We start from the raw sequence: 144,179 nt of genomic DNA on the forward strand, positions 1-144,179 counted from the left end.
CGATAGGTACTTGTTCAGTCAGCTTATTAAGTGTCATTGTACGCTAAATGTATCGATAGGTGCTTGTCTAGTCGGGTTGTCAAGTCATCATACACTTAAGATATCGATAGGTACTTGTTCAGTCAGCTTATTAACTGTCATTGTACACCAAAAATTAAAGATATCGATAGGTACTTGTCCACTCAATTTGATAGGGCATTGATCGGTGCTTGTCCAGAGAGCTTATTAAGTGTCAATGTACACTGTAGGCATCCACTTGGGCTTTTCCAGGTCAGCTGATTAAGTGCCATTGCATATCTTTGGCACTCTTGGCTGCTGACACCACCGAGGACTAGTTTCCCAAACAACTAAGAACAGACCAACACGGAAAATATATGTTTTGTTTTCACTTTTGTATTGTATTGTTTGGATTCAAGGTCTTCCGTCTGAAGGAAATATGTGTAATCGCTAAAACTATATAACGTTTCCTTAAAACCACAAGGAAATTAAACAAAATCTATTAAAAATTGACACGACAAGGAAGCAGACTTGAAGGTCTTTAGAAACGGATCCTTGAATATTTATATATCATTTATTAGGAAATATCGCCAGTTTTTGTCCAAAATAAATTCAATTGCGAATACCAATAAGTGATGGTGATTCGTCAGCACCACATATTTGACATACCGGGAGGAACCGGGTTAGCTCTGGTCTTCAGTAACCCATACTTGTCGTAAGAGGTGACTAAAGGGATCGGTCAGGTTCACTGACTTGGTTGACACATGCCATCGTATCCCAACTCTGCGTAGATGGATGCTCATGCTGTTGATCACTGGCTTGTGCGGCGATAAACAACAGCCAACCAACATATTTGACAAAGCGGTGACGTCAAAGGCGCCTAAGTAATATTCAAATATTTTCCTCACGGACTGACTGACTGACTGAGTTTGGTTTTACGCCGCTTTTAGCAATATACCAGCAATATCACGGCGGGGGACACCAGAAATCTCCTCACGGAGGAAACGTTAACAATAGATAATCCTTCTTTGAGTGGCAAATTAGAAGCTGGTATGATGAAGAGGAACGAATTTTATAGATAGGCAACTTCTGTTATTGTAATAGATGCGACGTTTCGGTGTAGATGCTAACAGTGTTATCATCACCTACCTGATAACGGTGTTATCATCGCCTACCTGATAACGGTGTTATCATCGCCTACCTGATAACGGTGTTATCATCGCCTACCTGATAACGGTGTTATCATCGCCTACCTGATAACGGTGTTATCATCACCTACCTGATAACGGTGTTATCATCACCTACCTGATAACGGTGTTATCATCACCTACCTGATAACGGTGTTAACTACACCATTGCAATAAAGAAGTTGTCAGTCTATAAAATGTGTTCCTCTACAGAGAATCTGTGTATATTATTTACCAAATACAGCTTCCATTGGCCATAAAAGGTAAAACAACGGCGAACACTACACTACTGATCGACCGAGATATGTGATGGTTCTATGTGGTCGCGAAAAGGGAAAGCATTTTCTCAGAGCACTCACTTAACAAAGCAACTTTCAAAACAGAAAAACACATTACACTCTACTGTAATTTCATCTCAGAGGAATGTCTTCGTCTGTAGGGCTATGGGTAATAACCATCAGTAAATATGACTGCGCTTAGGACTCAAATTAAAACTGAAATTAAAAGAGCCGGCAGCTTCTCTGCATTTGCGTACACTTTGCTCTTCAATTTGAAATACTCTTCTAGCTACAGCAAGTACAGACTGTGCTATCATAATACAGCTGACATTGGTATCAAGTAAACAAAGTTCAACGATAGTTGAACAGGATTGTTATTATGACATACTCTCATCCTTATTCCCACGATGAACGTCCTATTGAATTGATACATTCTCTGATACCTCCCCCTTGGGCAGCGGAATATAATCTCAGTCACCATAATAACTTACAAACACACACCGACGCCTTTATTACATCAATAATTTCTCTTCTCCACTGTAGTAATCAATATCGACCATGAAGCAGCCAAACAGATATCTCTGTTTCGCTGTCGTTCTCCCTCGACTATCTCTGTTGCCTCTCCCTGTCTCTCTCTTTCCTTGTCGTTCTCTTGACTGTCTCTATCTCTCATCCGTCTCTCTCCCTGTCTCTTTTCTTGTCGTCCTGATTCTGTCCCTCTCTTTCTCCCTATCTTGTCTTCTTTCATTCTCTCTGACTGTCTCTATCCCTATCTCTCAGTTGCTCTCTCTCCTATCTCTCTTTTTCCTTTGTCGTTCTCTGCCCTTGCCTGCGTCTATCCCTATCTCTCAGTTGCTCTCTCTCCCTGTCTCTCTTTCCTTGTCGTTCTCTGACTGTCTCCCTATCTCTCAGTTGCTCTCTCTCCCTGTCTCTCTTTCCTTGGTATTCTCTGACTGTTTCTATCCCTATCTCTCAGTTGCTCTCTCCCCTGTCTCTCTTTCCTTGTCGTTCTCTGACTGTCTCTATCCCTATCTCTCAGTTGCTCTCTCTCCCTGTCTCTCTTTCCTTGTCGTTCTCTGACTGTCTCTATCTCTCAGTTGCTCTCTCTCCCTGTCTCTCTTTCCTTGTCGTTCTCTGACTGTCTCTATCCCTATCTCTCAGTTGCTCTCTCCCTGTCTCTCTTTCCTTGTCGTTCTCTGACTGTCTCTATCCCTATCTCTCAGTTGCTCTCTCTCCCTGTCTCTCTTTCCTTGTCGTTCTCTGACTGTCTCTATCCCTATCTCTCAGTTGCTCTCTCTCCCTGTCTCTCTTTCCTTGTCGTTCTCTGACTGTCTCTATCCCTATCTCTCAGTTGTTCTCTCTCTCTCTTTAGCTCTGTCTCTCCCTCAGTTGCTTCTATCTGACTTCGTTCTCTGACTCTCCCTCTCTTTGTCTCTCCCTATCTGTCTTCCCTGTCTCTCTCTCTTTCCCTGTCCTATCTCTTATTTCTTTCCTCACCTTTAGCCTCTCTCTCTCTTTCCTTGTTTCAAATTCTCTCTGACTGCCTCTATCCTCTATTTGTTCTCTCTCCTGTCTCTTCCTTGTTTGTTCTCTGACTGTCTCTATCCCATTCAGCTTACTCTCTGCCCTTTCCTGTCATCCCTGTCACTGTCTCTATCCCGCCCTCAGTTGTTTCTCCTGTCTCTCTCTTTCCTTTTGTCCATTCTCTGACTGTCTCTATCCCTATCCCTCAGTTGTTTCCTCTCCTGTCTCTTCTTCCTTTGTCGTTCTCTGACTGTTCTATCCCTATCTCTCAGTTATTGCTCTCTCTCTCCTGTCTCTCTCTCTCCTTGTCCTTCCTCTGACTGTCTCATCCCTATCTCTCTCATTTGTTTCTATCTCCTTGTCTCTCTTTCCCTTTGGTATTCTCTGACTGTGTTTTCTGGTCCCTGGCCTCTCAGCTTGCCTCTCCCCTGGTTCCCTCTTTTCCTTGTCATTCTCTGACTGTTTCTTTACTCCCTTTATCTTTTCAGTTGTTCTCTCCTTGCTTCTTTCTTTCCTTTGTCGTTCTCTCTGACTATCTCTATCCATATCTCAGTTGTTCTCTCCCTGTCTCTCTCTTTACTTGTCGTTCTTCTGACTGTCTATATCCTCTCAGTTGTTTCTCCCTTGTTCTCTTTCTTTTCTTGTCGTTCTCTTGACTGTCCCTATCCCTATCTCCCGTTCTCCCTATCTCTTTCCCTGTTCTTCTGACTGTTCTTTATCCCGATCCCTATTTGTTTCTCCCTGTTCTTTCCGAGTCGTTCTTCGACTGTTCTTTATCCTTTATCTCTGCTGTTCTCTTGTCTTCCTTTGTCCTTCGACTGTCTCGACCTTTATCCCTCATTTGTTCCCCTATCTCTTTATTTGTCGTCTCTGACTGTTCTTTATCCCTATCTCGCTGTTTCTCCCTTGTCTTCTTGTCCTGACTGTCTCTTTATCCCTTATCCCCCTGTTGTTCTCCCCGTTCTGTCCTTCTGACTGTCTTTATCCCTATCCTTTCCCTGTGGTTTCTTATCGCCTTCTGACCGTTCTTATCCCCTGTTCTCCCTGTCTCTTTCCCTTATCGTTCCCTTCTTGTCTCTTTATCCCTTATCCTCTTGTTTTCCCCGTCTCTTCTATCGCCCCACTTTATCCCCGGTTACCCTTCCCTGTCTTCCTTGTTCCTTGATCCGTTCTCGATCCCATATCTCTTTGTTTGCCTTCTGTCCCTATCTTTCCTTTGTCGTTCTGACCACTTCATCCCTTATCCTCGCTTTCGTTCTCCTTGTCTGTTCTTCGACCGTCTTTATCCCGCATCTCTTTATTTGTTCTCCCCGGTTCCTTTGTCCTTCTATCTGTCTTTATCCCTATCTCTGCTGTTCTCCCCTGTCTCTTCTGTCGCTCTGACTGTTCAACCTTTATCTCTGCTGTTCTCCTGTCTCTGTCCTCTGACTGTTCTGACCTATCTCTTGCTGTTCTCCCTGTCTTTTCCTTTGTCCTTTCTCTGACTGTCTCTTTATCCCTATCCCTCGCTGTTCTCCCTGTTCTCGACGTTCCTGACCGTCTCTATCCCTCATCCCTTGCTGTTTTCCCTGTTCTCTTTTCCCCTTGTCGTTCCTTCTGACTGTTCTTATCCTTATCTTTGCCGTTCTATCTCTCTTTCCTTATCGTTCCCTGACTGCCGACCTTGTTTCTCCTGTCTCTTTGTTCTTCGACCCTTTATCCCTTTATCTCGCTGTTTCCGTTCAAAATTTATCTCTCGTTGCCTTTGTTTCCTGTTTTCTCTGTCTTTGTTCCTCCCGACTGTGTCTGCCTCCATCTGTCTATCTTTATTTCCATGCCTCTTCCCTATTCCATTCTCCGTCCTGTTCAAAAATCATCCCCCAATTCTTCTTCTTCGAACCCTTCACGCAATCGCCCTTTACGCAAAACGATGAAAACATTTAATCCATTAAAACAAACAAACCCCAATCAAAATAATTTGTTTTACGTTTGTTTATTTGTTTAACCCAGCATTCCAGCCGTAATAACCGACCCAGTTATCACGAACACCGACCCACGCAATAAACAATCCGTCAGCGACCCTTAAATACCTGATCTGCAGTCGCCCCTTTATTTATTTAACTGGCATCTGATAACGTAACTGGATTTGAACAATATAATTAACCCATTATCCACCTGTCAATATGTTTAATGGATAAAATATTTGACACTTCCGTACGTTAACGCCAATCTGACGTGGTATGATTCTGTTCGTATTTGTCAATTAATAACTGATTCCACTGAAGATACCGTTTATTTCTTTGTCACTGTTCTAACTGACACTGTTCAACTGGAATATACTTTATTTCTGTCACTAATAACTGGATAATTACTTTTAAAATCTTTATACTGTTCGGTTACGAAATTAATTAATTGTTGCTTTATCGTTCGGTTTTGTTACTGTTAACTGATATTGTTCAGGAGCGGAGAAACGTTTTTTGTTACTGAAACGACCCGAAAATTAAAGAATTGTTCATTTTGTTACCGAAACACCTGATACCTTTGAAAGATAAGGAGTAATTTTGTCATTTATTAATCTGATACCAGTGTTGTTATATTCCTTTGTTCATTACCAGCGACCGATAATTTTGTTCAGGAGCGATAATTCTTTGTCAATTGTTCATATCGGTGAAATTATAATTATTTTCAGGAATTCTCTTTGATCTTACTCATCTTTGGTTCATATTGATTGGCTGTTTACTTTTCATCGTTACCAAACAAACCCACATAAGTTTATCTTCATATGACCACAGTGAAACACAAACTATCCGATGTGGACTAAACTGGTCAGAAATAGTTTAGACAGTATTTGCAAGGAGGTGAGGTGAACTTGGTATGACTCGGCCGGTGATCGAACCCGCGACCTTCCGCTCTCCGGGCGGACGCTCTAACCACTACACCACGGAGGCGGCTGTATTTGCAAGGAAACTAGGGCAACTGACAAAGTTGAGACCGGTATCGAAGCTCGGGAAAGAGACAGTTCTCGGTATAGTTCACACAACCGTCAGTCAAATTAGTATTTCAGTTGACAGTGACAGTGACAATGTACATATGTCAGATTAGAAGCTCCCTGTGTTCCGTGTAATTATGGTGACGAGTTGGTATGGACAAATAGATATCTTTTAATAGTATTTTTTGTTACGCTAAAAGAACAGTTCAGGCAACGCCCATCTCAATGTATGTATGTAGGTAAGGTATTAGGGCGTTTTGGGACCTAAAAAGGCATATATTGCCCCCAACACGTAAAAAGGTTATATATTTACATTGTATTTAAATTATATCACACTTCCCGTTTGTATGAGGAAGTCTAACACAGAATAAGTTTAACGCATGCAAGTCATACTTCAACTTCCGCTTCAGCAGTGCCCGGATGGTCATTGAAAATATATTTGGACGCTTCAAAGGAAGATGTAGGCGCATAACGTGTGTGAATCAGACCACATGTTCAACCCTGACTGGCTGGATGAGGTTGAGGTACATGATGGCGACCAAGGACCACAAGGTCAAGTTGATACCACTGGACAAGAATGTTGGACATTGGATGGATGATGGATTGGCATATGGTGTTCATGATGAACTGTAGCATACGCAATTGGTGTTCTCTGTCAGAAGCTTTCTGTCTTTCTCTTTTATCCAGTTTCCTTAGTGCAAGCTCTCTATTTTCTTTCTCTCGTCATTTTTCTCATTTCCAGCTCAATTTGTTTCTTTTCCAACTCAATCTGCCTTGTTTCAATATCTTCATTAGGTTTAGCAAACTAGTCCATGACAGTTTTCAAAGTTGTTTGCAGTTTGGGTTTTCTTTGTTTTCCTTTTTGTTTGTTTTCATATGACCATTTTGTTAGCCATTTTTAACACATTCATAATCTCCTGGCTCAGCAAGTTCGACATCATCAGCAATGTTGTCGGTAACATGATCATCAGTAACTTCAAGATCAGATATGTCTGTATCTGATGCAACTGACTGCTGGAGACTTTGAATGACATTGTTAGGTGATGTCGCAGGTCTTCTATCCAAAATTTAGCTGTTCATAAAATGTGCAGAGTTTTCGGGGCTGTCCACTCCTCTTAAGTGAATCCCTACACTGTCTATATGACTATGATTTTTAAGTGTTTTCGTTCTTTCTGTGCATTGTGTGGCCGTTTTCGCAAAGCCCAGTTCATGCATTACTTTGTTCACCTTTGAAAAACAGCTGTATCAGCTTTGAGGGGCTGTCCAGAAGGGACTGGATGGGCATGTCTCCGCAGATACAGAGCAGACCCTTTGTCTCATCATCTGTCCAGGCTTAACCACGTCGTAAACGCTTGTTTATCGGAGGCATGTTGTTTCCAGTGTAGAGCTACAGATTAATGACAGGGTGGGTAGTGCATACCAACAACATACTTACCAACAAAATGCATGTCTAGATTTCCTGGAAAACCATTCCATTATAAGCAGGGATGGATGGTTCTATAAATGTACCCCTGGTTGTATTTAGCTTGATAGACCGTTTACACGACACTTTTACCCCAAGGGGGTAGAATACCCCCGGGGGTAACTGAATTTGCTCCACCTCTTGACCAGGGGCAGAATACCTCCCTGTGGGTATAATTTACCCCCCTGTTAGACCCGTTTATACGACACAATTTGCCTCTCAGGGGTATTTTAACCCCATGTGGTATTTTACCCCCGGGGGCAAAGGGGTGTATGTAAAAAAGGCTTTTAAGATGCTTCTATATATGGCCATTCAGGGGACAACATCATAACCTCAAGTCAAAACAGCTTCGTCTCTACGACAACGCCCTACGAAGTTTAACATGTGCCGACCAGCAGTTTCGCTTTCCAAGTCAAGATATCAAAGATTGGTAACAATGAACGTTAAATGTTTAATTTGGAAATACAGATTTCTAAAACTGATTTTCCATGAAGGTCAATGGATACAAATAATAGCATATATCTAACTACCTCATATACAAACATGCTCCGACTAACTGAATCCCTATAAACCAAAGTAGGGCTGACGGACAATAATTGAACTCATGTTTCCACCCAAACTTTAGTTGCATCATTAAAATGTCATTTTGATGTATATTTTCAACACGTCGGTATAGTTTATTGTCATTTTAATATACCCTCCCAAAAAAGAAACGCATATAGGAATTTCAACTGTATATTTATGTTTATTTTGAAAAATCTTGTAGGCTTTATGAGTCAATGAAATATAGCGAAATTGCACACTGGGAATGCAGACTTATCCGTCTTTGGCACCAACACCAGTTTGAGTGTCACATGGAGACCTGTGGTGGCGCTGAAGTCAATACCTCGAGTGACCACCGTGGGCATCCAGAACTGCACGGCATCGCCTCGGCATCGAACGAATAAGTCTCAGAATCTCGTGTTGCCCACTCGCAGCCCACCCTGCCTGTAGTGCCTGTGCGAGTTGCTGAAGTGTCTGGGGCTGAGGGTTACGGCGTCGCACCCGTCTGTCCAGGGCATCCCACAGATGGTTTAAGTCCGGTGATCTTGAGGGCCAGGGGTGCACATTGATGTTGTGGTTCTGGAGGAAGTCCCTAGTGTGACGTGCTGTGTGGGGCCTGGCATTGTCTTGTTGAAACAACTCCCTCTGGCGATCAATGATTGGAAGGAGGTGTGGGCGTAGGATTTCGTCACAGTACCGTTGAGCTGTCAGGTTGCCCTGGATCATCACCAAATCACTTCTCCTACGGCAGGTGATCGCTTCCCACATCATAACACTGCCCCGGCCGAATTTGTCCACCTGGGGAACGCAAGCGTCGGCGAAACGTTCACGTCGACGTCTGTACACCCGCATTCTTCCATCGCGTCGTTCCAATAGAAATCGTGATTCATCACTGAACCAGATTCTACGTCAATTCGGTAGGTTCCAGGCCTGAACGTTGGTGCACCATTGAACTCGATGTCGACGATGTTGTTGTCGAAGCACAGGGCCAAAATAAGGTCTTCTGGCACGTAAACCAGCTTCTCTCAACCTGTTCCTGACGGTCTGTGCAGAAAACCTCCTCAATCCGGGTATTTATCGAGCGGTACTGGTCGCCGTAGCTGTTCGATGACGCAGGTGATGTACCCGGATGTAGCGATCCTGCGCCGCAGTGGTCGCTCGAGGTCGCCCACTACGAGGGGCATCTGCTACCGCATTCTGCCGGCGATATCTCTCCCAGAGCCGTGAAATGGTGCTTTGGTGAACATTCATGCTTCGGGCAACTGCACGTTGAGACTGGTCTGCTTCAAGCAAACCAATGGCGATATGACGGTTGGCTTCACTTAGACGTGGCATTTTGCGTCAACAATATTCCAAATACAGTGAATAATCGACAGACAGCGATCAACCTTTTATACCAATCATTGAGACTATCTGATCCCCAACTTTCACGTGCATTGCATGTGAATTGTGTATTATGTGACACTACACGCCGAAATTGAAAATCATGCTGTTAACTACGGGTATTTAACGGATGGTGCGTTTTGTTGTGATGTTTCAAAACATAAACACCATAGGACTCATAAACACAGCAAAACCTTTTGTAAAATGAATCACGTTTTAATTCATTGCTACATGAAATTGCTATTTTCATGATGCGTTTCTTTTTTGGGAGAGTATATTACAGAACAAAACTAGGACTCACGAATTTCTGTATTAGCTGGGGTCTACAAAGTCTCATCTCGTTGATGGTCTGCAGAATGCTGATGTTGAGGTCAATCTTCAATCTTTCCAAGATGGCCGACAGGACACAGAACAGTCCCGATCTATCCACACCATTCCTAGACAATAAGGCTCCACAGTTTAAGGCGTTATAGTATCACGAATTTATGAAATGGAATTCGCTAATTTTTCTTCGTTACTGAGGTGAGGTGAGGTGAGGTGAGGTGAATTGTGGTGAGGTGAGGCCCAGACTCGATAGCTTGCAGCTGGAATATAGCTGAGTGAGTTATAACAATGAACTATTCACTAACTCTATACACTGAGTGTCTATGATACAGTTGAAATTGTCTAATGCAGGCGCTTTATACCAGAAGACCAGTCGTAGTCTTATCCCCTTAATGCCGAGCGAAAGACAGGGTAACACGTAATATTGTTTAACGAGAAGCGATCAGGGGATCGAACTCATGGGCAGACACACTTTCCACAACACCACCGTGCAGTCAAGGACTGAAGGAAATGTCCTCCACGTGTTTACCACAAAATGTTTGTAATATACTACACCTGAGAACAACTAGTCTTACTAACCCCTGAAACAGACACTGTTTGACACAAAAAGCAAACTAGAAAACTATATAAATGGATTAATGAAAACTATTGAAGTTACCATAGTCTTGAATGCTGTAACCATTATCAAACAACTTTTGAGCAAGAATCGTATGACCCCCTTCGAAATGTTGACACACAGACTATCCTTAGAGTGTCAGCGATGTTGTAACCATGTGATGAGTACGAGCATAATTATATATCACAATTATGTTTTAATTGTGTAAGTGAATGCAGGACAATTGATAACATGTTCTCTAGTCTTTGTAATGACGTTTTAGGGCTGAATGTGGGTGAATGACGCTCTTTGAAACGTTTCAGGGCTATGTCTTCATCCCCGTCAGGTGAATAACGCGCTTTGAAACGTTTCAGTGCAACTTCTCGTCTTTCTCATGGGGTGAATGACGCTCTTTGAAACGTTTCAGGGCTATATCTTCATCCTTCATCATTTGTTACAAAGTTCTTATGCACACACAAGTGTTATGCACTCATGTTCTACCACCTTCTAAATGCGTATCAAAGACTTGTTTTAGCGTGTATTTGAGTCACAATTGTTTAACTAATACTTTGAGATTGGATGTTGGATCATGACAATCACTCGATTCATTCACTCTGGTTACGAACCAACAGTGGACAGTGACGGGCTTGAAGCCTGTTGCCTCACGCCAGACTTCCACTGCCTCCATCATAGCCAGCAAGGGTAAGGAAGACACGGGAGTTGTCTGCCCCTGGGGCCAACAATGGCACTGGAACAATTTGATGTTTCTGGGTTGAAGGGTCTGAAAAGAATCATTGCAATTCTTGTCAGTATTTCTTATCAGCCGGGAAGGGTGACCCTGTCGATTTAAGGGCCGCATATTGTTCATTTAGTTTCATCTCCCTGTCCTGACACATCTTCCTTGTATTCACACGCTTGGTGTTACTACAGGTGGAAACATCCAACTGTTTCAAATAAATGCTAGTTAGCTGACTGACTGACTGACTGACTGAGTTTTGGTTTTACGCCGCTTTTAGCAATATTCCAGCAACATCACGGCGGGGAACACCAGAAATGGGCTTCACACATAGTAGTTAGCAGTCTCAGGACATGTTCAGTTCTACTGCGCGAAACATATCCTCCTCTTAACAGATCCGTGAATACAAATGCCAAGTGGTCAAATGCAACATATGATATATTGGGGGATTCCACACGTGGAAGCTGCGGTTGTTAAGTGGGTTAGATGGCTGAGTTTGTGTGACGGAGATTAGGCACTTGACGCTATAAGAGAGGGTTCTAATCCCGGATGAAGCTTTATCTGACAAAAGTACTAGAATCTGTACTTTACTGATAAAGTATAATCCCAAACGTAACTTAAGTTAACAGATCCGGATCATCACCTCTGCATCTTCTTCATCCTCTCTGACTGATAGCGTGATGACTGAGTAACACTCGTAGTTCTCAGTCTCCAGCACCTCCACAAGGTATGGCCCGAACACCTTCTGTCTACAGTCCTGGGGCCAGTAGTAGCCCACATTCTGTCTGGTCTTACCTCTGCATCTTCTTCATCCTCTCTGACTGATAGCGTGATGACTGAGTAACACTCGTAGTTCTCAGTCTCCAGCACCTCCACAAGGTATGGCCCGAACACCTTCTGTCTACAGTCCTGGGGCCAGTAGTAGCCCACAGTCTGTCTGGTCTTACCTCTGTATCTTCTTCATCCTCTCTGAATGATGGCGTGATGACTGAGTAACACTCGTAGTTCTCAGTCTCCAGCACCTCCACAAGGTATGGCCCAAACACCTTCTGTCTACAGTCCTGGGGACAGTGGGGCGGTGGGTTAGCCTAATGGTTAAAGCGTTGGCTCGTCACGCCGAAGACCCGGATTCGAATCCCCACATGGGCACAATGTGTAAAGGCCATTTCTGGTGTCCCCCGCCGTGATGTTGCTGGAATATTGCTAAAAGCGGCGTAAAACCAAACTCAGTCAGTCAGTCAGTCCTGGGGCCAGTAGTAGCCCACAGTCTGTCTGGTCTTACCTCTGCATCTTCTTCATCCTCTCTGACTGATAGCGTGATGACTGAGTAACACTCGTAGTTCTCAGTCTCCAGCACCTCCACAAGGTATGGCCCGAACACCTTCTGTCTACAGTCCTGGGGCCAGTAGTAGCCCATAGTCTGTCTGGTCTAACCTACATCTTCTTCATCCTCTCTGACTGATAGCTGGATGACTGAGTAACACTCGTAGTTCTCAGTCTCCAGCACTTCCACAAGGTATGTCCCGAACACCTTCTGTCTACTACAGTCCTGGGGCCAGTAGTAGCCCACAGTCTGTCTGGTCTTACCTCTGCATCTTCTTCATCCTCTCTGACTGATAGCGTGATGACTGAGTAACACTCGTAGTTCTCAGTCTCCAGCACCTCCACAAGGTATGGCCCGAACACCTTCTGTCTACAGTCCTGGGGCCAGTAGTAGCCCACAGTCTGTCTGGTCTTACCTCTGCATCTTCTTCATCCTCTCTGACTGATAGCGTGATGACTGAGTAACACTCGTAGTTCTCAGTCTCCAGCACCTCCACAAGGTATGGCCCGAACACCTTCTGTCTACAGTCCTGGGGCCAGTAGTAGCCCACAGTCTGTCTGGTCTTACCTCTGCATCTTCTTCATCCTCTCTGACTGATAGCGTGATGACTGAGTAACACTCGTAGTTCTCAGTCTCCAGCACCTCCACAAGGTATGGCCCGAACACCTTCTGTCTACAGTCCTGGGGCCAGTAGTAGCCCACAGTCTGTCTGGTCTTACCTCTGCATCTTCTTCATCCTCTCTGACTGATAGCGTGATGACTGAGTAACACTCGTAGTTCTCAGTCTCCAGCACCTCCACAAGGTATGGCCCGATCACCTTCCGTCTACAGTCCTGGGGCCAGTAGTAGCCCACAGTCTGTCTGGTCTTACCTCTGCATCTTCTTCATCTTCTCTGACTGATAGCGTGATGACTGAGTAACACTCGTAGTTCTCAGTCTCCAGCACCTCCACAAGGTATGGCCCGAACACCTTCTGTCTACAGTCCTGGGGCCAGTAGTAGCCCATAGTCTGGAACAGAGTTGACGCGTTTTATATCATATGTATTTGTATCATCGTGAATGTCAACTTACCATGACATTCTGTAGGTGTGAGTGAGTGAGTGAGTGAGTGAGGATGGTAGGACATGATGGTTTCTTGCTTGAATATGCTTATTTAATATGTCCGCTTGATGTTCTGGGTGGCATATTCAGTAAGAAAACATTTTCAATTAGATCTTCAAGACGATTTGCTACTATTCGTCCATAGAACACAGAATGCAATTTGCTTCTGCCATATGTACCAGTGTTTGTTTGATTTTTAAACCTGCCATTGTGTGTGTTTGTGAAGGTGCCACCGTAAGAACATGATAGGCTTATCTTTTCGCAACACTGCAGGAGCAGGATAGGCTTACCTTTTCGCGACACCTGGTAACATCACTATTTGATGGTGAGTCTTAAACACATGCTATATTATAGTCGGAATCGTACAATGGGCATATGATATGGTAACGGTTTTTCAACAAGAAAATATCATTTCCACACAGCATCCCTCTTGTCGAGTCTGAACATGAATTTAAGTTCTGAATGCTTTCATTCTTGACCCATTTTTGCAAACTGAAAATGAAATTATTTCATTTTTAATCTATTCTCATCGACATTCCTGTGTTGAACAATGGGTCAGTCGATATCGGGTGTATAGTTTCACTATACTGAGTTACATTCTGACCATTGCATCGTCGTTGTCGTCGTTGAGCATGACAATGGTTTGTGAGTCCGTCTGAATCACCATCCTCCAGAAGTCGAGTACCGTGTCTGTCAGCGGCGTCTGTGTCAACAGGAAGTCCATCGGGCTCCTGTAACCCTGGGCAGTGGAAGCGCACTTCAGTAAATAAACAGGTACGTACCATTTCTCGAAACACTTATAATCACATATATTTTATCCTAATAGAATTGGGGCGACTGGATAGCCTAGTGGTTAACGCGTTCGCTAGGGACCCGGGTTCGATTCCCCACATGGGCACAATGTGTGAAGTCCATTTCTGGCGTCCCCCGCTGAAATACTTCTGCAAACCCACTCACTCACCTAAAAATAATACACTGTTGAAACTTGAGTTAGTGAGTAACACTAACATACTAAGTAGTACGGGTAACCTTCGTTCTATGATGATGCTTTATACTAGAACAACGAAGTTGTCATCCACAGAACTATATTATTAATCAAGTCTTATGATAACGCCTGGGCCAAGTCTCATTACATAACCATCATGAGGTAGGGGGGTCATCAATTTTGTACACGTTTCTAGGGGGTGTGTGTGTGTGTGTGTGTGTGTCAGCAATTTTGTACATAAAAATATTTTAAAATCATGCTTTAAAAATATGGGGTGGGTCATTGACTTTGTACATAACATGCAGGGGGGCACTTACTTTGTCCATAAATTTTTGGGGGGGTCATTCACATTGTACAGGCTTCTCCATAAAAATCATCATCCGCCCCCCTAGCCATAAATTATGAACGGTCCCTAAATCTCAAACAATTCACATAACCCGTGCTCGGGACATACAACCGTCTATAGTTTGGCATGAAATGCATGTGGACCCGGTTTTTGTAAAATCTCTTCATCCAATGACCCAATCGATCTCAAACTGTGCAAGTGGATGTTTTGTCAGACAACCTAATCACATTGTAAATCACCAATTTTATGCATTTGTATTAAAGAATCTGTCTATGTAACTGTCAACAAAATAAACAGCAGAACGCAGACGGCTTGCAGAGGGAGGGAGCCAATGACCTGTAACAGCGGCAGTGTTGGGTCATAAAGGTAAATGCACGTGCAGTTCATGATAGTTACCTGTGCACTGCACAGTGATAGACCGTTTGGATCATTCACATTGACTACTTCTATACTAGGCACATAAAGAAACTGTGCATACAAAAATTTAAAATCTAAATGTATCAAACCTATCTAGACACATAAGGATTTAAACTCAGAGATTAGTGACATGTATCCAACATGCATGCACGTGCCACGTTCCGTGACGTCAGTGGGTTCGTCCTTGAGACGTGCAATACGTTGTTGCACGTGCATTCCGGGAAAGAGAAACAGAGCAAATGAATGCCACACAATACTGTCACTTTGGAAAGCTCAAACCCTGCCCTTGCGATCGTTCAAAAAATTAAACGGCTATTGAAACGCATGGCATGCCAAGGCTCACGTCAGCACAACGTCATGAGGCCATTGGGATGGTCCGTGGGGGAATGTCTCAACGACAAGTGGCTGCACATTTCCACTGCCACCGGAACACCATTTCTGCACAGGTGAGACGCTACCAGAACACAAATGACGTCATCGATCGGCCACGTTCTGGACGTCCACGTGTAACAACGCAAGACAGGACAGATGGATAAGGGTGACCCATCTGCGCCACAGGTGTCAGACTGCAGTGATGACTGCCCGAACCATCCCAGGACTTCGCCGTATCCATCCCAACACAGTTCGACAACGTTTACGTCATCACGGGATCAGACCAAGACGTCCCGCCATACGGCCTATCCTGACACAACGTCATCGACAAGCTCGCCGAATGTGGTGCCGAGACCCTTTGTTTTGGTGGAGAAATGTTGTTTTTACAGATGAGTCCAGGTTTAACATTTCCCATAGTGATGGACGTCAACGTGCCTATAGACGCGTGGGAGAACGTTATGCACAGGCCTGTGTCTTGGAGAGGAATCGCTTTGGTGGTGGTTCCGTGATGATTTGGGGTGGAATATCAGCACGCCAAAGAACTCCTTTGGTGATTGTTCAGGGCAACTTAACTGGTGTGGGCTACAGGGATCAGATTCTTCGACCTGTGGCAATTCCTTTTCTGCAACGTCATGGCCCTGGGTTAACATTCCAACAGGACAATGCCCGCCCTCATACATACGGCAAGGGTTGCTATGGATTTCTTGCAACACCACAACGTTGACTTACTGCCTTGGCCTGCAAATTCACCGGATCTCTCCCCGATAGAGCATGTTTGGGACGAGATGGATCGACGTCTACGCCGTCTTCCTCATCCGACAGATAACGTCCTTGACCTTGCAACAGAACTTGAGAGAATCTGGCGTGACATCCCACAAGCCTTCCTTGCACGTTTGATAGGCTCTATGCGTCGTCGATGCACTGCTGTTCTCAATGCCGATGGTGGACATACCCGTTATTGAGCTTGTGACATGGCCGTTTGACCCCTGTCCCGCTTGTGGACTCGTGGCGTCATTGTGATTGACGTTTCAATTGAAATTCTCCCGACTAGTTATGGTCTCATGATCCCTCCACTAAAGTTTATATGTACCTTTGACATTGTTATCGTACTTATCAACTGGGATAATATTTTGACAATGCACAGTTTCTTTATGGGGCTAGTATAGCTGTCATCATGAAAGCTTATTCAGATGATGCTAAACGTTTAATTAGAAATGTGTTGAATTTTTTTTAAAAAGAGAGCAAACGTAGCAAACCGATTTATAAGGTGTCGGATTACATGAAACGTACAACTTTTGCTCTTGGCATGAAAAAGAACATCGTGCTAAAAATTGTGAAAAATAAACCAACAACCAATAAACAAATCCTTGTACAAAAAGGTAGGCATCCAAAGTTAGATTCTTTTGACATCAGGGTCATCAGAGATGTCATTCGCCGGCTATTTGCTAGAAATGAACACCTCTTCATACCTGTCACGTGCATAGCTGACCTACATTGACGAACGTTGACCTTTATGACCCAACACTGACCCAACACTGTTACAGGTCATTGGCTCCCTCCCTCTGCAAGCCGTCTGCGTTCTGCTGTTTATTTTGTTGACAGTTACATAGACAGATTCTTTAATACAAATGCATAAAATCGGTGATTTACAATGTGATTAGGTTGTCTGACAAAACATCCACTTGCACAGTTTGAGATCGATTGGGTCATTGGATGAAGAGATATTTACTAAAACCGGGTCCACATGCATTTCATGCCAAACTATAGTATAAGCTACAGCGTCTGCTACAGGGAATAACCAATGTCGATTATCGGATTCAGATTCCATTGGGTGTAAAAGACCAAATTTCGGTGAAGATTATATGAATGGATCATTGAAGTCTGTGATGACACCAGGTGTCAAACACATTATTTATAATATTCATTTTCCATTAAAATTATGAATGTCTCAGAATGTTGAAAAATACAGACGGCATACTCAATATTCTTATCAAGTTATCTTGTTAAGTTAAGTTGGAATTTCGAAAAATGAACTACCTACTGCCCTGAACCGGGACAGACATTTGAAATTAAGAAAAATGTTGAAACTTAAAAGTTAAATCAATATATTACTGAGCATTAAATGGCCTCGAACCAAGATGCATTCACTCACTCACTCGAGATCCTAGTACTGTAGCATGTAACCTACCGGCAGGTAGACGGCGTTGATATAATCTGTCCCGTCCAGTGTACTGCTCGACAGGACTGGTCGATGACTGTCGCCTATTTAAGGCACAAATTTACACTTCTACAAAAATGTAACACTAAGACAAAAACAACAACAAAAACCCACGTAAATCTGAAATATGATTGCTTCCTGAAGAAAATACGTAACTGAGCTTCATGTAAGCGTTAACGAAATATATGAAATTTCAATACATTTTAAAAGGTAATTTACAAGGTCGTGATTAACAATTTGCTGGGTGCACAGTAATATTGGTGTTTGTGCGTTTGTTGGGAGCTTCATACTCATACACGAGTTGCTTTAATAATCAACTAACGGGATCGGGTGGTCAGGCTCGCTGACTTGGTTGACACATGTAATCGGTTCCCAATTGCGTAGATCGATGCTCATGATGTTGATCTCTGGATTGTCTGGTCCAGACTCCATTATTTACAGACCGCCACCATATAGCTGGAATATTGCTGAGTGTGGCGTAAAACTAAACTCGCCCACTCACTCACTCACTCAACATCGTCAGCTTGGATGTGGAGGTACAATCACACCAAGTGGCATCAGATTCAGGAACTATTCCGATAACACATTATTGTTAATGCCAGTTTGAATGGCTTACGCTACCGAAACGATATAGTTCTTGATCACGTTCCATCTTTTGTGCAATTCAGAGACTAATAGTCACGATGCGCCAGAATATTTCTCGCCATAAGTTGTGTGTGTGTATGTGTAGCATAATTAAAATATTTCTGTACTGCCATGGTCGGCCTCTTGCTAATAAAATAAGATTGGAATGAGACGGAACGACACATAGGAAAGTACCAGTAATCGACCAGCAACACGTGCTCCGTTGGTTGACATGTTGTTTTTGATGATATAATATACTCTCCCCAAAAAAGAAACGCATATAGGGATTTCAACTGTATTTTTATGTTTATTTTGAAACTATCTGATCCCCAACTTTCATGTGCATTGCATGTGAATTGTGTATTCTGTGACAGTACACGCCGAAATTGAAAATCATGTTGTTAAATACGGGTATTTTACGGATGGTGCGTTTTGTTGTGATGTTTCAAAACATAAACACGATAGGACTCATAAACAGAGCAAAACCTTTTGTAAAATGTATCACGTTTTAATTCATTGCTACATGAAATTGCTATTTTCATGATGCGTTTCTTTTTTGGGAGAGTATATATTCAGTGAATCGCTATTTCCTCGCTTTAATCAACGCATATGGTGGTCATACTCGACATTGACACCGTTCTTCTATTAGGGCGAGTCGCTCCATCTCCTGGTATCAAGTATTGTATAATTAAGTTGCTCTGATAGAACATTGATCTGACAAAGGACCAAATATTGAGTTGTTATTTTCTATAACAAGATATTTACACCCCTTTATATATACAGGACAGTCACTATGTTTCCGCCAGTATATATAAGAAAAGACTTTACTGGTTAATATGCCTTGAATGAAATGTATCAAATATCACCCTCTTACACGCTAGAATGTCCATGAACCGGTTCTTGGAGGCATTTTCGGGCAGCAAAGCTGTTCGGTAATCTCTCAGTCTATATGGAGGCTTCATCAACTGCAAATTCTGCGTAATAGAACATATCTTAATAGACAAACCTCGAAAATGCAAGGCATATATAATTACTATTTCAATATCTATAAGTTTTCTACAACGGTTTTATTCAAATAGACCTTTATCCACAAAAATATTTTTGCATTCGTCCATCTTCGTTTTCTACCTTATTTTCACAGAGTTTCACCTACTCCGACTTCTACGTCAGTTCAGAGATCCTGTGAAGGAGGTGCTGAAGCAAGGACATACAAGCTGTTTGTTCGCTTCGCCATACAGGAAATGAGCACATCAAGCATCTATCTGACACATACTCACCTCAAACTGTTCTTTGAGCCTGGAGACGCCTGTTTCTGGGTTGTCCTGTAGGAGGTTGTCATAACTGGTTTTAAAGTCTGATGTGGAGACGGTTGTTCCCCCAGCCATCAGGGCCTCAATGAGCGCATTGTGGAGGAACTCGTATTGTTCCTGTAATGAACAATGATTATAAAGATTACTTGGAGGTAAACATGTTGCTTTGTACAAGTCTTACAGCAATGTATAGGAAATAAATGTCCCATTAACTGAGCGCATTGTGGAGGAACTCGTATTGTTCCTGTTATGTTCCTGTAAACATGAACAATGATAGGAAATAAATGTCCCATTAACTGATTGTGGAAGTTCCTGTTATGAACAATGACAGATTACTTGGAGGTAAATATGTTGCTTTGTACAAGTCTTACAGCAATGTATAGGAACTCGTATTGTTCCTGTAATGGACACAGCGCAATGAACACATCTCCTTTTTTCACATGATCATAAGATTATTCGGCGGTACACTTGTCACTTGGTACAAGTCTTACAGCAGCGTGCCCTTAAAGGGCCGGGTTAGAATATTGATCTTCAGTAACCCATGCTTGTCGTAAGAGGCGACTAACGGGATCGGATGGCCAGGCTCGCTGACTTGGTTGACACATATCATCGGTTCCCAATTGCGCAGATCGATGCTCATGCTGCTGATCACTGAATTGTCCGGTCCAGACTCAATTATTTACAGACCGTCGCCATATAGCTGGGATTTTGCTGAGTGCGGCGTAAAACTAAACTCACTCACTCACTCACTTACAGCAGTGTATAAGAAATAAACATTCCATTAACTGGCACATGACCAGAGAACCATTTTTCTAACCAATATCAGCCTCATGCAACTCAGCTCATGACCGTAACGAATGCTGCACACGCCGACACATTCAGGTATTGCTTTTCTTCTTTTGTCGATTTGCTACAAGTACTATGGCAATGTTTATTACACATGTATAACCATTAATGGTCTTCAATTGCTTTGCCAGACATCGATAACTCAAACCTCACCAGTGTCTGCACCATGTTGACTCTCTCATGCCTCATCCTCTTGATACAGCTGTAGGGATCCACTGTGTCTGATGTCTTGGCCTCGTCTATCAGGTTCCATAGTGCAAGGAAGGTTCCTGTTCTCCCCACGCCATCACTGCAACCCAGTGATATCTTTACGCGTGACTTCTCGAGCCAATGACACATGCACATGATACACAATGATACCACAACAGCCAAATTACCCCGGTTCTGAAACCTAGACAATTAATGCTCCTATTGATGATTCACTATTAAGACAATGTGAAACAGATGCGATATAAGTCAGTCTCTCAGTGCTTGGACCACAGTGTATCCCTTCCGCCAAGCCTTTTCTGCAATGCTGAAGCCCTAAATGAAACAAGGCAAGATTTCCTGAAGTTTTCAATCTCTCATCTTACTGGAGGTCCTTTTCAATTTAAAAGGAACGATTTGCTTCTATCAAAATTATGTATATTCAGAAACTACACGTCAGTCAAGGGCGATATATTCCGGATCACCTATCTATTCGTGATTCGAAATCTACTTCTACACTACGTCTACACTATTAGTTCCGAGTATAAGCGCGTGAAACTTTGGTAGACTGTCAGTTTTACCGGAAGTCATGGCGATGAATACTATAGAAATGATCCCTAAAAGTATGAATTCTTTTCTTATCGATGACCTGTTGTACTGATCAGAATCACTACTGAAACTGCTACTAAAGTCAATATTGAAACCCAAACTGCGTCTGTCCAGCTTAAGTCGAAACTCCATCCTCTCCTCCTTTGCGATGCGACAAACCTGCAGTGCACAACCATGGGCCCCTGTCCGTGTGTCGGTGTGTTCCTGACCTTGAAGTAGAACTCCACCAGAGAAGCCACATCGGTAGGGATCCCTCTGTCGGGCCAGAACGCGAACTGAAAGTGTTTAACTATCCTGGTTCGAGAGGCTTTTGACCCACACTGAAAAATAGACAAAGACGAAACAACTTTAAGTAGATGTTAAACAATAAAATGCATAGGGTAGACATTTTGTTAACCATTACAGAGAAGACTGACTTTAGGTTGGGAGATCATTGTGTTAAACTTACAATAATGTGATAGGTACCTGAAGTATTTTACACATCTTGAATGTCCTCATTGTGCAATGCACCAGGGCCTCTTCTGATGAACACTCAATCTCTATATTGCCATGACGATCTGCCCCGGAACCATGCTCTGGCCAGTACCTCACACCCTTGCCCTATCATCATCATCATCATCATCATCATCATCATCATCATCATCATCATCATCACCATCACTACCACCTCTAACATTCATTTCTTCAATAACCAAACGATCGTGCATTCAGTGTAGGTTGAAGTTGCTCTTAGATTAGGCGTTCAGATTTACTTGTACTCTTTAATGGCAGGTACAAAATTAACACATCCTGGTTTAAAAGCTTAATATACTTTAAGTACGTCAATGAAGGGGCAATATTTTATCATCCACCTTCCCAAGATATTTGAAAATACAGAAATATTATATACTTTAAGAGTAAATAGAGTGCCTTACTTAATTCCACCTTCCTTTTGAAATACAGTATTGTTCAAATAGCATGCCTTACTCAATTTTGCATGCTGGTACGAAGTTGGAAAATCATCAACCAGAAATCACCGACGGTTCTATTCATAGGACCTAAAAAGTAAATATTTCAGTAAATACACAGTTTGTCATACGCACATAATTATCGTAAACAAATTTGATATTTAATAATTTGATAATTACCTTGAGATGCAACAAACTTGTTTGGAGCGTCAACGCCCTGTAAGACAACCACGGACATATAAAGTTTTTGAAAGGCATTTAGAAGTTAGACGAACATGAATACATGACACGTTTTATGGATAACGACTTCTTTCTTATTCTTTACACGACGTTTCAGAGCTAATTCTTGCTTCTTCATCTCCTCCGGAGACCCAGGTTATGTTTCCCACATGGGTAAAATATATATATGACAAGTGTACTGATGAAGGAGCAAGAATTAGCTCTGAAACGTCGTATAAAGAATAAAAAGGTTGTTATGCATAAAACGTGTCATGTATACACGAACATATAGTGAGTGAGTATGGTTTTACGCCGCATTTAGCAATATTCCAGCAATATCACCCCACCGCCCTTCCACGAACGTATAGTTGATGGAGTAAAGTAATAGAACCTGAGCTGTACACTGCGTCCATCGTACCCAAATACGTTGATACGTTACGATACATTTACACAGAGTTCTAGAATGTACTACAACCCTTTTGGCATCTCCCCTTACGCAGAGAACAGTATGAAAAGATGTGGTACTTTGTGATTAGGTATTTAAGGGGAGTTAACTCTTGCCTCTCACCTCACACTACTACTATGTGTGTGATAATCACCCTGTAAGGCCTATTTTGCAAGTTGGATTACATGCTAAAAGGCGACTAACGGGATCGGGTGGTCAGGAACGCTGACTTGCTCGACACATGTCACGTATCCCAGTTGCGTAGATCGATGCTCATACTGTTGATCACTGGATTGTCTGGTCCAGACTCGATTATTTACAGACCGTCGCCATAGCTGGAATATTGCTGGAGTGCGGCGTTAAACAACCAACCAACCAACCAACCAACCAAACAACGAACCCTGTATTGATGTGTGAACTTTACTTAGTTAATTTTAGAATACAATTGTTAATAACATCATATTTCTATGTTGTTTGCTGGTCTTTTACGAGCTAATTCCCAGTTAACTTTATAGTTTCAACTTGGGAATCAACACTAAACAGTGTTTATTTGCTATTTATCTTTTGTCGAGTGAATGTGTACAAAACACTGGCTTCGGAAAATGCTCTTGTACATCGTGTGTGCTACGTGCTCTCTACACTCACACTAACAAAACTAGCGTTGATATAATCTGAGGGAGAGTGGTCTTCGTTCAGCTCAAGAACTACACGCGTCTGGTCGTCTGAAAATAATGACATAAAAATGATAATAAGTAATAGTAATAATGTAGGTGCATTATAAATGGCCATTATTATGCTGTTTTGCTTGTTTTGTTTTCGGGGTTTTTTTCCATCTTAATCTGTAAAACATAATAATGGACATTTATACTGCACCTGTATCAACGCACTTGTGCATGCTCGATGCAATACAGTACAATCAGGGGAGAATATAAATAAATATACATGGTGGGTTCGAAGATTCATGAAAGAATATCTCGGCAGAGAATGTAAGAGGCATACGGGCTATGTGCATTTTTAAAGTCATAACATGGATGACAGCATGTCTAGCCGTGTGTGTCCCACATTAATACAATCAAATATATAGTGTATAGTTGATACACAGTTATCACCCTTGCATACAAGGAAGCTTTCCACTGAAACTGGGTCAGTAACTTTCAACATAATTAAATTTTATATTCAGTTAATAAAACTTGAAATGCGCCCCTCAACTAATCCATATAATCACCGTGTAATCCCGGACGGAGATCATGGCCACTTTATACGACACCTCTCACGACACCTCGAGTACTTACATGCAAACACGTCGTTGTAAATGTTCTTTAGTCTGTTCTCCTTCTCCATAGCAGCATAGCAATCATGTAATAAACCCGACGGCAATTTCTAAAAGAACAATTCAGTTGAACCACTTTATTCTGAATCTTAATGCTTGGGGTGAGTATGAACTGATGAGATGATGAGAAAACCAATGGAATGATTTAATCACCTGACCATTCCTGAACAAATCCATTACCTGATACACCTGAAAGTCGCCTTTTACGACAAGTTTAATTTGTAGCTCAAACTGGGTCTTGTCTAGATAACACAATCACGCAAGCGCCTAAGCACGCACTGTCTTGTCTAGATAACACACACGCAAGCGCGCACGCACGCACGCACACACACACACACGCAAGCGCGCGATCGTGTCTGTATCTACGGTCACCACGTTTAGTGACAATTGCCACATGGATCAAGGCGTGATGTGAATCCACATGGCATTAATCCCAAATACAAAAACCCCATCTTATATGAAGAAATATGGGTTATCACGCTTATGTGTTTTGGGAAAGTAAATTTATCATCCAAAACTGTGTTCCACAGGAGATATCGCTTGTGTGAGATCAAACGATATCTCCTAGGAGATATCGTTGTGACAGTAGATTTTGTACAATGCCCTGACAATGCTATGGCGTCATGTACTTGATGACGTCACAATACTACGACATCGATGCACTGCAAGTCTAATGGCAGTACCATGTTCAGAGATGTACATTTTTCATTGAAAATTAATAAAGAGTGATTTTGGATGATAAATAGAATCTCACCCTCGTGTCTTCTGATATCAAATATATCAACACTCGTTGATAAAAGTAAAAATATCCTCGGCAAGCCTCGGATATTTGTAACTTTATCAACTCGTGTTGATATAATATCAGAAGACACTTGGGTGAGATTCTCTATATCCGATTCAAGGGAAGATACTCTTACATATAACATAGTCTATAAGACGTGACGTTTGTTTATAGTCTGCAATAACGTTACGAGTATGACAGGTACATAAAGCGACAAAATGAATCAAGGCAACACATATCTGCAGCTGTTTTAAATCGATTATAAGGTCGTAGTCGTAGAGGTCCTCAAACATAGTTCACTTGTGTCCTCGGTTAATGGGTTCGCAATGTCTATCCTCAAAGTGAACTAAATTTGTAAAATACTCAGCCATGTCCCAGTCAGAGACTGAATTTTAGTATCCTAGACTATTGGTTTGATAAACATATCAATTATCCCTGTAGTGCCTCCTTATTCCAGATGGTTAATTCTGACTCGGTCTCCGGTTAAGAAGCGGGACGCCATGTTTGCTTGCAAAGTCTGAAAGTAGTCCCTACTTGACCTTTCATATTTGCATCTTTATCTGCATATGAACCCAAACGAATACCGTTTTTATCCGTTGGCTTCACCAGCTGAGAAACCTACACAATACATGATATTGACTTTTACTCACGTTGAACTGTTTCTGAAAACCGCCATGCTTTCTAAGCTGCTTGACATGGTACAGGAGAGTACTTGTCATCACCCTGGTTACCAAAGGAACGTTGTAGTATTCCCTGTCCGTGGTCTCATCTCCATCTCTGTGTGTGATTCCATCATGGTGTTCTGTTCTGTCATGTTCACCTCGTGCTGGTATCCAGGGAGAAACTATAGGAAGAAGGAGACTGACCTGAACACTACCACCATGATGGTTTCATATATTATGAACAATGGCGGCAGCAGATATCCTATGAAGACTTTCAAACCTAAAGACAACATTTTCATAATTGTTTTCAAGGTATTCAATTTCTATCTTTAAGTTTATCAATCTGTTTTCACAATTATATGAATTGTATTAAAACAAGAAAGAAGCTGAACTGGAAAGAGATATTATCAATATCTAATTCAATATTTGAAGCTGTGCACGCGTATATACAACCTTCTTGATAATCAGAAATGGTACCCGCACTAGGGTAACCAGATATCATCTCGTATCCGTCTTCATCCCTCTCAGAAGCTGTGACAAACCGTCTCAATGTCCCTTTCATTTTTCTTTAACGTAGAACACAAAATAGATCATGCATTATTACCATCGCAAAAATACGTCCATTTGTTATGAATACACAATGCTATTTAGAAAGTGGTCAAAGCACACAAAGTCAGCCGCCTAACTCGCTCAGCCACCGTGACTTAAACTTTGTGTGCTGGCGATTTGGTGCCTGACTCTAAGGGGGTGGGTTCGAATCCAGGATAGGACTCAACCCTAAACAGTACTAGAATTCGTACTTTACTAGGAAAGTGTAATCCCAAGTATGATATATGTTACACGTCCATTTGTTGTAACACTGTAAGTATGTCGCCATTAGAAAGCATATAACCATATAAATTTCAAACAATTCTGAACAATGTTAGAATATACTTTTCTTTCACCAATGTTCCTGTGTTTTCAGGGTTTTCATATGCAAACCCATGGTGTGTGTGTGTGTGTGGGGTGGTGGGGGTGGGGCTGGGGTGGTGGGGTTAGTGATTAAAGCGTTCTCTCGTCACGCTGATTACCCGGGTTCGATTCCCCACATGAGTACAATCTGTGAAGCCCATTTCTGGTGTCCCCCGATATTGCAGGAATATTGCTAAAAGTGGCGTAAGTCCATACTCAATCACTCATGTGAACACTTGACGTCACAAATATCATCTTCACTATTGGATAGTGATTCAAGAACACAGACTTTCCATAGTCAGAGTCGTACAATAGACTTTCATTTGTGAAAAAATGCCTTTGCTTCATGAGTTAACAATGCCGTACAGTATTCACCATCAATATATACATGTAATATCACAGAACCAATTCATTTAGTCATTACTGACAATTTCAAGTGTTGACAGACCTCAGCTTTTTCAGACTCAGAAAAACTGCCAATAATTCCAATCTTACAGTGGACATTGTTATTTTGAAGTCCTCAAAAGATACTTCACCTTTTGTAGACTAAGAAAGCTATAACGAGGAGGACTGCTACCAGCAAGATGGCCACAACGGCCAGGATGATGGTCAGGGCATCTGGTCCAGCACTTTTTGGACCAGGTGATGGAGCGATTATCACTGAAACAGATGAAACTGAATTTTACCAACATGTTCGATAACAGTGATTAAAATAATACTTCTAGAAATGTTTACTTACTACAACTGAGTTAATTATGTTTGTGGGGACAAAGCATGTTGGCAGAGAAAATCTTATATTTACAGTTAATGCATGCATGGGTTCTTTACATACTATAAATCATTCATTGATATTAAAGTTATTGCTATGTTTACCATATTCAGTCCTAATCATGGTATCATGATGTTAATACTCACTGAAAATCTCCAAACAATTTCATCTTAGGGACACTTTCACCGTTTTCCACACAATACAGCGTTACAACTTTGTGAAATACAAATCCTAAGGACACGAAGGCTTTCGAATCTTGAGAGAGTGAGTGAGTGAGTGAGTGAGTGAGTTTAGTTTTACGCCGAACTCAGCAATATTTCAGCTATATGGCGGCGGTCTGTAAATAATCGAGTCTGGACCAGTGATCAACAGCATGAGTATCGATCTGCGGAATGGGAACCGATGACATGTGTCAACCAAGCCAGCGAGCCTGACCACCCGATCCCGTTAGTCGCATCTTACGACAAGCATGGGTTACTGAAGGTTCATACTAACCCGGACCTTCACGGGTGCATCTTGAGTGAGGGTCCAATGCTTTACATGCTAAAACACTGTTAGCAATTAAATATGTCCTGTTAAGTGAACATTAATATCGATCAGACAAATGTAAATGAATACCCACTTCTGTCAGAGCAGAAGCTGCCTCCATAACCATCCGCACATCCCATAGAACAGTTGCCATGGATACTGTCACAGGATGGATTGCCTCTACAATAACCACATGTCCCACTGCAGTTGTAGCCATAGCGACCATACGGACATGCTAGAAACAGATGAGACTGAGTAACAGAGGAGCAATGCTGATTATGATGTTGATCATCATCACAACAACAACAGCAACAGCATCATCAACAACAATCGGCTATATTTCAGTTTCCAGGATATATTACGCCACTTTGATAAAGTATGTTCTTGGAAAGCTTCTTCCGGTTTCTTGCTAAACTATCTGTTTTCCCACTGAACCACCAGGGCGGTGATGAAACGGTGTTCAATCTAACATGTTAGACATCAGCTTTTATGAATGCTGTACTTGATCTTTCTTGCCTGTTGTCATGAAATTTGTGTTATAAAATTGTACCGATTCAGCATTAGGCATCCCAAAGTTTTCTTATTCGTCATGGTATTTCTTGCTTTTATAAGGTTATAAAGTTAGTTAGACCATATCACACATTACTCCATGCAAAATAGAGACCATAAACACACTTGAATGAAGATGTTAATGCCAGAGGGCTTGTCCCCAACCTCAAAGTTTTACATTTTCAACCATAACTGAAGGGTGAGTGGTTTGACAATGATATTACACTTGAAATCCTAAAACGATCTTTGGACAAAAACAACAGTTACAAACTATATTTGCAAACAAAGTGTATGTTATAATTACCTGTGTCACATGTGCCACCCATGAAGCCCTTCTCACAACCTTGCACACACAGCCCTGAGCTCTGGTCACAGTCTCCTTCATAACATCCATCTGAGCAGGTTTTGGTGCAGTGGGATCCATACCAGCCTTTCAGACAGCCTAAATTACAGGAACCATCAACCTGAATACACTGTCTGTCATTTGATTCTCTACAATTTAAACTACAGTTCCGGTCACAGAAGTTCCCATGTCTACCTTTCTGACACCCATAGTTGCATCTTCCTGAGTTCTGCTCACAGATATGACCATTACATGTTTTACTGCAGTTTCGGTAACATAGGTCACCATAATGTCCAGCTGTGCACCCATCTAGACATCTGCCAGTATTCTGGTCACAATACACATAGTTGTCTATACCTTCACGTGGTTTACAGTCTGTGGGACACTTGTCATCACACTTGGAACCACGGAATCCTGGTAGACATCCTTCCACACAAACTCCTGATTTTTGCTTGCAGTTCCCCTCTGCACAGTTTGGACATTCTCTCCGACATCTGTCACCAAACCAGCTTGGTTTGCACTCAGTGCAGGTGGTTTCGGTACATGACTTGCAATTAGTTGGACATGCAGTTTTGCATTTCGGACCTTTCCAGCCATCCACACATCCATTTGTACAGGTTCCATCTTTGTCGTTACAAGTCTGATCTCTACAGGTATTACTACAATTCTGATCACAACTGCTCCCATATACTGGTGTCACTACAGCCATTGAGGCAAGCTCCATCTCTGAAGTTACAGAACTGATCCCCGGAGTCAAATGCCTTGCACCTGTACCCACAGGACGACTGACACTGGGGGCCATAAAAACCAACTTGACATGATGTACACAATCCTGTGTCCTTCTGACAGCCATGTTCACACTTAGCTGGACAGATCTTTCTGCAATCATCGCCATGGAAACTCTCCTCGCACACAATACAGGAATCATCTGTGCAGTTATAGCAGTGATCTGGGCATTGCTTCTGACAGTAAGATCCCTTCTTCCCATCAACACACCCATCAGTACATTCAGGAGATCCAGTTGAGTCCATCACACAATGACTGTTGCTGCAGTTAGAACTACATTCCTTGGTGCAGTTAGTTCCATACCATGTGTCCTCGCAGTCACTGCAGAGTCCAGATGTCTGGTCACATACACTGTCCCTACAATGTGTATTACAGAGCTTGTCACACTTAGCACCATGATATCCTGGTTTACAGCCTCTTTCACAGTGTCCTGATGCTTGTTCACAGGAACCGTTAAAACAGTTGGCGCAAGATTTGGTACACTTGTCCCCATACCAGCCTAGCTTGCAACCGTCTTTACAACTCCCTTTTCTCTCACAGCCATTCAGACAGTTGTTGCAGGACTTACTACAAAACCGTCCATACCATCCAACAGAACAGGCCCTACATTTACCACTACCTCTGTAGCAGGAACCCTCACAGTTAGGGCTACAGGCAGTGGTGCAGTCTTCTCCATGTTTTCCTGACACACAGTTGCTACAATAGCCAGTCTGATTACATCGTTTCTTGTCACAAAACTCACTACAGCTATCAGTGCATGTGTTCCCATAGAAGCCACTTGTACATCCAGCTTGACAGACACCAGAACTGGTACAATTTTTCTTTCTACACTTTGTGCACTGTTGGTCACACTTGGGGCCATACCATGTACTTTTACAACCAGACAGACATGTCTTGTCATCGGTACAGCTATGAAGATAGCAGTTCTCACAGATTATTTCTTTAACATCACATTTATCACCCACCCACATAGGTTCACATCCATCAAGACATTCTCCACTATCTATGTCACAAGTTTTGTCCATACAATGTTCTGAGCATCTCTTGAGGCATTTCCTACCATAGAGTCCATCTTTACACGCCTCACACTGTCCAGACCAGCGATTGCACATGACACAGTTACTGTTGGGGCATCTCTGGCTACAGTTGAAGCCATAGTTACCATCTAGACAGGTCTGTGGACACTCAGTGGGCTTCTTGTCCTCACACTGGCCATTGTTGTCACAGCGAGATACACAGGGCTTACACTCTGGACCATAGTAGCCATCACCACACGCTGTGTCTGGGGACGCACAAGATATATAAATGTAACTTGACAATTCACATATAGCATCCACAAATAAAATAATCTAACACTACCTGCAGCACAATCAGCTTTTATATGCAGGGAGACCCATTTATGATCTGCTTGATTGGTATTTTAGAAGTTGATGAATAATAAGAAAGGTATGACAACATTTTATTATATTATGATGCTGAAATAATAAAGATCTTGTCATTCATAAAATGTCATACCTTTCCTATTAGACCCCTTTACTTTCATGGATTATTCATCCTTACTCAGAATATAACAATAAACGATAATTCTTGCCTCTTGCTCCACTTCATACTATAACCATGATCTGTAACTAGTTCAAACAAAGATTTTTGCTCAATTCACTACTGGTTTGTGCACATTCAGGAAACACTTCTCACTCCAATGCCTTAACAGTGGGAGCACATTTCAATAACAGGATGTGAGTTTTGTAATCTAGCTTAATGACGGGGATGCCTTGATGCCTTGGATGATTGGCCCATAGGTGTCCCCCCAATGAAATCACAGAGACAAATAGTTCTGCTGAGGGCACATACATATACTGGACAAAATAAGTTAGGGATATTGGTATTTTTATGATTTATATTTTATCAGTGTGTCAATGAATAAATCATTATTCAGAATTTCAAAAGTACATATATCCCTAATTATTTTTGTCTAGTATAGATATGTGTGGACATATAACATATCCATAAATGATGTAGCCAAGTACAACAAAACCATCTGCTTTCAATATTCATTCCAGGACATTGATTTTTTGCTGAGAAACACCCCAAACATATACAGTATATAATATTAGGAATAGATCTATCGCTGAAAAGTTAGAACCTCTGACATTATTGCAGGGCAAATGTAAAAGTAACAACACCTACATAATCGTGATTCATGGCTATTGTGGCAGTAAATGTATGAATACAAAGTAACTGGAACACAACAGGAATACATACACATGAAGGTATTACCAGAATATAGATAGGAATGTAAATTACTGCCCCTGTATGATGAGAACAGAATATCACCATGGTTACAATGGTGACATTGGTAACATAACAGCTATGTCAGGTTGAAAGTTTGCAGGTAACATTTTGTGTGTGTGTGTGTGTGTGTGTGTGTGTGTGTGTGTGTGTGTGTGTGTGTGTGTCGTTCTCTAGGTCTATGGGTGTACCAAAAATGTGTTTTGCAAATACAAGATGTAGCATTTTCTTACATTTTGTGACAATGCGAGCTGAAGTCTTTGACACTGGATGGCACTGTTTGTACACCAAGATCTGATTTTCTATGACTCTAGTAAAAGTGATCTCCCAGTATAGTTTAGCTGCCACACTTTTGAATATGAAAAATGACAAAAATCGCTTCTGTGCTCACAACATTTCAATCGATCACTTATGAATGAATTTGTGTGTAAATTAAATGATACAAAACCTAATGAAACATATATGTTTCACCAACACATGTAATATTCGGGATTACACTTTCACAGTAGTGTATAGATTCTAGTACTTTTGTTGAGTTGAGTACCATCTGGGATTCAAGCCCACACCCTTAGAGCAAGGCATCTAATAGCGAGCACACAAAGTCAGCCATCTAACCCACTCAGCCAGCGCGGCTTCATGTTGCCATATAGCATGTGTTACACTTCACCACTTTCTATTTGACATTGTGTATTCATGTCAAAGTATATTGAATTTTTATCACTTGAAAAACGTATTACTGTATACTCCTGTGCTGGTAATGATCTATATAGACATAAAGCCATAATATTTCTGATGATGGATGATCGACTGCACACAGTCTTGTTTTCATTGTGATAGTGAACATTTTCCCAGAAAGGTGTTAATGGTAAGTAACCAGGGCTGACTTACCTGACTCGCAGATCTTGCAAGTCTTCTTACAGTGGATGTATGCATTGCTTGATGCACTGAGAGGGTAGCTGCAGATTGTCCTTGCGTTGTCTCCACAATAACTCACCCAGTTAGCTGTATCCTCACATGGACTGACAGCCAATACTGAAACAGCAGTCATAGTAACAGAAACCTATTAGAGATAGGCAGGCATCTATGTAAGACTGCTTGATGTTGATGTAATATAGTTACTTGAACAGGGTCCGCGAGTTTCATTTACTGCACAGTAGCATGTATCAATGATGCGATTTGACGAAACAGCAAAATGTTTGGGCTGAAATATGGAAACTTTCCCTTTGTTTTGGCATTTTCATAACACTTGTGTAATAAAGGTTGATAAAAATATCATTTAGGAAAACATGGTGCATTCTACCAGCGCGAATACAGATTCTGAGAGGTAATGATCGGGTCAGAACAAACACAATCAGTTAATCATAAGCTGACATATCAGCAGGTATGCATACATTATGCAACGAAATGGAAAGAAAAGTTTCTCGACAGATGATGTTGCTCGAGAAATATGCGTGCCTTGCAGAAGTATGTTTGCACTGAAGGGTCTATGATAAATAATGTTTACAAAATCGTCACACTTTCAGACGAAACGTGATATAGTTAATCATTATCCACATCCTTTAACATAATACCAAAGTATAACACTATCTGCGAAATCGGTGTATGCAAGTGTTGGGGCCAAAAAGTTCCGAGTCCCGTGCTGGGATTCGAACCACGGACCTTCAACTCCGAAGTCGGACGCCTTGTCCACATGAACAATGAGGTTAACCCTGTCAGCAAGCTGACAAGGTAAGGATGTCATCTGTGGGATGACTATATTATATGTAAATAATCGAGTCTGGACCAGACAATCCAGTGATCAACAGCATGAGCATCGATTTGCGCAATTGGGAACCGATGACATGTGTCAACCAAGTCAGCGAGCCTGACCACCCGATCCCGTTAGTCGCCTCTTACGACAAGCATGGGTTACTGAAGGTACATTCTAGCCCGGACCTTCACGGTACGATTACAAGGAAGAACTTTAACCGATGCAACGAAGATAATACCAGATGCTGTTGCAAAAGGCAAACGCAGGTATGAGAGTGTACCGACTCAATTAGCCACTAAGCTGTCACCCATCCCCCCAAATATGTGTGGTGTGGTGTGGTGTAGTGTAGTGTAGTGTAGTGTAGTGTAGTGTAGTGTAGTGTAGTGTGGTGTGGTGTGGTGTGGTGTGGTGTGGTGTGGTGTGGTGTGGTGTGGTGTGGTGTGGTGTGGTGTGGTGTGGTGTGGTGTGGTGTGGTGTGGTGTGGTGTGGTGTGGTGTGGTGTGGTGTGGTGTGGTGTGGTGTGGTGTGGTGTGGTGTGGTGTGGTGTGGTGTGCGGTGCGGTGCGGTGCGGTGGAGTGGGGTGGAGCGGAGTGGAGTGGGGTGGAACGGAGTGGAGTGCAGTGTCTAGTAGTGTAGTGTGGTGTAGTGTGGTGTAGTGTAGTGTAGCGTAGTGTAGTGTAGTGTAGTGTAGTGTAGTGTAGTGTAGTGTAGTGTAGTGTAGTGACTTGTAGTGTAGATAGATAGATATTCGTTATTTCCTCCACTTGAATGAAGATTACAATATGCATTGATAATGTATACAGTATATTTACGTCAAATGATTAAGATGGATTTGTGATATAGTCAAGAATGTTCATAGACATACAAGTATTTCAGCAAGTATCGCCATTTCCTTATGAAATGGCTTACATTAATTATTACTTTCTACTTTCTACTTCCATGATACATTCTTTTGGACAAACACCAAATAAAAATGCAAGCATAACATCATCTACATAACAAGTTTCTACATCCAGAATGCTGTGTGGTTTAGTCAGGTATTTTGTTGTGTAGCGTAGTGTTTTGTTGTGTGGTCTTGTAAGGAACTGAAGGATGAGTGTAGTGTAGTGTAGTGTAGTGTAGTGTAGTGCAGTGTTGTGTAGTGTAGTGTAGTGTAGTGTAGTGAGGTGTAGTGTAGTGAGGTCTAGTGTAGTGTAGTGAGGTGTAGTGTAGTGTAGTGTAGTGTAGTGTAGTGAGGTGTTGTGTAGTGTAGTGTAGTGTATGTGTGGTGTGGTGTGGTGTAGTGTAGTGTAGTGTAGTGTGGTGTAGTGTAGTGTAGTGTAGTGTAGTGAGGTGTAGTGTAGTGTAGTTAGGAGTAGTGTAGTGTAGTGTAGTGTGGTGTACTGTAGTGTAGTGAGGGTGTAGTGTAGTGTAGTGTAGTGTAGTGTAGTGTAGTGAGGTGTAGTGTAGTGTAGTGAGGTGTAGTGTAGTGTAGTTTGGACAAACACCAAATAAAAATGCAAGCATAACATCATCTACATAACAAGTTTCTACATTCAGAATGCTGAGTGGTGTAGTGAGGTATTTTGTAGTGTAGTGTCTTGTTTGGTTGTGTAGCGTAGTGTTGTGTTGTGTAGTGTAGTGTTTTGTTGTGTGGTCTTGTAAGGAACTGAAGGATGAGTGTAGTGTAGTGTAGTGTAGTGTAGTGTTTTGTTGTGTAGTTTAGTGTTTTGTTGTGCAGTGTAGTATTGTGTAGTGTAAAGTACTGTTTTGTTGTGTGGTCTTGTAAGGAACTGAAGGATGAGTGTAGTGTAGTGTAGTGTAGTGTAGTGCAGTGTTGTGTAGTGTAGTGAGGTGTAGTGTAGTGAGGCGTAGTGTAGTGTCATGAGGTGTAGTGTAGTGTAGTATAGTGTAGTGTAGTGTAGTGTAGTGCAGTGTCCTGTATGAGTGTAGTGTAGTGTGGTGTAGTGTGGTGTAGTGTAGTGAGGTGTAGTGTAGTGTAGTGTAGTGAGGGGTTTTGTTGTGCAGTGTAGTATTGTGTAGTGTAGCGTAGTGTTTTGTTGTGTGGTCTTGTAAGGAACTGAAGGATGTGTGTAGTGTAGTGTAGTGTAGTGTAGTGTAGTGTAGTGTATGTGTTGTGTAGTGTAGTGTAGTGTAGTGTAGTGTAGTGTAGTGTAGTGTAGGTGTAGTGTAGTGTAGTGTAGTGAGGTGTAGTGTAGTGTAGTGTAGTGAGGTGTAGTGTAGTGTAGTGTAGTGTAGTGTAGTGAGTGTTGTGTGGTGTAGTGTAGTGTAGTGTAGTGTGGTGTAGTGTAGTGTAGTGTAGTGTAGTGTAGTGTAGTGTAGTGTAGTGTAGTGAGGTGTAGTGTAGTGTAGTGTAGTGTAGTGTTGTGTAGTGTAGTGTAGTGTGGTGTAGTGTAGTGTAGTGTGTAGTGTAGTGTATAGTGTAGTGTAGTGTAGTGTATTGTAGTGTAGTGTGGTGTAGTGTAGTGTAGTGTAGTGTAGTGTAGTGTAGTGAGTGTAGTGTAGTGTAGTGTAGTGTGTAGTGTAGATGTGTGTAGTGTAGTGTAGTGTAGTGTAGTGAGGTGTAGTGTGTAGTGTAGTGTGTAGTGTAGTGTAGTGTAGTGTAGTGTAGTGTAGTGTGTAGTGTAGGTGTAGTGTAGTGTAGTGTAGTGTAGGTGTAGTGTAGTGTAGTGTAGTGTGAGTGTGTAGTGTAGTGTAGTGTAGTGTAGTGTAGTGAGGTGTAGTGTAGTGTAGTGTAGTGTAGTGTAGTGTAGTGTAGTGTAGTGTAGTGTAGTGTAGTGTAGTGTAGTGTAGTGTAGTGTGTAGTGTAGTGTAGTGTAGTGTGAGTGTAGTGTAGTGTAGTGTAGTGTGAGTGTAGTGTAGTGTAGTGTGTAGTGTAGTGTGAGTGTAGTGTGGTGTAGTGTGTGAGTGTAGTGTAGTGAGGTGTAGTGTAGTGTAGTGTAGTGTAGTGTAGTGTAGTGTGAGTAGTGTGGTGTAGTGTAGTGTAGTGTAGTGTAGTGTAGTGTAGTGTAGTGTAGTGTAGTGTAGTGTAGTGTGTAGTGTAGTGTAGTGTAGTGTGTAGTCCTGTATGAGTGTAGTGTAGTGTAGTGTAAGGTAGTGAGGTGTAGTGTAGTGTAGTGTAAGTGTAGTGTAGTGTAGTGTATTGTAGTGTAGTGTGTGTAGTGTAGTGTCTTTATAGTGTAGTGTAGTGTGAGTGTAGTGTAGTGTAGTGTAGTGTGAGTAGTGTAGTGTAGTGTAGTGAGTGTAGTGTAGTGTAGTGAGTGTAGTGTAGTGTGAGTGAGGTGTAGTGTGTAGTGTGAGTGTAGTGTAGTGTAGTGTAGTGTGAGTAGTAGTGTAGTGTAGTGTAGTGTAGTGTGGTGTAGAGTGTAGTGTAGTGTAGTGTCCTGTAGTGTAGTGTAGTGTAGTGTGTAGTGTAGTGTAGTGTCTTGTAGTGTAGTGTCTGTGAGTGTAGTGTAGTGTAGTGTAGTGTAGTGGATGTGTAGTGTGCAGTGTAGTGTAGTGTAGTGTAGTGTAGTGTAGTGTAGTGTAGCGTAGTGTAGTGTGGTGTAGTGTAGTGTAGTGTAGTGTAGTGTAGTGTAGTGTCCTGTATAGTGTAGTGTAGTGTCTTGTAGTGTAGTGTAGTGTAGGATTACACACTCACGCTAACTGCTAGATTTGTAACCCTGATACACATACTTTAAATGAACAGTATACATTCATTGATACGTTGATACAGTGATTTATCAAGCTAAATATGCAATGAATACTTGTGCTGGTCAAAACGCCTTTATGCACATTAGATCTTACTCCATCCAACTATACGGACACACGCGCAAGCACACGCACTGAAGAACGCAGGCACACGTACGTGCAAGGTATGTTTTCATTGAAGAATAACTCTCTCGCTCCTATTTCCAGGTATGGGTTTTGTGAGTATGTTTTAGCAAGCCGATTGGCCAAACATCATTTACATCATTTTATATGTAGCATAGTTACAGCGGCGGATTTATATATTGGAACAGCGGCGGTTGAGCTTTTGTGTGGTGTGAACCAATGGTGTGGTGTGGTGTGTGGTGTGGTGTGGTGTGGTGTGTGGTGTGGTGTGGTGTGAGAAAGGAGGGTGTTGTGTGGTGGTGTTGTGTGTGGTGTTGTGGTGTTGTGTGGTGTTGTGTTGTTGTGTGTGGTGTGTGTGGTGTGGTGGTGTGGTGTGGTGTGTGGTGTGGTGTGGTAATATTCACCCGTTATCCCGAGTGTTTCAATGGCCATTTGATAAACTTTAAACACACACACACACGCACAGACAGACAGACAGACAGACAGAACCCCAACAACAAAACACACATACACAAAACACAACACAACCACACACACAATCACAACACAACCAAAAGTCAAAAAAGACACAAGGGCGTTTTATTGTCTCAACCACACACACAAAAAATACATAAATACACTGGTTGAGAATATACCGATTAGTAGATACAATGGAAAAGATGTGGATAACATCAGGAGGACGTTTTAGAGTAAGGTATATCTGAAATCCCATTCAACAAGTTATTTCTTAGGTCCATTCCATGTTTTACAAAGAGAGATAATCTAAATATTACATCGGCATCATTCGATGGCAAAATACAAACAAACCCTATTCTCCTCAACTTAGATGAGAAAGGTTCTGGTATATATTTAGTTCGTATTTCTGCACAATAAGGACATTCAAAGGTAAAATGTATTTCGTCTTCTATAGCAGAGTTACATAATGGACAAATTCTTTGTATTCTTTCAAGTGATATATTCCGTCCATAATTAATCATTAGTTTTGACAAGCCAAGTCTGTATTTAATATATATATTTCTTAAGTTACTATTTGTTCAAAACTAATAAAATATTTCTCCGGACTCTAATAAAGTTTTAAACGTTTTGTACAGATTATAACGTGAACTGTTTTCTAAGTTGGATTGCCAACCTTGATAGAACATATTTATTGCTACTTTATGAAAATCATTTAGAAATAGATATAGATCGTAAACAGATTGATTAAACCATACAAACCCATATCCATGTGAGAATAATAGTGTCCTTATATGCGATACCCAAGTAACCTTACCGATACTATCAAGATGAAAGAGCATGTTATACGTTATTTTCGGGCTGAGTCGATGATATTTAAACCAATATTTTAAACACTTTATTTGCGAATTAATGTAAATTCTCCCAAACACCCCCTTTTGTGTCGTCAACTAAACATGATTTCAGGAATAAATTCATTTTGTCTGCAGGAATAAATTCTTTCTCTTCCTAAGGAATCTATTGCAGGAGGTGTTTGAAGCTGATTATTCACTAGTGATGGCATATTGAGTGTGCATCATCTGACATATCCCTCTTACGTCAGGTCCATCGCTCTAATGATTCGTCATTCCTTTACGAATACATGAATATACTGTAAAATACCAATCAATATACGAATGTATCGTACAGATCGGCAAATTACATTCTGCTGTGTAAGCCTGATAGGTTTGTTGATGATTGATGGCAATATATTGGAGCATGTGTTTCTTTCCCTACATCTCATGAATGAAATTGTATATGCAATTCAAGAAATGAAAACAATTTATTCCATTAATCAAATCCAAACTCATATAATGTTCATGAATTCTGAGTTGCGTTTTTATTGCTGGTCAGTATATGTCCAATATAGAAGCTTATTAGTGGTTATCAAGTTCTATATATTGCGTCGGCAATATTGCCATATAGGTGAGTTATCTTTCATATATTTCCAAGGATTGTTGCTTTCATTTACATTAACTGAATAGATATGTGATGAATATGCATTTGCCGAAAAATACATTAATGATCAAAACGTGACTTGTAAATATTATTTCACTAGGGGTTGAGATAATTATTATTATAAAAACACAACTTAAAAACACCCAGTGTATTTCATATGAGGATACTATAATTAGTAAACATGTGAATATCACTCACATCTATACCACTCACACACAATCCAGTTGGGGGCGGTGGGGTAGCCTAGTGGTTAAAGCGTTGGCTCGTCACGCCGAAGACCCGGGTTCGAATCCCCACATTGGTACTATGTGTGAAGCCCTTTTGAGTTGCCGTGATGTTGCTGGAATATTGCTAAAAGCGGCGTAAAACCAAACTCAGAGTGGTAACACCCTAGTGTATATTGTCTGAGGTATTTCAATCAGGAGTTGATTTGATATTCTACAATAATCAGGGTGAGTTGATCCTACGGGAATTCATTCAGAAGGAAGGGTTTGATCCTGAGAGGAGAGTGACTTCATCCTAGGATAATTTCACTCTAGAGTGTATCAGGTCATTCCTTGTTGATTTTATCCTGGACAGGGTCACAGGAGAATGAAATTTAGGGGAGTTATTTCATCCTAGGATAATTTCACTCTAAAGAACCAGTGACGATCCAGGTTAGATGTGGTTTTCAGTGAACCATGTTTGTTGTAAGAGGCGACTAATGGGATCGGGTGGTCAGGCTCGCTGACTTGGTTGACATATGTCATCGTATCCCAACTGCTTAGAACGATGGTCATGAGGTTGATCACTGGATTGTCTGGCCCAGACTCGATAATTTACAGACCGCCGCCATATAGCTGGAATATTGCTGAGCGGCGTAAGACTCAACTCACTCACTCAGTCTAAAGAGTACCAGGTCATACCGTTGTGATTCTGTCCTGATCACATGAGAATGACATTTAGTGGGGGTGATTTCCCTGCCACACGGGTCATTATTAAGTAAGTCAAAAGTTAAAACAGACAAGGAAGTATATATCTGGTTTCCGGCGACATTATGGTTACCAAAGTTGAAAATTCGACAGAAGATGATACACCTAGATAGTATAATAGCATCTACGTACATACAAATATCATACATGTAGATGAAAGAATAGCCAACGTTGATAGAAGTATGTTCTACGTACATGATAACCCTTTCAGACTGTAATACTAATACGCTTCTAGGGAGTGGCGACCGGATCTTACCTTGTTTATCTAGCATCAAGAACAATGCCGCGAACAGCATCCACAGTTGGTCCATTGGTAATCGAAGTGATCAATATGATCCTATACCTGTAGGGAGATTGCACGCGGTGATGGTGCACTGAAATACCAACACAGGAAGCGAACACCCGAAAGTGATCACGTCATCCGAAAGGAAACGTTCGTTCAGTTTCGGTTCTGTTAGTCATACCTTTGAAAAGTCTAATGTTTAACCCATGCACTGAACTCATGAGCCCTATTTCTCTATTGTTCTTTATATAAGAGGCGAAGGCGGTAGCGTAGTAGTTCGCTAATCGAACCGAGGTCCTGGGTTCGATTCCTTAGGTTCCTTATGTGCGAAAGCCATGTCTGGTGTCACTCACGATGATGCTCTCGCGATGTTTCGTCACTTGCAAGCTAGTTGAGTGTATCACCTGGTGTACAGTATAATAGTGAATGAGCGAGTGAATGAGTTTAAGTTTACGCCGCATTTAGCAATGTTGCACCAATATCACGGCGGGGTACAAAAGAAATGGGGCTTCACAGATTATATCCGTGTGGGGAATCGAACCCGGGTGTTCGACTTGACAAGCGAACGCTTTAACCACTAGGCTACCCCACTGCCGTACAAAGGTATAATAACATTAATACTTTGAGTGAGTGAGTTGGGTTTTACGCCGCTTTTTGCAATATTCCAGCAATATCACGGCGGGGAGACCAGAAATGGGCTTCACACATTGTGCCCATGTTGGGAATCGAACCTGGGTCTTCGGCGTGACGAGCGAATGCTTTAACCACTAGGCTACCGCACCGCCCACATTAACACTTTGATGGAGACTGCTACACACAATAACACATTAGCCGTCCCAGTCAATTGCGTGTGTGATCGTAGTCATCCTCTTGTGTCCAGTGTCATGTCAATGGTAAAACTACATATGGCTATGAACAATGAGTGAGTAAACAGTAAACATTTACGAACACTTACACCATCAGGCTACCCAACAACACTCCTCCCCAACCCCAGCCCCCAAGAACAATGACTTCAATAACACAACATTGTTCTATTTAACACATTTACGGTGTAGCATAATTTGGTGGAGACCTATTCGAACCCAATATCCCTCAGACTTATAAATAAAATACAGTTCGTTTTCACATGAATACGTTGTTTGAAATAAGAGACAATAAATTGAGGTATATACCTGGTTTTCTGTTAAGCTGATCAATGTGTGAAGCCCATTTCTCGCGGCGTAAAACTAAACTCACTCACTGTTATGCTGATCCTGGTTGCATCAGGTTTGCGTCCTGGCTAAGGAGTGTCAATAGTGTACTCGTATAGACATCTTTTAAGTATATTCATTGCGTTAGGTCTTTGAAAACAAACCCATTTCAAACCCAATCGAGGTTGGGGCAATCAGATAATCTAGACATTAACTGAAAAATGATTAATTTGTAACTGTATAGAAAGTATGAGTGTCTTTGGCACAATTCTGATATTCCTCGCTCGATTTGTATCTTGAGATTGAGCAATATTACATTCCACGTGCAAAGATAAAATAATAAACGCATGGCGTTTCCTTCCAGAGTATCAAGAAGGTGCACTGTAGTGAGAGCTGCATCTACCTTATTACAATAGTGATCCGACAGTATTTGTGTATGTTGCACTGTGACTTCATCATCAATATATACCCATGGAATCGAATAAGGGAACACATGAAAGTACAAGTGTTCCTTTATTCTTTTCCAGATTTCTTCACAAGGTATGTATTGCACCGTGGGTGAAATTCTGGAAATAAAGGAACATTTGTACTTTCATGTGTTCCCTTATTTGTTTCCATGAGTATATGTCATAATACAATGAAGATAAAACTGAAACATGCTCTGTGATTATTGCGTGAATTTCTTTATGTGCTACTGTACACTGGTGAAGGTTGTCTCTCGTTATGCATGTCTCTATATCGAATATCGTATGTACTTTAAGCCTCTGTGTTGTCCCTTCAGTACCAACGAAGGCTGACTGACTAATATCTATAACAACCTCTTTTACTTCGCGACGTTTGGATTCAGATTGTTGTAAAGTTGTCAAGCAGGAATGGAACATTAGTCTGTATAGAAACCTTCTCGCGAAATAAAAGAACTTGTCATCCAAAATGTTTGTCAATATTCTACTTCCCAGTTAAAATGCCACTCAAAAAATTGAGTAATATCTAATCTGGCAGCATAATACAAAAAACACATTGTCTTTCAACACCATAATTTGATTACAGCTGCAAGTTATTTTATAATAGAGAAGAGACAACACCTGTTCCTTAAGGATACCAGTGCAATATACGTATTGTTTATTGTGAGCTCAGGACATGAAATGTCCCTCATATAGTTTGTTCCGATATGGTCTCTGGTTGGTAACAGACAAGCCATATTACCATGATAACCAATATAAAACACAAACGCTCGTGATAATAAATATACAAGTTTAATGGCACTCAGAATTCGTTTTAAATAATAACAAAATATTCCAAAGCACCTGTTACAGCAGAAAGACAAAGAGAGTTGAGCTGAGATGAGAACCAGATGAGCTTGTTAATACAAGCTAGGGGAGAGGGAAGGTGGGTGGATATGTTCTGGAAGTAAGTATTCCTGGTTTGACTGAAGTTTGGGGAAGTGTGTTGGGTAACAACTCTTTGAACAGTGAGTGAGTTTAGTTTTATGCCACACTATTCCAGCAATATGGTGGCGGTCTGTAAATAATCGAATCTGGATCAGACAATCCAGTGATGAACAGCATGAGCATTGATCTACGCAATTGGGATACAATGACATGTGTCAACCAAGTTAGCGAGCCTGACCACCAGATCCCGTTAATTGCCTCTTATCACAGGCATGGGTTACTGAAGATCAATTCAAACCCAGATCTTCGCGGGTCACTTTGATCAGTGTTACAGTTTTATCAAGGTGAGAGAGCTTGAAGTTGGGCTACACTTAGCTAATTTGAGTGAGTGAGTTAGTTTAACAAGTGATACTTCATGCTGGAGGATAGACTCAAGTGATGTATGTCCTCTGTATGGGTATACTGCTGACAAACACAGGAACCTACCCTATTTGACAAGCCAGGATCTGGACACATAATCACAGGTTTCTGTCCAAGGGATGTAACTCTGTCTAACAAACTGCAGCTTCAGACGAGTGGGCCGTCCATGCCAGGGTTTGGTTTAAGGCTGCAATGAACACTATTTCAGCCATAACATATCATATGATCTTGATGGTGGACGAAAGCTGAAGAGATGATTTCTTAGAAATGTATTAATTTGGAGAAACCAAAAGGTGCAGACCAGCCTAGAAACTTCAGGGCAAATCTTGGATTCAAACCCACAATCATAGGATTCTGGCAAGCCAAAGGGACATAATTCGGCACAGCTAATAGTAGCACCCTCTGTGACTGGTACAGGACGTGTGAATAGAGCAGTTTAAACACCTCTAATCTTCTCTGTGAGACAACCTTACACAACTCAGCCCTCTGTGAGTGGTACAGGACGTGTGTATAGAGCAGTTTAAACACCTCTAATGTTCTCTGTGAGACAACCTTACACAACTGAGCCCTCTGTGACTGGTACAGGACATGTGTATAGAGCAGTTTAAACACCTCTAATCTTCTCTGTGAGACAACCTTACACAACTGAGCCCTCTGTGACTGGTACAGGACATGTGTATCATCCGAATAGTGAGTAGGTTTTATTTTACGCTGCAAGATCAGCAATATTCCAGCAATATGGTGGCGGTCTGTAAATAATCGAATCTGGATCAGACAATCCAGTGATGAACAGCATGAGCATTGATCTACGCAATTGGGATACAATGACATGTGTCAACCAAGTTAGCGAGCCTGACCACCAGATCCCGTTAATTGCCTCTTATCACAGGCATGGGTTACTGAAGATCAATTCAAACCCAGATCTTCGCGGGTCACTTTGATCAGTGTTACAGTTTTATCAAGGTGAGAGCTTGAAGTTGGGCTACACTTAGCTAATTTGAGTGAGTGAGTTAGTTTAACAAGTGATACTTCATGCTGGAGGATAGACTCAAGTGATGTATGTCCTCTGTATGGGTATACTGCTGACAAACACAGGAACCTACCCTATTTGACAAGCCAGGATCTGGACACATAATCACAGGTTTCTGTCCAAGGGATGTAACTCTGTCTAACAAACTGCAGCTTCAGACGAGTGGGCCGTCAATGCCAGGGTTTGGTTTAAGGCTGCAATGAACACTATTTCAGCCATAATATATCATATGATCTTGATGGTGGACGAAAGCTGAAGAGATGATTTCTTAGAAATTTATTAATTTGGAGAAACCAAAAGGTGCAGACCAGACTAGAAACTTCAGGGCAAATCTTGGATTCAAACCCACAATCATAGGATTCTGGCAAGCCAAAGGGAGATAATTCGGCACAGCTAATAGTAGCACCCTCTGCTAATGTAGCACCCTCTGTGACTGGTACAGGACGTGTGTATAGAGCAGTTTAAACACCTCTAATCTTCTCTGTGAGACAACCTTACACAACTCAGCCCTCTGTGACTGGTACAGGACGTGTGTATAGAGCAGTTTAAACACCTCTAATCTTCTCTGTGAGACAACCTTACACAACTGAGCCCTCTGTGACTGGTACAGGACATGTGTATCATCCGAATAGTGAGTAGGTTTAATTTTACGCTGCGATCAGCAATATTCCAGCTATATGGCGGTGGTCTGTATATAATCGTGTCTAGACCAAACAATCCAGTGATCAACAGCATGAGTATCAATCTGCGCAATGGGAACCGATGACATGTGTCAACCAAGCCAGTGGGCATGACCACCCAATCCGTTAGTCGCCTCTTACGACGGGTTACTAAAGGTTCATTCTAACCTGGACCTTACGGGTTCATGGGAATAGAGGCTAAAGTTAAACATTGATAAAGGTAACATACAAATTATATACTTAGTGCAGTTGAGAAAACAGGTGCTTACTTCATACAACATAATGTATCATTTGATTGTATAATATTTTGATAAGCAGAAAATATCTGAAACAATATGGAGAAATATTAAAATAAACTTTGCCAAACAGACAACAGGAAACATCCCCCTCTGATATCTGTGTCTTCTAGTGTGCCAACTACCAAGCTGGAACTGTCATATAGGTGAGTGAGTGAGCTGGGTTTGATGCTGCTCTGGGCCATAATTCAATTATATCAACATTGATAGAAGGAGCACATTTAGGATTGAGTTAAGTTTTACGCCACCCTCAGCAATATTACAGCTATATGGCGGCGGTCTGTAAATAATCGAGTCTGGACCAGACAATCCAGTGATCAACATATTAAGCCCGTTAGTCGCCTATTATGACAAGCATGGGGTTACTGAAGATCAATTCCAACCCGGATATTCACAAGACTGCACATTTAAGAAGGTCTTAAGATACTGACGGCTTTGGTGAAACACACAAGCTGGTATGGTGTCATAAAACTAAGCAACATACAAGGGGAGCTACACTGGCAAATAACAGGATCCTTACACACCTGAGGTCGCAACTCTGAGCATTCTGACATACGGTTATCTTTCTTATATATTATCATTTGTGGTATACATATCAAACAAAGATTCTCAATGCTAGAATGGCTATACAATGGTTGGTTACCCAATAAATGCCTCTACAATATGTATACATTTCTGTAATATACTTAACAGCTTACATAATAGATGGCTCAGACCAGATAAACACATGCAATTGCTTACACATACATACATCTTAGGCAATACAATACAACATAGAATGAATGTTTACGTGAAGTGCATGTAACACAATAAGTCTTTATAAGGTACTGCAAGCACAAGGTCTGTGGAAATGGGTAGTGTTTGATCGTAAGAATGGAACCTAAGTTCTCTGCTTGTGAAGTTACTCATCATACATACCTGTTCATACGGAACCTGAAATATCCTCTTTTGTTAGGCATAAATGTTACAAAAACAATATTTGTAGTATATGCATAAAAGGGGAGGTAAATGAGGCTAAATGATGTAGGCAACACTTTTATAGCCTCAACATAGTCATATTTAAGTCAGTGAGTATAGTTTTACACTGCACTCAGCAATATTCCGAGGTAAATGAGGCTAAATGATGTAGGCAACACTTTTATAGCCTCAACATAGTCATATTTAAGTCAGTGAGTATAGTTTTACACTGCACTCAGCAATATTCCAGCTAGATGGCAGCCGCATGTAAATAATCAAGACTGGACCAGACAATATACTGATCAACAGCATGAGCATCGATCTACGCAATTGGGATACGATGATGTGTCAACCTGCCCACCCCATCTCGTTAGTCGTCTCTCACAACAAGCAGGGGTTACTAAAGATCAATTCTAACCCGGATCTTCACGGGTCATATAGTGAATCTGACATGATGAACCAACAGTCAATAATGTAAGCACGAACCAGCTGTTTGGTCGCTGTTTAACGCCACACTCAGCAATTTTCCAGCCATATGAAGGCGGTCTGGACCAGAAAACCCAGTGATTGACATCATGAGCACCATCTATGCAACTCTGATATGACATGCATCAACCAAGTCATCGAGCCAAACAACCTGATCCGGTAACTCACCTATCATGACAAACATGGGTTGCTGACGACGAATTCTAACCTCGATCGTAAAGGGTGCATGCATAAGTAACATTTAAACAACACAGCCAGGTGTGAAAGTTGGTCTTCCAGGAACCTCTAGGAACTACATATATTCATTCACTGCAGCCATTGTGACCAAACAATCCTTGATTCAGTCGATCATAATCTGAGCGGTGGTGCAATAAAGGTGGTGAGTGAGTGAGTGATGTCCAAGGGTGTCTTGTCTGAAGTCTGGTTATATTCTACATTCAGATGTCGAAATACTGCTTCCCTGAGCTGCATTGACACTTTCCACATCAACTGTCTTTTGCCATTTGCACTGCGTACAACAGACCTAGACTAGATGTACATCAGCATCTTCTGACAAGTACAGCTCTAACAGAGCAATAAATATTGATAAAGAAAGTTCATATTTTCTCCTAATACTTTCATGGACCGAAAAATGCTCAAACCTTGAAAAACCGTCATAAAACAAACATAGCTTAGCTGTTTTTACCACTGAGATGACACACAGGAGAAATCTTCAGAACAAAGCAGTATTCACTTTCAAAATCATTCACAAAACTCCACTTCAACTTTGACCGAGTGTCTGCCCGTCAGGAGGTGGTGCCGTTGGGACGGCCCTCTGTGCCCTTGCCTGGACAACTTGTCTGTATATTATAGTAATATATATCGCCAGGAGAAGGATGATGAACAGGTCGTCAAGGAATCCTAGCAGTCCGAACACAGCTTCCGGAATGATGTCTAATGGAGAGATGAAATATAACAAGGCTGCAAAGAAACACACTATCACGCGGAGTCGGAACATCCAGATGAGACCCCCTACTGAGAAGAACTCTGTATACGCGTGTCGCAGTAAAACAGGCAGGTCTCGGATGTAGTCGGTGATCTGAAAATAACAGTCAATATGCATGAGATATTTGCTAATGTGAACTTTTCTCCAAACTTTCAATACAAAACAAGTCTAAATGGCTTTAAGTTTAACAAGTTTAAGTGTTATGTGGGCTTTATTGGAACATACTGGCCTGGGTTCTCCGGAGAATCTCCGGTTGTAGTTACTAATCTGGTCTAAAATAACTCTCCGTTCTGTACTGTCCTCGTTGTTTTCTACCTCAGTGAAGTTACGCAGGAGAAGAGTAATCTGAAAGACAGAATATATAATCCATTGATACCACCCACAATGAGAGATGATGAAATAGCAGGAACACAAATCATATATTACACACAAGTCTGACACTTCCAGCCAAACTTCTAAGAGAGGGAATGGTAATCTTGTCACTAGTTGTACTGGGTGGTGGGGTAGCCTAGTGTCAAAGCATCCATTCGTCACACCGAAGACTAGGGTTTAATTCCCCACATGGGTACAACGTGTGGGAAGCCCATTTCTGGTGTCCCCTGTAATGATATTGCTGTAATATTTCTAAAAGGGCGTAAAACTTAACTCACTCACTGCCACCTAAAGAGTACAACATTCAGGTATATTCACCTCAAGACACACTTGTACAATTATTGAGTTCAATATCATGAAAAATGAATTAAATAATGTAGATTGCATTGACTGAAGTATAGAAAATAGTAGGATGGTCATACACACACAATCCCATTCAAACTATCACAGTATCTTTATACAGGTGTCAGTACACATATTTACAAACACACAGACACTTAAACATACTCACATAAATACATTACCACTAAAACACTTAACACACATATGCCTACACCGAGGCACACACACAAACAAAATATCATACACGTAAAATACATTCATACGCGAATACTGCATGCTTCCTAACTACACACCCTCATACTCTATCCATACACCAACATCCCATACGTAGTCTCACAAACACAAATACCCAATATTCAATATTTAAGCATTATATGGATCATAATACAGGGGGTGAAATAACTTTAAAATTGATAGTGTACTCCGGTATAGTAGCACATGTAAAGTCACTTGCCCTGATATTTTTTCCAGTATACCGACCGTTTTCTTGCTGATTTTTTAAATAAACAACATAATTAACATTGGAAAGTCAACTGGACAGCGGTACAGTTTGATATACAAATTTGCTTGCCCGACAGAAAAAACACTAGACTCAGATGTCGGGCAATGGGTTATTTCCACCCCTGTAATATGAGCTATTAAATACTTTAATGTTGAAATTTGGAGTGGTCCTAACATTTTCTGTTGAGTATAGTATGTAGCACAAACAATGTAACATGTGACACTGTCTCTGTGATTCTTCGCCCTGTTGCGTGTCATTCACATTACCTGCTAAAGGAACGTGTAAGTGAGGTTTGATCGATGACGATCAATGTTCGATGAAGCAAGCAGAGACAATGAGAAACAGTACTTACTTGTTGTCTGCACACTGGGCAGCGGACAGCTCCAAGCCACTGACCATGTTGCCAGTATGTGATGACACAGTGGCCTACAACAGGCAGAATACATGGATCATAACCAAATACTACATGTTGTCATCCACTCTACAACCTTATCATAATGATGATGATTATAGTTATTTTACATACATGAGAAATATTTATTGTCAAAGGACAAAAAGACCAAAATATTGATTTATGGGTGTAATTTAATGTTCTTAAAAGAAAAAAAGATTAAAATATTGATTCATGGGTGCAAGTTTTTTATGTCTGATATAGTCCTAATCAACAAATTTTTCAATACAACTAGATACTTATCATTGCCAAATCCTGACATAGAGCAGAATATTTGTAAACATATCACAAACTCAATTGTACTTGCTAAATAGTGACATTGTGTGTGGTTGTTAATGTGAACGTTAACTCATGTTCAAAGACTCTAAGATTGTTACATCGAGATAACAGTATTTAAATCTGGTCATCCAGCCACTATTCTTCCTACCCACATATTGCTTGCTGAATAGTGGTATTGAATGTGGTTGTTAATGTGAACGTTAACTCATGTTCAAAGACTCTTAAGATTGTTACATCGAGATAACAGTATTTAAATCTGGTCATCCAGACACTATTCTTCCTACCTGGTACCCACATATTGCTTGCTGAATGTGAGAGGACTAGATTAAAGTCTCTCAAATTTTTCAGAAAGCTGGTGCATACAATACTTATGAATAAAAACACAGGTGAGCTTGGCATGTTGGTGTCTGAATTAAGAGTGAACCTACCTCTGTATCTGCCAAAAATGTCTTTATTAGTATTGGTATATAAATTTTCTAAAATTCAACATTAAACTTCACTTGAAACATACCACAGAAAACATGGCCACAATTTGTTTCAATTGCAAAAGCAGCATCAGCCAAGCAGATGGGACATGTGAGTTGTCCGTTATTGTCTCGTCTGGCCCTCGATGGACGGTCTGCAGTGCCAGCCTCGTTGCGGAGCCGTGTTCGTGTCGATTCCACATTAGCTGCACTCTCCGGGTGAATGGTCTGATTATAATTTTGCTGCCTAAAATTCAAGGGACAAACTCTACAGTGGAAAAGCAGTTACATTCCATAGACATATGACAAATATGAAATCATCCTATTGGTATTGCACATACTTGCTTGTTGTCGAGATCTCATACAATTCTGACAACCTTTGTAGGTGTAGTGGAGAGAGCTTCTGCCAGGACAGTGGAAGTTCAATACTCGGACATGTCACACCATTAGATCATTAGGGGATACAAGTTACTTGTTGTACCATGCCTAGTGCAAGTCTTTTGGGGATAAAAGCCGCTATTAGCAATATTCCAGCAACATCACGGTGGGGGACACCAGAAATGGGCTTCACACATTGTACCCATGTGGGGATTCGAACCCGGGTCTTCGGCGTGACGAGCCAACGCTTTAACCATTAGGCTACCCCACTGCCCCACTCAGCTATGAAGTCCAACAACTCTGATGACAGACAAAAATACATGTCAACCTGTCAGTTAATGAAACTTTCAACCTTGAAATGCACAGTGTGTGTATTTGCTGTTTTTCACCACACTAAGCAATATTCCTGCTGTATAACAGCAACATGTAAAAATCTGGACCAGACAATACAGTGACTGATATAAGCTTTAATAAACTGTATTGAGGTAAGCTGACATGTAGCCACCAACCCTGACAATCAGATGCATCTAGGTGCCTCTTGTGATCAGGTTGTCAGGGAAGGATAACAATATATGGATGAACAACTTCTTTATTGCTGTGAGAGTGACATTTCGGTGTCTTCACAGCAATAAAGAAGTTGTTCATCCATATATTGTTATCCTTCCTTACTGCTCCAACTTCTAAATGCCTCTCAAAGAAGGTTGTCAGGGGCCTATTCTAACCCAGTATCCCCACGGAGACTTCAAATGTAGACAAATTAGGTAACGAGAAAAAACATTCTTTGACAAGTTTAATTAAATGGACTTGCGACTTAATAAATATACCGGGAAACACTTAACTATACCATGTATATGTTATATTTGGGTTTACACTTTCTCAGTAACTTTTGTTGGGTTGAGTCCCATCCAGGATTTGAACCCAAACCCACAGAGGCACCTAATCGCCAGCACACAAAGTCAGTAGTCTAACCCATTCAGCCATCGTGGCTTCCACATTTAACTCCCTGACAGTTGACATAGAAACCGAGTATCAGATAATTCATGTCATGTTCCAATAGTCATGATGCAATAGCAGAAAATACATGAAATGTTGGGAAGTGTCATCTGTTTGCAGTTACTTTACAAAAATATTTCCAGATAAGGTCCCCAGCAACCTCCTCTTGCCATGCATGGCGACTAAATGGACCAGAAGGTGACTGAAGGTGTTGTTTGTGTGGCAATAAACAACCAAATCGGCATATTATCACTACACATTAGTGGTTGTCAGTATTACTACAGTCCGTTTGAGTCAGAAACGGACCGATGAATAGCAAATTTTATCATTGTACAAAATTGCCACATAAATATAAATAGTACACGTTTATCATTTACTAATACCCAACAGCTTTCTTATATTTGAACATTTTTCGGACTCCACCAAAAGAGTTCTTTAAGAAACTATCATTAAAATTTTGACACAGTTCACTATTTGTTACAAGGGAGGAGTGCAGAGAAAGGGACAGCCAAGTGTTAGAGAAGCACGTGCACAAGTGCCCACCAAGTTATTGATTCATTAGCCTGTGCTGTGCCGTCTCCATCCTTTCTCGCATACCTGGCTGTCCCTTTCTCTGCACTCCTCCCTCGTAACAAATAGTGAACTGTGTCAAAATTTTAATGATAGTTTCTTAAAGAACTTTTTTGGTGGAGTCTAGAAAATTTTCAAATATAAGAAAGCTGTTGGGTATTAGTAAATGATAAATATGTGTACTATTTATATTTATGTGGCAATTTTGTACAATGATAAAATTTGCAATTCATAGGTCCGTTTCTGACTCAAACGGACTACTGCTGAAGCACAAAAACCTTCAACTGATAACATGGCATCAGTCTGCTGTTGTCCTGGCAGATTTGATCATGTTTATTTACAGTATGGAATATATAGATATGTATATATGTTCATACACTGGTTACACTTCCACTGACTGTTTAAATGCATGTCAGATGCTGTAATATGATCACAAGAGCTAAAAAAGCATAGCATTTTGTTCATTTATGAACCTCTTCAGATTGAAAGTTCAATTATTTTTGTAATCAAATCAGTCAAAAAGCAAGTCTTAACAAACCTGTACTATATAGTACAGGTTTGTTAAGACTTGCTTTTTGTATATACACATGGAACATTACAATATTTGAACGATAACACTCTTATTGACATCTTATGTAATTATGTATGAAAATACAGATGCAAAGTAAACTAAATTAACCATAGTTCATCCAATGCAGAAGTGCCACAAATGTGAAGAAGCTAAATGCAAAGTACACTGACATAATTATAGCATCTGACTGAACATATTGTAGTTCCTGTGACCTTTGACGTCACTTAAAGAACCTACCGGGTTATACAGAATCTTTAATGTATACAAGTTGTTTACATAAATGACATGTCACTCAAGCCAACGTGTGGTGTTTACCAAAATGTTACCTTTTCAACACAAATGCTACCAATGGCACCAGTATTCCCAGGAATGCTCCAAGACCATAGAGCACTTCATTTCCTATTCCCTCTACTATATTCGCCTTTCTAAGATATGACGCCATTTCTAGATGTATGCTGTTGACAAATCACAGACATGTACTAAAATCCTCAAAAGTGAGTCAAAAATATTCATTTGGATCCGACATGTCCAGTTTCACATTCTCAACGTGTCCTTCCTGAGAGACAGCTAAATATAGACACGGAAGTATAGGCCACGTGATTTGAGTTGCCATCATCTCTCCAGAGTAGAGATTGTCCACGCGTAAATGATTTGAAATGTCACGATGTCTGTTTGTCAAGGAGATACTGCTAAGTTCTTGCAGTACCTATCTAAACATATCACATTTACGCGAATTAATGTAAACAAATATCAGTCGTAAACGTCACAGACTGGGCACCTGTCTACTTAAGCATATAAAAGCGGTAACATTTCGTCGCGTACCAACATTAGAACCAGTTTACAAACGTCAAAGGGCTGAAAATATGTTGTACTTTCTTTACAACTATTTTATAGGATACAAACGAAAGGGCGTGAATTTGCCATAAATGCAAACACGTTCAAAAATCGATATAACACTCATGTGGTTTAATAGATCCATAGCTATTACTGTAATCTACAAACATATTCTTGGAGAAAGATTTCTAAAATTCTAGAGTCGACAGCAATATCCTCTTCTCATTTTTATCAGGGAGAACAGAAGACGCGCTGTAGATTATCCCTGTTTTTATACATTAAGGACGACTTTATGGTGTTCTCTGGCGCTGTATTGTCTTGAGTGAGTGAGTTTAGTTTTACGCCGCTTTTAGCAATATTCCAGCAATATCACGGTGGGAGACACCAGAAATGGGCTTCACGCATTGTACCCATGTGGGGAATCAAACCCGGGTGTTCAGCGTGACGAGTGAATGCTTTAACCACTAGGCTACCCCACTTCATCTATATAGACTTGAACTGATCCGGTTAGACAGAGGTGGATGCTTCAGTAGACAAAGGTAGCACTCTTTAATCCCCGAAGCGAAAAGATGTGTTTATTGAGCACATAAGCAGACTCATAGAGCAATTAGGGTAAATAGTGCAAGCAGAATGTTGATTGAAATAGATAGTTTTAACTTGAATATGCCAGAAAGCGAATGAGTGTCGGACGAACCAAATTTTGCTAGTGAAAACAGTTTTGACAATTAGGGAATTGCATAGTTGAGTGAATGTATTTAAGTTGTGGCTCAATAGTGATAATCGTGTGCACTTTGTCTTCTGGGAACAGATATGAAATATAACATACATACACGAAGTTACTATATTTAACGTGAAATTTCGTTTAATTGTTATTTATGCATAGTACCACACCATGAATTCACTTCTTACAAGACCGCCTCCGTGACGTAGTGGTTAGAGCGTCCGCCCGGAGAGCGGAGGGTCGCGGGTTCGATCCCCGACCGCGTCATACCAAAAAGACGTTAAAATATGATACTTGTTGGTCCCTGCCTGGCGCTCGGCATTAATGGGTACAACAAGGACTGGTCGACTCGGAGTCAGTATAATGTGTCTGAGTGGGGTATTCATGCTTCACTGCGGCATGGTATCTCAGTGGGCTAGCACTATAAAACCAGCTTAAGTTTGGGCTAGTACAAGCAGCCGCACATACACATACACATGCATGCACGTCGTCATATGAGCGAAATATTCTCAAGCACGACGTAAAACCCAATTTCACCTCACCTCACCTCACTTCTTACAATACATTTAAGTACTAACGTAATTGATAATATTTCAGTGTGCATGACAGCACTTTGATGCTCATGACTTCAACCTCCAGGTTGACTCGATTATCCAAAGACAGATCTGTCTGAGATCTATATCTGTCATATTGCTGAGTGTGGTGTAAACAAACAAACAAAAAGCAAACCAACCAACCAACAAACAAACACCGACCCAGTAACGATAAAACGTATTAAAAATAGGGCACATTTAGCTGTATACCTTTAACTCAGCATAAATCTAAATATATGTTCACACACTTAAGAGTCCACATTAGCAGGATGACTGTTTAACAGTGAGTGAGTGAGTTTAGTTTTACGCCGCACTCAGAAATATTCCAGCTATATGGCGGCGGTCTGTAAATAATCGAGTCTGGACCACACAATCCAGTGATCAACATCATGAGCATCGATCTGCGCAACTGGGAACCGATGACATATGTCAACCAAGTCAGCGAGCCTGACGACCTGATCCCGTTAGTCGCCTCTTACGACAAACATAGTCGCCTTTTGTGGCAAGCATGGGTTGCTGAAGACCCATTCTACCCCGGATCTTCACGGGTCGACTGTTTAACAAAAACGAGTAAGATCACAGTGTCTTAACGCTGTGAGAACTACCATACGTGGTTTGTCGACACAGTGGGAGGACGGAAAAGTGGTTTGTCAATCAGATTTGCTATGCTTATCTGCAATTTGTTCTATTTCAGCCACAGTTAGATATTTATCACACAGAACTCTAGATAAATACAAAAACTAAATAGAATCAACATTAAAAAAAAATGCTGACTACTGTAGTACGCATAAGAGATAATGATTCTGCATATATATATTTGACAATTTGGGTTTTTTCAGCTTGTGTACATGAATGAATTTACACATCACACATCTCACTGGTTCAATGTAAGTACATTTACATTCAGTGGATAATGTGCAACATCACCCTTAATGTATAGCTTACAATGCATCACGATTTCGCCGTGATGGTCCCGACACACATAGTGCAGCACATGAACATAAAAAGCTGCCAGCAACTAAAATAGCATGGAAGTACAGCTTTTTTGAAAAAGGACATATACTCACCTGTTCAGAAAACCGAAATGATAGGACCACGAAACCATGATGCTGATTTTGATGCTGACGATTTATTTTAACCGTTTGCTGCACTTCTATTTATGTAATATTTTCAAATGTGCTTTACCGAAACAGTAGTGAGTGAGTGAGTTTAGTTTTACGCCGCACTCAGCAATAAGAACATAAGGAAAATGATGATATGATTACAATTATCACTAACATATACACACCAAAACATTGTCAATACATTGGTTTTGCCATCTCTTGATGTTACAACTTTCAAAAGCAACCACATTTATTCATTATCAACAGACGATGTGTTGAGAACACGTGAGGATATAACTAGTTGTTACAGTAGTGTATGACCGGAAGCAGATTGCGAGTTACGACCCCTGTTAACCAATGGAAATACCAAGATCAAACAATATTTTCTTCATGGGCTGATTAATCACTTTATTTTGATCGGAGTTTGTTTGATTTGATTTTCTCGAAAATGGATAGAGACAGACTTTGTGCCAGTCTTATCACATGGGTAAGTTTGTTTGTAGACAACCTGGAAGGTCCACCAAATACTGACCTGATTCGAAACAGATGATGGGAGTGGACTAGCATTTACTTTACTTGGTGTCTTTAAAGTTCACTATGCAGTGAAACCCCGTGTGCAATAAATGACACCTTTATTGAGATACACATTGAGAATCCTTTTTCGTTTTGCCCATGCCTGCATGTGTACCGTGAGACAGTCATAATCAGAAGTGCCTAAAAATTCGACGAGGCATGACCCCTATGAACATGCTGATCAGCTGAAGTAAATGTCAGAATATTTTTTTCAACGTCTTAGGATAGCGTTTGCCATTTGTTACAGTTATGACTTTATGTAGTTTAATTTATGTATTCCTGGACTGGTGGGGTGAAATATCGTCTCATTGTCAATGACATTCTTTCCTTCAAGACATCCAACCAGTAAATATCAATTCACCAATCCAAAATGAAAAAAACCACATTGAGGTTTATTTGTCTTCCTCGTCATGCTTACACTAAATACACATATTAAAATGATGTTGGTGCATGAAGGAAATTAAAACTGACTTATGTATGACAGTATTTATAATAATATGTGACTTTTATTTAAGCAGTGTATGAAATAAGCCCCAAAAACCAGCCAGACATCAGGGCTGGTAACTTCAAAATGTTACCAGCCCCAAATGGATTTAACCAGACCAGACACCAAGATATGGCGAATTTACTCAGTTGTATGGAACATCTAAAATTATTACAGGACCATCTGGCTGGCTAGCTGTAAATTTAGATCGTCCATTAGAAATCTAGCCTGTCTCCTGTGGTCGAACAGGCTGTATTTCATACACTGCTTTAAGACTGAATATTTGGATTTCTTTCATACTACTACTGTTAGGAACATACAATTGTGCTTAATATTTGTGAGTATATCCTATTATGAAACACTGCTTGCAGATGACATTGATATGTGCAAAATATGTTAGTGTTATTAACAGATTAACTGAATTAGTACTAAAGCATGACATGTTGGGTTGTGGTTTGGTGATGCATGTGTTATTTCTGACTTTATCATTTTTCATGTTTATGTTTCAGCTGAAGACTTTCAATATAGATGGACCATGCAACACAGCTGATGAGCTTAGTAATGGAATAGCCATGGCACAAGTACTTCAACAGATGTGAGTTATCTTGCAGGTTATTCTCAAAACAGTATTATAAGCAATAGGGTCATGGTGTTCATGAAGTTTACTGTGAAAGTACTTGATGTCACGGATCCACACATTTGTCAGATGAAAGAGGCAGTAGCCTGAGGCACTATATCTGATCTTCAAAAATAACTTGAGGGCCAGTAGAAATTCAGGTTTTTCAGGATGGATCATTATGCTCATATATTATACATGTGTTTATCCCTATTCAGCTTAGTGAATGGTTTAGGTAATTATGTTTTGGGCAGGCTATTTAAGGAGTCCTCTTGATGTTCATGCTTCATTTCGATTGCTGTCACTCATTCCATTGCATGATCCTAGGACTGAGCTGTTTTACGAAGTGATCTTAGTGCTAAGGTGATCGTTACTCCATTCTAAGTAAACTTAGGTTCAGTACTATTATTCGTTACACTGCTATACTGAGTCTAACAAACCGTAGTAGAAAGTCGCGTCACCTAACCTTTTGGATTGACCAATCAGAACACGGCTTGCCAAATTGCACAAGTTAACATTGGCACATACTGTTTGAACCTTTAGCTCGAAAACTCAAACGATTCCGAATAATATTTTGTGCACGATCGCTTCCGAGTGATACACATGGAGGACGCCATTATTCACAACAATGAGTTGTGTGTCATCACAACTTGAGGGCAAAATCTGAGCCATTACAAAGTCAAGGGTCTATGTTAAGACATGGGATTGGGAGTAACGATCAGTCTAGGTAAACTTAGGCTCAGTATTATTCGTTTCATTGCTATACTGAGTCGAACAAACCCTAGTAGAAGGTCACATCAGCTAACCTTTGAGCGACCTATGACCGTCCAATCAAACACGAGACGGACGAACAGCTTTAACCAATCAGACAACAGCTACTTGTTTTGGTTCAGCGGGACTTACAAAATACGGACTGTATCTGGGACCATGGTGATGGCAAGTATAAAATGTTGTGGCAAAGCATAAGTAGGTGACTTCATACATGGGGGTTTAATACATGCTTCACAGAAAGACTGTTCCTACTCATTCTTATGTGATTTGGTTCTTTGTGTTTTTCAGAGCTCCAGATTACTTCAGTGATTCCTGGATGTCTAAGATGAAGAGAGATGACACCCTAAACTGGAGGTTAAAGGTCAGTCATTGTATAGAAATGATAATCAATAATTAGCCTACAATTCCATGTAATGACATGAACAACTGACATGTCCATACGAACAAATGACAAGCAAACAGGAAAATATTGGGTATGAGTCTTGCTCTAGCCCTGGTAAAAGAAAGCTCTAATGATGCCCACATTCATCGTCAGTTGTAACACTATTGAGATAGTTTTAGTGACATCTTTGTTTGTTTGAATTTTCATGGTAGTTGAATTCTCATTTTTTTAACTATTATTTTCAGGTCAGCAACTTGAAGAAAATATTGAAAGGAATACTGGAATATAATCTTGAGGTGGGTGAAAATTAAAGTCCATACTTTAGCAGATTCTTTAGATTGTGGATTAAATGTAGCCAATAAACATGTATTTGCAATGTCTTATTATGTCTACTGATGTATGTCAATGTAATAGTGATGGCTGAAGTTGTGTCTAGTACCAGGTTGTCTTCGTGTGATCATAGGGGCCGGTGGGGTAGCCTAGTGGTTAACACGGTCGCTCGTCACGCTGAAGACCCGGATTCGATTTCCCACACGGGCACAATGTGTGAAGCCCATTTCTGGTGACCCCCGCAGTGATATTGCTGGAATATTGCTAAAAGCGGCTTAAAACTAAACTCACTCACTCGTGTGATGATTAGTTTGGTTGTCAGGCCATTTGCAGATTGATGCCTTGATGAAATATGATGTGAAGTGTGGACATGTTCAAGTCAGCTCCCGATATGGGTATAAGTTTAGAGCAATATAGAACTACAGTCGGCTCGTTTTCACAACCTAGAAGGACCAAACAATCAACTCATGGATTGTGTGTTTCAAAAAAGTATGTATCCTTGACTTTGAGGCTTATTCTAGCGATATCGATGTTGCTAACTCTGAGTGGTGACGTGGAGTGTAACCCGGCCCCAAGTCCACGAGGCAGTCAACTCTCTCACAGGAGGATACAGGTGCTGTGGGGCTTACCAGCAAATACTCAACAGATGATCTAATGGACGCTATTATCGGGTTAAAGTCTGATGTGAAAACTGCAAACGACCGCCTCGCTCAACGGGACACGAAAGTGGACAAAATGGCGGCTCAGGTGATAGAACAAAGAGACGATATAAATAAGTTGAGTGAAGAAAACATACGGATGACTGTACAGCTACGAGTTATGAAAGATAGACTTGATGATTATGAATCCAGGTCTAGACGCAATAATCTGCTTTTTCATGGCATAGAAAGTGAAAACAACGAAACCTGGGAAACTTCGGAGAAGAAAGTTCATGAGTTTATTCGAGACATGCTTGACATCCCTCAAGCAGACGATATTCTTATTACGAGGGCCCATCGACTTCGGAACGGAAAACGTAATCCCCCAATAATTGCAAATTTCGCTCTCACCAACGACAGAAATGACATCCTGTTCACTGCGAAGAGGAAACTAAAAGACAGGAAGATACAACACACCGAGTCACCGAGGATCTCACACAGCGAGTGCAGGAAGCACGCAGATCAATCGCTCCTTTATACTCGCATGCCCTCAAAGCAGGTCTAAAACCAAAGATACGGCACGACAAGTTAATCATCCATGGAAAAGTGTACATTTATGACCGGGAAAACAACGTAAACAGGTGTATTTCGGATGGAAAACGTCAACCACAAGTCTCAACGGAATCACACGACCACGCCCCTTTGTTTACACATAGTAACGGAAGTGAAGGGGAGAGCACTCTAAACATGAATACGCGATCGAGCAAAACAGCGAAATGAGGACTTGGCCAAGGCTCCATTAGTATTATCGGCTGGATTATAGACGGTTTAAGTAAACACGTGAGCTCCACCTTTAGTTTATTTTGAGAGTTTTTGTTGTAAATATGATGTAATTGGATTTTGTGAGACATTCGCTAAACACCCCACCGATTACGAATGTTATTGTCCGGATTTCGATGATACCACTACTGCAGACCCAAACAGAAGCTTTTGGGTAGGTACAGCGGAGGAGTGTCTGTTTTTGTGAAACCCGATGTTGACGAGTATATGTATAGAGTGCTTGAAGATTGTGAAGATTGTGTTGTTCTTTTGTTTCAATCAATGAGACTTGGACTTGACAAAGATATTGTGTTAATGTTTGTCTACATATCACCTGAAAACTCCCCTATATATATTGGTAAGGATTTTGATGGCATTTAGCGTTTGGAACAATACGTCGAAATCATAAAGCATATTTTTTATCAGCATCATTTATTACTTGTAGGTGATTTTAATGCAAGAATGAAAACATTTTTAGATTATATTCCCTGTGATGATCTCTACTATGTCCAAAACAACAGTGAGGACTACCCAAGTGATAACTTCCAACCTCCGCGCAATAGGAAAGACAACATAGATATAACAACTACAGAGTATCCCTTGCAGAAATGTGTTGTACACATGGTCTACATGCTTTGAATGGAAGGATGTTTGATGACAAGGAAGGCAATTTCCCTTGTGTGACCATAATGGTGCTAGTTTAGTGGATTACTTCCTAGCAAGTACTGATCTATTCCCCCATTTCAGCTATTTTGGTATTCATGAAAGAGACGAGTCAAACCATTTCCCTCTATATTGTTCTATTGATCTTCCTGGTGCAGCTTCAACTGAAAGGTGTAATGATGACAACAATTCCAATCAGTCATGTGTTATGGGTCAAGAGGCATGGATAAAATACAACTGGTCCCCTGAAATGCGCAACATATTTTTAGTTGATTTTCATGAATTGTTTATGATGGAGTATGACACAATATATAAACAGATTGAAGAAAATGTGGAAGAATGCGTCCAAGCATTAACTGATCTCTACCAGGCTGCAGCAGATAAATTCAAGAGAGTTTACAATCCAAGCAGCCCCCCTGGTGGGACTCCGAATGAGAGCATATCAAACAAAAGAAATACTCAGCTCTTAGAGCACATAGATCAAGGGGTGAAAACACTGATTCCTATATATGTCAAAAGAAACTTTTCAAATCTACATTTCAACTGAAGAAAGACCTAAGTGACTCAAGAAATGACCCTAAACACTTCTGGAGTGTATTAAAATCAAATTCAGTTTCTCGTTCAGAGACTCCTGATATTCCTGTAAACAAAATATTCCAAACAAAGATCTGATTGTTTTTCAATACATCTGACTCAACCACCGACAATTGAAACCTTCATCCGATTGTTGTCATCAGACAATATACATATTTGAAAATCATTGAGTAAATTTCTTTCACAAGTTCACTGTAGAAGGAACGAATAAATGCAAAATAAATCATACTAAACTTTACTTAGCTTTACTCAGTATGTATTTACTTTTGCCAAATGTATGTATTATGGGCCTTGGGCCTAAATTATCGAATAAACCTGTCTGTCGGTTATCACGAGGGCAAAAAAAGATTTTTATTTATCTTAATTATAATGATTATAGAGCAAATATCATTCACTCATAACTCTGCAGCACCAAGCAGAGGTCAGCAGGTAAGCAGCGTGTTAGATGTCATAAAGGTTGTATATGTTAGTAAGTCAGACCACTGGGTTGATTTTACATCTGATAAAGAAGTTGTCCATGTCATAGTATCCATTTGTTAAGCACACTGATCTCATTCTGTTATCCTTGTCCTTTGCAGGTGCTTGGTATACAGATTCAAGGTTTTCAGATGCCTGATATAAATGCTATAGGTGAGAGAGATATTTGCTTATATGGAATAAACTCTGTGTTCACATTACGTAGAATAGTTGCGGGAGATAAGTTGCTTATGTGGAGAAAAAGAAAACTACTTTACCAACCACTAGCATAAACTTCTTCAGGTTATTTGTTCTTTTCTTGTGATTTCTTCACTGTTCAAAGGCTAGCTGTATGGCTTAACTCAATCCTCTAGCATTGCTAAGAGGCGACTGGGTTAACACATGTCATTGTATCCCATTGTATTCGATGCTCATGCTGTTGATCACTGGATTGTTTTGCCCAGACTTGGTTATTTACAGATGCCACCATATAGCTGGAATATCTCTGAGTGTGGCGTAAAACTAAAATCACTCACTCTACCATTGCTTGGTCAAGTAGGTTCAGGAAGGGTTGAAATTCACATCATTCACATGCCTGTCACTGAAGATGGTCAGGTGACCTGAGGCACTGAGTGCATGGCTGGTTACTGTCCCTGGCTGATCTCTGTGTCAGGTCCCAGTAAGAATTCTTGCCGTAGAGTAGGTTCGATTTATTATTGCTTGTCATTCAAATATTGTAGTATATTCTCCTCAAGGAAATTCCTGCTATTGAACAGGTTCCAAGTACCTATATCTTACACTATATTGGCTCCTGAAGCCAATCCCTGCTGTTAAATTTAACATTGGTCACTGAATTCAATCTGAATGCACTTCACTTCCTATAGCCATGAAAACTGTATTTTCAGTTTAGAGGATTTGCAAATAGATTTGTGACGTATACATTTTCCTGATTCAGAACTTCCCACAACAACATCAGAATTCTCAAATTTGAAAACACATAGAAGACTTTACATGTTTAGTGTTAAACCTGAGTTGCTTTACTAGTGGGGCGATGGGGTAGCCTAGTGGTTAAAGCGTTGGCTCGTCACGCTGAGGACCCGGGTTCGAATCCCCACATGGGTACAATGTATGAAGCCCATTTCTGGTGTCCCCCGCCGTGATGTTGCTGGAATATTGCTAAAAGCGGCTTAAAACCAAAACTCAGTCACTCACTCAAAGTGTTAATGTTATTATACTTTTTATGGCATTGGGTCTGTCAGTCAGTCAGTCAGTGCTTTACTAGTGGCGAAGAGTACTGTAAAATTGAGGCTAGAACTGTTGCCATGTCCAGGTGAACACAACAATGCATCTGAGCTGGGGCGGTTACTGCAGCTAATCCTGGGCTGCGCTGTCAACTGTGAGGAAAAGCACGAGTACATCCAGCGTATCATGGCCATGGAGGAGTCAGTGCAGCAGATGATCATGAACGCTATTCAGGAGGTAGGGCCTCATCAATTCATGTGTCTTCTCACTACAGTAGAAGCTCTCAAAACCGGCAGCCCTCCAGTACAGCATGCTCTCAATATCGGCACTAGAATTTGGTCCCGGCAGAAGCTAGTTAATTTATGATCATTTACACGCCCTCTAATCCGCGTCAGTCTATTCTGTATTTCGGCACAGCAAAGACTGCCCAATTGACTGTTTGTACAGTAATTAACTCTCTCTAAACCGGCATCCGGTATCTCGGCTCTCCTGTTGATTGGCTGAACGTGTATTACCATCAGCATTAAGCTCATTGATGTTGCCTGTATTATAAATTACTTGTCGTGTCACAATTTGTCAGTCGCTCACTGTGTCAAGATGGCTAGACCAGTCAAACAGGCTAGATTGGCATTAACTCTTGAACAGAAAATTCAGCTGATAAAAGATTTTGATGCAATTCCTCGGCCTACTCAAACAGATCTTGCACTTAAGTAAAAAATTGGCAAGCAAACAGTTTCGGACATTTTGAAAAAGCGTCAAGTGTTCAGTCGTATTTTACAGCACACGGAAGATCATTCTAAGGTTGAAAACGGAAAAGTTCTCTATACCGGCATTTTTTGCCGGTCTCAACGAAGGCCGGTTTAGAGGGCTTCCACTGTACATTGGTGATCTTGCTTTCAACCTCTAATTAGCTTGACCTAGATTTGGTTATATACCATCTGATGTGATATCGCTAGAAAATAGCTGACTAAAGTACATTAAACAACAAAGATGCTTGGTGGTGCTACACAACATTGTTTATTCAAATCTTGAGTGGATATTTTTGTTGTTTTATGCAGTTGATGACGAAAGAAATTGCCTCTGCTGGTGACTCGGAGTCGGAAATGGCAGAACAGGTAAACAAAGCGTATACGCTGACTGTGACTCTCAGGACGACCCTTTGTATTTGTCACCTCTGTTGTTTGTTCTATGGATGATACTAGCTGGGGGAAATCTGCAAACACAGAAAACCGATGGTGCTGTCAATAAACACTCTGTTTGTTCATCAATGATGGTAGATTTAGTTTGTGTCCGTTATAACAAACTCTTTGGTCAGGCTTTTGCTACTGAAATCATTTACCAGAATTTTGACTGCAAACCGATATTAGAACATAAATATGAAGCAAATGTAAAGCTGCTTATGTGCTTTTAACATTGTTTAAAGCAAAAATCCCAAACCTTACTTACTGCTCAGTGATACTAGTCAGGATACTAGTGATAATGTATCACTGCATCTGTTTTCACCTTACTGACAGACAGGGCTGCAACGATTCAGTTCGATTCATGGAAGATTGAATCTGACATCTTAGTTTCGATGTTTCGATAACCATTATCACTATTTCGATTCGATACTTGAATATCTGTTTCAATTGTTTCCACACAGCGAGAACATGATTCTTAATCCAACTCGAGCAATTTTAAGCAATGAAATAAGGCGAAATGTGATTGGTTGATACCGTTCTAATTATCCAATGAACATTGTCGTTAGTAGACATCACCAAGTTGACAATGGATTTCACACTGAAATAAGCCGACTCACTTGAACTCTGAGAGTTAAGTGAAATCTGATGTTTTTACTTGTATGAAGAATTGAATAAAAATGATCGAATCGAGCGTCTGATATCGAAATCGAATCGAGGTCTGGGTGAATTGTTGCAGCCCTATTTGAAATTAGCAGTTTCTAAACCAAGTTTTAAATATCTTTTCAATAACGATCAAGAACAGATGATTCTGTGTTGTACAAAGCGTGATGATGCGTATGTTGCAGCTGAAGAAGACAGTGGAAGAATTGAACAGTGCCTTAGAAGCTAAAGAAGAACTCTTGCAGCGATGTCACGAACTTGATATGCAGGTCAGTGCTGTGTTATTGCTAAAGGTTCATGTATTTTATCTTAGGTTTCAACATGTAATCTTTGAATGTGTTCAGCAGAATATTAAAGATTAATGGAGCTGCAAACGTCTAGTGGATCATGTGATGTTCCCACATTAAATACAGAAGGTATTTACATGTTGACAGATCAGACTTAGGAGTCAGCATTATGGCCCCTTTCTATGTTAGTTTCTATTGTATCCTCCAGGTGGCTTCACTGTCAGAGGAGAAGTCAATGTTCAGTGTGGAGAATGAGAGACTTCTGGAGAGACTCCATCAAGCTGAGAGTATGGATGATCCAAGGTGAGTTCACATTCACTGCCCCTTACGTCATGAACATGTTGTATGACGTTAGAACTGTTTTGTTGTTAGATTGATGATGATGTCAAATATTTCATGTAAATATATGCGTTTGTTACACATTTGCCTTCTCTTTGTACTCCTTACTATCATAGAAATATGTAGATATGTCCTACTCCACCTTTTGTAAGGATATTTCATCTTTCCATGATAAACGGGACTGATTTACATATTATGTTGCATGTTTATTTCAACTGGCTTATTATGTTAGACACTCATGGAAACTTGTACATTGTTTCCTTTCAGCATGTTTCAGAAGAATTCTTTATGACTGAATTCTGTATGCATGTATTAGATGTGAGTTTCAGAAATGTGAAATGATGTAAGATTGTTGAGACATGCAGTCCAGATTTCCCCTGTGGTAATGTAATGACAAGTACCTGTTTTGTGCAGCACCCCAGCCGGCAAGCGGTACCATCACCTGTCTAGTCAGATAGAGAAACTCCAGGAGGAGGTGTACAAGATGGAGACAGGTACTGTTTGTGTTCATATCTGTCAAATGTATAGGAAAATGTCAAATCTCAGTGCGATGGCAATATGGCGTCTCGCTTAGTTGGAACAACTTCTCTTCGATGTTTCCATCGCACAGCTTCGTCTTGTCAAGGGAAAGCAGTAAATGCATTAAGGAGTAATGCAGGATAAGTATACAAATATATAAAAATATCTAGATTTTACTAGGTTGCACTGGATATCCTAGTCATGATGTTTGATGTTTTATTGCAGGCAAGGATGATTACAGAATCAAATTTGAAGTCGCTTCAAAAGAACTAACAGAACAGAAGGAAAAGGTAATGTGTTCTTAAGGAACTGTTTCAATACTGCTGTACATAGATATTTATCTTGCCTCACACATAAATGTTGTTTTCTGATTGGCTGAGCGCTCTTCTACTATTTTCAGTGTACCCTGCTTACAAGCGAGTAATATTTTCTATGTACCCCGCTGGGAATGCCGAACTCATTTGGTACTTTCGTAGTAGTAATTCTTTATCTCGAATAACATTGAATCATGTATGATGTACGAAAATTACCGATGTTTTGCGAATGCTAATCGATGGAAGGGAGATAACTCTAAATTTGTTTTTCTTGTTGTCTTGTCGTCTGGTACTCCATACTATGATCCGATACCCGTGCTTATAAACAGTTCAAAATTACCATTGAGGTGTTCGGTAAGTTAAATACGTTGTTCACTGGTCACTCGGGGCCCATGGGTTGATGTACCCGAAGCTACAGGCTCAGGGAACATAAACAAACATTGAGGGTACATCAGCCCATGGGCCCCTCGAGACCAGTGAACAACTTATAATGTGTGTGTATATGTTTTCTGATGTATGTTATATTTTTTAACTATTTCTGATCGAGGGTGTATTTTTTGGTAAATACGTTGATCAGTACTCCAACTGTATGAATTGTTGTTATTCTATCAACCACCATTGGTTTTGCTATTTGATATAAAACAACATTCACTGTGTGCTGATTGTGCAGATATTAAGTCTATGAAGTACTGAATGACACAGGTTATCTTCCATTGTCAGCTGTCACAGTTGATGCCCTTATTGTCCCCCGCCGCAACGGGGGACTATGTATTCAGCGGCGTCCGTACGTCCCGATTCTTGTTAATGTGATATCTCATGAACTGTTGTACCCAATGTCTTCAAATTTGGTGACAGCCTACATTGGGGCATTACCAAGACACCAGTAGATTTTGGTCACCTTGACCTTATTTTCAAGGTCACCACGACACCTTAACGCGATATCTCATAAAACATTGCACCCAATGTCTTCAAGTATGTTGACAGCCTACATTGGGTGATTATGCAGACACCAGTCATTTCAGGCATCTTGTATGTGACCAAAAATTAAAAGTAGTAAATGTGTTATAAATATTCCATTCAGTGGCAAACACTTGTTTATATCCTTTTGAGTCAGTATATTGTGGCATAGTCCCATCTAATGTGACACGCGGTCCAGCGATTTATCTGTCTTATTGATGGGTAAATATGATTGTGGCTTTCATTTCAGAATGCCGAGTTGTCAGCTCTAGCGGATGAAGCCAGATCATTAAAAGATGAACTGGATATCCTTAGACATACATCAGAACAAGTGGTGAGAGCATCTTGAACAACTCCACCATGTTATCTCTCTATAGGTTATCATTATCTGCAACAACATGAAATAGTTTGTAATAAATCCTAGAAAAAACCCCATCTAAAATGTCTATGTGTATACAAACATTTGTTATTCCCTAAATATACATTATCTACCTCAGGGTAGCTTGCTATCAGACATTCTCTTATTCCATCTCATATCCAGCTTATCAGTCTGTTCACATAACACAGCGCTGCTGCAGATGCTTTGATAATGTTCATCTTGTTTTCAGGCCAAATACGAATCAACAATTGAGTCCTATAAAAAGAAATTGGGTGAGAATTCATGTCATTATGAACTATTATCAAAAAATGCTTTTTGTGAAAAAATGTCTGCGGTTACTTTGTGTTTTATAAAATGTTGTATTATTTGTTTAAGTGTTAACTTAAATAACAGGGTCAGGTTTCACAAAGCTGTTGTAGAGCTAAGGTGGTCATTACTCCCACTGTTTAGTATAGACTTCAAACAGTTTTAGTGTGATGTTTTGTGTACACTTTGTGGAGTGTTTTCCAAGCAGTGTTTGCCTTGATGCAGAAAACCTGCGTATTTGACACACAAATTATCTGAAATACGCAGTGAAGTTAGAAGCTTGGCCATTGTTGACGCAATGCTACTGGGCCCTTAGTTCAGATAACCTAAAGGGGCGGTGGGGTAGCCTAGTGGTTAAAGCGTTGGTTTGTCACGCCGAAGACCGGGTTCGATTCCCCACATGGGTACAATGTGCGAAGCCCATTTCTGGTGTCCCCAGCCGTGATGTTGCTGGAATATTGCTAAAAGCGGCTTAAAACCAAAACTCAGTCAGTCAGATAACCTAAACTTCTAAAACTAAGTAAATGTTTGCCAGTTAACTGCTCAGTGCTGATTAATTACCTGCCTTACCTTGTGTTTTGTCATTATTAAACAATCACAGTTGATGTCTTGATGAAAGTTCCAAACTGAAGTTGACTCCCAAAAAGATGTCCATGCCTCCCTCTCATGATACCAGGGAGTCATGATGACTCCTAAATTTTATGCCTAGGGCAAACACTGGTTCCAAGATGTGGATGTAATAATATGTGACTTTCTTGTTCTTACAGAGGACATGAGTGACTTAAGAGGACAGATAAAAATGTTAGAAGAGAAAAATACTAAATATATGCAAGAACATTTAGAGCTACAAGAGGTGGGTTACAGTCACTGTTGTCTTGTGTCATTATCCAACATATGTAATTTATAAAAGTAACCTGTTTCATTCTTACAAGTACCTTCAGTTGCTGGCAATGTATTGCCCATATATATATTGTAATGTCCAAAGTAATGATATCATTTTAAAGTTACATGCTAGTTTTAGATCTAGGTATTGTGATATTCTGGTTGTTTTACTATCCTTTGTCAACAGATTTTATGCTATAACATTATCTGTCATTAACATATGATCTGTTTTAGTCATGATATGGTTGAAATATTGCCTTTGTGACTATAAATATGAACTCACAGGGGTGGAAATAACCCATTGCCCGATGTCCGAGTCCAGTGGTTTTTTTGTCGGGCAAGCACATTTGTACATCACGCTGTACCGGTGTCCAGTTGACATTCCAAATTAATTATGTTGTTTATTTAAAAAATCACCAAGAAAATCGGCCGGTATAGCGGAAAAATTATCAGGGCATGTGATTTTACATGTGCCACTGTACCGGAGTACGCTAGCAATTTTAAAGTTATTTCCACCCCTGACTCACTGTCATAAGTCCAGATTTGATACATTATGTCCTTCATCATAAAGTCCAAATGATGGAAACAAAGGGAGATAACTCTTGTTGTCTTGTCTATTTAAAATCTCCTCTTCATTTACGAATGGACATGATGTATCATACATTCCTACAGTCATTCAAGTGAACGAACAGACAAGCCTGTCTTATTTCTTGTCAAGGAAAAAGTGGCAGCAAAGATATGAACAGACACAATGAAATTGTCACTCATCATGTTTCAAACTGATATCTAGGAACACAATTTGTCATACAGTGTTATGACCCTTAACTCCCAGCCCTCATCCTGAAATAACCAAATACAATGTAACTCAGATGTGTCAACCCATATGATTTTATTGTATTCGATACGAAAAACAACACAAAGTATGTGACTATGATAGCAGTAAAAATATACAAATCTTGAAAAAAATATATTAAATTAAATTATCAAATAGTGTACGTACCATACACAATAAATTTCAACCACATTTTATTCAGTATCAAGCTATATGTGGATACTTACTACTGATTTAGGTGAGAACAGTGTTAATAACAAGTTCTTAGAATATCTATATATATTTATTATTTGGGAAAGTTAATTCTAATTTTGGCCCCAAAGTACTGATCTTTGCATCAGTTTTTGTCCAAAATACTAATTGGGCTAAATTAGGGTTGGCATCTCTGTATCACTCACTCACTGACATACTACAATGATACACTGTAACCATTAAATGCTATGTGATCATGTTCAGCCTCCAGTCTGTCTGTATGAGCTGAAGGAAATTGTTTATGTTGCCGGTCAGGATGCACGTAAAGTGTCCTCCCTGAAGCAGCAGCTCGAGATGTACAAGATCCAGACCCACGAGCTGCAGAGCAAGCTGGCCGATGAGATCAAACGAGCTGACAAGGCGGAGTTCGAGTTCAAGAGGGTGCAGGAGAAGATGGTGACATTGCAGAGTGAGAGAGATGTGAGTGGTTTGCGGCTGTCTGTTTGGAACAATCTTTGTCTTAGCTTCTACATATTTAAGAGTGGCATATAGCACATGCATGTTTAACAACTGATAAGTCGTTTGTGTTAATTTTAGCTCATTAGGGACCATTCATAATTTATGACTTCGGGGTGATGATGATTTTAAGGGGGGGTCACCCATCACCCAGGAGGTAGGGAGGGGTCATCCATTTTGTACACATGCACTAAGGGGGTCAGCAGTTTTATAAATAAAAATATTAGAAAATTAAGCTTAAAAATTATGAGAATGGGGGAGGGGCATTGATTTTGTACATGACATGCATGGGGGGAGGGGTCACTTACTTTTTAAGGGGGGTCATTCACATTGTACATGCATCTCCATAAAAATCATCATCAACCCGCTAGCCATAAATTATGAACATACCCTTATTTCCATGACTGACAGTACTGAACTCATGACAAATTCAAATGAAGAATCACGTTCAGCGTTAACTGAATCACCAGGCACGTAGCAAGTCAACTTTTTCGTGTAAGCTCGATAGGTTGCAAAGCTTTATATTTAGATAGTATTGAGGGCTTGCCCAACCTTTTTCGCAACAATTGTGTGTAAGCCCGGGCTTTTGTCTAGAACGGTAGCTACGCCCCTGAGCACCATGTCAAGATGTCCACACTGGCTAGATGCAGGATCGATGAACACCCGTATATAATCATCAATCAATCACTTCTTGAAGAAAAATGTTTTGTCATTCATGCAGCCCTTTGGTAACTGAAATGTCCATTTTTGCAATGCCTACTTTTACAGTAAATTGTGTTTATACTGAACATGCTTATAACCAACAGATGGATATACCAAAGTTTTTGGTCTTAGCCATTTGCTGTATATTTTAGTTAAAATGCATATAATGAACTAGGGCTTTAAGTGATCCCTTTGCATTCGTTATATCTGCAGTTCACTGTATATATAGAATATGGTAAAGGTTTGGACATGATGATATCAGTGTGCTGCTACTTTTAAAAGAGTAGATTGTAAAGTTTTCTGTTCATAATTCCTCTCCAGAGAATAGAGGTGGTGGGGTAGTCTAGCGGTTAAGCGTTCGCTCATCATGCTGAGAACCCGGGGTTCGATTCCCCACATGGGTACAATGTGTGAAACCCATTTCTGGTGTCCCCCACTGTGATATTGCTGCAATATTGCTAAAAGCAGGGTAAAACTAAACTCACTCACTCCCTCTCCAGAGAATAGCCACTGAGAGGGATTCCTTGAAGGAGATGAACGAGGAGCTGAAATGTACAACCCAGTACCAGGTGCCGGACATAGTGGCCGGGAATAATGAACTACCAGACTTGGCATCAACACCTCATCGCATGGAAATGCTTTCAATACCTCCAGAAATTAAGTAAGAATGTAGCGATGCTTTGTTGGAAAACATTTTCTTCAAACAATGTTATAGTGTTTTCATAGAAAAGAAATAATGCATTGTATGAACCTAAATACTGAGGTATTTGATATTTAGTGCAAATCTTATGCTGAAATAGCTATGCAGTATGACCATAGTGTCACTGTTGAAGGTTTGTGGTTGGTATGATATTGTAAATGTATGCAGTTTTTCATATATTGAGATGAATTTTGTTAAGGTCACCATAACCAAAAGCTTGTCTAGTGAGACTTTCTAAGGATTATGTGTACTGTAGATGCCAATGCTAAACAGGAGGTTGTAAGAGGGGCATGTTTTTGGAGATATTGTTTAAGATGTGTTTCTTTTCTCCTGTTAGAGAATACTTTAATGTGAATGTTAACCCTTAAGGAACTGACAAGCACATTGTTTTCTATTCTCGGGCTAGCATGGCAGTTGAGAATTTAAGTTAAAAGAAGCTTCTACCTTGGACAAGATCTGCCTGATTTACTCATGAGTGTGCTTTGAGCATTCAGACCTGAGCAGGGGCAGTAGGGTAGCCTAGTGGTTAAAGTGTTTGCTCTTCATGCCGAAGACCCAGGTTCAATTCCCCACATGGGTACAATATGTGAAGCCCATTTCTGGTGTCCCCAGCGTGATATTGCTGGAATATTGCTAAAAGCAGCGTAAAACCATACACACTCCCTCACTCACTAAGACCTGAGCATGGTACAATATCAGTCATATTATTATCTGTTATTTGTTAAAGTATTCAGTGCTATTGATTATTATTTCCAGGGAAAAGTTGTTACGCCTGGAGCATGAGAACAAGATGTTGACAATGGGATCTGCAGGGACCCAGGATGAGCAGACGCAGTTGATTCAGACGATGCTGGACGATGCTAATGCCAGGAAGAATGAGCTTGAGACTGAAGTCAGGTGTGTATGAGAAGGGAATTGATTAATAACATTCAGTTTGCTGATTTGCCTGTTGACATATACTGTATGTGTATTGCTATTGTACTGTGCTGCTATCTGAGTGGATGTGACAATGTGACATTGTAGGATAGGAAACCAGCGTATCCTGGAGCTTGAGGCCCAGCTGGAGGACCTCCAGGACAACAAGCTGTCCAGTGTCTCCAACACAGAGGTCATACAGCTGCACAAGAAGATCAACGAGTTGGAGCAGAAGGTGGACAGTCAGACCACGGAGTTGGGCCAGCGGAACCGTGAGCTGGCCCAGCTGCAGGGACAGGTCAGCGCTGGCGCCGACAGGGTCCTCAGTCTTCAGGAACAACTCAACAAGAAAGACGATGACATGAAGACGATGGAGGAACGATACACCAGATACCTCGAGAGGGCCAAACAGGTGAGTAGTAAAACTTTGTGAAAATGAAATTCTAGATGTCACAGAACTTTGAAGTTGGCTTGTCATCTTGACCAGTGAGTCCAGGGTGATTCTGGGTAGCAATTTCCTATATATGAAGGTAATGAGTCATTACTTTGAACGGAAATATCATGCATATTTTTGGGGATATATGTATGAACTTGTCCGCTTAGTCTTCAGTACAAAAATGCCACAAAAATATTAATGATCCCTTAGTATTTTTGCTCAGTAAGTGTTCAAAGCATTTAGTCGGTCAAGCTGTCCTACCAAAACTGGAGAACTGTAAATCTTTAATGGTTCTCCCTGTATGACTTCCAGGGAAGAGGGGCGGTGGGGTTGCCTCATGGCAGTTGCCTTATTGACGTGTCATGCTCAAAGACCCGGGTTCGATTCCCCACATGGATACAATGTGTGAAACCCATTTCTGGTGTCCCCCGCCGTGATATTGCTGGAATGTTCCCAAAAGCAGTGTAAAACCATACTCGCTCACTCACTCAAGGGAAGAATATTTCCCCTGTACTCCATGCTTCCTGTAAGTGCCAACAGGTTATACAGACCCCGTTCCATGAAGGGGGCGGTGGGGTAGTCTAGTGGTTAAAGCGTTATCTCGTCACGCCGAAGACTCGGTTCAAATCCCCACATGGGTACATTGTGTGAAGCCCATTTCTGGTGTCCCCTGCCGTGATGTTGCTGGAATATTGCTAAAAGCGGCGTAAAACCAAACTCACTCACTCACTCACCACGTTCCATGAAGCGATCTTATTGCTAAGGTGATCGTAACTCCCAGTACTTATGGTACGACTGCTGCTGTCTGGTTCAGTGTTGATTGTTTGGGAAGAACGTCATGGCCCACACAAAGACAAACTGGTCTACATTGTTATTGAGATGTGTTTCTGCTGCAGGTTGTGTCGGAGATGAGCAGCATGCAGAAGATGGATGGTGATGCCCCAGAGCTTCAGTTACTGAGGAACCAGCTGATAGAGAAGGAGAGGATGATATCACAGATGGAGGTGTGTAGCAACACTCTCATCTGGACAGAGATGTGGGTTTGGAATAGTTTCTGTACTGGCTCTCTTGGTTTGTGGTTTCAAAATAAGATTAGCTTTAGAGGAGAATTCTTTGAGAGGCATTTTAAAAGTTGTAAAGATGAAGGAAAACCAAGTACTTTGGATATTCCACTTTTATTGCAATGAGTTTGATGTTTCGGTGTAGGTACTAACACTGTTATCAAGAACTTGCTTGATAACGATGCTAGTACCTACACCAAAACATCACACTCATTGCAATAAAGAAGTTGACTATCCATAGAACTTGGTTTTCCTTTAGAGGAGAATGTTCAAAAATATTTAAACCATACCTGTTTTGGGAGCGAACAGTTGAGGTAGCACATTGTTCATGTCTTCTTGAATTGTGTATAAATGCATGGCTGCAGTGTATGAAGCCCATTTGTTGTGTCTTCTGTTGTATGTCACAGTAATATTGTTAAAAATGGTGTACGACCCCTACACTCCAAATCACACCGAGGTGAAAGAACTTGATTTATCGTTTTGCAGAAGGAGAGTGAAAAGACAAGGAACATCCGTGACCAGGAACAGAAACTGATGGTCTCTGCTTGGTACAATCTGGTGGGTTCTCCTTTCTCAGTATACTCTCCTCGTGATGATCATTACCTTTTAGTAGGAATGTCTCTCTGAAGAATGCGGATATGCTGTACAATAATCACTCACATATGAAGGAAAATTTTCTGATATCAGATGTGTCAGTTGATTGTTAACATTGTTACTGTATTTATTAGGGCTGCAATGATTTGATTCGATTCATCAAATCTGACACCTTAGATTCGATTTTCAATAACCATGATCACTATTTCGATTCGATATTTGAATATCTATTTAAATTATTTCCACACAGTGAGAACGTAATTTATGATCCAACTCGAGTTTCGAACGCTGAAATAAGGCAAAACGTGATTGGTTGACGCTGGGCTAATTATCCAATGAGCATTGTCGTTAGTAGAGCAGACATCACCAAGTTGATGATGGATTTCACGCTAAAAAAGCCGACTCACTTGCACTCTGAGAGTTAAATGAAATCTGATGTTTTTACTTGTATGAAGAATAGAATCGAAAATGATCGAATCGAGGGTCCAATATCGAAAATCGAATCATCTCAAGTTCTGGGCGAGTCGTTGCAGCCCTAGTATTTATGCTAGTAACTGGCTTAGTATATTTTCTTATTATCCCCCGCTTCGCATTTAGCGCGAAGCGGGAGATATAATATTAGGCTCAGTCTGTCCGTCCCGTAGACAAACGTACGTATGTACGATTTGGAATATTTTAAGAACCATTGACTAGATTCTTTTCATACTTGGTACCTAGGTTCATCACAGTATAAAAGAGGTCCCGGTCAGGTTTGGTGACCTTGACCTTCATTTCAAGTTCACAAGGGGACTTTAAGTTTAACGTTTTACCCTTGTCAGCGAGATATTGCAAGAACTGTTCATTTGATTTACTTCATATTTGGCACCAAGCTTCATATAGGGAAGGCGCAGGGCCCAGTCGATTTTGGTCACCTTCACATAAATTTCAAGGTCACGATGATACTTTGAAGATTTTAGCATGTAAGCCTGCATGTTAAGCTTGTCAGCCAGATATCTCTTGAACCGTTCTCTGGATTTTCTTCATTGACACCAAGGGGCGGTGGGGTAGCCTAGTGGTTAAAGCGTGGGCTCGCCGTCAAGGCCCGGTTGATTGTGTGTTAACCCATTTCTGGTGGTGTCCCCTGCCGTGATGTTGCTGGAATATTGCTAAAAGCGGCGTAAAACTAAACTCAGTCAGTCAGTCAGTCACTGACACCAACCTTCATATAGGGAAGGCGCAGGGCCCAGTTGATTTTGGTGACCTTCACGAAATTTTCAAGGTCACAGCAACACTTTGAAGAATTCAGCATGTTGATGTGCATGTGAAGCTTGTCAGCAAGATACCTCAAGAACCAATTACTGGATTTTCTTCATGTTTGACACCAAACTTCATCTGGGGAATGCGCAGGGCCCAGTCGATTTGGGGGACCTTCACATAATTTTCAAGGTCACAGTGACACTTTGAAGATTTCTGCATGTTAACCTGCATGTTAAGCTTGTCAGCCTGAGATACCTCAAGAACCATTCCCTGGATTTTCATCATATTTGACACCAGGCTTCATATAGGGAAGGTGCAGGGCCCAGTCGAGTTTGGTGACCTTCACGTAATTTTCAAGGTCACAGCGACACTTTGAAAATTTCAGTATGTTAAGATTGTCAGCAAGATATCTCAAGAACGGTTCACTGGATTTTCTTCATAGACTTTCAAGACTTTTCTTGAATGTATTTTGATAAGCAACTTCTCTATTACTATTTTTTTGCATATTTCATACACCATGACATTCATGTCAAGGTCAAAGTGAGTCTTGAAAATATTTGTGTGTTTGAACAGCTACAGAGCAAGATATCGAGAGAGGTTGACTGGTCATGTTTTTTTGACATTTAACTTCATCTTAAACTACGACCTTCACTTTCATTACTCTTTAAGTTTGATTTGATAATTTGCGGCGGGGGAATATGTCACCTTAGTGACAACTGCTTGTTATCTTTATTGTTGGTTTTATTATTATTATTTTTTCCAGGGTATGCAAATCCAGAGAAAAGAAGCGGAAGAGAGACTTGTCAACAGCTCCTTAGGTCAGTCATTCCTTGCACGCCAGCGCCAGACTCGCACTCGTCAGGGCCAGCCACAAGTCACCAATCGTCCCAATTCTACAAGGTGAAATATCACACATATTGACCAACCATTACTCCCTGTATATAGACTTCTGTCTGTGATCAGTCATGTAAATATCATTTGTATCACATAGTAAATAGTCACAATGTTTTAAGTAGACTCCAGGAGGATATTGTACGCTTAATGCCAGTCTACCTCGGTATTGGATAGAAACGAAGTGTGCTAATAAATAACAAATGATGTACCTGTGAATGGCCTTCAACATGTGACACCTACCAGCGTTTTAATTTCACTGATCAGCAATGCTTTCGGAACTTTCAAATTCATTTCTGATTTCTCTTGATCTGATACTGTATGGTATTCTAGACTGTATTCTTAACCTAGAATCTCGCCGAGCAAAGAATTCTGCTACCCTGCTCCTTTGACTTGTATATTGTTTGTAAATAGCATGTTGTTTTTAGTAATGTATGCAACATTTATGTGATGACATCCCTCTTCGCCATGGTCCTCAACAAGCATGCCTGTATGGTCTCCTGGGTAGAATCATGTAGGATGTAGATCTGTTGTAGTGTTTTAGATTGTATGGATATTTTTCACATCATACTGTTGTCATGATTCACCAATACATCAATAATATCCTCAGACGGTAAAATATGTGATATTGACTTACCTGGATTCATATTTTAATCCTGTATTTATGTGTATTACAGTTTTCTAATGTTTCAAACTTTGAACACTTAAAACAGCAATTGAATGACTTTGTCGGCCAAATGGGTCTTACCTAAATGTTTTTATCAGTAGTAATTCATACTCTATCTATACTATGCAATGTACAAAGTTTTAGGCTTTTTTGTCTTTCTAACTGTGTTGACATTCCAGTTTTATCTGAAATAAAGTAATGAGACATATATTTTCTTCAAATATGAGACTGCACGAATTTGAAAAAAATTGCCATAAATTTAGTATACATATCCTTTTATGAAGAACATATTGCATTGCGTTTGTATCTGGAGATAGTCGTGACATGACAAGCCTGTCATATTCTGAGTTTATTGTAGTTGTAGAGCATAGTTTTCATACACTGAGTCAAGAACATACCTATAACATATGCCTTCATTGATGGAGTTGGGCATTTCAACGGGAGTTTGTTCCTGTAGGGAAGGAGGATATGGCATTTGGAAAGGGGATTCAGATCCTCAACTTGGAGTGAGGAGGGGGCGGGGGTAGGGGTGTGGTATAGTTTCTAGCTCCTGAAATAATTACCATGAAAACCTTGATGGCCACCCAGGCTTGTCTTCCTGGACAGTTACTGGTCCAGATCAGTATCAACTAGTCATATCTGTATCATTTTCATCACTGAAAACTTGCAACGGGAACTTTTTGTTCCTAGTTGTCAATGCCAGTGAGAATAATGCCTTGGGAATCATGAATAATTACATAATAATGTTTGAAGAATTACTTGTTGACTGCTCTGAGTGAATGAAGTCCTGAGTCTTTGACAAGGGTAGGGGTAAGCCTAGGAGTTAAGGTGTATGCTAATCACAGTGAATGCCTAAGTTCGATTCCCCACTTGGGTACAGTACGTGAAACCCATTTCTTGTGTTCATCTTACTGCTGGAATATTGCTAATTCTAGTGAAAAAGAGAGTTCAAACTGCATTAAATCATTGAAAAATGCAAACCTCATAATCACTGACCCACTGGAAGTAGTGTCTTGTTTTGTTGACATTGTATCTGCCAGCAGTGCATGTGTTATTATTGTTAATCTAATCTGTGTGTGTTTGTCTCATCCATTGCTACTCAGTCAGTTCAACTAAACTGTGAGTGTTCAACAAGGTTCTCATTAAATATTCAATCTATGCCACACCTTGCTTCTGTATGCAACATCACATCCTGATATTCCAGGTCACACAAAGTGTTTCATTTATCACAGCTTGGTCAGGCAGGAGCTATATTTTTACAGAAAGTCATTTGAATTGGTGTTTCCTTCAGTTTTCACTTGATTAAAAACTACATTAAAAGTTTCCTTTATTGGGCAATAGTGTTTTCTGTTTACACCTTTGATCTCAAGAACGTTTCAATACTGAATGTATGTTGATATGCACTAGTTCATGTTTTGTTCAATAAAAAAAATTAAATCCCAAAATTTAGGTGCGGTGGTAGTTGCCTGGTTGGCACATCATGCGGAAGACACGGGTTCGATTCCCCACATGGGTACAATATGTGAAGCCCATTTCTGGTGTATCCTGCCGTGATATTGCTGGAATATTGCTCCAAGTGGCATAAAACCATACTTACTCAGTCGGTAATAAATGTATCAGAAAAGCACATGTTTGAGGAAAGGGACTGGGTTTACACAACTTACATCAAAACATTTTCTCCTGGTGAACATGGTAAAGGGTTTTTTCATCATTTTGATGTTGTACCATGCATCTTTGTGTTTCAAACAATAGTGTTATATTTGAGAGAGACAAGTCAAACAGCATGACAACGTTAATCTTGTTTAGCGGAGAATGTGGAATCTGGCTTTGAGGGACAATGACATGGGTTATATGTGCATGTCTTATTACAGCTGCATGTTGTGGGGATATAATGCTCATGGTGACATGGTTTCACTCAAACAAAGCAGTGGTCCTGGGCCCTGGTCCACAAAGCAGTCTTAGCACTAAAGGCTTGCCGTACACTTAGGGGTACTACTAAGTTAATCAAAGCTGCCCTACTGTAACATTAGCATACTTTACCATGTTTCTATATTGATAATAGTGGTGGTACTAAGATCATGGCTTACTAAGATAATCATCACTGTACTAAAATGGTCATAGCTGTTCTAAGGTGATCATTGCTGTACTAACATGATCATAGCTGTACTAAGATAATCATAGCTGTACTAAGATGATCATAGCTCTACTAAGATGATCATAGCTCTACTAAGATGATCATAGCTGTACTAAGATGTTCCTAGCTGTACTAAGATAATCATAGCTGTACTAAGATAATCATCGCTGTACTATGATGATTATACTATAGGTGCCCTACTGTAACATGTGATAGTCACACACGTTTTATCATGGCAGCAGTGCTGTAGCATACATATCTGATAGTTGGTGTAAGAAGATCTTAGTGAGTGTTCTTTAGCATGCATTGACAATAGTGGTAGTACTAAGATGATCATACTGCCCTACTGTAACTAGGGCTATCAAGGCATTGATACTATAACATAACTTATGATAGTCATAACAAGATAATCTATAGATTATTATAGATTGCTGCACTAAGATGACTTCCATACTATAACATGGCATGAAGATCACTTTGTGGACAGGGTAGTGGCCACCATCAAAACATACATTGTCTAAATATCATTATTGAGTTCATGAAGTATCATGTTTACAGTTTCTAATATTGTTTGAAGATGTTATTGGCATGCATTTATCTACTGAACATTGACTTGAGGAGTTTCTTTTGTAAGAAAACTGACAAAAATATATGGGAAATTTTGTTATTTTCCTCTTAAGAGAAAACAACAAACATTACTTTCCTGTGAGTAATTAGAATTATTACTATCATACAAATTGGATCTTGGCATTAGAACTTGTGTTTATTGTAGTTAACTTACATATGTTTTTACAACAGTTTTCTACTAACCCTGTTTTGTTGTCTTTGCAGTGTCTCACTTGGCACTAGCAATAACATCCCGTCGTCATGACAACAGTGACATCGCTATCATGGGATTGGTGCTTGACAGCGGCGGCAGTGCACACTATTGCTGGCTGTGTTTCATACACTCATATACTATTCTGTATCAGTGAGATGCAGACTGTATAATATGTATCATATAGCATACAACATATATATGTATAGCATGAGTATATGCATTCGTATACAGCAGATATTAAAGGGAGACAACTCTACCCAGAAAGTATGAATATTGATGGTATCTTGATTTTAAGTTGACTTTGAGCCCTTTGACACTTAGTCCATGACAGAATATTGTGACATTAAATTCTCACAGACATAATATGTTTATTTCTAAATGTGCCAGATTCCATTCACCAAATGAGTGAGTGTGGTGCTGGCTCAGAGTTGGGTCTGATGTGGCAACGACACTAACAATCAGTTTATAAAGCTTCTTGAAAATGAAGAATTTCAATCAATTTATCCTCAAATTAAGTGGCTTCAACATGTCCCCTGCCATGATATTGCTGGAATATTCTAAAAGCGACTAAAACCAAACTCACTTACATGTATTTTGAAAAATGTTTTTCCAATTCTTTTGACATATTTTAATTAGGAATTGCTAGGTTGAAATACATCACTCCTTTTCTGTGAGTATTGAAAGAAATAAGCTATATCACTGGGTTACAATCCAGCATATCTGCTCCATATGAATTCCTACACTCCTGTCAACCATAATGATAAAAAGATGTATATTGTTTAGTTATGTGTCACTGAGTAACATCACTCTAACTGCCTTAACATCATTCAACTAACAGCAGGCTATGGGGGGCCTTACTCACATCCTTTGTATATCAGTTACTTCATTGTCAGCTCATTCATCAATGTTACATTTAAACAAACCTCAGATTTTTCATTAAATGTGAACATATACGTTTTGATTACCTTTTCAAAATGATTTAAAAATTCAAAACTTTTGTGATTATGGTTAGTGGATCAGGTGGATTAGTTGTTGATATGATGTTTGGTGATGAATGTTTAGTGATGAATGTTTGGTGATGAATGTTTGGTGATGAATGTTTAGAATGTTTCAGAAATTTAACTACATATGTTTGAGATGAAGTTGTGTAAAAGTCACTGACGATGCTATTTCGGAATGTTTGTTACATGAATAATAATTGTCATGGCGCCAACCTCAAACATTTTTTATAAGAATTAAAAGAAAATTACTGTCTTGAATATTATGACTTTTTTTAGTTTAATTGCATGGCATTTCTTTGGTTTATTATGTGGGCTTGCTTTGTAGTTTTTGAAGAATATTTGCATGCCAGTGATTAAACACTTGTTTCATTTCATCTTTGATATGCTTTTGATTTCAGATATTTTAATGTGACCCATTTGTTGTATACACAATTCATCCTTGGCTTTAAGTGGTTAATCTGCTCTAGATATTTGTATTTTCATGTGATTTATTTGCTTATTTTGCAGTTTTGTGTCTATAACATCCTATCAGGGTATGTAGCGCTGTCTTGCTGTCTGACCATATATACCTGATAATGTAAACCCTGTAACCTTGATAACAGACAGTCCTAGACTTGTTAGATGCAGGTTATTGTTCATGTACCGAACAGAAAGAGTTAGGGATCATTGAACACATATATAAATAAGAAGACTTCACCCCAAAAAATATCCCATCAATTTTCATAAACCCTAACTCCTTTTGTTCTGTATATGTATATTAACACGATTATTACTGTAACAAGATAGTTTGATAATAAACACTGTTGGAAATAGAGTGTTTTAGTCTGCAAAACATCATCTGCTGAGTGGTTAAAGTATGCCAGAAAATGTTTCTAATCCTGAGTTTAAACTATTAGATGTATGTTGCTGTTGAGTCCTCATTATACACATAACCATTTAGATAATCACTGTGAGTTAAGTGTTAAGGATGGTTGATAAAATTTGCAAGTTTGTTCTTGTAGAAAATAGTTGCTTTCACCTCTGTGTGTGATGATTTTTCCCTCTTTAACGATGTAGTCAGTCTCATTAAATTTAATCCAATATTACTCTGGAAGCAAGAAAAATACCAGATCATCCATTTTATGGTTTTGGCTGTGTGTAGCTAATCATAAAACATCTAATATTTATCAGTAACAAATTATCTGCTCAAACTGATTCCAATTGGGCATAACAGGCAAAATTGCTTTGGAAGTTATATTTATCACTAATGAAAATGAATGATGAAAATGAATGATGAAAATGAGTGATAAAAATCGGTAATGAAAATCAGTGATGACAGCTGGGTTTGCGAAATGTCTGTTATCTGAGGTTTGCTTCTTGGTGATTTATACAGCATGGGTTTTATATCCTCAATACACGTGTGTCAGAGGAAGGATTCCTCATCCACATGTGGGCATGTTTTTTGTGGTGGGCAATGTTTTCGGTTGTCGTATTGTTACAAATGGAGACAGGTGCAAGATGTACCATGCATGGTGCAGTGAGTTATTAGACTTGGCATGTCTTTCAGAATTGGTGATGAGCTGGGAATTATTAATCATGCATCCAGTTAGTTTGCTTGGTGAGGACATTTGTACATTTTCTGGATCTGTTTTGTAGTTGAAATATGACCTTTTCTAAGAGATATTTAAAGTAACTAATCCAGTAAACATACAGTGTTGTGTTGCTGTGGTGAGTGATCAACCTGAGAAACACGTCAGTATTTGAACACCTTTAACTAATATTCTGTTTATACATAAGTAATGGATTGAAATGTTTCCCATGCTGATTAAATCAGAAGAATATGTACATAGACTACAGAAATATGCCTGTGACAGTTTAGTATGCATACTTTGCTATATTTCCAGTGTTATATTTTACCTCTTAGTTTAACATGTCTGTAAAAGTTTAATCCATGTCTGTCAAAGTACTCAACCATAATATTTCTTCTGATAATCTTCAATTTCCTAAACTCAACATAGTATTGACAACCATAATATTTCTTCTGAATACCATTGGTCCTAGTGACTTGTATGGACACCCACAATTTCATTCATGCATTTTGTCCTAGTGACTTGATATTGACATGTATGAGATGTCATTGGTCCTAGTAACACAAGTTGTCATTTGTCCTAGTGACTTGATATTGACACACATATGACTTGACACTCATGCATTGCCATTTATCTTGGTGACTTTTGTTTTGACATTCATGGCCATTTGTCCTAGTGACTTGATATTGTCATTTATGAGTTGTCATTGGTCCTAGTGACCTGTTAGTCATGAGTTGTCATTGGTCCTAGTGACCTGTATTGACATTTATGAGATGTCATTGGTCCTAGTGACCTGATATTGACATTTATGAGATGTCATTGGTCCTAGTGACCTGATACTGACATTTATGAGATGTCATTGGTCCTAGTGACCTGATACTGACATTTATGAGTTGTCATTGGTCCTAATAACCTGATATTGACACTCATGACTTGTCATTGGTCCTAGTAACCTGATATTGACATTCGTGAGTTGTCATTTGCCCTGTTGACCTGATGTTGACATTCATGAGTTGTCATTGGTCCTGTCTTTTCGAAATCTTGTATCATAACACTGAACTGTTATATTTGAAATCAAACATTAAACAGAGTCCCTTGTTAGCAGATTGTTGTCAGTTGTTGGGTGTAATCATTCAGTTGCATGAGCTTTCCTGTCAGTTTTACATCCCAAGCACAGGGTCTCCATTTCAATGATACTGCACATGATTATTTAGTAAGTTTTCTACCATTTTCATTAAATATTGCTAGAAAGTTTGTGCACCTATTTTCCCCAAATAACCACAAAAACTAATTGCTCAGGTTATGCACATGAATCATTAGTCCATGTCAGGGCATTGACATACCGTCACTGATGTTTGTAACCTTGTACGCGGACACAGAGGTACACACACCATGTATGTGATATACAGCCCCTGCTCACTGATAAGTCTACATGCATGTATAGTACATATGTATGTATTTCACCTATCCTGCAATATGTTGGGTATCAGGGATATTCTATACCTGTATATACACATAGTGTAGCTATATCCACCTATATGAATTGATCATTGCAGTATCCATCTTACAGATTGATTGACATTACATATATATGAGCCATCTTAAACAGTGACTGGCATGCAATATTTCTGATGCATCTTAAATAGTGAGTGACATGTATATCTGATTCATATGAAAGAATGATACACATTTTCAGTATTGGTGTATTGTATGTTGTTAACACCTAGTAATCTAAGCTGAGCAGTGATATCCTCCTTGAGAGGGATTAGTATCTAGTTAGCCTGAAAGGATTACCGGTAAATGTTTCTGAGTTCAACTTAGACTGGACAGTTCGATGTAAATATATCAGCCTAGTTTGCTACATCATTACAGTATTATACTCCTGTAGCTCATAAGGGAGAACTATTGGATTTCAAGTTTGTGTAACCTGTGATGTAAATGCTCTGATATTTATTACAGATTAACTTGAAGATGCCAACTTGCCATGTGGAAGGATAGCATACTGACCAGTAGAACTGGCACATGTAATATGTGTTTCTTTTTCGAAGAAGTCATTATTTTTATAGAAATTAAAACTTAACATACTGATAAACCACTGAAACCAAAATTTTTGCAAACCAAGTGCATGCGAACTCAGCGCTGTGTGACGCTGTTCTATCAATCACTGGTTTGTGTGGGCCAAACTTAGTCATTTTTGGTAGTTTAAATATACCTGCAATATTTGCTGCTTGCAGTCTTACATAATGAAGTATTCCTTTAAGCTCTAAACACCAGCAACTTGGCTCATCTCATGGGGATTATGACCCCCATTGAGTTCTGTTTACACATGTGTCGGTACTGATCATGGACACTTCAGCAATAGACCGTAACCTGAAGTTCTACTAGTCACCAGGATACATATCAAAATAGATGAACTGATTCTAGCTGGCTTGTGCAATTATCTGTGGCTGTACAGTCACACACATATATCTAATTGGAAAGTGAAGTGTGGACGTTTGATTGTATAAGTAGCTATCGAAATACAGACATTTAGCTCAAGGCAGACATTTATATCAAGTTATACAAAATCTTCCAGGATCATAACTCATGGTTTGGGTATGGTGCTTATTTGTTCAGAAAGTATATATCTTGGTAATGTGATTTTAAAGAATATTTATCATGGAGACTCTGTTACAGTTCCATATAAATTGTTATATTTATATGATAACATTTGTGTATGCATGCATACTTACAGTGTAGAGAGGGACTGAAAACATCTTATATTATCATGTTATTCAATATCAGTGTCTTTCTTCCAAGTCTGTTAAATCTTCTTCCTTTCACATTTAAGCTGTAAGCAGCTTTTCAAACCTAAGGGAAATAACTGTCAGTAGTTGACATATTTTCGACCCTTTTCACTCTTATATACTTCATTTTCAGACTGACATTCTGTTATAAAATCTTTGATTTACTAATACAAACAAATGCTGGAATAGAAATGTTCCAAGGTGTACATCCTCTTTACTGTACACAGGGTTAGATTGTAAAAACTAGTGCTATTTATGCTATTAATGCTTGTAACCTTTGTACATATATTCCATTTAAATACCTAATGAAATGTATTCACGAATCCTTGTAAAGTAAATGAAAGCCAAACCTGACACAGAGGCCTCCACATTTGAAGACCAGTGACTACAAGGTAAACATCTTAAGAACAGATTTCCTGATTTATGTCTCACATATATTTCAAGAATATTTGTTGTGGAGAAGTCACTTTATATTAATTATTGGGATGATTTCTTCTCACGACATATTTTCCTTATTATGAAAACAAGCCATATATGTCTGGTTTTCAATCAAGGTAGATGTCTGTATTTTCAGTATCTCAGGCGGTTGGGTAGCCTAGTGGTTAAAGCGTCCGTCTCACGCCAAAGACCCGGGTTCGATTCCCCACATGGGTACAATGTGTGAAGCCCATTGTTGGTGTTCCCCACCGTGATATTGCTGAAATATTGCTAAAAGCGGTGTAAAAGTAAACTCGCTCAGTATCTCAGAGTGAACAGTCTGACTTAAACTGCTACGTGATTGTTACATGAAATTCCATTGGTTTTAATAGACAACATTTTATGCAGTTGTAGACATCACATAGAGTCTGTTTCTCTATTGAAGTACTTGAGAAGTACACTTGAAGAAGTTTTTTTCTTGAAAACATGGAGAAATATGGATTCCTCTTCCATTAAAATTGTGAAAGTTGTTGACATATACCTGTCTTGCAGCACCTTGCTACACTTTATACTTACTGATTCTTCATTTTATGTTGCCATCTTTGTTGCTTTATTGTATATTTTTTCGTTTCAACACTAGCATTGTCATAAATTGTTTTCATCATCATAAAGCATATCTTCTTGTGCAACCTTTTTTTATTCAGCTTTATTTTTGTATTTTTGAGGGTGTGAATCTTTGATTTCCTCAGTGAACATATGAATAAATCTTACCTTGAATGAACATTTGTCACATAGCTTCTATGGAAATACTGTCTATGCAAGAAATCAGACTGGACATTTATTCAACACTAGCTTTTTGTTTTGTGAAAATGTGTATATTTTGTGTCTGTCTTCATGAAGGATTGAATGTCTTGCTATACTAGTTATTTACACAGCCCATTTTGAAGCAAGAGTAAAAATATCTTTTAATAAGATAAAATATGATCAAGGTAGATGTCCTTGCCATCAGAATGACAGTGATGATTGTTCTCTAGAATGCAAGTCAAAAAGATATAAACCACAGAAAACATTGCTTTGGCCATCACTCTGGCCTTCTCCAATGATATTTGTCTCTTGTTGAGGCAGACCAGCACTAGCATAGTACTATTCAAGATTATATGAAACTGATTGCAGATGGATGGTTTTACAAATACTTTGATTATTATAAAAAGAGTTTGTAGATGGAAGTATGGTACTTAAGTTTTGTTTTGAATGCGACTTAGTCTGGCTTTTCTGAGCAGTTGTTCACATGGGATGCTGTTATTATGTCATGACTTGGAGTTTCATACACCCATACCATGGAAGGTCCTTTTTGTCATATATGCATTTATATGTAAAATATTTCTTGTACTGTACATTATGTGTATATATATTTATCCAATAAATATTTTGATCATAAACGATGATTTGTCTTGCTGTGTTACAAGTTGTCCATCATGGGTAGCAAACTATGCTGTTCCCAAAATTTATTCAAGTTCTGATGAAAAGTTTTGGTGATGTGAAACAAGGTCACATTGTGAGAGGGTGCAGCTTAGTCAGCTATGTAAATCCTTCATATCTGTCTCAGTGGCTTAGCTTGTGTTTATTCATAGAAACCATGTTCATTGTCTTTTCCTATTGCTTCAGTTTTTACCAGACCACGAGTATATTAAAAAAAATAATGTTTGTATTATTTTTGTAGTGCTGATAACTATGATGTTAACAAGTGCAGCCATTTTCAAGATTATGGCAAACAATCCTCAAGACATCACACGAATATCAATAACCGAGCTATATGTCAGTGTCACCTCCGCCAACTGCAATAACATCCCAGATCCCCCATTCTTACTGACTGTATCAGACGTTGAATTTGACATTGAGGTATTGCTTTCAGTTCTTGATGGAGATGGGGCGGTGGGGTAGCCTAGTGTTTAAAGCGTTGGCTCGTCACGACAAAGACCCGGGTTCGAATCCCCACATGGGTACAAAGTGTGAAGCCCATTTCTGGTGTCCCCCGCTGTGATGTTGCTGGAATATTGCTAAAAGCTGCGTAAAACCAAACTCAGTCAGTCAGTCTTGATGGAGATCATGTTCCATTACATCAATATTTTGTATTGAAGTATTGGAGGACCTCTCTGGCGTACTCTGCGACCCATAATGTACCATACATGCTCTATGGTGTTGAGATCTGGACTTCTGGTCAAGGTAGAGTTTCTACCGCATCTTCACGTAAGAAATCGCCAACGTCACGTGCACGATGTGGACTGGTTTTGTCGTCCATGATGACAATGATGAAATGTGGTACAACAGCCCTGTATGGGATGTCAGTGATATACCGTTTTCCATTCAGGTTTTGGTCATGTTTATAGTCAAGTGAGAGTCTCCCTCGCCAAACGGTGCTTGCTGCTAGATATACTGTACTGCACATGCTGTGTTTCTGCGGGTCCGAACTCTATCTTGGCTATCAGTCAGGACCAAAAGAAATCGATTTTCTGAAGAGCAGTGGATCATTCGCCATGATGTCAAATTCCAGTGACGTAGAGCTTGTCACCAATCTTGTCAGCGGTACTGCTTTGTGCTCTGAGGATAGGTCGACAAGCTCTACACCGGTTTTAGGTGATTTCGGACGATTCTGTTGGACATATGACAACGTGTAAGCCACTCTGTTTTTGACACGCCACTTACGGACAGCATTCGAAATAATCGCCGGCCCGGAGGCCCAGCACCGGTTATTGTATCGGCCGGCAGTTTCAAATGTTTGCAGGCCCTTCAGTAAATTATCTGTCAATGTTGTTTTTATTAACTGGAAATCTTTCCCATTTTTTTTTTTTTTTTTTTTTTTTCGGAAATCATCCATGATCCATCATGTTACGATACTTTACAGTTTCACTTTCTTGTATTTCAGCGCTTTGAGCGTAGGAATGTCAACACCAGTCTTTAACAAATAAAAATTTCTCTCAGTGCCATAGGCTTCGCTAATTGAAACAGTGTGAAACTGTGCGCAGTGTAGTCTATTTTGTTTTTATTAGTTTGATTTTAACAAAACGGACCTGCAGATTTCATTCAGGGCCTGTAGATTTTAAGGCCTGCAGGCTGCAGCAGGCCCTGATGGCCAACTGGCAAATTGAAGTATTGCAAACACTGCTTACGGATGAAGTCTAGTGATTCTGAGGACTATCCTCCCAAGAAGTTGTCACTCAGCCTGAACACTGGCGGTCCTTAACCTTAGTTTGCTGCTGTTTTCTAGCCAATCTGCTGATGCATCGTGCCCATATCTGAAGCAAACCAATAAAAGCTTAGAATTGACATACATTCATAATCTTTTTTTTTGTGGTTTGATTAAACCGCAGCCAGTACAAATACTATAATACAATATGTCTTCAGCTTGAGCACAATAGGTCACCGAAATAGCCAGTCATGGTTACCTGGCGCTACACACGCCCTGATTATCACAAAGGCCTTCGAGTGTAACTGTAGAAGTTATGAATTATATTCTCCCTGTTTTAAATGTTTCAACAAAATCGGTTTCTTTCACAAATGAAATAATAAAATGAAAGCTGTTGTTATTTTTTTTTAAAACATCCTTTAAACTTTAAACTTGAAAGTATTGCACTTTGTTCTAACCCGAGAGATGGTTGAGAAATGAACGACGATGTTGAAAACACATTCACCTGACTGCATTTGTTTTGCTCATAATCCAATGTAAAGAGATATATCCTTGAGGCACATATGTACACATGGCACATAGTATCGCAACAGCCCATATTTTTTGTAGTATCAATATGCTATGTTATTACCCATAACTAAGAAACTTATCCAAACCTCAGTTTAACTTACTACCTAGTGGCCTAGCATCGTCGTCCATAAAGACTGTCCATGTGTTCAGAGGAAGTGAGGTGAGGTGAAATTGGGTTTAACGTCGTGCCTGAGAATATTTCGCTCATATGACGACGTGCATGCGTGTGTATGTGTATGTGCGGCTGCTTGTACTAGCCCAGACTTAGGCTGTTTTTTTATAGTGCTAGCCCACTGAGATACCATGCCGCAGTGAAGCATGAATACCCCACTCAGACACATTATACTGACTCCGAGCCGACCAGTCCTTGTTGTACCCATTAATGCCGAGCGCCAGGCAGGAACCAACAAGTACCACATTTTAACGTCTTTTGGTATGACGCGGTGGGGGATCGAACCCGTGACCTTTCGCTCTCCGGGCGGACGCTCTAACCACTACACCACGGAGGCGGTACTGTTCAGAGGATGGTCATCGAAATATGGTACAAAACCCCGTGTAGGATGTCAGTGATGCACCATTGTCCATTCAGATTTTGTCTGATCGTCACAAGGTCAAAGTTACAGTAATGTGACAGGCACCCACACACCATCAATGTACCCCCTCCCAAACGGTGCTTGCTCCAAGATATTCCGTTGTGCAGATGGAGTGTTTCTACGGGGTCGAACACGAGTCATTGGTCATCAGTCATGAACAATAAGAAATCGAATTTCGTCAGACCAGTGGACCCTTCGCCATGACGTCAAATTCCATTGACGTCGAGCTTGACACCTTGTAAGTCGTACTGCTTTGTGGTCTGGCGATACCAACGGACGTCTGATAGGTCGTCTGGCTCTATACCCGGCAGATGTTGGGCGATTTTGGATCGTGCTGTTGGACAAACGGCCATATAGTACCAACTCTGTTCTTAACCGCCACTTGACATGAACGAATGAAGTCTTTTAATTCTGTCAGTCACGGTGGACCTGAACGCGACGGTCCTTAACGGCATTAGTTTGCTGCTATTTTCTGGCCAATCGGCTGATAGTCGATGGATGACAACCAACATCTCTTGTAATAGCCCTCAGCGCCATGCCAGCATTCTGCATACCAATAACTTGCCATCTTAAAGTAGTTGTCATTTGAGGAGGCCCCATATTTGTTTATCAACAACGAAATCGATTGATTTTTCAAGCTAAGGAGTTGAAAGAACAGTTTACTGAAATTTGATATTTGCTTAATGACGGATACACGTATTGCACTTGGTGTTCGCGTTTGATCATCTAAAATCAATACACGGTGTGGCCGTAGGGTCAAACTGATCATACAATCATAATTATGATATAAATGTATATTGCTATAAAGGGGTTAAGGTGATTTGTTGCGATATTTGTTCCATGTGTATACTTTGGTTATGTTTAGATAGTTAAAATTAACGCATGTGTCTGTGGTATCCTTGGTTAAAACATATAGACTGAATATGAACTTCAAGCAAGTTTTGTGTTAATATGACAAAAGTAAATGCAAACGTTGTTAAGGAAAGTAACTCGTCAATAAGAGTCTCGCCTATTATATTATTAGTTGGAATTTAGTACAAACGAAATAGTCTATTCAATACTAGAATTATCGATATTCGTAATCCAAACACAGTAACATCTGGTCAGGCTTTGGATGCATTTGGCTATCATTGTGTCACGCTCCGGATCTTCAGCTGAACGGTTTAAACTATAAGGCAAGAACGTTTCAACACGTGATTCAGAATTTTCAAAATCTTCTGATAAAGCTGTGTGCTAAATCTTAATTTGAAGCATACACAATCTTGAACCCTGATGTTGCAGCTGCCCACTTAAAAACGACCACTTTTGTTTTGAATCGGCATGAGTATGCAGGGCTTTCCATTTTACGTTTTAGCTCCCTGCTTATTGAGAGTAGGTTTTGTAACCGGAAATAGTTACATTCATGTGATGGGAGGTGCGTGTTAAATGGGAGGTGCGTGTTAATAGCCATCTGAAACGTTTTAAATCTTTGGCATCAGACATTAGATTATCTAATTTGATCATATTATTGTTTCGATGAAACTGTTTGTCAAATGGGATACAAGTAAACTAGAAAGCACAGATTTTACAATTGTGTTCTAGATGGACGCCATTTTGCATGTTGTCAGGCTGCTGGAGATTATACTCCGAATCTTGGCCCGAATATGTCGAACCGGGCTGTTGGTCCAGACATACTTTCCGGAGAAGGTGAAAGAAGTATAAATGTTGACACTCTAGGAGGTGGGTGTAACACAACTACACCTGTTTTCACAACACTGCAATCAAGCTATTAAATTCCTGAGGATATCCCATCACTTGAAAAATGTTTCTTGTTGACAATCTCAGTTCTTTGTCTTAAGTACTTTCTCCAATCGGGATAGTGTCACCTGATGTACCTGCCTTTTGAAGTTCACTGCCACAGATACTACACTGTATAGGATCAGCAGTCATATCGGTCAACATCGTGAGCTGTGGTTTCGAATGGAGAGACATAACTCGAGGGAACTCGACGACAATGGTATCCCATCACGATAGTACGGTCTTGTTACATGAAATATTCCTTTGTCCATTTTACTTGAAAAGGCTGTCTTAAATGCGACAGTATCACTTGATCTCCCATTTTAAATATCACGTTTCCTCGTCTGTACCTTTGCATTTCCCCAATGTGCCTACGTACTGCTCGTTCAAAAACAATAGTTTCAGTTTTCGAACTGATCTCAGTTGGTGATCGTTTATCAAATGATCTGTGATGTCTCTCAATATTTAACACATGTTATATTTGGGATTACGCTTTCTTAGTAAACTACATCACGAAAAAAACCCATGCAATATCCACATTCCTAAAACACAGCACCTTGTGACTGAGTTCAGTTTTCAAAAGTACATCATGAAAAAAAAATGCAATATCCACATTTCTAACACGCATATCAAATACAGTACCTTGTGACTGGGTTCAGTTTTCAAAGGTACATAATAAAAAACATGCAATGTCCACATTCCAAATACTGTATGGATACCAAATCTAGCATCCAGATAAAAAACAATTTCATTGAGCTTTGGTCTAAACATTTTAACCTTTTTCAGTTCAAAATTCACAAAAACTAAGCTGGCGTCCTATGACAGATTGTTTAACTTTTCACCAACATGATGAAGTCATGGTTCAAAAAGAAAAAGGAACATCTGGCATTTTTTCCATGTTTATTATAATTTACGTATAACACTTCCCAGCATGTTATGGTACGAACATTACAAACAGCGTCATATGAGTCTTCCTAAAAGTGTTTAATCAGTGTTGCAACATTAGGTCTTAGTAATGATTTTTTAAAGGTTTTATGGTAAACATGAGAAAGGTATTTACGTACTTTTGACCAACACGATTCAAGTTGCTAGTCTGACGTGCACCATATCTTGTCTTTGTTCAAGTGAACACTTGGCGTACCATTTTAAGTGTCTGTGATGAATGAAACAGGTGGGGCAGGAAGATCTCACCTTTTCGTGAACACATTGTATCATCACTGTTTGACAGTGTTATGTCACAACATAATGTATTCATAAACAATGTTGTAATTTATGTTATTGTCTCTATTAGATTCAGTAGATGTTAATTTTTTTTTCTTAATCAATACTCAATTCTCAGTAATGCATTACTATCTACTGTAAGCTGTGGTGTAGACGCTACGCTAACTGAATGCTTAGGCGTTAAGTGTGATCTGGGAAAGTTATAGACAAGTTCTGTGTAGTATGGAATTTTCTGGAAAGTAATAACTATGCTATAGATTAGTTATATTGTAATATAATTGAGCAAGCGCTTGCCTTTCTCATCTCACAACCCGTGAAGATCAGGGTTAGAACTGATCTTCAGTAACCCATGCTTGTCCTAAGAGGCGGCTAACAGGATCGGGTGGTCAGACTCGCTGACTTGGTTGACCCATGTCATCGCATCCCTATTGCGTAGATTGATGTTCATGCTGTTAATCACTGGATTGTCTGGTCCAGACCCGGTTATTTACAGACCGCCGCATTATAGCTGGAATATTGCTGAATGTGGCGTAAAACAAAACTCACTCACCCTCATCTCATATCACTTTTATGGATGACAAATTCTTTTTTCAATCATGATGCGATTGTATGAATGGCAACTTCTGTATTCTATAAGAAAGCGATTTTTATGGTCTTTATTCTATCCATAAAAGTGTGTAGCCTTTTGTTTTATTCACCATCCAACTTATTCTAAAACACCAACCAAATAGATCCTTAATATCCAGAATAGGCCTATTTTGGAAGCTTGACAATAGTTGGAGCTTGGTGAATGCTATCATCACTGGCTTGTTATTGCCACTGCTATCACTTATACATTTTATATTTCCTTGCTCATTATTCGAACTGAACACAAATTAATCAGTCCGTTGGCCAATCTTCATGCCGATAACTATGATGGATGACTTGATCAAGTTTCGTTAGCCATTGAATTGCCATTACAAAACCCATAAATGAGGGCGTCTTAGAGCTTCGATTTGCTGAAAGAATGGCAAGAATATACCAGTCAATGGAACTCTTGCGCAGCAGAACACCATGGGTTGGAATTCGTTAGATAAGGCTCCCGAGCTGACGCATCTTATCAATATCAGCGATTACAGGTTGAAGTTAAGATGTGTTACAGTTCACGTTTTGTATTTTGATACACGTATCTAACTGCATTTACATTTGGGACAATGGGTGACTACACGACAGAAGCTCTAACACTTAAAACACATCTCAAAGGTTATGTGTGTCGTAAACAGGGACATTGTGGCTCTCAATGTCTAGGTTTGAACTGCAGCTTGTATGGAGGTGGTTGTAAGAGAAATTTACTCTCATATGTGCGGGGTCGGATGAAGGAAAGGCTCAGATGTATCACGAGTCAGGTCGAAGTTTTGCAGGATCGACGTCAGTCCAAGAAATATCTTGACTCGGTACAGCTTCTCAGCAATACAAGAACGCTTTCCGATACCAAACGTCAGCAATCTGCAATGAAAAGAAACACTTGAAATCATGTACGTTCATTTAAATACATCTCCGTATATGATTTTGGTTTTAACGATCTTTGCTTGAAAATCAACCTTTTCATCAGTTTGGCAAATGTTTGGCAAGACCAGTCTGTCTAGCTTTCATTCCCCCATCTGTGTGATTTAACTGAAATCATGTTCTTTCTTGTCTCATGCATGTTTACCTCTGACGCTTCTCATCCTCCAGTGGAAGCAGTTCGCCATGTTCATCCAAGAATCTGGTTGGGTCAAACGTGAAGGGATTCTCCCAAAATGATTCGTCGTGGTGTACACGCCACACGTTGTAAATAACCTTCATAAAGACAGATTCAGATCAGTTTGGTTTGGTTATCAATGCAATATTCCCTGATGTCAGAGAATAAACTTGTACTCCAATACTCTACGGTAATCTCATCACCTTTACCAGTTTCACACGAGTGAGTGTGTGAGAGAGTTTAGTTTTAAACAATATTCCAGCAATACTACGGCGGAGGATCTCACGGTATGGTATGGTATAATGATTTTATCAGATTGTATTAGATAATTAGGCCGTAATACGTATTTGGACAAATGTGGTTGTCATTCAGGGAAGTATTTTGCGAACAGTAGCCCTTCATCATTACAGAAACCTACCACTGTGCCCTTGGGGATTCTGTAACCGTTATAAGTGCAGTCTTGCGTAGTGTTCCTTGGGCCTGGCAAACTGACAGGAGTGTAGTAACGATGTGATTCTAATTCCACAGCCCTAGTATAGGGCATTTTGTTCCGGTCCCCCAAACCCGGAAGTCGGTCGTTTCCAACCACTCTCTGGATCTCCTCCTGGATCTTCTTCTGAACCTCAGGGAAGTTTACCATTGCAGCTAGGGCAGTGTACATGGTTGGTTTTGTTGTGAAGATACCTGCCACATAACAGAAAAGAGTAGTTTGGACCTGGTGCCTGTCAACTATTAATGTCAGGGGAATTGATCATCTTCCTTTCATAACAGCAAAAGGTGCAAATTTATATCTGCACACAGACAGTTTTAGTAATATTTGTCCAGTATTACCTCCAACAAGGGCATCCATCAGAACTCCTTTTACATTTTCATTCGATATCCTTCCCTCCTCACGTTCTTTTAATAGCAATGTGTAGAGACAATCGGGCATTGTATCTTTGGATTCCTACAAACAGGAACATCATTTTGAAATTATGAAAAGCGTTGCATACGATCCCCTATATACACAACAATATTAGGTGCATTTCTGTATACAATACTATTGGCTCCACAGTTCATTCAGACGTCATTCACTTGAGATTTATTGGACATTTCATGGAATCGGTTTGTGAAAATTACCTGTGAAATTTTGTCAATTATCTCAGCAAAATAGTTGTATCCGTTCTTCATGGTTTGACAAGCTCGTCTCAACTTTGGCATTAACTTCGTACTAAACGGGACATTGTCCATAAGAATCTGGTTCTTATAGTGAAAGAGGTACTCGAAATCAGCGGCAACATTTTGACAAATCTCCAGTGTCTGATGGCCAGGCTGAAATCTTTGTCCACAAACCTGAAAAGAAATATACTTAGTCCAGTTGAATGCATCAGTTATGTAGCAGATAGAAGCCTTTGTGGCATATTGACACATAGTCAGTTATTTGTACTATTACTAATATGCTTCCTAGTTATCAAAGATTAAGTCTTCAGATTATGTCAACAACTTACCAAAAGCAACACCATGTTGCTGACATACTGATTCAGGTCGTCCCACGGGTCAAAAGAGACGCCATTTCGTTTTCTGCAACTGTTGATCATTTCTTGTATTTCTGCTTGGGCAAGATGTTCAACATTTTTCAGTGCAGTTCCATATTGTTTTATTCCTCGAAAGGTCAGTTTTCTCAGGTATCGCTGTCCGTCACTGGCCGTCTGGAAGATCATATCATTCGGCAGCAAATACTTGCTAAAGTATGAATTAACCCTTCCACTGAAGATGTCAGCATATAATGGAGAAAAAAGGAGATCTCTGATGGTATGGAACTGGTCCAGAATGAGTGTCGGCGTCATTAGGAAATGGACCGTGAATATGCCGTCGTATGTCGAACCCAATCGAGTGAGATCGTCGATCATTGAAGCTTCCTTTATTTCTAAGAAATTGCCCAGTACTGGCAGTGGTTTTGGACCTGGAGGCATCTGGCTATACTTCCGTTTCCACTGATAAATGTAGGCGGTAAACAGCACAACAGCTGCCCCCAGTATAATTTCACTGAGCATCCTGTTACAACGTCACGGATTTTTTCGTATGTCTGAAACAGAAAGAGAAAATATCCATGAAGGACATGTTTGCGAAAACATGACAACTGAAATGAACCAATTTCACCATAAATGCACATAACCTGCTAATGAAGCTGGCAGGAGACATTCAAGTTTTGAAACTACAATGCACAGCACATGCAAATGTCCAAATATGTTGACCCTGATGACATGAAAATACAATCAGTACGGTTTCACAGAACCACTTGTTTCAGACTTTAAGAGGCTTGTTTAAAATATCAAACATTATAAGGTCGGGTGAACAACAAATTCTAATGCTATGACAAATTGACTCTTGGGAGTCATATACAAACATATATTATACATACAAATACTTACCAGTACTTGTCTTTGTTTAAATGTCGTAAAATTGGTTTGTGCTGCGATGTTTGGCCCTTACATCTGTGAAGGTTGACGCAGAGATTGTGGTTCGTTATCTTTAACACGTCTGAAGAGTGGACCCTAATTATGTTCCCTATTTTCTATGTCACGTCTGTAAGGTGTTTATTCACCTCAGAGCTGGTTGGGAAATGGAGGAACGCAACCTAATTCTGAGAGGGGCTCGTAAATTTTTAAAGCTGCATGGCAGTAGTTTGAGCTATAAAATGTCTTGTTGACAAAGAAAAGCCTACGAACAATAAATATACTACAGTTTCTCTTTAAAACTATTTTTCGACTATTTTTGTGATACGACTATGACGCATGCAACAATATAGAAAAGAACTATGATATCACACCCATATTCTTTATAAATTACGTAATAAAACGGCAGTAGAAATTAGTAAATAGGTCTTTAAAAATCAAAACTTTGAAGTAGTTATCTATTGTGATGGAGAAATCCCCACAGTCAAGAAATACATGTCTGACTGATTCTTTTTTCACAGAGTATTTTTCTTTGCTATGGTTTTGGATTTGACAATTCATTACTGTGAACTACCCACACAGTGTGATGCTCTGAATTGCCAAAGATTAAATGACCATGGAATGTTGGTTTTGAATGTACTTGTTAAATCAACGCGACAAAACCTTTTTACTAATCGTAAAAAAAGTTCGTTAAAAGCCTTTTGTCTTTTGTACGATGTGTTTATGAATCCCTTTGAAATAGTTCAGATTCAAGCCTTCACTCCAACAAACACAGGGACAGTTAGGACTTATGAAAATATGAATTTGCATCAGCATTCATTTTGGTTAATAAATAGTCAGTGCATGTCAATGAATTATGTGATTACAATAAACATTAAAACATCTGCTGAACAAAACACCCAACTGTATGTCAAAGGGATTTTGAGTAGTATTAATCAGGAATGACAGATTACGTATCGATACCAATATAAAACTTATTGTTTAATGTCGATATTTCTACTTTCGTTCATCTACGTTTATGCACACATAGAATGTTTATTTAACAGAAAGGTTATGTGCCAGATCAAATGCTAGCACATTGACCGGTGGGGGTGTGCAGGGGTAGAATGTATCCTAAGAACCCATTGCTTGTCGTAAGAGGCGACCGAATTGGTCAACCTGTTTGCCGTGGGTTGCGCCCCTGTGTCGGTGGAGGTAGGGATTCTGGTGGTTGAGGGCACTGGTTCCAGGAACAGCGTTCCTTTGCCCAACACACTACTTCAGTCCTGACTTCACCTAGACGGGAGGTAGAATGGGCCCGGTTCTATCAATCGGCTGGTCATGCCATGCCCGGTGTATTTGAAATTGTACAGAATATATCTTTAAATACTTGATTTACGTTTCAAGGAATTGTCTTGACATCAATAACTTTCAAAATTGGCATTAATGTAAAATGTTCAAAATAGACTAATTATTTGCCAAGAGTCTTAATTGCCAAGAAGGCTATGGCTCATGGGCCAATCTGGTAGGATATGTCTTTTCAAGATATGTTTCTACTTGAGTATATCCTCCTGGTATCCTTGGTACCATCTGTTGGAGATCCACAGATGTGAGACATCGTCCTTGTTGACACTCCATGGTGGGTGGGGACACTGGTGGATGGAACAGAACTGAAACGAACGAACGAACGAACAAACGATTTTTTTATTTCCTCAAGTATCTGCATCCGTAGATCTACAATATCCCTGATGTTACTCAGAGTATGTACATGTTAGTATGTACATAAACATATGTATGAGTTCTAGTAACACAAGTTGTATAAGTAAATATTCGATATCACATATGTACACATCAGATGAAAAGAGGAAGGATGCTCTAATACATTTTTGAAGTACATATTTCCAGAATAATAGTGATACACTTTCCCAAGTAGTCTGGCTTACAAGCAGTGTTTGAGCTGAACCCCAAAATAGTGCAAGCATCTCATTTTCATCCAAAGTTCAATTTGAAATAAGTTTCAACATCCAGTTTGTCAATGAGGGTGGAGAAGAACTCATTTCGTTCAATTTTATACCATTCACAGTGTACAAGTACACGTCAGTCATAGTCAAAAGCATGTCTCCCACACTTGTAATATCTCGACATGTAATTGGTCTGGAAGCTATCTTAAGAGAGAACTGGATGCAATATCTAAGATGAGGATACGTTAGTGTTCATTTCCATAGTATATGCAGCTGAAGTTTTGAATGAGTTGACCTGTATCTGACCAGGGCTCCGTTGTTCAAAACAACCTTATCTCTAAGGTGAACCTTATCTCTAAGATTACAACCTATAGACCTTTACTAAGGTTAGCCTCCCGTTGCACGAAACAACCTTAACTAAGGTTAACCTTTGTTAAGGTTGATAACTAAGGTTATCCGACCCAACCTTAGCGTCTCTAAGGTTGGGTGGGGAATATGGTGACTGCTTATATTTTATACAACGAGATTGAGAGAAGTTTGAGGAAGCAGAGAGTCTACAGAGATAGGACGAGTCAATGGACACGCTGAATGATTTCGAACTGATTTCTCGCTACCGTTTGTCACGTGAAGCTATTATAGCTCTTGTAGAAGAAGTTGAGCCAATAATCGGAAGGAGTACACAGCGTTCACACGCCATTTCTGTAGAGTCACAGGTGCTCTTGACTTTACGCTATCTCGGCAAAGGTGGCTTCCTGTCCGAGATCGGGGACCTCCACGGCCTTGACAAGTCAACCGTTTCGAGATCCCTGCACAGCACAGCCAGTGCTTTTTGCACGGTGCTAAATAATATTCATTTTCCATGGGGACCACAAGAACAGATAGCAGTTAAAGAGGGCTTCTACAAACTATCCGGGTTCCCCAAAGTTCTTGGAGCGGTTGACGGGACTTTGATCCCAATAAAAAGACCCCCTATCGCCGAGGAAGCAGCGTTTGTTTGCCGGAAGGGCTACCACGCCGTGAATGTTCAGGCTATTTGTGACAGCTCTCTTCGGTAAGATCTTTTCTTCACTTTTTTAATAAACAAAAACTGGAAAAGCATAATGATTTCAGTATTTTCCTGTAGTAAGACCGAAAGGTAAAAATATCCTGATGCGTAACGGGTTTGTTTACATTAGCAACGACCTTGACCTGACATATTGATGCTAGTTCCCTGTCCAGTTAAAACTAGTCTATCAATTTCACTGACTTAAAAGACACGTTATCATGTTTATTCTCTCATATTTCCGGTATGCTATTTTATGTTAAAAAGCTTGTTGACGTTTTAAAACACTTACATTGTTTTATCTCAGATTAGAACTACAAACGTAATGGCAAATATTTATTGAATATTACACACCTAAATAGCGAAGTGTCACTAGCACCTGCCTAGACACCTAGACATGTAAATGAACATACGAGATCAAGATGTAAGTAAAACCAGCATCTTTAGTTCTGATACAGGAATACTATAATATTTTTAATCCATTTAAATGAGTAGTTATAATCCCTTGTTTTCTTGTGTACAGCTTCACAAATGTAGGTTGTTTTGTGCAACAGGCGTAACTTTTCTTAAGGTGATCGTAACTCTAACCTTAGTGTTTAAGGTTGACCTTAGCTAAGGTTGTTTGTTTTGAACAACGAAACCCAGATCTTCTCTTAGTAATAATCTGCGTGTTTTAATATAGGCATTGAGCAGAAAATCCGACATTTTGTTATTATGATTTCATCAACACCTGTCGTGTCTATTTTTAGAACAGTAATAGGCTATATTTAGATTATGACTCAAATTACTATTTTTAGACGTCCCCATAGACAGTCTATGTTTTTTTTTTATAGATATGAGTCATGTTCTACTTTTAGAACAGGGGTTTTGCCCATAGGTTATTATTAGATTCTAAAGGGTATAAATACACCCTCTCTGAACGACATTCTCAGCTCAGCCTCTGAAGTGACTACACGTTGTGGACATACTTCGAAGCGAGTACACATTGTGGATATACTCCATTTACCTCATGTCATCAATAGGAAATACCTGAACAATCTTCACACATATAGTATATTTCCATGTTCTTGAGCAGATAGAGCCACACATAAGGTATATACAGTGTATCCTGTTGAAAAGAGATGTAGATCCAACAACATTCATCCCGACCAATCTTGATGTTTTGATGGGTTCGGACAAGTAACCCATTCATGTGAAGAAACAGAATCAGAAGAAAAAGAAAAAGCAATATAAAATAAGATAAAAAGGGTGTATAAATTAAAAGATCTACAGCCAGTATTGAAGGCTCAGAACTTCTTCACCATGCCACGGGTAGACCGTTCAGCGCCCACGACAGAAGAAGGACCATTGCATGGTTATAGGGTGGTGAATCCATACGAAGTGTTGTTCGCCGTCTTCAGGTGTCCCCACCTGTCATTCACAGACAACGGGACAGGTTCCAGGCCACAGGAGAGACCTCGAAAAACATTAAGGGCAGATGACCGATATGTTGTGCTCCAAGCCCTTCGGAGCCGATTCACATCTGCCAGTGCCCAGTTGCCACATGTCAAGACTGTGGGAAGTCATGGGGAGTCTGTCTTCCACATGCACTAGGCTGTTGTGTTTGCGCGTTTGAATTAAACATGGTGCTGGTGGTTTTCAGAACCCTTGTTTTTCGCTGTTTTTGACAATGTTTCATGTCACTCACGCTCAACGAATATTGAAGCAGTTGCTTCACCGCATGTTCCAACATGTCGTTTAAAGTGCCCATGAAGCACGCAAAAATTTGCATTTACCTTAGAGTATAAATGACCTCACCACGTTTAAGTTGATACATGACTATCACATTTTAGGGTGTTCCCATTACTTTTATTTGTAGTATATTTCATTTGTAAAAGAAACCAATTTTGTTGAAACATTTTGAAACATAAGGTATGTTAATGGTCATTTTAAAACAGGGAGAATACATTTCATAACTTACATAGTTAGTGGCAGTACACTAGGGATATATTTTACCACGTCAATCAAAGTGATTTTACTCTTACCACTGTTTTCACCAGCGAATACCTGTATGTATGCGGTAAGGCTAATTTCTATAACAATCATGAGTAGCTGAAAAGATGGTGTAAAAGAATAGGCCTATTTTGGAAGCTTTGACTAATAGTTAGAGCTTGGTGACATGCTATCATCACTGGTTTGCTATTGACACTGCATATCCTTATACATTTTATATTTCCTTGCTCATTATTCGAACTGGAACACAAATTAATCAGTCCGTTGGCCAATCTTCTTCATGCCGATAACTATGATGGATGACTTGATCCAAGTTTCGTTAGCCATTGAATTGCCATTACAAAACCCACATAAATGAGGGCGTCTTAGAAAGCTTCGATTTGCTGTGAAAGAATGGCAAGAATATGTACCAGTCAATGGAACTCTTGCGCCTTAGAACACCATGGAGTTGGAATTCGTTAGATATAGCCCGAGCTGTCGCATCTTATCAATATCAAAGCGATTACAGGTTGAAGTTAAGATGTGTTACAGTTCACGCTTTGCATTTTGATACTACGTATCTAACTGCATTTACATTTGGGACAATGGGTGACTACGACAAATTTTATAGAAGCTCTAACACTTAAAACACATCTCAAAGGTTATGTGTGTGTCGTAAACAGGAACATTGTGGCTCTCAATGTCCTAGGTTTGAACTGCAGCTTGTATGGAGGTGGTTGTAAGAGAAATTTACTCTATGTGCGGGGGTCGGATGAAGGGGAAAGGCTCAGATGTATCACGAGTCAGGTCGAAGTTTTGCAGGATCGACGTCAGTCAAAGAAATATCTTGACTCGGTACAGCTTCTCAGCAATACAAGAACGCTTTCCGATACCAAACGTCAGCAATCTGCAATGAAAAGAAACACTTAAAATCATGTACGTTCATTTAAATACATCTCCGTATATGATTTACGAACTTTGGTTTTAACAGATCTTTGCTTGAAAAATCAGCCGTTTCATCAGTTTGGCAAAATGTTCCAGCAGGGCACCAGTCTGTCTAAGCTTTCATTCCCCAAGCCAGTAGATTTTAACTGGAAATCATGTTCTTCTTGTCTCATGCATGTTTACCTCTGACGCTTCTCATCCTCCAGTGGAGCGCAGTTCGCCCTGTTCATTCAAGAAGTCTGGTTGGGTCAAACGTGAAGGGATTCTCCCAAAATGATTCTTGTCGTGGTGTACACGCCACGTTGTAAATAACCTTCATAAAGACAGATTCAGATCAGAGTTTGGTTTGGTTATCAAATGCAATATTCCCCTGATGTCAGAGAATAAACTTCCGTACTCACAATACTCAGGGTCAATCTCAAGGCATCACCTTTACCAGTTTCACACGAGTGAGTGTGTGTGAGAGAGTTTAGTTTTAAAACAATATTCCAGCAATACTACGGCGGAGGATCTCACGACGGTAATAAAACCTTTGTCATTGCATGGTATAATGATTTTATCAGATTGTATTAGATAATTGAAGCCGTAATACGTATTTGGACAAACGTGGTTGTCATTCAGGGAAGTGCATTTTATGAAATCAGTAGCTCCTTCATCATTACAGAAACCTACCACTGTGCCCTTGGGGATTCTGTAGCTGTATAAGTGCAGTCTTGCGTAGTGTTCCTTTGGGCCTGGCAAACTGACAGGAGTGTAGTAACGATGTGATTCTAATTCCACAGCCCAGTATAGGGCATTTTGTTTTGGTCCTCCAAACCAGGAAGTCGGCCTTTCCCCAACCACCCTCTGGATCTCCTCCTGATCTTCTTCTGAACCTTCAGGGAAGTTTACCATTGCAGCTAGGGCAGTGTACATGGTTGGTTTTGTTGTGAAGATACCTGTCCACGGTGAACAGAAAAGAGTAGTTTGGACCTGGTGCCTGTGAACTATTAATGTCAGGGGAATTCACATCATTTTCATAACAGGAAAAAGGTACAAGTTATATCTGCACACAGACAGTTTTAGTAATATTTGGATCCAGTATTACCTCCAACAAGGGCATCCATCAGAACTCCTTTTACATTTTCATTCGATATCCTTCCTCCTCACGTTCTTTTTAATAGCAATGTGTGAGACAATCGGGCATTGTATCTTCTGGATTCCCACAAACAAGGAACATCATTTTGAAATTATGAAAAGCGTTGCATACGATCCCTATATACAATATTAGGTGCATTTCAGTATACAATACTATTGGCTCCACAGTTCATTCAAACGTCATTCAATTGCGATTGATTGGACATTTCATTGAATCGGTTTGTGAAAATTACCTGTGAAATTTTGTCAATTATCTCAGCAAAATAGTTGTATCCGTTCTTCATGGTTTGACAAGTTGTCTCAACCTTTCGGCATTAACTTCGGTAATTTAAACGGGACATTGTCCATAAGAATCTGGTTCTATAGTGAAAGAGGTACTCGAAATCAGCGGCAACATTTTTGACAAATCTCCAGTGTCTGATGGCCAGGCTGAAATCTTGTCCAAACCTGAAAAGAAATATATACTTAGTCCAGTTGAATGCATCAGTTATGTAGCAGATAGAAGCCTTTGTGGCATATTGACACATAGTCAGTTATTTGTACCATTACCAATATGCTTCCTAGTTATCAAAGATTAGGTCTTCAGATTATGTCAACAACTTTACCAAAAGCAAACACCATGTTGCTGACATACTGATTCAGGTCGTCCCATACGGGTCAAAAGAGACGCCATTTCGTTTTCTGCAACTGTTGATCATTTTCTTGGTATTTCTGCTTGGGCAAGATGTTCAACATTTTTCAGTGCAGTTCCATATTGTTTATTCCTCGAGGTCAGTTTTCTCAGGGTATCGCTGTCGTCACTGGCCGTCTGGAAGATCATATCATTCGGCAAGCAGCAAATACTTGCTAAAGTATGAATTAACCCTTCCACCGAAGATGTCAGCATATAATGGAGAAAAAAGGAGATCTCTGATGGTATGGAACTGGTCCAGAATGAGTGTCGGCGTCATTAGGAAATGGACCGTGAATATGCCGTCGTATGTCGAACCCAATCGAGTGAGATCGTCGATCATTGAAGCTTCCTTTATTTCTAAGAAATTGCCCAGTACTGGCAGTGGTTTTGGACCTGGAGGCATCTGGCTATACTTCCGTTTCCACTGATAAATGTAGGCGGTAAACAGCACAACAGCTGCCCCCAGTATAATTTCACTGAGCATCCTGTTACAACGTCACGGATTTTTTTCGTATGTCTGAAACAGAAAGAAGAAAAAATATCCATTGAAAGGACATGTTTGCGGCTATAAAAACATGACAACTGGAAATGAACGAATTTCACCATAAATGCACATAACCTGCTAGCAATGAAGCTGACAGGAGACATTCAAGTTTTGAAACTACAATGCACACAGCACATGCAAATGTCCAAATATGTTGACCCTGATGACATGAAAATACTGGAATTCGAAGTACGGTTTCAGTAGAACCACTTGCTCTTCAGACTTTAAGAGGCTTGTTTAAAATATCAAACATTATAAGGTCGGGTGAACAACAAATTCCAATGCTATGAATACGGTGACTCTTGGAGTCATACTGAAACATAGTATTATACATACAAATACTTTACCAGTACTTGTCTTTTTGTTTAAACGTCGTAAAAATTGGTTTGTGCTGCGATGTATGGCCCATATGATCTGAAGGTGTGACGCAGAGATTATTGGTTCGTTATCTTTAACACGTCTGAAGAGTGGACCCTAATTATGTCTTCCCTATTTTCTATGTCACGTCTGTAAAGGTGTTTATTCACCTCAGAGCTGGTTGGGAAATGGAGGAACGCAACCCCGTAATTCTGAGAGAGGGCTCACAAATTTTTAAAGCTGCATGGCAGTAGTTTGAGCTATAAAATGTCTTGTTGACAAAGAAAAAGCCTCCACGAACAATAAATATACCACAGTTTTCTCTTTAAAACTATTTTTCGACTATTTTTTGTGATACGACTATGACGCATGCAACAATATAGAAAAGAACTATGATATCACACCCGGTATTCTTTATAAATTACGTAATAAAACGGCAGGTAGAAATTAGTAAATAGGTCTTTAAAATCAAAACTTTGAAGTAGTTATCTATTGGTGATGGAGAAATCCCCACAGTCAAGAAATACATTTCCTGACTGATTCTTTTCACAGAGTATTTTCTTGCTATGAGGTCTTGGATTTGACAATTCATTACTGTGAAAGTACCCACACAGTGTGATGCTCTGAATTGCCAAAGATTAAATGACCATGGAATGTTGGTTTTGAATGTACTTGTTAAATCAACGCGACAAAACCTTTTTACTAATCGTAAAAAAAGTTCGTTAAAAGCCTTTTGTCTTTTGTACGATGTGTTTATGAATCCCTTTGAAATAGTTCAGATTCAAGCCTTCACTCCAGCAAACACAGGGACAGTTAGGACTTATGAAAATATGAATTTGCATCAGCATTCATTTTGGTTAATAAATAGTCAGTGCATGTCAATGAATTATGTGATTACAATGAACATTAAAACATCTGCTGAACAAAACACCCAACTGTATGTCAATTGGATTTTGAGTAGTATTAATCAGGAATGACAGTGATTACGTATCGATACCAATATAAACTTATTGTTTAATGTCGATATTTCTTCACTTTCGTTCATCTACGCGTTTATGCACACATAGAATGTTTATTTAACAGAAAGGTTATGTGCCAGATCAAATGCTAGCACATTGACCGGTGCGGGGTGCAGGGTAGAATGTATCCTAAGAACCCATTGCTTGTCGTAAGAGGCGACCGAATTGGTCAACCTGTTTGCCGTGGGTTGCGCCCCTGTGTCGGTGGAGGTAGGGATTCTGGTGGTTGAAGAGCACTGGTTCCAGGAACAGCGTTCTTTGCCCAACACACTACTTACCAGTCCTGGACTTCACCTAGACATTTTGAGGTAGAATGGGCCCGGTTCTATCAATCGGCTGGTCATGCCATGCCCGGTGTATTTGAAATTGTACAGAATATATCTTTAAATACTTGATATACGTTTCAAGGAATTGTCTTGACATCAATAACTTTCAAAATTGGCATTAATGTAAAATGTTCAAAATAGACTAATTATTTGCCAAGTGTCTTAATTGCCAAGAAGGCTATGGCTCATGGGCCAATCTGGTAGGATATGTCTTTTCAAGATATGTTTCTACTTGAGTATATCCTCCTGGTATCCTTGGTACCATCTGTTGGAGATCCACAGATGTGAGACATCGTCCTTGTTGACACTCCATGGTGGGTTGGGAGACTGGTGGAGGAAACATAACAGAACTGAACGAACATACGATTTTTTTATTTCCTCAAGTATCTGCATCCGTAGATCTACAATATCCCTGATGTTACTCAGAGTATGTACATGTTAGTATGTACATAAACATATGTATGAGTTCTAGTAACACAAGTTGTATAAGTAAATATTCGATATCACATATGTACACATCAGATGAAAAGAGAGGATGCTCTAATACATTTTTGAAGTACATATTTCCAGAATAATAGTGATACACTTTCCCAAGTAGTCTGGCTTACAAGTAGTGTTTGAACTGAACCCTAAAATAGTGCAAGCATCTCATTTTCATCCAAAAGTTCAATTTGAAAATAAGTTTCAACATCCAGTTTGTCAACGAAGGTGGAGAAGAACTCATTTCGTTCAATTTTATACCATTCACAGTGTACAAGTACACGTCAGTCATAGTCAAAAGCATGTCTCCCACACTTGTAATATCTCGACATGTAATTGGTCTGGAAGCTATCTTAAGAGAGAACTGGATGCAATATCTAAGATGAGGATACGTTAGTGTTCATTTCCATAGTATATGCAGCTGAAGTTTTGAATGAGTTGACCTGTATCTGACCAGGGCTCCGTTGTTCAAAACAACCTTATCTCTAAGGTCAACCTTATCTCTAAGGTCAACCTTATCTCTAAGATTACAACCTCAGACCTTTACTAAGGTTAGCCTCCCGTTGCACGAAACAACCTTAACTAAGGTTAACCTTAGTTAAGGTTGATAACTAATTGGTTATCCGACCCAACCTTAGCGTCTCTACGGTTGGGTAGGGAATATGGCCACTGCATTTATTTTATACAACGAGATTGAGAGAAGTTTGAGGAAGCAGATAGTCTACAGAGATAGGACGAGTCAACTGGACACGCTGAATGATTTCGAACTGATTTCTCGCTACCGTTTGTCACGTGAAGCTATCATAGCTCTTGTAGAAGAAGTTGAGCCAATAATCGGAAGGAGTACACAGCGTTCACACGCCATTTCTGTAGAGTCACAGGTGCTCTTGACTTTACGCTATCTTGGCAAAGGTGGCTTCCTGTCCGAGATCGGGGACCTCCACGGCCTTGACAAGTCAACCGTTTCGAGATCCCTGCACCGCACAGCCAGTGCTTTTTGCACGGTGCTAAATAATATTCATTTTTCCATGGGGACCACAAGAACAGATAGCAGTTAAGGAGGGCTTCTACAAACTATCCGGTTCCCCAAAGTTCTTGGAGCGGGTTGACGGGACTTTGATCCCAATAAAAAGACCCTATCGCCGAGGAAGCAGCGTTTGTTTGCCGGAAGGGCTACCACGCCGTGAATGTTCAGGCTATTTGCATGACAGCTCTCTTCGGTAAGATCTTTCTTCACTTTTTTAATAAACAAAACTTGGAAAAGCATAATGATTTCAGTATTTTCCTGTAGTAAGACCGAAAGGTAAAAATATCCCGATGCGTAACGGGTTTGTATACATTAGCAACGACCTTGACCTGACATATTGATGCTAGTTCCTTGTCCAGTTAAAACTAGTCTATCAATTTCACTGACTTAAAAGACACGTTATCATGTTTATTCTCTCATATTTCCGGTATGCTACTTTATGTTAAAAAGCTTGTTGACGTTTTAAAACACTTACATTGTTTTATCTCAGATTAGAACTGCAAACGTAATGGCAAATATTTATTGAATATTACACACCTAAATAGCGAAGTGTCATTAGCACCTGCCTAGACACCTAGACATGTAAATGAACATACGAGATCAAGATGTAAGTAAAACCAGCATCTTTAGTTCTGACACAGGAAGACTATAATATTTTTAATCCATTTAAATGAGTAGTTATAATCCCTTGTTTTCTTGTCTACAGCTTAACAAATGTAGGTTGTTTTGTGCAACAGGCGTAACTTTTTCTTAAGGTGATCGTAACTCTAACCTTAGTGTTTAAGGTTGACCTTAGCTAAGGTTGTTTTGAACAACGAAACCCAGATCTTCTCTCAGTAATAATCTGCGTGTTTTAATATATGCATTGAGCAGAAAATCCGACATTTTGTTATTATGATTTCATCAACACCTGTCGTGTCTATTTTTAGAACAGTAATAGGCTATATTTAGATTATGACTCAAATTACTATTTTTAGACGTCCCCATAGACAGTCTATGTTTTTTTTTTATAGATATGAGTCATGTTCTACTTTTAGAACAGGGGTTTTGCCCATAGGTTATTATTAGATTCTAAAGGGTATAAATACACCCTCTCTGAACGACATTCTCAGCTCAGCCTCTGAAGTGACTACACGTTGTGGCGTACTTTGAAGCGAGTACACATTGTGGATATACTCCATACCAGTGTGTGTGTTTCCCATTGGATTACTAACAACACTCTTGGATTATACTGTGTGCTTCATTGGACTTATATTTGGATATCTTCATCAAGTTTACCTTCACATTACAACCATGCTAACATTACCATCAGAATAGGGATTTGGAACAGCTTACCTCATGTCATCAATAGGAAATACCTGAACAATCTTCACACATATAGTATATTTCCATGTTCTTGAGCAGATAGAGCCACACATAAGGTATATACTGTGTATCCTGCTGAAAAGAGATGTAGATCCAACAACATTCATCCCGACCAATCTTGATGTTTTGATGGGTTCGGACAAGTAACCCATTCGTGTGAAGAAACAGAATCAGAAGAAAAAAGAAAAAAGCAATATAAAATAAGATAAAAAGGGTGTATAAATTAAAAGATCTACAGCCAGTATTGAAGGCTCAGAACTTCTTCACCATGCCACGGGGTAGACCGTTCGGCGCCCACGACAGAAGCAGGACCATTGCATGGTTATAGGGTGGTGAATCCATAAGAAGTGTTGTCCCGTCTTCAGGTGTCCCCACCTGTCATTCACAGATTGCGGGACAGGTTCCAGGCCACAGGAGAGACCTCACTCTGGAAGACCCGAAAAAACATTAAGGGCAGATGACCGATATGTTGTGCTCCAAGCCCTTCGGAGCCGATTCACATCTGCCAGTGCCCAGTTGCCACATGTCAAGACTGTGGGAAGTCATGGGGAGTCTGTCTTCCACATGCACTAGGCTGTTGTGTTTGCGCGTTTGAATTAAACATGGTGCTGGTGGTTTTCAGAACCCTTGTTTTTCGCTGTTTTTGACAATGTTTCATGTCACTCACGCTCAACGAATATTGAAGCAGTTGCTTCACCGCATGTTCCAACATGTCGTTTAAAGTGCCCATGAAGCACGCAAAAATTTGCATTTACCTTAGAGTATAAATGACCTCACCACGTTTAAGTTGATACATGACTATCACATTTTAGGGTGTTCCCATACTTTTTATTTGTAGTATATTTCCTTTGTAAAAGAAACCAATTTTGTTGAAACATTTTGAAACATAAGGTATGTTAATGGTCATTTTAAAACAGGGAGAATACATTTCATAACTTACATAGTTAGTGGCCGTACACTAAGGGATATGTTTCACCACGTCAATCAAAGTGATTTTACTCTTACCACTGTTTTCACCAGCGAATACCTGTATGTATGGGGTAAGGCTAATTTCTATAACAATCATGAGTAGCTGAAAAGATGGTGTAAATCTCAATGGAGGAACATACAGGTAGCACTAAAGTCCTAATGCTCTTTGATATGACAGCCTAACTTTACATTTTCCCATGTGTGCATATAACTATAGTTCTTGTCTACTGATATCTAGTTTAAATGATATGTTCACTTTTTAGCTCTGCCAGTTTAGTTCTAATCTTTGTAGGAAATCGGTTGTTTTAACAGGAGCTCCGTCTGTGAACTCCAGTCTCGTTGAGTGAGTGAGTGACTTTGTTTTAACGCCGCTTTTAGCAATATATTCCAGCAATATCACAGCTAGGGAGGCTAGAAATGGGCTTCACACATTGTACCCATGTGGGGAATTGAACCCGGGTCTTCGGCTTGACGAGCGAACGCATTAACCACTCTGCTAACCCACCGCCCAGTCTCGTTGAGAGTCCCATGTTCAAATGATATATACAATCAGTGAATCACTGAAGGCATACTGGTGATAAAAGCATGACACAATCCTCAAACTGCCAGTTTGTATAAAACCAATCACGTCTTTCAAACGATGCCAACTCACACGGGCAAAAATCATTTGAGACTTAATGTTTAATAATGTAAATCCGTTACAACTGCAAAGACCAGACACACACACATACATATGCTTGGCACTGAAAATATAATCCAAATGTATACACAAAGGAATTGCAATCTTATCTCTTTTAAAAAGATGCTCATTATTTAACAATGACTGCGGTATACAAACCCACAGAAAAAAGATAGTGAATTTATGTCAACTCTCAGTTGTTATTAGTTTGTTTCAGATATGGCCACCTTCGCCTCTGAGTAAGTCAAGGCTTCCATATGCAATTCCCAAGCGTATATTTGCCAACACAGATGACTGCATTCACTGCACTGTCTCGCCTGGTGGCCTGTCGACCTACACTCACCGTAGAGTACATCCAGCACAGTGACCCTTATTCACCCTATTACAGGACATTTTCAGCCGTCGGGGTTTCATGTCGTACATGCACTGAACCCGGCAATCTGACCCAATTTAGCAACAGTCAAACGTGGATCTAATCCAGCAGAGTAACACTATTTGTTTGTCAATAGTAGCGTCCAGACGCCGTGTCAGGATGCTTTGTTCGATTCCCCACATTCTGAAAAATGTATTTGAATGTCTTGGTTTTTGACATCAGAGTGGCATCTACTACCCAGTGACTGTGTGTTTAGTTTTCAAAGGTAAGTCATGAAGGATTCCATGCGGTATCCACAATCCTAATACTGCATGCAAAACGCATCTTGCACCCAGTGACTGTGTGTTTAGTTTTCAAAGGTAAGTCATGAAGGAATCCATGCGGTATCCACAATCCTAATACTGCATGCATAACGCATCTTGCACCCAGTGACTGTGTGTTTAGTTTTCAAAGGTAAGTCATGAAGGATTCCATGCGGTATCCACAATCCTAATACTGCATGCAAAACGCATCTTGCACCCAGTGACTGTGTGTTTAGTTTTCAAAGGTAAGTCATGAAGGATTCCATGCGGTATCCACAATCCTAATACTGCATGCATAACTCATCCTGCACCTCGTGACTCTGTGTTCCGTTTTCCAAGGAAAGTCATGAAGAACTCACGCATAATACTCATTCCAAATACTACATGCACAACATGTTTACATCTAGAACTAAAACAATAGCATCGAGCTTTGGTTTACACAATGATGTTTGTTTTCTTTTAAGGCTATGAAACATATATTTACATATTTTGAGCATTAGTGTATCATTGTCCATCATCACGAGGCATTTGAACTTGAAGATATTTCATCATTACACAAATACAATGGAAAAAATAATTTTCTTAAGCCATTATAATGTTCACACACAAATAGAGAATTATATTTATTTTCCACGTCAAGTTCACAAAGTGGACATATTCTTAGTAAATAATCAACATTCGACCATCTGCCAGCATTTACTTTTAGCCTTGATAAACCAGATCTTAATCTTGTATACAAATTACAATATTTCTTTACAGTGATGACAGTTAAGTATTTTTCTAGAGATAGAAGACTTTTGTACTCCTTATATAATCTATATTTTGTTCTATTTTGTAAAACTATTCCAAGATTGACAAAACGTATTTATAGCAACATCTTTAAAGCTTCGAAGATTGACTAATCCACATACAAAACCAAATACATGAGTAAACAACTACGTACTATGTTGATGAAGTATTTGAGTATAAATAGTTATCTTAATAAACCAACATGCCAGATGCTTTCTTAGGTATTCTATTATTTGGCATTTCAATCAACGTTAACCAATATGTAACAGCCCAGCATAAGGCATTGATATGTAATGTATATCGGCCGCATTCGCCGTAAGTTATTGCATTTAGCGTTTGTCGACCAACATTTAGAACATGTTTACATGCGATAATATGTACATTTTCGATTTTCTCAAACCTGTTAAGTCCCCACACCTCTGAGCCGTATAATAAGATTGTACCTGTGAATCAAAATTTTTAAAAACACTGAAGGATCAACAGTATATAATTTATTCAAGTTATGGAGAATTTCCATCAGTGCACGTTTACCTCGGAGATCTAGATCAGATGTACATAGAGTCATTTTAGAGGTAGAAGATAAAATAATACCAAGATATCTGTATAACTATATTAACAGTTGTAATCATTTCATTTTAAAAACAACAACATTTTTTCACATTTTGCCAAATGCCCGCCCCTTCTAAACACAACAACCTTAGTTTTATCAAGGTTGACACTCAATCCCAAAGTGTCAGCAAAATGTTCTAAAATATTAAGTGGTCTCTGTAAATTTTGAAATAGCATTAGATACTAAAATGACATCATCAGCAAACAACAGTAATAATATTTCAAGCAAATCAGGAAATAATTGGTCACCATATGTTCCATTCAAAATAATATCATTTGACAATTCGTTGATACAAAAGGGGAAAAAAGACTGGACTTAATATACAGCCTTGTTATTCCAGTTATATCTATATAGCGGCGGTCTGTAAATAATCGAGTCTGGTCCAGACAATCCAGTGATCATCGATCTACGAAATTGGGAAACGATGACATGTGTCAACCAAGTCAGCCAGCCTGATCACCCGATCCCGTTAGTCGCCTCTTACGACAAGCATGGGTTGCTGAAGATCAATTCTAACCCGAATCTTAACGGGTATACAATCAAACAAGCTCTCTCCCCGCAGATTTCAGCGCCATATGAATCTCGCGAAAGTGTTTTAATCAATGTTACAACATTAGACCTCTAGTAATGCTTTCAAAACTTTCCATGGTAGACATGTGGAAGGTATTTCCGTAATTGGGGTGTTTTTGACCAACATGATTCCAGTTGCTTGTTTGACGTGCACCATATCTGGCCCTTTTCCAAGTGAACACTTGACATAAACTTTCAAGTGTTTGTGATGACTGAAACATTTTGTTTGTTTGTTATTTTACGCCACACAACGTCCTTATCCAATAAGGTATTCTGCCTTTCTTGTTACTCTCCAAGGTCTACAATACCAACCAAACATATCCTGGGTATCCAACATAGGCTTATTTAAAAAGCTTGACCATAGTTGGAGCTAAGTGAATGTTATCATCACTGGCTTGTTATTGCCGCTACTACCACATTAAACATGTTTACCACTGGATTGAAAGTGTACTGTCACTGAATTTTGCTCTGTCAATCAATTGTGTAAGGTCATTGTAAAATCATTATTATTTGTCAGTGAATTCTTTGCATATAGATTTCTTGGTTAATCTAATATTATAATTTTATATAACAGTGATTCATTAACAGATGATTTTGATATTGTCTGATTCGTGCAGTGGACAGAAATTTCTTATAGCGGTGGGAAGGATCTTGTCGCTCTGTATTCTTCATTGGTTTTTTTTATGGTAAATTTTAGTTGATTTCTTTTCTTTTCTCTCTCAATGACATACAATTATATTATACAACTGCAAGATATTATACAATTTGACAATGTGACAAATGCACATTTTGACAACCTGTTTTGAATTCATCAGGTCAAATTGATTCTACAGCATGACTGTCTCTTGAAGGTTCGGTTAACTAATATGTTATCTGTGTATGTATATCTGTGAATAATATGTGTCCGTATAGTATTTTCAAAGCATTTTAAAACAAAATGAAATGAATAACATGTCTTGAAAACATGTTACTTCAGTAGAATATATGCTCTTCCAAAATTAGTAAGGGATTCATGAATAATGCATGTTAATGTCGAATATTAGGACAATAATACGTGTTCCAGTTAGTGAAAGTTAACATGAAAAAACATCTGATAGTTTGCACATGTCATGATTGTACCGTCACACTCGTGATGTGTCAGTTCTGATTTTAACACTTTCAAGTAAGGTCGACTAATCTCTTGGGCACCATTATTTCTGTCGATTCTGCTTACCTTAGGCGGCGGTGGGGTAGCCTAGGGCTCTAAGAGTTCGCTAGTCACGCGAAAGGTCCCTACAGGAGTACAATGTGTGAAACCCTTTTCCGGTGTCCCCCGCCGTGATATTGCTGGAATATTGCTTAAAAAGGCTTTAAAACCATACTCTCACACACTCACTCACTCTGCTTACAGTAGAGCTGTGATTTACTAGATTCCTGTCCATAGTTACAAATCAGTTGAAGTTGAACAACGTTGAGCGCGAAGAGTCTTAGGATGGGTGACCGTGTTTGGCAGCTTGACTCCTGAGAGTTTCTAGGTCGTCAGTCCTGCCCCACAAGGAATTGCATGTGAGTTTGTTCAAACATGCCTCTGTTCGCCTAGCAGAAAATGAATACCCGGTGGGATAAGCCATGTGACTACTAACCTTCAAGCTGCTCACATCAGCTATCCGGGTTAATAATAATACCACATAATGGAATAGCGCTATAAAAGTGGACTGTTATTGTTATTATCTTATCAATATCAACGATTACAGGTTTAGGTTAAAATGTGTTACAATTCGCGCTTTGTATTTTGATACAGGTATACAGCTACGCTGCTTAATCATCTAGGACAATGGAAGACTACACGACAGAACACTTGTCTACCACTTAGGACAAATCTCAAATGTGTGTCGGACATTGCAACTTTCAGAGTCTCGGTTTGAACTGCAGCTTGTATGGAGGTGGTTGTAAGAGAAATTTACTCTCATATGTGCGGGGGTCGGATGAAGGGAAAGGCTCAGATGTATCACGAGTCAGGTCGAAGTTTTGCAGGATGGACGTCAGTCCAAGAAATATCCTGACTCGGGACAGCTTCTCACCAATACAAGAACGCTTTCCGATACCAAACGTCAGCAATCTGCAATGAAACACTTAAAATCATGTACGTTCATTTTAATACATCTCCGTATATGATTTTGGTTTTAACGATCTTTGCTTGAAAATCAGCCTTTTCATCAGTTTGGCAAATGTTTGGCAAGGCCAGTCTGTCTAAGCTTTCATTCCCCCACCTGTATGATTTAACTGAAATCATGTTCTTTCTTGTCTCATGCATGTTTACCTCTGACGCTTCTCATCCTCTGGTGGAAGCAGTTCGCCATGTTCATCCAAGAATCTGGTTGGGTCAAACGTGAAGGGATTCTCCCAAAATGATTCGTCGTTGTGTACACGCCACACGTTGTAAATAACCTTAATGAAGACAGATTCAAGTCAGTTTTGTTAGTAATATATGTGTCTTAATATCAAAGAATAAACTTGTACTGCAATACTCTAGGGTAATCTCATTACCTTTACCAATTTCATATGAGTGAGTGTGTGAGTAAGTTGAATTTTACGCCGCTTTAACCAATATTCAAGCAAGTGAGTGAGTTAGTTAATATTTAACGTCACATCGGCAATATTTCAGCCATATCGTGACGAGAACATATGTGACATTGAAATGGAAGATATGTATATTACAAAAAACCTGTCGACGAAGGACAGTAAAACAACTAGAATATCACAATTACAACTAAAACTAGTGTGGAAAGTTAAAACTGATAGCACTATTTAGACAATACAATATAAAAACTGGCAACAGATCGCCAACAACTGAAGGTAGATCACCATACTAGGAACCACGGGGACTTACATTACTTTTGCTACCTAATATTCAAGCAATATCAGGGCGGAGGACAATCTCACGGACAGTAATAAAACCTTTTGTCATTGCATGGTGTAATGATTTTATAAGATTGTGTTAGATAATTACACGGTAACTTGTACTTGGACAAATGTGGTTGTCATTTAGGAAAGTATTTTGCGAACTGTAGCCCTTCACCATTACAGAAACCTACCATTGTGCCCTTTGGGATTCTGTAACCATTAAAAGTGCAGTTTTGCGTAGTGTTCCTTGGGCCTGGCAAACTGACAGGAGTGTAGTAACGATGTGATTCTAACTCCACAGCCCTAGTATAGGGCATTTTGTTCCGGTCCTCCAAACCCGGAAGTCGGTCCTTTCCAACCACCCTCTGGATCTCCTCCTGGATCTTCTTCTGAACCTCAGGGAAGTTTACCATTGCAGCTAGGGCATTGTACATGGTTGGTTTTGTTGTGAAGATACCTGTCCACGTAACAGAAAAAGAGTAGTTTGGACCTGGTGCCTGTGAACTATTAATGTCAGGGGAATTGATCATCTGCCTTTCATAACAGGAAAAGGTGCAAAGTTATATCTGCACACAGACAGTTTTAGTAATATTTGTCCAGTATTACCTCCAACAAGGGCATCCATCAGAACTCCTTTTACATTTTCATTCGATATCCTTCCCTCCTCACGTTCTTTTAATAGCAATGTGTAGAGACAATCGGGCATTGTATCTTTGGATTCCTACAAAAAAGGAACATCATTTTGAAATTATGAAAAGCGTTGCATACGATTCCCTTATATACTACAATATTAGATGCATTTCTGTATACAATTCTATTGGCTCCACAGATTCATTCAGACGTCATTCACTTGAGATTTATTGGAAATTAAATGGAATCGGTTTGTGAAAATTACCTGTGAAATTCTGTCAATTATCTCAGCAAAATAGTTGTATCCGTTCTTCATGGTTTGACAAGCTCGTCTCAACTTTGGCATTAACTTCGTACTAAACGGGACATTGTCCATAAGAATCTGGTTCTTATAGTGGAAGAGATACTCAAAATCAGCGGCAACATTTTGACAAATCTCCAGTGTCTGATGGCCAGGCTGAAATCTTTGTCCACAAACCTGAAAAGAAATATAATTAGTCCAGTTGAATGCTTCGGTTATGAGCGTGAATATCTGTAGCAGATAGTCAGTTAGTTGTACCACTACTAATATGTTTCCTGGTTACCATAGATTAAGTCTTCAGATGAAGTCAACAACTTACCAAAAGCAAGATCATGTTGCTGACATATTGATTCAGATCATCCCACGGGTCAAAAGAGACCCGATTTCGTTCTCTGCACCTGTTGATCATTTCTTGTATTTCTGCTTGGGCAAGATGTTCAACATTTTTCAGTGCAGTTCCATATTGTTTTATTCCTCGAAAGGTCAGTTTTCTCAGGTATTGCTGTCTGTCACTGGCCGTCTGGAAAATCATATCATTCGGCAGCAAATGCTTGCTAAAATAGCTGCTCACCCTTCCACTGAAGATGTCAGCATATGGAGGAGAAAGAAGGAGGTCCCTAATGGTGTGGAACCGGTCCAGAATGAGTGCCGGCGTCATTAGGAAATGGACCGTGAATATGCCATCGTATTGGGAACACAATCGAGTGAGATCGTTGACCATTGTAGCTTCCTTTATTTCTAAGAAATTGCCCATTACTAGCAGTGGTTTTGGACCTGGAGGCATCTTGCTATACTTCCGTTTCCACTGATAAATGTAGGCTATAAACAAAACAGCTACCCCCAGTATAATCTCAGTTAACATCGTGTTACGGGGTCACAGATTTTGTGTATGTCTAAAACAGAAAGAGGAAATATTCATGACGGACGTGTTTGCGAAAACATGACAACTGGAAATGAACTAATTTCACCATAACTGCGCATAACCTTCTTATGGAGCTGGCAGCAGACATTCCAGTTTTGAAACTACAATGCACAGCAAATGTCCAAACATGTTGACCCTGATAGCATGAAAATATAATCAGTAAAACGTTTCACAGAAAGACTTGTTTCAGACGTTAGGAGGCTTGTTTAAAATGTCACACATTATCAGGTCGGGTGATCAGTCATTATTCCATGAGATAAATAACAAATTATATGCCAATTTGACTCTACATACATATACAATACACACAAATAGTTACCTGTCCTTGTCTTCGTTCGTGACAACCAGCAAGAATAAACGTCGTAAAATAGCTTTGTGCTGCGATGTTTGGCCCTTACATCTGTGAAGGTTGACGCAGAGATTCTGGTTCGTTATCTTTAAACGCGTCTGAAGAGTGGACCCTATTTATGTACCCTATTTTCTATGACACGTCTGTAATGTGCTCCCAATTTATTCACCTCAGAGCTGGTTGGGAAATGGAGGACAGTAACCTCGTAATCCTATCGCGAATTTATGTTTTTAAAGCTGCATGGCAGTGGTTTGAGCTATAAAATGTCTTGTTGCCAAAGAAAAGCCAACGAGCAATAAATATATTACTGTTTCTCTTTAAAACTTGTTTTCGACTATTTTTGTGATACGATTATGACGCATGCAACAATATAGAAATATTTACACTATTCATTATTTGTTACGAGGCAGGAGTGCAGAGAAAGGGACAGCCAGGTGTACGAGAAGCACGAGCACAAGTGCCGACAAAGTTATGGAGTCATTTACCTGTGCTGTTCTTCTCTTTGCACTCCTCCCTCGTAACAAATAGTGAACTGTGTAAATATTTTAATTTATATAGTTCTTTTCTACTGATATCTAGTTGAAATCATATGTTCATTTTTTAGCTCAGCCATTTTAGTTCTAATCTTTGTAGGAAATCGCTTGTTTTAACAGGAGCTCCGTCTGTGAACTCCAGTCTCGTTGAGTGAGTGAGTGAGTGACTATTTTAACGCCGCTTTTAGCAATATTCCAGCAATATCACGACTAGGGACACCAGAAATGTTCTTCACACATTGTACCCATGTGGGGAATTGAACCCGGGTCTTCGGCTTGACGAGCGAACGCTTTAACCACTCTGCTAACACACCGCCCAGTCTCGTTGAGAGTCCCATGTTCACATGATATATACAATCAGTGAATCACTGAAGGCATACTGGTGATAAAAGCATGACACAATCCTCAAACTGCCAGTTTGTATAAAACCAATCACGTCTTTCAAACGATGCCAACTCACACGGGCAAAAAACCATTTGAGACTTAATGTTTAATAATGTAAATCCGTTACAACTGCAAAGACCAGACACACACACATATGCTTGGCACTGAAAATATAATCCAAATGTATACACAAAGGAATTGCAATCTTATCTCTTTTAAAAAGATGTTCATGATTTAACAATGACTGCGGTATACAAACCCACAGAAAAAAGATAGTGAATTTAGGTCAACTCTCAGTTGTTATTGGTTTGTTTCAGATATGGCCACCTTCGCCTCTGAGTAAGTCTAGGCTTCCATATGCAATTCCCAAGCGTATATTTGTCAACACAGATGACTGCATTCACTGCACCGTCTCGCCTGGTGGCCTGTCGACCTACACTCACCGTAGAATACATCCAGCACAGTGACCCTTATTCACCCTATTGCAGGACATTTTCAGCCGTCGGGGTTTCATGTCGTACAGGCACTGAACCCGGCAATCTGACCCAATTTAGCAACAGTCAAACGTGGATCTAATCCAGCAGAGTCACACTATTTGTTTGTTAATAGTAGCGTCCAGACGACGTGTCAGGATGCTTTGTTCGATTCCCCCACATTCTGAAAAATGTATTTGAATGTCTTGGTGTTGGACATCAGCGTCGCATCTACTACCCTGTGACTGTGTTCCGTTTTCAAAGGTAAGTCATGAAGAAACCTATGACGTATCCACAATCCTAATACTGCATGCATAACGCATCTTGCACCCCGTGACTGTGTGTTTAGTTTTCAAAGGTACGTCATGAAGAAACTCACGCATAATACTCATTCCAAATACTACATGCACTGCATGTTTACATCTTGAACTAAAACAATAGCATCGAGCTTTGGTTTACACATTTTTCCCTTTCTCAGTTCACAATTCACAAAATCTAACCTGGCGTCCTATGACAGATAGTGTTAGCTTTTCGCCAAGATGATCGAGGCATGATTCGGGAAGACAAAAAGGAAAATATGGAAACTATTGCAATTTATTCATGCTGATTATAAGTGACGTACAACAGCTTCAGACATATGTGTCCACATTTCTTAACATGTGAGGTACAATCAAACAGTGAGTGAGTGGCAAGTGAAGTCAAGTGTGTTTATTCACGCCTTTGGACCGTTTGCCCATGTATACATGTTCATTGCAATGCATAATTCATACATACTATTTAGAATAGTTACACATTCAATGATGTTTGCCTTCTTTCAAGGCTTTATATTTATATACTTTGAGCATTAGTGTATCATTGTGTGTCATCATGAGGATCTTAAACTTGAAGATATTTGGATTATTACAAAAATACAATGGGAAATACAAAGTATAATGTTCACACGCAAGTAGAAATTGATATTCATTTTCCACGTCTAATTCACAAAGTGGACATAGTCGTAGACAAGAATCAACATTCCACCATCTGCTTTCATTTACTTTTAGCCTTAATAAACCAGATCTTAATCTTGCATACAAATTTCGATAATTCTCTACAGTGATGGCAGTAAAATATTTTTCTGGAGATAAAAGACTTTTGTACTCCTTATATAATCTATATCTTGTGCTATTTTATAAAACACTATTCCAAGATTGATAAAACCTATTATAGCAACATCTTTAAAGCGTCGAAGAAATATTAAATTATTGCCAACTGATAGGCTAATCCATACAAAACCAAATCCAAGAGTAAACAACAACATACGTATTGATGAAGCATAGTTTGAATATGAACGATTATCTTAATTAACCAACATGCCAATCAACTTCAGCCAATATTTAACAGCCCGACATAAGGCATTGATATATAATGGATATCGGCCACATTCGACGTAAGCTATAGCATTTGGCGTTTGTCGACCAACATTTAGAAATCTTTTACATGCGATAATGTGTACATTTCTATTAAGTCCCCACACCTCAGAGACCGTATAATAAGATGGGTTGAACATGTGAATAATTTTTTTTAATAAAATACAGTAGGGTCAACAGTATTGAATTTATTAATTATGTAATTTAAGTTATGGAGAATTTCCATCAGTGCACGTTTACCTCGGAAAGCTAGATCAGATGCGCAAAGAGTCGTTTTAGAGGTAGAAGAAAAAATAATACCAAGATATCTGTATGTATTAACAGTTGTTATCATTTCATTTTTATAGAACCATTTCTCACATTTTGCCAAACGCCCACCCCTTCTAAATACAACAATATTAGTTTTATCTAGGTTGACACTTAATCCCCAAGTGTCAGCAATTTTTTCTAAAATATTCAGTTCAATCCAGAGATAGTATCAGATACTAAAATGACATCATCAGCAAACATTAGAAATAATATTCAAGCATATCAGGAAATAACTGAACACCATATTTTTCTTTCAAAACAATATAATTTGACAATTCATTGATAAAAAGGTAAAAGGATTGGACTTAATATACAACCTTGTGGTGAATTTAATTTTACGCCGCACTCAGCAATATTCCAGCTATATGACGGCGGTCTGTAAATAATAGTCTGGACCAGACAATCCAGTGGTCAACAGCATGAGCATTGATCTACGACAAGCATGGGTTGCTGAAGATCAATTCTAGCCCGAATCTTAACGTGTATACAACCAAACAGGTTTTTCCCGAAGATTTTAGCGTCATATGAATCTCGAAAGTGTTTTTAATCAATGTTACAACACTAGACCTCTAGTAATGCTTTCAAAACTTTCCATGGTAGACATGTGGAAGGTATTTCCGTAATTGGGGTCTTTTTGACCAACATGATTCAAGTTGCTTGTTTGACGTGCACCATATCTGGCCCTTTTCAAAGTGAACACTTGACATAAACTGAAGTGATGACTGAAACATTTTGTTTGTTTGTTGTGTAACGCCACACTCAGCAATATTCCATCTGTATGACGGCGGTCTATAAATACTCGAGTCTGCTTGCATCTCTCGTCTCACATCACTTTCATGAATGACAAATTCTTCTTTCAATTATGGATATTATTTATGGATAACAACGCCATTATTCTACAACATCATTATCCATTAAGGTATTCTGCCTTTCTTGTTACTCTCCAAGGTCTACAATACCAACCAAACATATCCTGGGTATCCAACATAGGCTTATTTAAAAAGCTTGACCATAGTTGGAGCTAGGTGAATGTTATCATCACTGGCTTGTTATTGCCGCTACTACCACATTATACATGTTTTACCACTGGATTGAAAGTGTGCTGTCACTGAATTTTGCTCTGTCAATCAATTGTGTAAGGTCATTGTAAAATCATTATTATTTGTCAGTGTGTTTCTGTTTGATTACTTTATTAATTTCTAACATTTCTTAGTTTGTTGGTTTCACACTGAATTCTTTGCATATAGATTTCTTGGTTAATCTAGTGTTATAATTTAAAATCTAACAACAGTTCATTAACACGCGATTTTGATATTGTCTGATTCGTGCAGTGGACAGAGATTCCCTATAGAGATGGGAAGGATCCTGTCGCTCTTTATTCTTACTTGAGGTGTTTTTATGGTAAATTTTAGTTGATTTCTTTTCTTTTCTCTCTCAATGACATGGCGTATTATACAATTGTAAGATCCAAATTTGACAATTTGACAAATTCACATTTTGATAACCTATTTTGAGTTCGTCAGATCAAATTGATTCTACAGCATGACTGTCTCTTGAAGCTTTGGTTATCTAATATGTTATCTGTGTATGTATATCTATGAATAATATATGTCCGTATAGTATTTTCAAAGCATTTTGAAACAAACTGAAATGAATAACATGTCTAGAAAACTTGTTACGTCAGTCAAATATATGCTCTTCCAAAATTAGTAAGGAATACATGAATAATGCATGTTAATACAGTAGGTGTTCCATTTAGTGAAAGTTAACATGAATACACATCTGATAGTTTGCACATGCCACGAGTGTACCTCCAGACTCGTGCTGTTTCAGTTCTGATTTTAACACTTTTAAGTAAGGTCGATTCTGTTGTCGATTCTGCTTACCCTAGAGCCTAGGGCTCTAAGAGTTCACTAGTCACGCGAAAGGTCCCTACAGGAGTACAATGTGTGAAGCCCATTTCTGGTGTCCCCCGCCGTGATATTGCTGGAAAATTGCTTAAAGCGGCTTTAAAACCATACTCACACACACTCACTCACTCACTCTGCTTAGAGTAGAGCTGTGATTTACTAGATTCCTGTCCATAGTTCACAGGTCACAATCAGTTGATGTTACGCAACGTTGAGCGCGGAGAGTCTTTGGATGGGTGACCGTGTTTGGTAGCTTGACTCCTGAGGGTTTCTAGTACGTCAGTCCTGCCCAACAACAAAGTGATGCATGTGGTCTCACCTTAGGCAAGTGAGTTTGTTCAACAATGCCTCTGTTCACCCAACAGAAAATGGGAACCCGGTGGGATAAGCCATGTGACTACCAACCTTCCAGCGGCTCACAGGCAGCTTGGACTATCCGGGTTAATAATAATAGCACATAATGGAATAGCGCTATAAAAGTGGACGGTTATTATTATTTTCTTATCAATATCAGTGATTACAGGTTTAGGTTAAGATGTGTTACAATTCGCGCTTTGTATTTTGATAAAGGTATACAGCTACGCTGCTTAATCATCTAGGACAATGGGTGGCTACACGACAGAACACTTGTCTACCACTTACGACAAATCTCAAAGCTTATGTGTGTCGGACATTGCGGCTCTCAATGTCTCGGTTTGAACTGCAACTTGTATGGAGGTGGTTGTAAGAGAAATTTAGTTTCGTATGTGCGGGGGTCGGATGAAGGGAAAGGCTCAGATGGATCATGAGTCAGATCGAAGTTTTGCAGGATCGACGTCAGTCCAAGAAATATCCTGACTCGGGCCAGCTTCTCACCAATACAAGAACGCTTTCCGATACCAAACGTCAGCAATCTGCAATGAAACACTTAAAATCATTTTCGTTCATTTAAATACATCTCCGTATATGATTTTGGTTTTAACGATCTTTGCTTGAAAATCAGCCTTTTCATCAGTTTGGCAAATGTTTGGCAAGACCAGTCTGTCTAAGCTTTCATTCCCCCACCTGTATGATTTAACTGAAATCAAACTATTTCTTGTCGTATGCATGTTTACCTCTGACGCTTCTCATCCTCCGGTGGAAGCAGTTCGCCATGTTCATCCAAGAATCTGGTTGGGTCAAACGTGAAGGGATTCTCCCAAAATGATTCGTCGTGGTGTACACGCCACACGTTGTAAATAACCTTCATAAAGAGAGATTCAGATCAGTTTGGTTTGCAATGTAATGTGCCCTAATATCAAAGAATAAACTTGTACTGCAATACTCTAGGGTAATCTCATCACCTTTATCAATCTCAAGCAATATTCAAGCAATATCATGGCGGGGGAAAATCTCGCACGAACAACGGGCAGTAACTGAAACTGTTTTTCATTGCGTGATGTAATGATTTTGGAAGATTAGGCGGTAATATGTAATTGGACAAATGTAGTCATTCAGGAAAGTACTTTGCGATATGTGTCCTTTCATCATTACAGTACCCGTGAAGACACAAGTTAGAATTGGTCTTCAGTAACCCATGCCTGTCGCAAGAGGCGACTAACGGGATCGGGTGGCCACTGACTTGGTTGACACATGTCATCCAAATTTCATAATTGTTGATTATGCTGTTGATCACTGGTTTGTCTGGTCTAGACTCGATCATTTACAGACCGCCGCTATATAGATCTATATAACTGGAATATTGCTGAGTGCGGCGTTAGACAACTACAGCCAACCAACCGACCAATCCTCTTTATAGAAACCTACCAGTGTGCCCTTTGGGATTCTGTAACCATTATAAGTGCAGTCTTGTGTAGTGTTCCTTGGACCTGGCAAACTGGCAGGAGTGTAGTAACGATGTGATTCTAGTTCCACAGCCCTAGTGTAGGGCATTTTGTTTCGGTCCTCCAAACCCGGAAGTCGGTCTTTCCCCACCACCCTCTGGATCTCCTGCTGGATCTTCTTTTGGACCTCAGAGAAGTTTACCATTGCAGCTAGGGCAGTGTACATGGTTGGTTTTGTTGTGAAAATACCTATCCACATAACAGAAATAGTAGTTTGGACCTGGGGCCTGTGAATATCTTAATGCCAAGAGAATTATCATCTGCTTTTCATTAGGGGAAATAGCACACGTAGAATTTTGGAAATAGTTGTCCAGTATTACCTCCGAGAAGGGCATCCATCAGAACTCCTTTTACATTTTCCTTTGATATCCTTCCCTCCTCACGTTCTTTCAATAGCAATGTGTAGAGACAGTCGGGCATTGTACCTTTGGATTCCTACCAAACAAAACTCAGCATTTTGAAATTATGAAAATCGCTGCATGCGATCCCCTATATACTACAATATTAGATGAATTTCTGTTGTATCATCCATCCCATATTTTATATGGGTCCATAGATTCATTCAGGCGCCTTCCACTTGATATTTATTGAACAATTATGGAATCGGTTTGTGTAACTCACCTGTGAAGTTTTTTCAATTATCTCCGTAAAATAGTTGTATCCGCCCTTCATGTTTTGACAAGCTCGTCTCAGGTTTGGCATCAACTTCGTACTAAACGGCACATTGTCCATAAGAATCTGGTTTTTGTAGTTGAAGAGGTACTCAAAATCAGCGGCAGCGGTCTGACAAATCTCCAGTGCCTTATGCCCTGGCTGAAATCTTTGTCCAGAAACCTGAAAAGAAATATGCATATTCTAGTTGAATGCTTTAGGTATTTGTGTAAAAATTTCGTAGCGAATCCAATGGCTATTCTTCAGATTATGTCAACAACTTACCAAAAGCAAGATCATGTTGCTGACATATTGATTCAGATCATTCCACGGGTCAAAAGAGACTCCATTTCGTTCTCTGCACCTGTTGATCATTTCTTGTATTTCTGCATGGGCAAGATGCTCAACATTTTTCAGTGCAGTTCCATATTGTTTTATTCCTCGAAAGGTCAGTTTTCTAAGGTATCGCTGTGCGTCACTGGCCGTCTGGAAAATCATATCATGCGGCAGTAAATGCTTGCTAAAATAGGTGCTAACCCGTCCACTGAAGATGTCAGCATATGCAGGAGATAGAAAGAGGTCCCTTATGATGTGGAACTGGTCCAGAATAAGTGCCGGCGTCATTAGGAAATAGACCGTAAATATGCCGTCGTATTGGGAACCCAATCGAGTCAGATCGTGTATCATTGTAGCTTCCTTTATTTCTAAGAAATTGCCCAGAACTGGCAGTGGTTTTGGACCTGGAGGCATCTTGCTATACTTCCGTTTCCACTGATAAATATAGGCGATAAACAGCACAAAGGCTGTCCCCAGTATAATCTCAGTCAACATCCTGTTACAACGTCAGTGAATGGACACAATGTGGAAATCTGAAACAGAAAAAGGAAAGTATACCACAATATGGTTACATGACAACCTGAAGCACTGTTAGTGCATAAAATATGTATATTGAGCCTTTTAGAGTATTTTCTGCTAAACACACGGAACAACCTTTCCTCAGACGTCCCCAACTGTCACGAATTTTGTAATTACTTGGTCAAGTAATTATCTATCAAAATACCCAACAATAGCCTTTGCCTCGGTTCTCACTTCCAGAAATGAAACTGTTATCCGTAACCTTCTCTATTTGTAAAGCATGCTGTTGTCTTGAGAAATGATAGGTTATCCAAGTAATTTCATAATTGTCATTGTATTATGTATTATTGTTATGTATATGTATGTAATTCCTTGTATATGGGCCGGAGGCCTTGAATACAATAAACTTGACTTGACTTGACTTGACTTGGTCCACCGATAAAACTTAGAACTTTGTTTTTTGAAAGATTCTGAACTTTATTACATCGGATTATGAACGATGATGCCAAGAACAAAACATCATTAATTATCTTGCTTCCATGTCAAATCTGATTGGTTGACACGTTTTAATACTATGCATACAACTAAAGAGGGATATAAATTTCTAAGCGATAGGATAAATCCCTTGCCCCTCGTCACACGGCAGTGGAGTGAGTGAGTGAGTTAATATTTAACGTCACATCGGCAATATCTCAGCCATATCGTGACGAGAACAATCCAGACAATCCAGATTAAAACCTGCCGACGATGGACAGTAAAAATACTAGAGAATCACAGATATGAATATAAAATTAGCGAGAAAAGCTAAAAAATTCCAATTAAAGAAGACAATACAGTATAAAACACTGGCCATAGATCGCCAACAACTGAAGGTAGATCACCATACTAGGAACCATGGGGACTTACGTTACTTTTGCTACCTGCATGGATCCTAGCTGGATTTACACCGCCCCTTCAGCCCCTGGCGATTTTAGGAAAATGTAGCCAACAGTTAAAATAACACAAATACTACGCTTATAATGTGATAATTTATATTTTACTTTGAAAGTTTTGGGACTTACGTACCCTCTTAGGAGGACAATAAGTTTACGCTACTTCAACCCCCTTTGAGGATACAGCCACTAACAATCTAAGTTGAAAATCTGAACTACTAATTATAAAACCTTATCTATTTACAAAACATATATCAAAATTCATTTAACAAGTCTGTCTCTTTTAAAAAATCAATGATTAAATGATAATTAACTTTATTAAAAAGGTCCTTAACTGTTTTGATATTGAAATATTTATCCCTTATGATGGAGAATGCAACACAGTCAAGCAGGACATGCTTGACCGTGGTCCTCTCATCACTGGGTAACCAACAAAGACGATGTCGCATTGGCCAGTAGCAAGATCATTATACAATTCAATAATTTCGATTAAAAGTGGATGTTTGCAAGAAAGATTTTTAATAGCCTGAAGGCACGAAAGAGAATCGGAAAATATTATGTATTGTTTATGTTTAGTGTGTCTTTCAATATATTTAAGAGCCGTTAATATGGCGTTTGCTTCTGCTGTAAAAATAGTGCTGTTATCCGGTATTCTAGAAGATATTGTTCTGGATCCAATGACTGTGGCACATGCCACCGCACCACCATCCTTGGACTAATCTGTAAATAAAGATTTGTATGTATCATATTTAGCTTTTAATTGATTATATTCTTAGATGCTTGATTGGCATTTTAGAAGATGATATTTGATGAACATAGAGATTTTTCTGGGTTACATCTTCTTTTTATTCTCGAGTACAACGTTTCAGGGCTTGTTCTGGCCCCATCATCAGGTAAACTGAACAGTGCAACGTTTCAGGGACTTGTTCTGGCCCCATCATCAGGTAAACTGAACAGTGATGGGGCCAGAACAAGCCCTGAGCGTTGTACTCGAGAATAAAGAAGATGTAACCCAGAAAAATCTCTATGTTCATCGATTATATTCTTGTTCATATTGTAATTCATTAGTTTCAGATTTCTTAAACTTTGTCAGAGTTAGGTCAACTTCAGGCCTCACCAGTTGCCAAGGAGGAGAAGAAAGAAGACGGGAAAGAGATATATTTTCAAGAACAATGCCGGCAGCAGAAATGAATGGTTTAATTCTGAGCCCAAGAGGCGGAACAAGGGAAGATTTCTTGTTGTATAAATCCTCATAGAGGGGAGTGAAGACACAGTTATATGCAGGGTTAGATTTGTTAGAGTACAGTTTTGTAATATATTGTAAAGATACATGTAGTTTTATACCGCGTTGTGCAAGAGATGGCTCATCTGCCTAAACGTAGAGACTAACAACTGGAGAAGTTCTAAAGGATCCACGACAAAGTCTTAGACCTTGATGGTGGGCGGAATCAAGAATTTTAAGGTTGCTTTTACAGGCTCCACCATACACGATGGATCCATAATCAAGTTTGGAACGGACCAATGATCAATATAGATGTAAGAGGGTAGCTTGATCCCCTCCCAACTTTGAATTTGACACAACTTTCAACAAGTCGAGTGCCTTCAGGCATTTAGTTTTTAAATGTTTAATATGTGGTTAGATGAGAGTAAAAAATAAGTCCCAAGAACTTGGCCCTTTTACAACCTTGATGGGTGTGCCATTGAAACATAGTTCTGGGTCTTCATGCGGTTTATATTTTCTACAAAAATGTATACAATTTGTTTTGGAGTTGTAGTTGCCTCTCTATTGTATGCATATTTTTACCAAGACAAGAAACATTAAAATCATCCACGAAAAGTGATCCATCACCTGAATCACTTAAAACCATTGACAGGTTGTTTATTTTAATACTAAATAATGTTACAGACAAAATACTGCCTTGTGGGACACTCTGATCCTGATTGTAATGGTCAGACAGGGTGAACCCACTCGGACTTGAAATTGCCTGTTTGTTAAAAAATGTGAGATAAAACGAGGTAAACGACCTCTCAAACCGAAATCATGTAAATCCTTCAAAATGCCATACTTCCAAGTAGTATCATATGCTTTCTCAAGATCGAAAAAATTGATACTACGTGTTGTATATATACAATAGCATTCTTAACATAGGATTCTAATCGTACTAAATGATCAATAGTACTTCGGTTTTTCCGGAAACCACACAGAATATCTGAAATTAGATTGTTGGTTTCGAAATACCAAACTAATCTATTGTTCATAATGCGTTCCATGGTTTTACAAACGCAACTGGTTAACGTTATAGGGCGATAATTTGAGGGGTCTGTGTGATCCCGGCCAGGCTTTGGTATGGGGATAACAATGTCATTGTGCCATGAAGGAGGAAAATTCCCTGAAATTCAAATATGGTCAAATATTTCTAAAAGTGTCATCAGACATGATTGAGGCAGATGCTTCAGTAACTGGTAATGAAGGTTGTCATCACCCGCTGTAGTATCATGAGCTTGCTCGAGAGAAGTATGTAGCTCATGTAATGAAAAAACTTCATTATAATCTCACCGTTATTAGAATCAAAATTAAGTTTTTGCTTTTCTTGTCGAATTTTATAGTTCTGAAATTCAGGGAGATAATTTGATGATGAAGAATTTCTGGAAAGAGTCTCATCAAGTTTATTGGCAATATCACACTTACCAGTTATCAACATGTCACCATCTTTAAGATGATGAACAGAAGATTTACAACCTTTTCCTTTTATTCTCTGAATCATATTCCACACCTTAGACATGGGTGTGCGGAATTAATGTTGGAGACATATTTCCTCCAAGACTGGCGCTTGTTTTGTTTATAAGCACGTCGTGCCTTGGCATTTGTAATTTTAACATTATTTAAGTTATGAACTGTAGGATGTCTGCGGAAGTACTTTTCTGCTTTCTTCCTACACTTCCTTGCTTGTTTACATTCATTGTTAAACCATGGATTACGAATATGAGGAGCTGCAGAGGATTTAGGAATTGACTGGTCAGCAATTTCATTCAACAGAGCTGAAAACAGCTCTATAGGATCTGGTACATTTTAAAAATTGTCCGGTATTAATTAATCCATACACAATGTTTCATACAAAGACCAATTTGCCTTCGTAAAATTCCATCGTGATAAAGATGGTTCATCATCCGGTTTTATAGTTTTTAAGACAGTTGGTAAGTGATCACTCCCACAAAGGTCATCATGACCGGACCATTCAAATTCGTTGTAGACAGTTGAATCAGCGAGGGACAGATCAAGAGTGGAATACGTTCCTGTAGCAGGATGTAAATAGGTGCTTGAATCATCTTTACAAATACACAAACTATTATCAGAAACAAAATCTTCAATAACTTTACCTTTATTATATATATTCGTACTTCCCCATAGAGGGTTATGCCCGTTTAAATTACCCATGATGACACAGGGTTTGGGGAGCTGATCATATAAAGCTTGTAGATCTGCCTGCTGTAAAGTCGAAGAGGGTGGGATATACAAAGAGCAGAGTGTTAAGGCAATGTGAAATGTTAGCCGAACTGCAACAGCCTGAAGGTTGGTAGTAAGTGGAACAACACTATGTATGACATCCTGTCTTACCAAGATAGAGGAACCTTCAGTGACTTTTGCACCTGGAGGGGAAACGTGATTATACAAATTGTATTTTCTGATATCACATTTGTCTGTGTCTCGAAGATATGTTTCTTGTAAACACATTGCTGATGGTGTAAAATCCTGTGTTAAAAACTGTAAATCGTTAAAGTTATTCCTAAATCCTCTACAATTCCATTGGATTATGTTGGACGATTGAGTCATGGTGGCTCAATCGGTGAACGTTCTCGTCGTGAGGGCGGATTCCTACCGCTCTGTGACGGAGGGGTTATATCCATATCAAGAGCTTCAAAGGAGTTATGGACGACTATCTCTGAAGATGAAGGTTTTTTGTTTGCCTGTTTTCTATTTTTTTTTCATTTCTGGTCAAAGGTTGTACAACTGGTTCAGCTATGACTGATATACTTGGGGCATCAGGTACATCGTCATCAATTTGAGAATGATTCACAGTTTGAGTTGAAGACGAGTCGGAATCACTGATAGAAGTTAACCTGATAGGCTGATTTGAATTGATCCATGCCAAATTAGTCTGAACAGAAACAGATGTGCAAGGAGAAGCAGTATGGGCAACAACTGCAGAATATGATATATTTAGAGGCATTATTTGAATCTAATTTTCTGCAATTTTCTTTGCTTCCTGAAACGAAATGTTTTTATCATGTTTTAACTTGAGTATTTTTGACTGGTTTTGCCACACAGGACATAACCTTGAGGAAGCTACATGTTGACCTTTACAGCTTGACTGCTCAGCTGAAACACAGTGTGCAGTGTTCTCGTGTCCCTCTCCACAGAGGTGACACACAGCAGATCTATTGCTAGATTTGGCGCCATGTCCAAATTTCTGACATTTAAAACATCGGAGCGGATTGGGGACATACACCTCCACTCCGATGTTGACATAAACAGCTTTTATTGATTTCGGCAGGACCGACAATGAAAAGGTGAACAGATACGTACTAGACGGAACTATGTCACCATCTTGTGTTTTCATTGTGAAACGTTTGACTGTGGTCACACCTTGGTTTTTCAGTTCAGTTGCGATTTCCTCCTCAGACATGTCGGACAGGCAACGTGCTCTGTCGCGAACAATGCCACGGCAAGAATTCAAGGTTTTGTGCATAGACACAACAACCTCAATGTTCGCAAATGTTTTCAGTGATAACAAGTTAACAGATTGTAGTCTCCTTGAACACTCAATAAGCAGTGATCCACTTCGAAGACGTGTCACGTTCTTCACTTCCCCACAAATTCCTGAAACAGCTTTTGAAATAGCGAATGGATTAAGTTTAATTGGTTGTTTATCTGCTGCCTCGCTAACAACAAATCGAGCCCATGAATCAAGTACAAGACAGACATTTACATTTTGACCAGTTTCATCAGTTTCTACATGTCTACGTTTAGATCTGTTTGATACAGGGATGTTATACTTCAGCAAATATGACGCGAAAAGCTGCGTTAGTTTACCAAAGTAAATGTTTGGTTGGTTCGCCCAAAACAAGAAATTGGAAATATGCAGAACGGGTTGGTGGACCAAATATACCCCCGGGTCCACAACGGGGGGTTGAAGAGCGCTTAGCGTTACCCAGCACCCACCACGAGGAGGTGGCTCTTCACGGGTGCAACACACGGCAGTGGAAATCACGTGACACAGCACAAGTAAAATGTTAATGTAAAGATAATTTTATAAGGTGTTGTGAAAGAGATGGCTCATCGGCCTCGAAGTAAAGACTGTCAACAGGAGAAGTTCAGAAGGACCCAAGACAAAGTCTTAGACCTTGGTGGTGGACAGAATCTAACAGTTGTAGGTAGCTTTTACAGCCATAAACGATGGAGCCATAATCAAGTTTCGATCGGACCAATGATCGATGTAGGTTAAGAAGGGTAGCTTGATCTCCTCCCCACTTTGAATAAGAAACAACTTCCAATAAGTCGAGTGCCTTCAGGCATTTATTTTCAAGGATTTAATGAGTGGAAGAATAGTTAAATGGGAGTCAAATATTAGACCTAAGAACTTGGCTTCCTTAACGACTTTAAAAAATAGCTCTGGGTCCTTATGCGGCTGATATTTTCTACAGAAGTGTATACGTCAGGCGAGAACGTTGAATCCATATTGTGTGTGTGTGTGTGTGTGTGTGTGCTAACCTACTTATACCACGTGGGCGCCGAATGGACTCGTACATTGCTTGTTTCCTACACCGCCAAGGTTGTTATCCACATATCAACCTCTGCACGTGCAGATAGAAGGTTGATACACAGAAAATCAACCTGCCAGAACAATGGACATAACATACCCTAGTGGTATACAATTTGTTTTTGACTTAGAAAATTGAAAGCCGTTTTCAAGACACCATTTATTTATTTTGTTTAAACACAACTGCAGTTGCTGTTGAATAGTATGCATATTTTTATCACGACAAGAAATGTTAAACTCATCCACAAAAGGTGATCCATCAATTGTACCTTTTAAAACCTTGGATAAACTGTTGATCTTGGTGCTAAATAAAGTGACAGACAAACTACTGCCTTGTGATACACCCTGATCCTGATTGTAATGATCAGACAGGGTTGAACCCACTCGGACTTGAAACTGTCTGTCATTTAGAATGGTTTGACTATTTTGAATATAGTTTTATGACATGCTGTAAAGATAATTTTATATGGCGGTTTTTAAGAGATGGCTCATCGGCCTCGGCGTAGAGGCTTATCAACAGGTGTACTAAAGGATCCATAACAAAGCTTTATACCTTGATGGTGGACACATCCATGTCATCAAGACATCGAAACTTGTTAAACAATTTGACCTGGTTGTTCGCCCCTTTTTGGTCTCTGTTACTCTGATTCCTTTTGTACGTTTCACTGCTCCTGTTGGATTTGTTTCCCACAGGTTGTTTCACATTGGTTTCTGATTAAGATTGTTGGGAAGAATTTATCCTTTTCAGAAGTGTCTTGCATTGAATGACTGTTTTTGATTGTGATTTGGTTTGGAGGTCGTTTGGGGTGGCATTGCCTTGATTTCAAATAGCAGTGTAGGACAAGAGGTCATTGCCAAAGTGTAGTCTGTATGACAACCTACTGAATTACATGGAACATGAGATGCAGAAACAGTAGCAGCATAGGTCGGGCCTTATTGTTCTTGTGCAAAGAACAATCCTTTTAGCTTCTGCGTTCATGTTTCACCTGCGATATCTTAGATTGAAGCTTCCAGGTAAGAAGGAGGGATGATTGCCCACATCGGTACATTGAATGAAGCCCATTTTGGAATTGTCCCCGCTGTGATATTGGTGGAATAAATGCTAAAAGAGGCGTGGGAGAGCATTTTGACCCATTGTGGGATTACAAAACCAACTTAATATTTTGGGACAAAAGAATGGAACTTAATTACGAAAAATAAATATTGCTATTTTCAGAAGGGGTGAATCGTTATCCGCAAATATAAAGTGGGCACTTTACCAGCCAAAAAGTCGAAATTTATCAGTGTCAAGTTTTCAATTTTGCTGAGTGTGAGTGAGTAAGTTAATATTTAACGTCACTGCGGCAATATCTCAGCCATATCGTGACGAAAACAATTTATACAATACATAGTGAAAATACTTTGATGATTAAAACCTGTCAACGATGGACAGTTCAAAACACTAGAGAATCGCAGCTATGAATAGAAAACTAGCGAGCAAAGCTAAAACATTCCAATTAAAGAAGAGAATACAGTTTAAAAGACCGGCTATAGATCGCCAACAACTGAAGGTAGATCACCATACTAGGAACCATGGGGACTGACGAGTCACAATATGGCCGACAACAGGTAGACGGGTGAAAATCTGTCAAAGGACTGACCACATATATATGCAGAGTGAATAGTGCATCAAATCCAACACTGTTAAAATTGAAAAGGGAAATTACTCCACAACAGTTTCGTGCTAAAATTGGATGTTTTGCACACACCCAGTGGTGGATATTGTCGAAGATGTGTCGACGAGCAGTGTCGGCTCGCATACCACTTAAACAAGCTATGGCGAGTATAGCCACCCGGATCACAGTGTTGAACCTTATACTTGCTTTTATATTGAGTGCGGGTGTGGAGCCTAACCCAGGTCCAACAGATCGACGGGTGGACGACAGAAGAGAGACAAGAAGTGGAGGTGCCACCAAACAGACGTATTTGTCATTGGGAAATGAGTCTGAACAATCTCGGTCTGACCTAGTTTATCAAGCCATCCTGGATCTCACACACAGGTTCGACGAAATGGTGACATCCAACAAGGACGTGCACAGTAAGTTAGACACTATTAACTCATCAATTGTGAATATGAGTGCTCAATCAACCGTGCTCACAGAATAATCAACGGGAAAGCCATAGTTGCTCGGATACCTGACGATCATGATCGGCGAAACATATTCATATCAGCTAAGAAGCTAAAGGGCACAGTTATGTGGATCAGTGAAGACTTCTCTAAGACTGTCCGAGAAAAAAAGAAGAAAACTGAAGCCAGCGATGATGGATGCCAGGGACAAGGATGAAATGATATTTTTATCGTTTGAGGGACGAATGAGATAGAAATTACTTTCTCTTAGCGTAGGGGAATACAACAAAGGGGTGTAATTCAGTCGTAGGTGGCGCCTAATGAGAGTATATAAGGCGTATGATATTTGAATTGTCATTCTCGCTTGTTGTGCACCAAGTATACATTGCGTCATGGATACTTCTGAATCTGGCAATCCCATTAACGACAAACTCGACGCCATTTTAAAGCGCATGGACTCTTCTCAGTTGGATTTGGAACGCAAGATCCAATCTAGAATAGAGGCTAGTCTCGAGGGTGTGAAAGAAGAATTTGCAAAAACCACAAACGAAATCCAGAAATTGAAGGCCGATATAGACTTTACATGGTCTAGAGAAGGTAATAAAATCAATACAATTTTAAACACAGAGACACTTGAGGCCTTTCGTCAGATTGAATTTGGTCTAGAGTATGAAAAGTTAGACTACATTAAAGAAGTTGTGCAGAGCGAGGGTATCCAGGATGAGAGAATCGTAATAAGTTGATAAGAATAGCTGATTCTTCCGAAGCTGTGGTTGGGAGACGGTACGTCACTACGTGTCACGTGAGTTGGCTGAGAACTCGGATGATGACAGGCGTATTACGCGAGCAGAGAAACAAAGGCTATCAAGAAGATCAAGGCCAAGAATCTGCGATCTTCACGTGGACACCCGTATAGGCCGATATCACGACCTACCTCCAGTACCCAGTCCGTGCAGACCGGTGGGAGTGCGACGCCCGCTGATCCTTTGTCTACTAGGACTCCAGCTTTTTTCGTGGCCGGGGAGGTCAAAGGTCTGGAGCATGCTTTCACTGCGGTGACTTCTCACACTGGCGTAGGAATTGTCCCCTCTACGTCAGCAAAACATGCCACGTCGGACAGACAGAGTTCAGCCTGATCAGAGTGGTTCTACTGATACGAAAGTTAAGTATCACAGTTTTTTTGTCAATCTCTCAAGGTTCCATCAGACAATCTGAGATTAACGACAGATTATTACGAGTATGAACAAGGACAGGCAGAAATAATGGTAAAAGGCAGATTGAAAGAAAATATTTCATTTTGGAAGTTTATCAATGCAAGTGATTTTGTTATTGACATCATTGATAATGGCTACAGAATCCCTTTTTATTCATCCCCCCATATAATGGACAGACGAAATAACAGGTCAGCGCTGTGCAATGGTGACTTTGTAGAAAGTGCTATTCATGATTTAGTCAAGAAGGGTTTGGTCGTTGTTTGTGACAAGAAACCTACTGTCGTTAGTCCTTTATCTGTTGCTACTCGGTCGTCTGGCAAGAAGAGACTGATTTTAGATCTATCATTATTAAACAGACATGTTTGGAAATGCTCTGTGAAGTATGAAGACTGGAGAACAGCTCTTATGTACATAAACAAAAATGCCTGGTTGGTGAAATTTGACATACATTCTGCCTATCACCACGTACATATTTTCGAACCTCGTACTGAATTTTTAGGATTTTCTTGGAGTGTTGGTGGGGACAGAACATTTTACAAGTTTGTAGTTATGCCTTTTGGGTTGACAACTGCGCCTTACGTGTTTACTAAAATTACACGTCAATTGGTAAAGTACTGGCGATCTCAGTCGTACAGATGTGTGACATTTCTAGATGATGGGATAATGTCTGGTGATAGTTTGAATAGTGCAAGAAGCATTGGGCTAGCTATCAAGAGTGACCTGATTAAATCCGGTTTTGTACCGAAGGTTGAGAAGTCGTTATGGGAGCCAAGTCAAGTTGTCGAGTGGCTGGGTCTTGTCATTGATACCAGAGTTATGATGTTTTCCATTCCTACACGGAGGCTGGACAAGTTACTGTCGTCTGTCCGATATCTGTTAGATCATCCAGGTAAAGTTCCGGTTCGATCTGTTGCTTCAGTTGTTGGCCAGATTATTTCCATGAAGATTGTAGCGGGTTCCGTTTGCCAGTTGATGACAAGATCATTGAGTATTCAGACTCTTGAAGTTATTTCCTGGAGTGATTTGATTTCACTATCTCCTGAGAGTATAGATCAACTGATGTTTTGGAAGAATAATCTGCATAATCACAAGGACTGTATGCTAGTAGAACAACGTGTGGTCACTAAAGTAGTATACAGTGATGCTAGTTCTAGTGGGTATGGCGGATATTGTGTTCAGCTTGGCCAGAGTGAGATATATGGACACTGGTCTACAGAAGACGCAAATAAGAGTTCAACATGGAGAGAGCTGATGGCGGTGAAGGTGGTTCTTCAAAGCTTGGCTGGGGAGTTAGCCTCGCAGCGAGTAAAGTGGTTCACTGACAATACGAACGTTGAATCCATAGTGTGTAAAGGTAGCATGAAACCAGATTTGCAGGCTATTGCCAGATCTATATACGACGTGTGTTTATCTCATTCTGTGCATTTGGAAATGCAATGGATCCTAGATCACTTAATGATAAAGCTGACTTTTTGAGCACGGCAATTGATCACGATGATTGGGGAATTTTGCAATATATTTTTAGAAATCTGGAGAAGATGTGGGGAAGATATGATGTCGACAGATTTGCTTCTCATTACAACGCAAAAGTGTCAACTTTCTGTTCAAGATTCTGGGATCAAGGATGTGTTGCAATAGATGCGTTCACTGAGCACTGGGGTGATACAAACAACTGGATTGTTCCGCCTGTGTATCTTGTTTGTAGAGTTCTGGCTCATATGAAGGTTTGCAAAGCTAAAGGTACTTTGGTTGTGCCAGCGTGGTACTCTGCCAGTTACTGGCCATTGTTGTGTCCGAAAGGAACTTTCATACCTGAGGTGCATGATTTCGTGTATTTACCCAGAGACAAGGAAGCTTATGTACCCAGCCGGATTCAAGGGGGTATGTTTGGTGAGAGAGACTTAACCTTTGACATGTTGGCAATCAATATGAAATACTGATTAACTTATTCTCTTTGCAGATGTCTTTGAGATTGCGTACGCTGATGACATTCATAGCCTTTCAGGCCCAGGCAGAGAGTTGGATAGTAGAATTCCAGAACTTTGCTTGCTTGCCTATGCTGGGTTCCTGAGATCTGCAGAGTTGCTCAGTTTGAGACGCACTGACATTTTGATTTATAAAGCTTATATGATGGTTTTCATTGAGAAATCAAAGACTGATATGTATAGAGACGGGGCATGGTTATTGATCAGCAGGACAAGTTCCAAGATGTTTCCAGTCATGTGGTTGGAGAAGTATCTGGCGTTTACGCAGTTTCCCGAAGAATCACAAGAGTACTTGTATAGGAACATTTCCAAGTGCCATGATAGATTTGTCCTTAGAAAAGAAAATAGAGCTATGACTTATTCTCGTTTGAGAGAGTTGTTTATTGAAACGTTTTCTCCTTTCGTTTCTGATATTAGACAGTACGGCTTACACAGTTTGCGTGCAGGTGGTGCCTCTGCGGCTGCTAACAGTGGCATCCCAGACAGGATGTTTAAGAGGCATGGCAGATGGAAAAGCGAGAGCGCTAAAGACGGTTATGTCAAAGATTCTGTAGAGAACCGTTTGCGAGTGTCGCAGTCACTTGGCCTCTAGTTTGCCCGTTCTTTGAGTCTCGCGGTGGTGCACAGCATAGCCATCCAATGTGTGTTAAGTTATTTGTTGTATTGTGTTGCAAGGGCTAGGAGAACGAGCGTTTCTTCGGTTTGACAAGCTGATTACTACCGATCGCGTGTATACATACGACTTGGAAAACGACAAGCTTGTTGTGTTGAAAGGGACAGAGGACACGGCCACAAGTCCACTTGCTCGAATGACGTCAGATGTCAGCAAACAACCACGCGACCGAAGATAGGACCGCGGCCCGACTCTGATTGACAGTGAAATTGACATTGAAATGGACAACGAAGCTGACATTATGGAGCGTGCTTCCCTCATGTGTTGGAATGTGAATGGCTTAAAATATAAACTTTGCATTGATCATTCCAGAGAATATTGTATTAACTTTAGTATTGTTGGGTTTGTTGAAATTTGAATTAATTGTAAGAAAGAAAGCATTGAATATGCCTTTCCAGCTTATCGTGTATTTTGTAGTTACCGGGAGTTTAATGATAGAGGGCGTGTTTCTGTGTGTATTCATTCCTCGCTTATTTGTTATATAAAACATGTGTTTACTATATACAATGACATTATATTTATTGTATTGGACAGGACCATGTTTTCTTCTGCACGTGATGTGATATTTGGCTTTGTGTATATTCACCCCGCCACCTCCCTCTGTACTGACCGACACCAGGCCATGGAAAGGAGTTGACTATCTAGAGCGTTCTCTCTCGGAGTTGTTGTATGACTACCCAGGATGAGACATTATCATAGCAGGAGATTTTAATGCTCGTACAGGAAATATGAATGATTTCATCATCGATGATAACAACCGTTATATACCAAGTCTTGAAGATATGGATTATGAAATGGATGAACTCAGTTTGAGACGCACTGACATTTTGATTTATAAAGCTTATATGATGGTTTTCATTGAGAAATCAAAGACTGATATGTATAGAGACGGGGCATGGTTATTGATCAGCAGGACAAGTTCCAAGATGTGTCCAGTCATGTGGTTGGAGAAGTATCTGGCGTTTACGCAGTTTCCCGAAGAATCACAAAGAGTACTTGTATAGGAACATTTCAAAGTGCCATGATAGGTTTGTCCTTAGAAAGAAAATAGAGCTATGACTTATTCTCGTTTGAGAGAGTTGTTTATTGAAACGTTTTCTCCTTTCGTTTCTGATATTAGACAGTGCGGCTTACACAGTTTGCGTGCAGGTGGTGCCTCTCGCGGCTGCTAACAGTGACATCCCGGACAGGATGTTTAAGAGGCATGGCAGATGGAAAAGCGAGAGCGCTAAAGACGGTTATGTCAAAGATTCTGTAGAGAACCGTTTGCGAGTGTCGCAGTCACTTGGCCTCTAGTTTGCCCGTTCTTTGAGTCTCGCGGTGGTGCACAGCATAGCCATCAATGTGTGTTATGTTATTTGTTGTATTGTGTTGCAGGGGCTAGGAGAAATGATATTTGTATCGTTTGAGGGACGAATGAGATAGAAATTACTTTCTCTTAGCGTAGGGGAATACAACAAAGGGGTGTAATTCAGTCGTAGGTGGCGCCTAATGAGAGTATATAAGGCGTATGATATTTGAATTGTCATTCTCGCTTGTTGTGCACCAAGTATACATTGCGTCATGGATACTTCTGAACAGTTTTGATATTGTACTTTAACCTATTCTAAATGTTTCAGGTCATTGTATGGCTCGGTGCCATGAGAGCAGCTCCTCGCTGTCTGCAGGCTCGTTGCTACAGGAGAGGATCGTCGCCTTTTGAGAGGCTTGTCGACGTTGGCTATGCTTGGAGCCGATAGAGGCTTGTCGCCACTTGAGAGGTTTGTTGCCATTTTGAGAGGCTTGTCGCCGTTGGCCATGTTTATGCCGATAGAGGCTTGGCGCCACTTGAGAGGCTTGTTGCCATTTTGAGAGGCTTGTCGCTGTCGGCCATGTTTGGTGCCGACTGAGAGGCTTGTCGCCGTCTGCTGGGCTCGTTGCCAGTTATATTGGTTTGTCAGTGTCTCTGAGAGACTTGTCGCCTGCTTCCGTTGAGGCTTGTACATACTTGTAAATATATATACTCTTCTTTCACGCAATAAACCGCGGTGGTGCACAGCATAGCCATCAATGTGTGTTATGTTATTTGTTGTATTGTGTTGCAAGGGCTAGGAGAACGAGCGTTTCTTCGGTTTGACAAGCTGATTACTACCGATCGCGTGTATACATACGACTTGGAAAACGACAAGCTTGTTGTGTTGAAAGGGACAGAGGAC

The 144,179-nt window shown here is 39.9% G+C and overlaps 7 protein-coding genes and 1 long non-coding RNA gene across 15 annotated transcripts; 1 reads left to right on the forward strand and 7 right to left on the reverse strand.

Annotated features, from left to right (window-relative positions):
- Window positions 1–4,219: 4,219 nt before the first annotated feature.
- LOC124266963 lies at window positions 4,220–40,803 on the reverse strand. The gene is made up of 21 exons (XM_046701816.1): window positions 40,675–40,803; window positions 32,823–32,966; window positions 29,551–30,927; window positions 28,821–28,958; window positions 28,062–28,202; window positions 27,248–27,330; window positions 25,592–25,675; window positions 24,239–24,326; window positions 23,592–23,668; window positions 21,801–21,935; window positions 21,495–21,655; window positions 20,694–20,829; window positions 19,662–19,811; window positions 19,259–19,358; window positions 17,731–17,804; window positions 14,027–14,161; window positions 13,193–13,330; window positions 10,888–11,042; window positions 9,624–9,779; window positions 4,649–4,827; window positions 4,220–4,503 (listed from the first exon to the last, which is right to left on the reverse strand). Exons 1-21 carry the CDS (start codon window positions 40,727–40,729, stop codon window positions 4,220–4,222), a joined length of 3,990 nt encoding a protein of 1,329 aa, XP_046557772.1. The 5' UTR covers window positions 40,730–40,803.
- LOC124266938 (receptor-type tyrosine-protein phosphatase alpha-like) lies at window positions 22,275–26,163 on the reverse strand. The gene is made up of 5 exons (XM_046701790.1): window positions 25,708–26,163; window positions 24,239–24,326; window positions 23,592–23,668; window positions 22,463–22,499; window positions 22,275–22,372 (listed from the first exon to the last, which is right to left on the reverse strand). The coding sequence occupies exons 1-5, from the start codon at window positions 25,774–25,776 to the stop codon at window positions 22,302–22,304; spliced, it is 342 nt and encodes a 113-aa protein (XP_046557746.1). The 5' UTR covers window positions 25,777–26,163; the 3' UTR covers window positions 22,275–22,301.
- On the reverse strand, window positions 33,771–53,855 carry LOC124266936 (E3 ubiquitin-protein ligase RNF170-like). The gene is made up of 6 exons (XM_046701784.1): window positions 53,382–53,855; window positions 50,591–50,790; window positions 49,702–49,775; window positions 48,359–48,478; window positions 47,016–48,226; window positions 33,771–33,798 (listed from the first exon to the last, which is right to left on the reverse strand). The coding sequence occupies exons 1-5, from the start codon at window positions 53,495–53,497 to the stop codon at window positions 47,909–47,911; spliced, it is 828 nt and encodes a 275-aa protein (XP_046557740.1). The 5' UTR covers window positions 53,498–53,855; the 3' UTR covers window positions 33,771–33,798; window positions 47,016–47,908.
- Window positions 53,856–56,653: 2,798 nt separating this feature from the next.
- On the forward strand, window positions 56,654–88,606 carry LOC124266939 (protein Hook homolog 3-like). Of its 8 annotated transcripts, XM_046701795.1 has the most exons (24): window positions 56,654–56,793; window positions 57,873–57,958; window positions 59,039–59,111; window positions 59,378–59,428; window positions 62,755–62,806; window positions 63,963–64,111; window positions 64,933–64,989; window positions 65,901–65,984; window positions 66,211–66,305; window positions 66,756–66,835; window positions 67,086–67,150; window positions 68,382–68,465; window positions 68,740–68,782; window positions 69,584–69,669; window positions 71,038–71,202; window positions 72,441–72,601; window positions 73,397–73,537; window positions 73,664–73,967; window positions 74,888–74,995; window positions 75,539–75,610; window positions 77,646–77,782; window positions 79,544–79,559; window positions 82,903–82,928; window positions 85,923–88,606. In XM_046701795.1, the coding sequence occupies exons 1-22, from the start codon at window positions 56,755–56,757 to the stop codon at window positions 79,554–79,556; spliced, it is 2,145 nt and encodes a 714-aa protein (XP_046557751.1). In that variant the 5' UTR covers window positions 56,654–56,754; the 3' UTR covers window positions 79,557–79,559; window positions 82,903–82,928; window positions 85,923–88,606. The 8 variants fall into 8 exon arrangements, 7 of the variants coding, with proteins under 7 accessions (XP_046557751.1, XP_046557752.1, XP_046557749.1 ...); XR_006895901.1 differs by lacking the exon at window positions 79,544–79,559 and having other exon boundaries at window positions 81,406–82,928; XM_046701796.1 differs by lacking the exon at window positions 82,903–82,928.
- LOC124266941 lies at window positions 71,715–82,373 on the reverse strand. The gene is made up of 3 exons (XR_006895902.1): window positions 82,360–82,373; window positions 81,274–81,277; window positions 71,715–71,790 (listed from the first exon to the last, which is right to left on the reverse strand). It is a non-coding gene; the product is annotated as an uncharacterized LOC124266941 (long non-coding RNA).
- Window positions 88,607–95,844: 7,238 nt separating the features above from the next.
- Window positions 95,845–98,263, reverse strand: LOC124266964 (cytochrome P450 2F2-like). Its single transcript, XM_046701817.1, has 6 exons — window positions 97,718–98,263; window positions 97,350–97,562; window positions 97,062–97,176; window positions 96,649–96,914; window positions 96,201–96,328; window positions 95,845–95,995 (listed from the first exon to the last, which is right to left on the reverse strand). Exons 1-6 carry the CDS (start codon window positions 98,261–98,263, stop codon window positions 95,845–95,847), a joined length of 1,419 nt encoding a protein of 472 aa, XP_046557773.1.
- A 19,407-nt stretch (window positions 98,264–117,670) lies between these two features.
- On the reverse strand, window positions 117,671–120,255 carry LOC124266965 (cytochrome P450 2C28-like). Its single transcript, XM_046701818.1, has 6 exons — window positions 120,169–120,255; window positions 119,562–119,774; window positions 119,273–119,387; window positions 118,933–119,123; window positions 118,083–118,210; window positions 117,671–117,881 (listed from the first exon to the last, which is right to left on the reverse strand). The coding sequence occupies exons 1-6, from the start codon at window positions 120,253–120,255 to the stop codon at window positions 117,671–117,673; spliced, it is 945 nt and encodes a 314-aa protein (XP_046557774.1).
- Window positions 120,256–126,180: 5,925 nt separating this feature from the next.
- LOC124266966 (vitamin D 25-hydroxylase-like) lies at window positions 126,181–129,023 on the reverse strand. The gene is made up of 6 exons (XM_046701819.1): window positions 128,937–129,023; window positions 128,370–128,582; window positions 128,069–128,183; window positions 127,672–127,937; window positions 126,981–127,108; window positions 126,181–126,779 (listed from the first exon to the last, which is right to left on the reverse strand). The coding sequence occupies exons 1-6, from the start codon at window positions 129,021–129,023 to the stop codon at window positions 126,569–126,571; spliced, it is 1,020 nt and encodes a 339-aa protein (XP_046557775.1). The 3' UTR covers window positions 126,181–126,568.
- Between the last annotated feature and the right edge of the window lie 15,156 nt (window positions 129,024–144,179).

The sequence above is a fragment of the Haliotis rubra genome, unplaced genomic scaffold (assembly GCF_003918875.1).
Source record: "Haliotis rubra isolate DU_JTF1 unplaced genomic scaffold, ASM391887v1 Scf129, whole genome shotgun sequence".
In the NCBI taxonomy this organism is placed as follows: Eukaryota; Metazoa; Mollusca; class Gastropoda; order Lepetellida; family Haliotidae; genus Haliotis; species Haliotis rubra.

Excerpts from the sequence above, each read along its gene's own strand:
- LOC124266938 (XM_046701790.1), bottom strand. The coding sequence starts at position 25,776 with ATGACAAGTACTCTCCTGTACCATGTCAAGCAGCTTAGAAAGCATGGC. Across the intron at positions 24,327-25,707 it reads GTTTTCAGAAACAGTTCAAC|AAATTGCCGTCGGGTTTATT; the intron begins GTGAGTAAAAGT and ends TTGTTCTTTTAG. Across the intron at positions 22,500-23,591 it reads TCAACGCTAGTTTTGTTAGT|GGCGTTGACGCTCCAAACAA; the intron begins GTGAGTGTAGAG and ends GTTGTCTTACAG.
- LOC124266963 (XM_046701816.1), bottom strand. The coding sequence starts at position 40,729 with ATGGACCAACTGTGGATGCTGTTCGCGGCATTGTTCTTGATGCTAGAT. Across the intron at positions 28,959-29,550 it reads CAATGGCTGTAGTGACACCA|GCTGTCTGAAAGGCTGGTAT; the intron begins GTATATGGGAGC and ends CCTGTAATTTAG. Across the intron at positions 4,504-4,648 it reads AAAGAGACAGGAGAAACAAG|GGAGAACAGCGAGGGATAGG; the intron begins GTCGGCAGTCAG and ends CGTCGAGAACAG.
- LOC124266936 (XM_046701784.1), bottom strand. The coding sequence starts at position 53,497 with ATGGCGTCATATCTTAGAAAGGCGAATATAGTAGAGGGAATAGGAAAT. Across the intron at positions 50,791-53,381 it reads GTAGCATTTGTGTTGAAAAG|GCAGCAAAATTATAATCAGA; the intron begins GTAACATTTTGG and ends CTTGAATTTTAG. Across the intron at positions 49,776-50,590 it reads TTGTGGCCATGTTTTCTGTG|GCCACTGTGTCATCACATAC; the intron begins GTATGTTTCAAG and ends TGCCTGTTGTAG.
- LOC124266939 (XM_046701791.1), top strand. The coding sequence starts at position 56,755 with ATGGATAGAGACAGACTTTGTGCCAGTCTTATCACATGG. Across the intron at positions 68,783-69,583 it reads GTCCTATAAAAAGAAATTGG|AGGACATGAGTGACTTAAGA; the intron begins GTGAGAATTCAT and ends TTGTTCTTACAG. Across the intron at positions 69,670-71,037 it reads AACATTTAGAGCTACAAGAG|GATGCACGTAAAGTGTCCTC; the intron begins GTGGGTTACAGT and ends GTTGCCGGTCAG.
- LOC124266964 (XM_046701817.1), bottom strand. The coding sequence starts at position 98,263 with ATGCTCAGTGAAATTATACTGGGGGCAGCTGTTGTGCTGTTTACCGCC. Across the intron at positions 96,915-97,061 it reads GATGGATGCCCTTGTTGGAG|GTATCTTCACAACAAAACCA; the intron begins GTAATACTGGAC and ends GTTATGTGGCAG. Across the intron at positions 96,329-96,648 it reads GAATCCCCAAGGGCACAGTG|GTTATTTACAACGTGTGGCG; the intron begins GTAGGTTTCTGT and ends GTCTTTATGAAG.
- LOC124266965 (XM_046701818.1), bottom strand. The coding sequence starts at position 120,255 with ATGACGCCGGCACTCATTCTGGACCGGTTCCACACCATTAGGGACCTC. Across the intron at positions 119,775-120,168 it reads CTGACATCTTCAGTGGAAGG|GTTTGTGGACAAAGATTTCA; the intron begins GTGAGCAGCTAT and ends ATTTCTTTTCAG. Across the intron at positions 117,882-118,082 it reads GAGGATGAGAAGCGTCAGAG|ATTGCTGACGTTTGGTATCG; the intron begins GTAAACATGCAT and ends GTTTCATTGCAG.
- LOC124266966 (XM_046701819.1), bottom strand. The coding sequence starts at position 129,023 with ATGACGCCGGCACTTATTCTGGACCAGTTCCACATCATAAGGGACCTC. Across the intron at positions 128,184-128,369 it reads TAATTGAAAAAACTTCACAG|GAATCCAAAGGTACAATGCC; the intron begins GTGAGTTACACA and ends TTTGTTTGGTAG. Across the intron at positions 127,109-127,671 it reads GAATCCCAAAGGGCACACTG|GTTATTTACAACGTGTGGCG; the intron begins GTAGGTTTCTAT and ends CTCTTTATGAAG.